This window comes from Diospyros lotus, chromosome 1 (assembly GCF_014633365.1).
Source record: "Diospyros lotus cultivar Yz01 chromosome 1, ASM1463336v1, whole genome shotgun sequence".
Lineage (NCBI taxonomy): Eukaryota > Viridiplantae > Streptophyta > Magnoliopsida > Ericales > Ebenaceae > Diospyros > Diospyros lotus.
The window spans coordinates 26752253-26880139 of record NC_068338.1 but is presented as its reverse complement, the minus strand read 5'-3'; the positions used below and the strand labels follow the sequence as shown (position 1 = coordinate 26880139).

General features: G+C 35.3%; 2 protein-coding genes and 3 long non-coding RNA genes across 20 annotated transcripts; 4 read left to right on the top strand and 1 right to left on the bottom strand.

Annotated features, from left to right (window-relative positions):
• Positions 1–2646: 2646 nt before the first annotated feature.
• LOC127805642 (GABA transporter 1) lies at positions 2647–6287 on the bottom strand. The gene is made up of 7 exons (XM_052342413.1): positions 6048–6287; positions 5302–5532; positions 4049–4146; positions 3714–3900; positions 3468–3598; positions 3142–3375; positions 2647–3044 (listed from the first exon to the last, which is right to left on the bottom strand). The coding sequence occupies exons 1-7, from the start codon at positions 6178–6180 to the stop codon at positions 2664–2666; spliced, it is 1395 nt and encodes a 464-aa protein (XP_052198373.1). The 5' UTR covers positions 6181–6287; the 3' UTR covers positions 2647–2663.
• Positions 6288–29346: 23059 nt separating this feature from the next.
• On the top strand, positions 29347–95067 carry LOC127799226 (uncharacterized). Of its 15 annotated transcripts, none has more exons than XR_008022565.1 (7): positions 29347–29929; positions 29999–30122; positions 30220–30281; positions 46331–46430; positions 79751–80263; positions 80371–80415; positions 94055–95067. XR_008022565.1 is itself a non-coding variant. In XM_052333054.1 (4 exons), exons 1-4 carry the CDS (start codon positions 29810–29812, stop codon positions 46433–46435), a joined length of 411 nt encoding a protein of 136 aa, XP_052189014.1. In that variant the 5' UTR covers positions 29348–29809; the 3' UTR covers positions 46436–46787. The 15 variants fall into 15 exon arrangements, 2 of the variants coding, with proteins under 2 accessions (XP_052189014.1, XP_052189008.1); XR_008022572.1 differs by lacking the exons at positions 79751–80263; positions 80371–80415; positions 94055–95067 and adding exons at positions 46843–46947; positions 47055–47715; positions 50572–51356 and having other exon boundaries at positions 29348–29929; positions 46331–46382; XR_008022571.1 differs by lacking the exons at positions 79751–80263; positions 80371–80415; positions 94055–95067 and adding exons at positions 46843–47551; positions 47753–47842; positions 50572–51356 and having other exon boundaries at positions 29348–29929; positions 46331–46382.
• On the top strand, positions 40255–43596 carry LOC127799269 (uncharacterized). The gene is made up of 3 exons (XR_008022582.1): positions 40255–40436; positions 40836–40902; positions 42909–43596. It is a non-coding gene; the product is annotated as an uncharacterized LOC127799269 (long non-coding RNA).
• On the top strand, positions 44256–46322 carry LOC127799265 (uncharacterized). Its single transcript, XR_008022581.1, has 3 exons — positions 44256–45398; positions 45551–45632; positions 45802–46322. It is a non-coding gene; the product is annotated as an uncharacterized LOC127799265 (long non-coding RNA).
• LOC127799256 (uncharacterized) lies at positions 54266–56507 on the top strand. 2 transcript variants are annotated; one of them, XR_008022580.1, is made up of 4 exons: positions 54266–55023; positions 55423–55524; positions 55601–55718; positions 55811–56507. It is a non-coding gene; the product is annotated as an uncharacterized LOC127799256 (long non-coding RNA). The 2 variants fall into 2 exon arrangements; XR_008022579.1 differs by having other exon boundaries at positions 55601–56507.
• Positions 95068–127887: the final 32820 nt, after the last annotated feature.

Genomic DNA, 127887 nt, shown 5'->3' with positions numbered 1-127887 from the left:
TGGTTACTGGTTACGTTGTTGAAATTGGCGATCTTAATTAAATTGAGATGCTACATTTTTTTTTTTTTTGGTAGGATATCGTCCAAGTGATTCAGTCACTCAAACAGAGTGGCCGAGCAGTGTGCGTGCTGTCGGCAACCGGCCCAGTTTCCCTCATCGATTTGCAACCGGATGAATCCTTGGGTGACTTTACGCTACGATATGAGGCATGATTTGATCCTAACTCCATCTTGTTTTAACATCTTCTGGGTTTTGCTTTCTATTCTGACATCATTTTTTGGGATGAGAGTTTGTCTCATTCATGCTTTGATGCACCCATTTGGAGAAAGCAACATGTGGTTTTCAAAAGTTGCATGAATATTGGGATTAAAATTCAAATATTCCTTTCTTAATCGTATGATGGGTTTACGTACTTTCGTCTACTTCAGGGACTGTGAGGCTTATAAATATAGATTTCATGTACAAGAGAAATTAGTCTTAGAAACAAATAACTATCGAGCAAAATCGAAAGATTTTTTCTCCTATCCTCTTCCTCTTGTTTATCATCCATATCTCTTTTCTCTCTAATATTTTATTTTTATATTCTCTCCTCCTTTCTTTGCATCTTCTCCCCCGCCCAGCCCCCAACTTCTCCTATCCCCTGTTCTCTTCTCAACAGCAGGATCTAAAGATGCAATAGCCCTCTCTTTTTTATCTTCTTTGTTATATACAATTTCGTTTAATTTTTCTTCTTTCTTCTTAGTTTATGCAATCACTCTCTTCTAACATTGAACTTCTGCACTGCACTTCTCTTTTTGTTAAGATTGTCTATTCTTTTTCCTCACTTCAGTTGCCTTTGCTTCTCCATGCAGGGTCACTTCGAGATATTAACGCTAACGGGTTCTTACTCTCTCATGGATACGGGAGTTGGTCGACGCAGGGTGTGCTTGTTAAACATTTCACTGGCCAATCCTGATGGAAGTGTTTTGGGTGGTGTGGTTGCAGGATGTGTAATTGCAGCTTCCCCAGTTCAAGTGAGCGTTGTTTTTTTCTGCATGCATGACTTCTGTCATATATCTGTTGTAAGCATAAGATTGCATACAAATTCAATCGACTCTCGCCCAACCATCCCATAGGGAAAGCCTTGTACGCTAGTGGCACCATTTTTTTATGAATGTTGCATGGCGAGCAAGAGCAAAAATATTTCATGTTCATAGCATTAAACTCTCACATGCCATGTGCATTGAAGGTAAAGCAAAGATCTTATACATGCTTAAAAATTAAAGAAACTTATAATATATAAATATCCAATTTTTTTCCTGTTGGGCACGCATGAGAAGTCTTCTAGCGAATTAATTCTCTTGATGTTGATTTTTTCTTGTGCTTTGCTCACATCGCCATGATTTTATTTGATTTATAACTTTTGTCTTGAACTATTATAGAACAGTTTTCGTCATATTTATAGTATAATAATTATCTTATTTCACTTTATATTTGATGCGCCTTCCACGATCCAATCTCTTTCGCCACGTACTTTGTCCTTGAAAATAACTTGTTTTTTATCCTACATATACTTGCATGCTTGAATTATTGGACTCAAGTATAAGATTTGCTTCCTTTTTCTTAAGCTTCAATAGAAAGTTGGACATGTTTGGCTATGTTCAATTGTTCATTCCACAACGAAGATACTGGACTATGCTCCTCCCAAGATGTTGCTTCCTTTTTCCTAATTTATTCTTGAAAAGTGCCTGAAAAAAAAATTCTACAACCGGCATCTCTGTTCCGGCCTAGTATCGCTGAATTTACTGAGACTTGAACTTGGTTATGGTCCAATTATTTGTAGTGTTTTATGTATGCTTGGACTTGCCTTGGGATTTAGCTTCTCTGATATACAAAGCAGTTGCTGAATGCAACTGATAGTTAACCCAGCAAATTTCTATTGAACATTCTTCTTGCATTATTATTGCCTTTTTCCTGGTGTCTTTTAACATCTATGTAAGGCTAATTTTAGGCTCTTTTTGATTTACCAGCTCATTCTAGGCAGTTTCAAGCAGAGTATTAAGAAAGAACTTCTCATCAGGAGGCAGCTTGCTCAGGCAGCTCAACCATCAACGGCTGCTGCTACTCATGGCAATTTAGACATAGAAGGGGTTCAGATTCTTCAGGCACCAGTTGCTGAGATGACTAATGTAGAAGAGAACCGCAATGTTATGCCAACTTCTCGGGTCCCTGAAGCACTCGACAGAACTGCAGATATCACTGTCCAAAACTTGAACCATGAGGAACCCAACAAAGTTGCAGACATCATCAATGTCCAAAATTTGAACCATGAAAAGCCCCGATGAAGCTGCAGACATCACCACAGAGCCTAATGTGATCCCTGACTCTCTTCAGAGTTTTAACTCACTGCCGACAACCGAGCACATGTCAGATGAAACTATGACTGGCATCGGTGGCCGAGTTCTTGATGTGTGAAGGCAGTTGAAATGAAAACCCGAGGCAGTTTTCTTCTCTCTGTCTTGTAAGGTAAAATGTTGCAGACTTATTGGCAGGAAATTTGGCGGTTTATTTGTATGTAAACTACAATTTTGGAACTTGAATATTTCCCGTTTTGGCTTGAAATGTTGTTGTTTATGCATTTAGAAGTTTAAGATCAAGAAGTTCAGCTAATGGTGAAACTTCTACTAGACATTAGCGAATAACCGATAAGTTTTGGCATCAAGACTTATCTGCCTAACTGCTGCAACTGATGCTATAACTCCCAATGCTGAGAAAACTACAGCAATGGTGATATTTACCCAGAATACAGGGCTTCGACGCGATGGCTTAAACGTCAAGTTGAAGAAAACTACAGGCAGAACAAAGTCAAGCGGGATGAAGCCAAAAGATCCAATCATTGCATTGATGTCGCCAAAGAATGGCAGCATCGCCGCGATGGTTGTTGCTATCACGACAGACAGCGAGCGAGACAGCAGCCTCGGTATGACATTCCGGGAAGAGAATTCGCCGCTCTTGGGGTCTGCAAAAGTCTTCTCAAACACTTCATTTGTGGGCTGCAGATAAACCTGCAAGAGACAATGCAAGCAATCAGATGAATGTGCTGCTGGTGGCTGTGAGTTTGGCAGCAATTAACCTGATAAATAGTTGGAGTTTGGCTATTACCACACCAACAGCTGATAGTTGGAAGATGGTGAAGGCATTGGTCATCAGAATGAACCATTTTGGGACCAAAGCTTTGCCATCTTCCAGGAAGTTGCTAAGGATGAGACCCTCAGCTTTGTTGCCAAATGCCCAGTAGCCAGAAATGGCTACACTGAAGAAAGTCACTGTCACCACTGCATAGCAAACACACAGTCCTTTGAACATCTTCCCCTTCACTGGAGGTGCCAGAGTAGCCTGAACACAAGAAATGTGAGATTATCCCCTAACAAATGATGGAGGACTGTGATTTTCTAGTAAACTACTGATACGGTTGTGACAATAGAAACCTGGATTTCAGGAATGATTCCATTCCCAAATGTTGTCGCGATGATGGCAATGGCATTGAAGATTCCAAAGACGCGGTCATCGGTGTTACCCTTCAGGGAATAGTCTTTTTCTGGCCCCTTGGATGAGTTCCCTATGGAAGAAGGACAAGAAAAAAAAATGAGAACAAGACCGTGTACGAAAAACAATCTTCTCCTAACCCTATAATAAAACCCGAAGTCTTGTTCATTCAGAAGAAGCACGTGCACCTATATATATGGAAGCAGCAGTGGCACAGGTGCTGTAGGCAAGGCTGAGACACAAGGAAACCATGTTGATGTGCCTGAGTGAATGGAAGGAGGGAATCTGAGCTAGAATCAGCATCAAACCTCCAAATATCACCACAAATTCATAGAGCTTCATCGATCCATTTGGCTTAGCTAGCAAGTAGATTGCCTGCAGAGAAGACAAGTACTGAAACCTTATATTTTATTTTAATTATTAAAAATTAAAAAAAAAAAAAACAAAAGGTGAAAAATAAATTGTGTGTGGCAAAAGGAAAAGGAATAGACTTATGGAAAAGAAACGAAGAGGGAAGAATGACCTTCATGCATTGTCCTCCAAGAAGAGTACAACCCACAACTGCACCATAGCAAACCAGGAACTGGATTGGACCCACGTACCATCGTCCCCATTTTGGCCCTATAAAAAATTATCATCAGAATTTTATAATAATTATAATTAATTATTAAAATACTATACCTAATTGCGGTTGTACTTTTTAAAAAGAAATTCAAAAAAATAATATTTAAAAAACCCAATATTAATCAGTGTTTCAAGTCCGACTTTGAATTTTGATCCTTGATTGGCTAATTAAGCACGGATTTACTCAATATATTATATTAAGTGAGATGCGACACCGCCTGCCCAATGTCACATCATTTGTTTGACAATTCTAATATTAATTGAAGTGAGATGTCTTTTGGATTTGATTTCAAAATCAAAATTGAACATAAAATCATAGACAAAGAATCCAAAGATGGCTACAGAGTTGAGGGCACGTGGGAATGCAACAAAATGTTTCCAAATCAAATACTTCAGCGGTGGGGCAGCTACCAGACAGCGCACCCATCTCTTTGAATAATCTTAAAACAAAGCCAATCCCACTACTTTCACGTAATTTTCGCTTCTTCTTCTTCTTTTTGGTAGCAATAGCAGTTGTTGTTGTAAACAAGACAACACTGATATTTTATCATTATTTTGTATTAACCATACATATTTCTTTCCATCATATTAACACCCCACGTTTTAAGATATTACTAAAATTTTGAAACATAAAATAATTAAAAAAAACAAAGTGATAGATACAGTAAGCCAAAATTATATATAAAATAAAATAACAATAATTTAAAACTATGGGTCTCATCAAGCGTGAAAAAATCTGTTATTCGTACTTGCTTTGTTAAAAGAACCTTTTCGTCCAAACTTCAAGCTTATACTGCAAATCTCTGATCTAAGTATATGGGTAGGTTCGGTGCCATAATTTTCCAGGGATTGATGCATTCTTTTTGGTTCCAACCAAAGTATGCGTTGGCCACCTCCGCCGACGCCGACGCCGACGCCGTTGCGGCCACTTACCTCATGAGCCTTGATTGTCAACATTCCCAGCTTGTGTCAATAATTAACTCACTGTTCTATTTTAACTTGTTCTCTAGGCCAGCCATAAGTCATAACCACGTGATGATTTTTAATAATATTGTAACCATGAAAATACTATTTTTAAAAAAAAATCATTTTCCAAAAAATAAAATGAAAATAAGAGAAAATTTTCAAAAGTCAAAGATTCTGGTATCTTACCCAAGATGTCGTGAGCCATATCGCGGAAACGGAGATGGCGGCGACCCAACTGGGCATGGTGTTCCAGAACAAGAGATATCATATTGTAGGAATAGAACGTCACCAGAGCTCCGACGACCAGGAACATGATCCCGGCCTCCCATCCAAGAGCCGCGAAAGCATACGGCAGACTCAACAGCGCCGGAGCAACGATCGACGTCGTCAGGTGGTAACCACAGTGTATCCATGATCCTGTACAATTAATGTATTTGAATCAAATTAAAGAGATTTTATAATCAGGGCAAAATATATATGTGTGTGTGTGTGTGTGTGTGTGTGATATTGATTGTAAATTTAGAATCTCTTATTGGGGTACTTTGTGCAGTCTGCCATGGCTGCAGCAGTTGGCAATAGATGTGATGGATTGATGATAAAGGGGGAGGCTTGTTTGGTTGCCGAGAAAGTCCAGGAAAATTTGAGGATATTGTTTTTTCTTTTCTGGGCAGTGGCTGAAGGATTTTCATATCTAATCACCGCCTTGTCTTTGGCTGGCCATTATTAATTAGTTTTGGTGGGAAATGACTGCATGTCAAGAAAGAGAGGACAGAGGATATGATGATGATGATGATGATGATGATGGGAAATAAATAAGTAATTAATTAAAGAGAAAGGTACAGAGATCGATGGAATTGATCAACTACAGACGAGCATGAAATGAAAGCAACCGTGAAAATGGAATTAATTGGATCGTGCACAATATCAATCACCTTTGGATTTAAGAACGAAAAGAGCACCAGCATCCAGTTTCTGATGGTTGGCTGCTCCTGCTGGTTGGGTACTAATCTTATGATCATCTCCCCCTTCATGCACAGCTATGGAGCCCGGTCGCAAAGTGCCCATCTCTCTCTCTCTCTCTCTCGATGATACACAAGGAAAGACGGGAGCTGCAAACAATTATATATATATATATATATAGAGAGAGAGAGAGAGAGAGAGAGAGAGATAAAATGATCAAATGGTTTGAATTATGGTTTGAACTAATTAATTCCACATATATATATGCCCATCATTTTTGACTCTTACTGATGATCATCAAGTATCACCTTATTTGTTTGACACACACATACACCTCATATTTAATCAATTAAAATTACACCCGGCCGGACAATGATTTTTACAAAATATCTCCAAAATGATAACCTAAAGGAGGACAATTTCGATAGATTTTAATTTGTCGACCTCAATGGTAGTCGGTATCAGTCACATCATTTCTGGAATTTTTATAAAAAATAATTAATTCATTCATATTTATACACTAAGAAAGAAAAACATTCCAACAATATTACACCTTTTATTCTTTCTTTCTTATTATAAGGCTTTAGAAAGATAAAAATATACTAGGAAGATAAAATTCTCCTCACGATTCATGAACTAATGTAGTGTCTAAATATTGTATCTCTTAATTAAATTATTTAAAAAAAATATTTTATTATATTTTACGGGTAAAAGAATTAGCAATATTGGTAAGATTACTATCTCAATGCTAATAACAAGATTTATTTTTGTAAATTTTAATTTTATTTATTGGAGATAATTAATCTCTTTACCAACCCAGGGCCTGCATTAATATGGGTTTGGTCCATGAATTTATGAACTGCAGAGATCCTCTTCTCTGTTTGCCAAACTGGTCCATGCGGATGACTTCCATGGGGATCTATTACTATATAGCTCATTAATTAATGATATGATTTAATTTGTGGCCTAACATCACTAATTATTCATTCACTCCATGCCATAAATACAATGGAGTATATATAATTAATTTAACCTTTGATGCATATGCAATTCTTTCTATTATAAAGCTAATTAATTTTTAAACCACTTCATGTTAGTAGGTTCATGGAAGACATATTCTATCATGCTCAAAAACTCTTATCACAATTTAATTAATTCTAAATCAATCTTAAAGCACTTTTATGTTCAAATAAGTCTTAATTTTTTTTAAAAAAAAAATTCCTGACAAGCACTCACTCAATAATGCCTCTATGTTAGCTTGAATACCACTTGATAGCACCATAAATCCAATCACCCAAAAGTGCTATGCATTTTTTTCCCAAGTGTAATATACTTAAATTAATATACCCAATAAGTACTATTGATGTAAAATTAAGTTGTTATATAACTCTTTAATTAAGAGTTGTAAGTTTGAAGTTTAAATTTTGTTAATAAAATTCATTGAGTAAACACGTGACATGCACGTCGAATTAAAAATTAGGAACATATAATTGTAATTTGTAAATATAAATTAAATTAAATATATTATAATCCCTTACATAAAAACAAAAAATAAAATGACACAGACTGACCATGATGGCCGCATCATTGCCGGCCGACCACGCCATCAATAATAATAAAATCAGGCGGTGTCCAAACTTAATAGGTATCTAAAATTAAAAGAATTGTTTTACCCAACATAAAATACACAGGTGATAATTGGAATGCTTTGATGGTGATGAGGTTGATGGGTTTTTTTTTTTTTAATCTTCTATATATAGTGTACGTACAAATTATAATAAAATCAGGCGTGTTGGACCATAGCATAAATGTGCATTTACACTGTCCCTTTGTCAGTTTGACCCGTTTGAAAGTGTGGTGGGGTGAAAAATTATATAAAAATGATGAAATTGATGAATGCCTAGCGTCATCGCAACCTTTTTATATATACATTTCAACTTACTCTTGTGAATTGTTAGTACGTGTGCCCCGTGGCCTAACATCATTCATCACACGTCATGATTAATGGCATATATAGGATATGTATTCTTTGGCAATGTTAAATTTTTCGTTATCAGAACATTCATTTTTGTTCTAAGTCCACCCCATAAGAAGTGGGTTGAATTAATGACTGTATCCTTTTCAAGTTCCAGAAGAATAATGATACAGATTGTGATGAGTTTGTTTAAATTGAGGTGTCCGGTTTGTAAATTGCCTCCCTGTTGGAGTCTAAGCCAACATGCCGAGCTGTGTTCAAGACCCAATATAGAGGGAGAAGGGCTGATTCGGTGCCCCCACGCCTCAAATTGATCAAGCTCATTACAATCTTTTATTATTGTTTGTACTAAAAAACCAAACAAACAAAGGACCATGAGTCACATACAAGACCTTAACGAGTGGTATTCTTTTGAGCAATCTCTGTCAAGCTGCAAACTCATAAATATACTGATTTCAGACCCAGGATGAGGGCGTTTTATGACCCATCGTTCGTACCAGGAAGGTGGCAAAAATTGACGGGGCTGTGAGGCGGGCAAGGCAACATTGAACCTAACCTTAATGTCACGTGATTCGAATCCACCCGCATGCTCCGCCCATGTGCTCTAGTAACTAGTCAGTCATCAAAGAAATTAAAGAGAATCTGAAAAACCAAACTTGGTTTAATTTCAAATCATGGAATATCTTACTTAATCAATTACTAATTTGATTTTTAAACGAAAAAAGTTGTAAATTTCTTTTAAATCAAAATAAGCTATTATTGTTGTCAAAAATACAATAATTAAGATTTATAATGCGAGAATGTTGTAGTCGCAGCGGAGCGAGATAAGCAATTGATAGGTGTTTGTTCATGGAAATATACATCGGGTGACTCCGATCTCTGGTTGTCTTGTTGAGTCTCGAATAAACTCTCAGGTGTATCTCCAGTAAAGAACTAGTCCATTCGAGAATATCATCTCGTGTGTTCGGGACATAACTGCGCTTACAAAAATAAATTAGAAGGTATGTGGGGATTCCTCACCCGAAATAGTTATCCAGGAGTGCTCGTGAAAGTTCCATTGAGTGTATAATAAATAAAGTGTGCAATTAATTAATATAAAAGATGTATTTTTCTTGACGAGAAATGAGTTATTCATAGTATTTCTATTAGACGTTTGAGATGAACATGCACATGACAAGTGCAAGGACTGTAGTCCTTGGTCTAGTTCGGATGAATTTAAGAAAAAATCCTCTTAGAGGATTAAGTGGCCTAGAGAGTTTTCCGAGAGAATGTAAACCTTACGACAAGCTTTCATAATAGATTATTGGCCTTTGAATAATTCGTTCGAATGAAATCTCGAGATGACAAAAGACACTTTCAAGTATAATTTATTATTTTGAATTTAATATAATATTTTTGGAGTGTCATATTCGTTGTAAACTTTGTTTGTGAAATTAATTATATACATATTTTATATTTAATTAATTATACTCATGATATATATATATATATATGTTAAGTACGAAATACAATTAGACATGATGCAATTGAACTTGACCAGATCAAGTCGTGAGGCCATTAGGCACTTTGCACGTGAGTATAACTTGTAGGTAATGGAAGTATATGAATATTATATGTATATATTATATACTTACGTTATATATAATATGCATATGTTTTGGATAAATCGCCATTAGGAATCATATGGGACAAGCAACAGCTGTGGGACCCGAGGAGCAATTAAGAATGGCTAACGATCAAATGAATACATATATAATATTTACACCATAATTTACTGGATTGGAGTTATAAATGGGTGGCACATGCGGCCACAATTAAGGTACATTTAATAGGGGGTGGAAGAATACCTATATAATATTTACATTATAATTTACTGGATTGGAGTTGGCACATGCAGCCATAATTAGGGTGCATTTAATAGAGGTAAAAAATCAGGTAAAATTTATTTTTTATTTAAATTTTAAATAATTTTTTTTCATAAAATTTGAATATCATCTTAATTTAAAATATAATTTTTTTCTTAAAATCAAATAATTGAAATTCTTAGATGGAGAAGTGAGAATTAAAATTCTATAAAATTAGAATTCTGTTCCACTTGTTACTCTCAATCAAACACGGGCTTAGAGAAGTGACTTGCGAGGAAGTCAAATATAATATACATAATTAATTAGACTCATGTAATATAATTAATTATATTTATTATCCTTGTGTGTGGCAGGAAGAATACAGCTACAATACAACCCCAATACAGGTAGAAAGCCTTGTAACTTGATTGGTACCTCCCCTCTTGCTTAGTTAATTACATACATACGCATTATATATTTAATTGATTATATGCATACATGCTCTATGGGGTACGTGCAATTAGAGATTACAAGCAGCACATGACAATTAGAGATTACATGACATAATATAATATATGCAATTAGAGATTGCATGTGCGACCCAATTGCAAGGGGGAGAACTAGTGGCAGACTAAGGGACCCACGGTGCACATTCGCATGGAAGAAACATGGCTGGAATGGCTTACACATGCGTGAGAAAATGGAAGAGGAATTGGCGGAGCATGTGAGCCAGCAGACTGTCGCAAGGAAGTGGGCCGACCCAGTTGCCGCAAGGAAATGGGCCAGCAGACTGCCACAAGGACGTGGGTCAAGAACGTGGCCGCAAGGAAATGTTGCTGAGAGAAACTTAGGCGCGAAGGGAAACATTGCGACAAAAAGAAATGAAGGAATGTTGGGGCAAGACTGCTGCAAGAAGGTGCTGCCGAGAGGATGTGTTGCCGCAAGGCACTATTGTGCTGCAAGGATGTTGTAGTAAGGAGGAGTGTTGCTATCGTAAGAAAGAAATGTAGAATAAGGATGTGTTGCTGCAAGAAGGCAAGAAAGAGTGTAACGACAAACTGCCGCAAGGAATATAAGAATGTTGGAATGTTGCGAGCAAGAAGACGAGAAGCTTTGGAAATCGTGTCAAAAAGTCTCCTATTATTCATTTTACTGTTTAATTTATAGGAGAATGTGTCACTTTTTCTCTTGGATAATTTTGCCCTCGAAACTATTATTATTATTAATTATTCCTTTGATATTTATTCATGAAAAAAATATACTCACTTGGGAGTACTCATTCAAAATACACTAACTTATATTTATTTATTAAAAACGTGGAAGTTTTGAAAAATTTGTGGCACAACAGTTATTAACTTAAAAATAACTCTAGTTCTTACGTCTACCTGCTACATTCCATGTTAATGTCTTATATTTTATATTATATCTGTTGTTACTTAGTTATAACAATGAATTTATAAATAGAATACCACCTTAGGATGACTCACGTGTGAATTATTCGAATGATGGGTGATTATCGAGAACGATGGATGAGTCTCTCGGGTGAATTGAGAGCGATGGATGACCTATCTAAAAAAAAGATCAGTTAGGGGTGCGGGTGAGGATCCTTGCGCAGGACCTCCGATGCCTAAATTAGCCTTTCGAAAGTATTGATTAGTCGAATGCAAAATAAAAATACGAGTGTGAGAGATAGTATATCGAATGGTAGAAGGGAGAACCCCTTTTATTTATAGTCATGGAAGAGGCTACTAGGTGTCGGGTGACCTGATTACTCGGAGGTAGTCTTGACCGAGGCTCATGGGGGTGATGGCGTGCAGATCACAGGCGTGGGCACAAGGGCACGTGCTATGGCGCCCTTGAATGAGGGTTACTCAAGGGTGTGGCGCACGAGGCACCCCTATGTGAGATCACTCGAGGGTGCGAGCATGGGGAACCCCTGGGTAAGGGTTACTTAGGGGTGTGGGCACGGGCAGAAGTATGTGTGTGGTTATCTAGGGCCATGCAAGGCTGTAGGGGCACCCTCGGGTGAGGTCACACAGGGATGCCCCATGCCTTAGGGTGAAGGTCATAGCCGTCGCGCGCGCGGGGCTGCGCAGCTGTATGGGCTTGGGCGCGTGCAAGGGTGTTGTAAAGGCTACGTGGCGAGTCACAGCTATGCACACGGGGCTCCCGCCTGGTGTAACATCTCGGTATTTTGGAAAATAATAGCAATTAATTTTTGTATTTGAGATGATTTATTGAAGATTTGTGGCTTTGATGAATTTAATAAAGGATATTAAAATGTATTGTATTTTTTATTGGGTGAAAGTTTGTGGAATTTCTTGAGTTTAAATGTAATTTTGAAAATTGAAAGTTGGATTAATATATAATTAATTGTAGCATGTAATTAAGAAGCTTGTAAGTGAGGCAGTTGTGCGGGTGTGTGATAAATGCTGGGTAGTTGGAGGTGAGGGTTCGATTCTTAGTGGGAGCAAGTGTTGGTCTTTTTTTGCTAAAGGCAGGCTTGGCGCTAGAACGACGGCATTTGGGGGTGCCACGCGTATGCATACGCCCTAGCTGCGTGGCCTCGCTGCCCATGCTGCCACCCATTTCTTTTTACAACAATCTTATTAAATTTAGAAAGCTTGAACACGTCCTCTAAATTCAGAAAAGTTGCAAGAAATTGGGTAGGAATTCAGGTGATGTGTTGGCATTGGGCTTGAACACGACCCAAAATTTTTCTCATTTTTTTTTTCAGGTGAGGTGAGGGTTCGATTCTTAGTGGGAGCAAGTGTTGGTCTTTTTTTGCTAAAGGCAGGCTTGGCGCTGGAACGACGACATTTGGGGGTGCCACGCATATGCATACGCGCTAGCTGCATGGCCTCATTGCCCTTGCTGCCACCCATTTCTTTTTACAACAATCTTATTAAATTTAGAAAGCTTGAACACGTCCTCTAAATTCAGAAAAGTTGCAAGAAATTGGCTAGGAATTTAGGTGATGTGTTGGCATTGGGCTTGAACACGACCCATAATTTTTCTCATTTTTTTTTTCATATATAAAGATAAATAAAACTCATCACATCTTTTCATTAAATAATAGAAGCCAACATAAATATTTATATCACCATTCATTACAACTCAATTTTAAAAGACAATAAAAACCTAAATATTACTTAAGCTTTTTTCTTTCTTGCTACCCTCAAAAACATCCACACAGATCTTTTGGTTCGGAGAGCTCTGTACACATATTAACCCACAAGAATTATCTCCATTGGACACGCCCACATCCATGACTTTTCCCTTACCTGGAATGATGTGAAACAAATATGAGCCATAAAACCCAATAAGTGTATATATATCCAATAAACGTCAGTAATAAGATTCATAAAACCGACAACATAAAAAATGATGAGACAATAACGAAGAACTCATTTAACATAAGAAAAGCAACAATAAGAGAAATAATAAGCTTTGCTCACTATTTTGACTCATCCATGGCATATTATACCCCATCGTAAACCCATATCGATTTATATCACATCATGCAATGACCCTCTCATTATGCTCCCATACCACATCTCATATCACGTGCAATCATACCCATGTTATACTTTACAACATGACACGCTCTTATGCATATGTTTTTTCAAATGACATATATATATTTTCACCGTATCATGCTTTTTTACAACATATTATATAGTAATACACATTTATATCTTTGAGGACCACAAACATTGAATCCATACATAATAATTCCATATTATCATACACATAAATCCGTACTATGCCTCACAATAATAGGCTCCCATGCTATGCCTCATGTCATCTTTGCAACGTATGCACGTGCTAAAATATATGCATACAGCCCTTAAGCCTTACTCATTACCAATATGCTCAAACCATATATATACAACTCTTAAAGCTCACAATTATCAATATAAAAAAATCATGAATACGGGCCCCTCTGCTTAGCAACACACACCTAGCCACCCAGACGTCATCGGCATGGTCAGCTAGCAGTGTCCCCGCCCAGCTTAGAGGTCAATGCCTGTGTAATACATGACTACCTTGACAAGCTATTACATGAAGCAGTCCGGTAACAATACCCCCACACATCGCCCACCAATCATATGGATATCATTTTTCCCCTCAACGCGATCATAGCCACAACACAAAATCATAAGTGTGCTAAATATTTATCATGTATACAACTCAATCTGTAAATATATATAATTTCATGCATGATCCACATGTTACTCACATCACTATGATTATAATTAAAGGCATGTATCCATAATTATATTCTTAAACATTTTCAACACATGCACTCATATGGCAATTTCCATGCATAATAATTTTCCCTCGTCATGTATCAATTCACATCAATACTATGCTCATGCTCCAATGCATATATGATATATCAATTTCCATGTATAAATGTATACTTTTGAATAATTATAAATATTTTATGAATTTTCTCCCATAACCATGTTTTTACCCTTCAAAATGTTCAACTATTATTAAGATTAACATATGGACTACACCCTAGCTATTCATGACAACTAGGGTCATACAAAAGCTGGAAAAAAATAATTAGTCGACAACCGAGGAGAAACTAAAAGTATATGCAAGATAGCACCAAGATCTTGCATAACACTAGACTTTAATCAAGAAATTCATCATTTATTAAGAAATATAGAGTGAATCGAAACCCTATTGAGTCTTTTGAATAAAATATATTAAGTATTTAAGAAAATCAATAAGGTTAAACATCATTCTCAATCATAGGAAGAATAGCCAACACAAAAAGGATTAATTAGGCAAAATTAAAGAAAATTTTCAGATTTCAAATGGTAACTTCAATGGCCTATTTTGGGCTCTTATCTCAGCCAAATGTTATAAATAATATACTCAAATCGAAGCCCCAGGTATCTAGTTTCTGAAAAAATAAAAAAATTCAGAATCAGAAATAATCACAAGAAGTTATTATCCAAAAATTGAAGCAAGGCAGATTACTTGGACAGTAAAATTTTTAGATTTTTTACAAAGATTAACAGGGTTGTTACGGGCTCAAAATATAACCAAATCATGAAACTAATATATCAAAACAAATATTAGGATGTCTAGTTTATGGAACAAAAAACGGATCTCAAATCGGATATAACCACAAAAAGTTATACCCCAAAAATCAAGGCATGGTCAAAATACACAGAAACAATAATTTTCAAATTTTAAACTGAGATTGACAGGACGATTACAAAATCAAAACTTAACCAAATAATTTGTGTATATATCAAAACGAAGTTCATGAATTCTAGTTTATAGAGAAATAAACGTATTTTAATTTGGATATGAACACAAAAAGTTATAGATAAAAACTAGAGCAATGACAGATTACACGAAAACAAAAAATTCAGATTCGAGTAGGTATTTCACAAGACACTTACAAGCTCAATAATTGGCTAAATAATATATCAAAACAAAGCTTAAGAAATTTATTTTACAACGTAATAAATAGATCTTGATTTGGATAGAAACACAACAAGTTATAACCCGAAACGTACAATATGCACAATTTGACCAAAAATTTAATAATTTCGAAATGAAGGGCATGAAAGGAATGGAACTTGCCTTGATTGATAATTAAATTTGAAGAAGAAACAACTTGCTAATTGATGGAATTTCACTCCTTGAAGCTCTAAACTAGAGAAGAAGAAGGAAAAAAAAAGAAGAAGAAGAAAGCAATCAATGAAGAAAGAGAGAGAATGGGATGAGGAGGCAATGAGGGAGGGAAATGAGGAGGAATTTGGGAATGTCTGCCACCTCACTTCCCCACTTGCTCATTCTCAAATTTGCCCCTCCCACTTGCACACATGCACATTTAAACTATGCCTCTTTATATTTTTTTACTTTTTTTTTATTTAATCCACTTTACACAAGTTATAATATATATATATATATTTATATTTAACAAAGCATGAAATACATTTATATGTATACATACACACACATAATAATCTTCTTTTATAACTTATTTAAATAAAATATAAAACATATATTTATACATACAAGGCAGCTTCTTCCAATCCAAACCCAATCTCGTTCAAATTTTAACTTTTCAATTTAAATTATTTTAGTCGTATTTATCAAAATATCAAACGCACAAAAATAATGGTCAAATAATCTAAATTCACTAACGAATCGTTACACTTATAGAGTACTGACTCCTGATAGGTAAGTAAGGATGAGAAGGTTTTTTTTTTTTGGGTGTGTGACTTGATCCAGGCATCATTGGGGTATTCTAGTAGATTGTTTTCCTTCATATGTCGCATTGGATAGGGGTTACCTAAAGATGCTAAAGTACTTTCAATTGTATACCTTTGAATTTGATGAAATGCGACTTCATTTGTTAATCACCATGGACGTGTTTGTAGAAGGGCCGTTTGTTAAAATGAGCAAGATAAAGTGGTATCAAGATAAAATTGGGATGATTTTCAGATCAAGATATGGAATGGTTAAGATAAGGCCGGGAAGCATTCCAAGATTTCTATCATACTGTTTGTTAAATTTTTTAGAATCTACTGATAACTGTACTTTTTATTTCTACGTATTTGTTAATACATATGATAAGCATCAAGATAAAGGTTTTTTTTTTTACCAAAATATCCATATTACCAAATTTATGATTAAAATAGTATTTTATGATTAATATGAATTGTCAAAAAAATTAAGATTAAAATTAAAAATTATATTTTATTTTCTAAATTCATCTTCAAAAATAAATTTAAAAAGAGTTGAAAAGTATAAATAATAATTGTTAGAATTACAATAATTCCACTAGATAATTAAAAATGGCCAAAACATATTTTCATAATAGATAATAAAATATAAAATTAAATAAAATAATTTAAAAATTGATGAAAAGAATTATATTAGTTAATAAAATATATATATAAAGAGAGAAATTTAAATTTTAAAAATCAATGAAATGAATAATGTCATTTAATTTATAAAAATTGTCAAAACATATAATAATTTAAAAATATATTAAATAATATTAACTATAAAAGTTAAATAAATAAGTTTTTTTAATAAATTTAAATCTTTAAAATGCATTAAATGGTATTAACTATCTTACAAGGGGCAGATAAGTAATTAAGCCTTATTTTGAAAGAGCTAGATAAATTTACCTGAAAGGGGAGGTCGGATAAATTTATCTTGAAAGGGAGAGATAAGAGGTCACGTGTGGCCTTTTCTAGAAAAGGTCAAATAAGCTTAACAAACACGTTGGAAATACCAAACATCCGAAATGCTTCCCATATCTGACTTTTTCTCTCTCTTATCTTGATTAACAAACACCCCCTGAGTAAGAATAAGTAATCATTTTTTAATTTGTTTTGAATCTGAACTTCATCTTGTGCTAAATTCGTACTTGACAAAGCATTATATTTTTATTAAGGGGGTACTAATTACCATTTGCTTGTATAATTATTTTTATAATTACTTCTATACAAAACTATTGCAAAGTTTGTTTGTATCAAATTTGCCTCCTTTAAAATTTTATTTGTATAATTAATAATTTTTATAAGTTTCTAATTGTGTACATTTCTAGTGGCCCAAATATATAGTTTTTATCCCTTGTATTTTTACGTTTTTTTGTGTGTGTGTGTATCACTTGAACTTTTCATTGCTCCAATTACACTCCTAAATTATATATTTTTTAAGTCAATTGCATGCATCAGTTAGAAAGTGTAACACGTATGTTGAAATGCTTAAACTACCCTTCATGCATGTGCAAATAACCACCATTTCCACTATAGTTTCTTCTTTTAGTGGCCGATGACATGTACAAATGATGGAGAAAAAGGTGTGGGAGAGATGGTGGCTGGCATCAAGGTTGGGTTGATGGCGTGGCAAGACAAGAAATAGCTAACAACGAGGCAAGAAAGGTAGGCAATGACAAGTGCAAAGGATAGAGAATAAGGTGCAAGTGAACAACTATGACAAAAAATGTAAAGGTCATCATTGGTAGGGGAAGGTGGAAAATGAAAAGACAAAAGTGTTAGCGGTGGTGGAAGGTGTAGAGACCATTATTGGTGGTGGCAGAAGGTGAAAAGGCCATCGTCAACAGTGGCGAAGGCAAAGAGGTGAAGGCGTCGACAGCTCATCTTCCTTGACCTACAGTCTCTTTGCCTTCCACCATTACCGATGACGACTTTCGCATCTATTGCTACTACCGATGCCTTCGCCAATTCATCTTCCGTCTTTCCTTACCAACGACAACCTTTACACCTTCCACCATAGCCATCAGCCTACACTTTATCCTCCATCATCAATACTTGTCATCAACCTCAACCACCTATCTTGCCTTGTCACCAACAACTTCTTGTCCTATCACACTGCCACCAAGCCTCGTTGTTAGTCACCATCTCTGCCACACCTTCTCCTCAATCCTCTATACTGTTGCTGGCCACTTCTCCTACTGTAACGACCTGCTCCTACTTACGGGCGCCATCGATGAATAATCGACCAGATTAGTAACGCACTAACCAACAACTGAAGGATTGGACTATGTTTCAACAGGAAACGCCCTAGGTGGGCACTAGGTTTTGTCATTTTCTTCGCTCCACTCGAGGAATTGATCCCAAATACAGACAAAAAAATACAGCGGAACGGAACCCGAAACTCGAGTGAGCTTCATCTTTCTTCAGCTCGCCTTACAGCAAGCCAAAGGTGACACAGGAACAAAACTAGGGCATCAAATATCCACTGAGTATTGGGGATTTATGGAACATACATTTTCGATCCTTAACTGATCCAAAACTCGGCTCCACCAACTAAAGCCATATACATCAAGCAATCTCATAATCACATATCACCAGAGCCGGTCCTGGGCCAGGGCTACAGCCCAGGGCCCATAACTAAAGGGGGGCACAAAATGATCAAAAAAAGTTTAATAAAGTATATATTATATTTATTTTTTATCCCCTATTCTCTCACCCTCCCCCCTCCACTCACCCTCACCATGCTAATTTAGAAAGTTGTCCCATGCTTTACATTTTTGTCTCTAACTATCTCCTTCACTTTCATAAAATTAATTTTTTTATTCCCCCACTATTCTCTCTCCTCCCCCTACCCGTCCATAAAATTAATTTTTTATTCCTCCACTATTCTCTCTCCCTCCTCCCCCACCCCCACTCATCTTCTTCAAGCAAAAATCTAAAACCCACCATTAGTAGTTATATTTACTTGAAGTGAGTCATTCTTTATTTGAGCTCTATTTTCTTTATCGGTGTTCTGGTTTGATATTGATCCATGAATGTACTCCTTGCCTGTATTCACATCTTCAACATGTTTAAGTTGATTGCAGTTAAATATTTGCAGATTCAACCCCATGAAAGAGAAATATGGAACCATCAATTGGTTGCACTGATTTGGAATTTTGGAGACTAGAATTTCATTTTCGTTGATGGACCATAACCCTAATGGATGGCAAGTATCTCATCTAAAATCCAGTTGTTCTTTTTGATTCAGTCTTCTAGTTCTCTTGACTCTTGAATGATAAAGTTTTAGATGAAATGATGAAGTTTTCATCTATGAAAATATAACTTTTTTTTAATTTTAATTTTTATTTATATTTTTGTATCAACTACATTTAATCCATTTATTCAAGTGTCTTTGCATTATTGAGAATTCTTAGAGCTATTATGTATTACCCAAGAACTTAGTCAAGTTAGTCTGATTTGTTAACTTGGATCAGTTCTCAAACTTAATGAGTTAATAAGATGTTATTATTCAAGTTTTTGATTTATAAATTCATGCTCTTTTCCTAGCCTCTTGTAGTTTTAGCTAACTCCTTAATCATATATTAATCAAATCCTCTTATATTGTTATGCCAAATTAGGAAATTTATCATCTTTTTTTTATTTTAGGAATTTTCTACCCTAAAAATTTGTAAATTGTAATACATATCTTTATTAACTTTTTCTTCTTTATTATTTGATTCAACAGAAAGCTTGATTGGAATTCTTGTTCTTTATAATTGGAAGTTTCAAGTGGAAGAAAATATGCTCAAAATCCAAGTTTTATTATTCTTTGTTAATTAGTTTTATTTTTTTATTGTGTTGTGTTTATTATAAAAATAAAAAAATGTTTCCTAAGAAACAATTTTCCGAAAATCTCAAGAGACAAAGAAAGAAAAAAGAAGAAGAAATTGCTCAAAGTTTAAGAGGATCTTTGAATAAATATTTTGTTAAACAAACCAATGCTTCACTTGAAAATTTAGATGAAGATTTATCAAATGAATGTGAACAACCAATTCAATTGGAAGAATTAGCAAAAAATGAGAATGAAGTGAATGAAGAAATTGGTGATCTAAATGAAAATGAAAATATTGATGAACCTTTCCTTGAGGAAAATGAAAATATTGATGAACCTTGCCATGAAAATGAATGTCCCGAAACAAGATTTGATTTGAACATTTATGATCCACGAGTTTTGGATAATCTTGATGCAAAAATGAGAGATTTACTTATAGAAAAAGGTCCCATAAGAGAAACTAATCTCAAATTCCCCATGAACAAACACAATAGACATTTTTCTTCAATTTATTATCTTCGTATGTTACCAAATGGGGAAACTAAGGATCGAAAATGGCTAATGTACTCAAAGGAGTTAGATAAAGTGTTTTGTTTCTATTGTAAGTTGTTTAAAACAATAAATTTTAAAAGTCAGTTAACTAGTAAAGGAACTAGAGATTGGAAACATCTTGGTGAGAGGCTTAAACAACATGAAAGTAATATTGAACACCTCACTAACTTGAGGTCTTGTATTGAATTGCAAATCAGATTGAAAATAAGTCAAACAATTGATACAGAATTAAAGAGTTAATCAAGAAAGATATACTACACTAGAAAAATGTTATTGTCAGAATCATCGCTGTTGTGAAATGTCTTGCTATACATAATTTGGCTTTTCGTGGAACAAATGAAAAAATTCATGAAGATGGTAATGGTAACTTTTTAGGCATACTTGAAATGATTGCAGAGTTTGATCCAGTAATGCAACACCATTTTCGACTCATTCAAGATAAGAAGATTCATTATCATTATCTTAGCCATAAAAGTCAAAATGAGTTGATAGCTATTTTAGCATCAAATGTTAAACATGCAATCATTGAAAAAATAAAAATAGCTAAATATTTTTTAGTCATTCTTGATTGTACTCTTGATGCAAGTCACAAAGAACAAATGACTTTAATATTGAGGTGTGTCGATGTTTCAAGTACTCCAATAAAATATAGAAGAGTACTTTCTAGAGTTTCTAAATGTGGAAGATACATCTGGATTAGGAATTTTTAATGAATTGCAAAATGTAATTGAATCCCTTACACTTAATATTGATGATGTGAGGGGACAAGGTTATGATAATAGCTCTAATATGAAAGGAAAAAATCTAGGTGTACAAGAAAGATTACTTGATATAAATCCTAGAACATTTTACATGCCATGTGGTTCTCATTGTCTCAACTTAATAGTTTGTAAAATGGCCAACTCATATGTTAAAGCAAAATCTTTTTTTGGAGCATGTCAATGCATATATACAGTATTATCTAATTCAACAAAGCGATGGAATGTGTTACTTGATTATATAGATGGTTTGACTTTGAAATCATTGTCAACTACACGTTGAGAAAGTCACATTGAAAGTGTCAAAGCAATAAAATCTCAAGTTTTCCAAATTAAAGAAGCTTTATTTAAATTAACAGAAATTAGTGAAGATGCCAAATTGGGTAGAGATGCTCAAAGTTTAGCATTAGGAGAGCTTTCAAGTTTTGAATTTATATTAAGTTTGGTTATTTGGCATGACATTTTGCATAAGATTAACTTAGTTAGTAAAAAGTTACAATTTGAAGACATGCGTCTTGATGTTGCTGTAAGACAATTAGAATGACTTGTTTTATTTTTTGAAAATTATAGAATAAATGGGTTTATTTCTGCCATAATTGATGCTAAAGAAATTTCCCTTGATATGGGAATTGAGCATGTATTTTCAAAAGAAACGTCAAGTTTGTAGAAAAAGGCATTTTGATGAGGTTTTCAATAGTGATAGGGAACAACAATTAGTTGAAGAATCATTTAGAATTGATTATTTTCTGGCTGTAGTGGATATTGCTCTTGGTGAATTGAAGAGTAGGTTTGAACAATTGCATTCTTTTGAATCTATTTTTGGGTGCTTATTTGATGCTGCAAAGTTGAATTCGTTTCATGATAATGAATTGAAAAGTTTTTGTGTGAATCTTGAAAATGCTTTAAAACATGATGATGTTTCTGATGTTGATGCAAGAGACTTACTTTCAGAATTACAGGTGTTGCAAGTGATGTTACCAAAAGAAGCATATGAAATAGATAAACCATAGACATCCATTAAAATTCTTGAGTTTGTAAAGAGTGTGAATATGTTTCCTAATGTAATGATTGCTTATAGGGTATTATTGACTATACCTGTGACTGTGGCATCTGCTGAAAGAAGTTTTTCTAAATTAAAATTATTGAAATCTTATTTGCGGACCACCATGACTCAAGATATACTAAATGGATTAGCGATATTATGCATTGAAAAGGATATGTTAGAAAATATTAAATATGATAGTATAATTGATGATTTTGTATATAAAAGTGCAATAAGAAGACATTTTAAATAATGTTTTGTGGTTGAGATTTCTTTGCTATTTTTATTTTGTAGGTACATGTGATGATTGTTTTTGCTTCGATTAATTGTGGAGGATGAAAGGAAGATTGATTAAATCAAGAAATGCTTACGGAGATTCGGGATAAATTATATAGACTCAAATATGTAGTTTTCGTTTAATAATGCAATGTTTACAATGCGGGGTACTATTTTTCCTTCGTTTGGGATTTTGTCCCATTGGGTTTTTCCCAAACAAGGTTTTAATGAGACCCCAAAGTATTCTTTCTTATCTTTTGTAAATTTTTATAATTTTAATAAAATTAATTAGTTAATAATTTTTATTTTTTTATTTAATTTATATAAAAGGGCACACTTGAGAAAATTTACCCCGGGCCTTAAAAAACCCAAGACCGGCTCTGCCTATCACACTATGATGATTACAACAAACTGAATATCATCCAATGCCTAACAACATATACATTCACACACAAGAACATATATACATGATAAATGCATAACATATAACTCGGGCAACACCACTAGTTGCCACATCAGCTTCCCGACACCATCCCTGCTTGCATCTGAACTTGCACATCTACAACATGAGGTAAAATCTCACGAGTCATAAAAACTCAGTAAGGGTACAAATGCATAAGTAAATGAAGCTAGCATGAAAGAGAGCATGTAATGCAAAAATGCAATGCAAAATGGGTAGTTTTCCATGCCCTCATAACCTCCATAGGTTAAGGCACCCTTCTCACAACACTAGTCCTCCATATGGCCATAGGTACACTAGAACTCATATCATGCAAGTGTTAACCACTACATGCAACTCATAAGAAAACGTTTACAAATGCATGCAAAACCACCACCCTTGGTGTCATTCCTTACCTGGCTCGAATACTCTCCTGCCAAAAGCGAGAACACCAACCTACTTCTAACTTTTCTAAGACCAGCGCCTACCCAGTTGAACCTAGATGCAACCACAACCCAATCACATCAAACATTAATTTAGGGCTTATATTTTTGTCACATACTGCAAAAATCAATCATCGACAATCCAACCAACAACCCCAACTAAGGGTTTCATCCAACCAACAATTATTCTACATTATTCGACAACATCTCACATAAAGCATTTAACTTGAAAATAAATTATTAATTTACCTTTACTCATCTGGAGGAGAAATTCAGAAAACGCCCACATTGGCGTCGCCTCCTGAGCTGCCATTTAGCGCCCCAAATCACAGATCCAAGCCTTTGGCACACTCCTAGAGCCTCGAAATGATTTTCAGAATTTTCTACCATTTTTTCTCCATTTTTCCAGATTTTCCAGATTTTTTAATTTTTTTATTTTCTTTTTCTTTTATTTTTCTTCTTCTCCTTCACTTCTTCTTCTTCCTCTATTCTTCTTCAACCTTTAGCGAGCACACACACGGCCGCCACTGCTGCAGCTGCGACTCACCGTTGCCGGCCTCTCTCGACCACCACGTGAACGTCGGCCATCAACCATCCGTCGTGGCTGGCTTCCTCGCGTGCACACCTGTGTGCTGCAACTCCACCTCGTCCGACTGCCATTGTTGCTCCAGCTTCGTCCAGCCATCATTGACGGCCAAACGACCTCCTGCTGTTGCCTGTCGCGACCCCGCCGACTGCCTCTGGCATCCCCGCACGCCATCGACGCTTGCTGAACCACTATTGCTGCTTAATCTCCGCACAGCCACCAACGACCGTGCAGTTGCTGCCGCTTCAAGTCTCCACCGGCTGTCGCTTCAGGCCGACCACCCCTCGGTCGATCTCTCATAATCTCTTCTTCTATCTTTTCTCTCACGATGCCTCTGCCAGGCTCTCTTTCTACTTGTCAAAATGTCATGGAAAAGAAATTTCCTCCCGATGCTCACACATATATATTACATATTAAACCCCATATTCTCATTAATTATACTTGAGGGATTTATTAATTACAATTAAAAATTTAGATAATTACACTTGGGCCCTTCATGCCTTAAATTTAATATTATCAAGTCACTCAAAATCTCGATTTATCCAAAATTAATAATCGACATCTACTCGAGAATTTCGATTTTGTCATTGCTCCTGCACGAGACCTCAATTCTACTCTAAAGTACTTTAGGGTTGTCTTACTCGCAAAATCGAACCACCCTTAGGGTCCTCTCAACTTCCCGGAGGTCCCTTACTACCATTCGACACTAACACCTATTCGAGATTATATAGAATTTATTCAAAAATTATTCCCGATTGAACTGCTTCCAGCGTCATTAATTTCAGCTCGAGATGCTCACTAATCTCATGCCCTCTTCCCTGGACATTCAAGTCTCGGGACATTTTCTGTCGTCGATTCGATAATTTTATTAATTAATTTTTCGAAATCGACTTTTAAATTTTTCAGACCACTCGAAATCCTTTTCAAATAATCAAAAACCATATTCTTTCTATTATCATGTAATATCAGGTATTACACATACCTCGTCGTTGGCCACCGAAAGAAAAGTTGTTGCATACATAATGGTCGTTTTTTCACTTTAATTAAAGTATGTAATTGATTTAAAAATATAATTAAAATAATAAAAAAATTGATAACCACAAAAAAATATATATAAAAAGACAATGGTAAAAATTCTGGTGGCATTCTTCGAACCCCTTGGTCATTGGATTTCTCGCCGCTGAAAACCCCTCGCTATCATCACCAATCTCTTGGAGAATCTTCTGGCTACCGCTTTACACTATTCATCAGAAATCAGTTCCTTGATTTGGGGTGAAATCAGAAGTCGTCGTCGTCGTCGTCTTACACTACTCAAGAACACAATCACTGTGGGTCTTCTCCATCGCCCATCACTAATGACCCTCTTTGTTGCAAACATTAGCCCCAAGCAATCTCTACCTCTGCCACTATTGATGGAAGCCTTTGCCAGCACCCAAAAATAAACGGCAAAGCACCGAACCATGCGATTTTTTTTAGGTTGAGATAGTTTGAAAAATTTATAAATCGTGCAATTTGTAGTTCGATAGAAATAATTTTGATTTTAACTAAATCGTCCAACTATTAAGATGCTTGACCATGAATTATGTTGTGAACTTTTGTATTATTTTCATGTTATAGACATGCTGTGTTGTAATTTATTTAAGGCATGGTAAACTTTGAATTTTTAAGTTTATATTTTGATTGGATTGTAACTTATTTTATTTTGAACTTCAAGACTTTAATTGATTATGTTTGATGTTTGGACTTTAGTAATTAATAGTAAGTTGATTATACTTAGTGTTTTGATTTTAATACTTATGGCATATTTTGGAAATATGTTTAAATGTGTATTTTAATTATTGATTAAGTTGTAGTTTGTTTAAACTATTTACTAGTATAGTTTTTTTTTTTCTTGTAAAAATGTTAATTTTAAAATTAAAAACTCAAAATATATTAAAATGATCAACTAAAAAAACTTTAGATCTAATTTATTAATCTACCAACCTAATAAAAAGTCCACTCGGACAAACTGAGAAAACGATCTGCTACAGTTTATGGAGATCAAATCAAATCACACGATTTTGAATAATAAAAAAATCGCACATGATTTGATGTATTCATCGAACGAACATAATATTGGTTTCTTCTTGTCGGCGAGACAAGTGTTTATTTTTTATTTTTAGGGTTAGTTTTAAATTACTTAATATATTTGTATAAAACGAAGAAAGAAGGCATGTTCGAAATACAAATCAAAATATGGACAATTTCTTGTAATGTGTACAAGACTCGTCTAAATGTATATAAAAAATATAAAATATCAGAATAATATATAATAAAGAAAACTGTAACAATCACGCTTACGATTTGGCATACATGCCAGAATCACTTCCATATTTTGAAAATATCAATTATCTATCTTTATTAAATAAAAAAATAAAATAACTATTTACCCTTCCTTATATCTTCTCTTTCATCTTTCTCAAAATGACATTTTACTCTTGATTATAACTCCACCACCTTTTACCCTTGATTATAACTCCTCTTCTCTTATCTCTTTTTTTCTCCATCTTATTGTTTTTATTAAAAAAAAAAAAAAAGATAACCAATGTTGTCTCGTTAGTCAATAACAACCACTATTGTAGTCAATGAGACCATTATTGAAGTTTATTTTGAACACAAATGATGGTGTTGAGTTCAAAATCGAAATCTAGAGTTTGATTTTAATTTGGATTTCTATTTTGGAATCAACTCAAATATCAATGCCATTGATGCTAAAGAAACAAGGGGAAACAAGGGGAAAAGAGAAGAAGAATAAGGAGGGAAATGAAGAGAAGAAGAAAAAGGAGAACAATTATTATGAATCATATTATGACCAACACAATGTGTAGGTGTGTGTGTTTGTGAGTGATATGGATGATAAGGCTCTCACAATCATATCGGCAATAGTGTTGCAAATACTTTATAATAAAAGGTTTTTATATTATAAAGGAGAAACAAACAATCATTTCTATTATTGCCATCATGAAAGCTATTTCTATTCCTATTGACAAATAAAGAAATAGAGAGAAAAAAACTGAGATAAAAGAGAAAAATAAGAGTTTAAGAGATCAAAATGATTCTTATATTATAAGAGCATTTTGGTTATATTTTAATATTTAACTAAGCTTAATTAATGGCATGTAGAAATTGTAACATAGCATGAAATCAAAAGAATACTTGTTGTATTTAATCAAAGACTTAATACATCTTAAAGTCCATCAACTATTATAAAATATGACATCGAGTTCTTCTCCTAAAAAACTTTAAGATTCAATTTTTAAACAATTAAAAAGATACACTTTTAGTCCTTGTCGTTTAAATCCATTTGTGCGTGACATCATGCACCGTTTAAGGTGCGTGACATAACAAATTTATGTATATAATATTGTTAATATTTTATGTGTTTCAAAATAATTTTATATTATTTTAATTACTGTTACTCTATTCTTTCATTTAATTATATTATGCTTGTTCTAAACCCTCCCATGGCTGCACACATCACCCCCTTCCGCCATTGTCGTGGCCCTCCCCCCCTCTCTCTTTCTCTCTCTCTATATATACTGTATAGACCCACCTCATCTCTCTCTCTCTCTATATATATATACTACAAAATATATCAAACCCACCTCCTCCCATGGCCGCCCCCCCTCTCTCTCTATATATATACTATACAGCTCATCACCCACCCCTAGCCAGCTCTCTCTCTCACAACAATGGCCGCGTTTATCGCGGCTGCCATGGTGGGTGGGTGACAGCTGCGTTCATAACAGCCATATGTGTGCGTGTGTTTGTGTATATTGGGGGGTGGGTAATGGCGACGACCATGGTTAGGTGGATGGGTGATGGCCGCGGCCATGGGTATCTGTAAGTGTGCGTGTGTGTATATATATATATATATATATCCATGTAAGTGGGTTTTCAGTGCGTCTAAAATGGCCAATTACAGCTTAATATATATATATATATATATCGATGTGTATGTAGGTGCATATGGAGATGGGCAGCGAGCTTGAGTTGGACGTGAGTTCGCTGTGTAGTGTGTGTGTGTTTACAGTGAGTTTTAAAGAATGTGTGTGCATATATATATATTTCCGCGTGAGTGCGATAACTGCCATGGCCGCAACCCTCTTTCTCTCTCTCTCTCTCTCTTTATATATATATATATATATATATACTTATCGACCCACCATTTCCCATGGCCGTGGCTAGCGCTCTCTCTCTCTCTATATATATATATATATTGTACAACTCATCACCCACCCCCAGCCAGCTCTCTCTCGCAACTATAGTCGTGTTCATCGCTACTGCCATGACGGGTGGGTGACGACTGCGATCATAGCAGCCATATGTGTGCTTGTGTTTGTGTATATTGGGAGATGGGTGATGGCTGCGACTATAGTTGGGGGATGGGTGATTGCCACGGCCATGGCAGCTGGCAATGACTGCCATGGCTGCAGCGTGTGTGTTTGTATATATGTATATGTATACAGAGCCAGGTGTATATATATGTATATGTATATAAGTTTGGGACAAACATAATAGAGCCGTTTATTCGCATTGACGGCAAGGACTAAAAATATATTTTTTTAATTGTTTAAAGATTAAATCTTGAGGTTTTTTAGATGAGGAACTCAATATCATATTTTGTAATAGTTAAGGAACTTTAAGATGTATTAAGCCTTAAAAGTTAGGGGTAGTTCTTATAATTAATCTAAATCTCAAGGATCAAGTGTAATTTTTTCCTACATAATATATAACAACACATAGTATAATAATAAATTAATATGTATGCGTTGCGCTCTTTAATTCAGTTTGATTTTTTAGTATCTTAAATCAAATCTGAATTGAAATTTTAGACTTTGTGAAATGATGAATCAAAATTACCAAAAACTCTGGCATGAATTAATTTTTCAGTTAACCGTTTTGGTTGCACGCTCCTAGATTTGTTCTCTTGCCCGCTATTCTGTACGAATAGCGGGACTCTTTCTCATTTTGCATGCCTGAGACAGAATAACGTAACATTCTTGAGCACGCTCCCACTCTCACTCCATCTAAACAAGAGTCAAGCGTTGTATGGAACATTGGCAATGGACAATCTATCGAACTGAAAAACTCTCATCCATTGTTTTTTGTTTGAACTCCCAGTGAGATTTCATTTCTTTCCGACTCCAACACTACATTGGACAGTTTTGGTGCATTAATTTGTTTTGTTTTGTTTTTGATCTGGAGATTCGGTAACTGAAGTCCAGACTCGAAATTGGGACTGATGATGATGGTAAGCAGAGAAGGGGCTTGTTCAGGCCACCGTCGTTGATTTCTGCGAAGCTTTACCTTTACGATGAATATTTGCTCCAACAATGGCCTTAATAAAAGGAATAGAACTCAGTAAAGGTTGGGCAACAAAAGCGAAAGTGAACCAGAAATGAGCAAATGAAGAGAGACGTCATGGACTCATGGCTGCGAGCTTGCAAAGGACGAAAGGAAACGGAGCAATGCATTGGGCAAGCCACCGCCAACGGATTCACGAGACAGAGAGGGAGGGCGGCCAAATTGACATTTTATGCTGTCGGCGAATTCGGTCGTTCTCTTTTATCGGTTTTAGTATCACTGTCCGTGTTAAAATTCAAAACAATGTTATTTATTGCAAAATTTAATTCAATAAAATAAAGCTGGCTTTGTGAAAAATTCGGATGTTTTCTCTCTACTGAGAGAGAGGGAGGCATGGATTACAGTCTAGCGGCGCTGAAGCTGCTATGCGTGCAGCTAAAGAGCGCCCGCCAAACGCCGTCGCAATCCGCCATGACTCTCGCCGGCGTCCTCTTCCAACGTGCCTGCTTACAAGTAGGTATCTACCTCTTTTCCTTCCTTCTCTCTGCTTTCCCCTCAGTCCTAATGCCCGCCCCAATGCAGGGAATTTTGGTCTCAACAGCCTCCCATGGACACGACGGCGACGGATGTTTTCTCCTCGACGACGGCACCGGTATCATCGAGCTCTCTCTGTCCGGCGAATTCCGGAACCACCGGTGGGACATAGGTCTGCCTTGTCTTGATCCCCTCCCCCTCCCTGGTTAATCCCTTTTAGCATCTCTCTAATCCCTCTCTTCTCGCTGCGCATATGTATATACATACAGGAATGTATGTAATGGTGGTCGGAGTGTTTGTCTTCCGCACTGGTAAAATCCCCTTGATTAAGGTAACTCTGGCAACACCTTCCTCCATTTCCTCTTTCCCCTTTCATGTGTTGTCATATAATGATATAATGCACAATTCGTGTGTATATTGACGGTGTAAATAGATTTCTTAATTATCAAACTTAGTGTTTTAGCTATTATATGGGCTAAAAACCTTAATCAAATGGTGCAAGAGATTCACCTTACCTCTTGATATGTTGCTATTTTTTTATTTACTAATGCTTTCTTTGATTTGAAGATTTATCAAAGGAAAAGGAAAGAAAAATGAAACTTTAGTAAGAGAGGCTCAATTCTTTGCTCTTTTTTTTGTTTTGGTTTTTTGACTGGGAGAAGAAAAGCATGGATGGTTTTCAAATTCTTTTTTGTGTTATAGCCCATTCAAATGTTTTGCTTCTTTCTCATTTTTCAATCCCTTGACAAAAATCTAGATATGGATATAGCTATAAAGATTGGCTAGTCAGAGGAACCAAGAGTGAGCTGGAACTTACATTGATGAGGCACATATTTTGTAAAATGTCAGACATCATGTTTGCGAGAAATTGTACCCCTACAAGTGTTTTCAAATTATTTATTCATGAAAGACATGAATTATGGTTAATGGATGCCTGTACCTTGTGGCTCATAGGGTATGAGATGTTTGAACAATAACCATAAGAATCAATCTAGTACGTCGTACTGTTATAGTGGTACTACATTGAGGAGTAGTGCTTCTAAAGAGCTCAAAGCTTCAACATCTTCAAACGAGCTTGGCGTTTAACAAAGTGTTCCCAAAAACGAGTTATATTCTAATTTAGCATTTATTTTAACATCCTTAAGGTATTAATATTGTAATGTTTTGGCAAGCATCTAGATAGTTCAAGATTTTCTTTCCTGGTATTACTATCTCCCTGTGCTTTTAGTAACATCCCTTAATTTGATTTTTTGAGGATGTTCAATGCCTAACTAACAGTTGGATTAAATGAGATGTAGACTGGAGGACCAACGTTATGATTGGTTGCTATACTGTAGTACAAGTGATTGAAATGCTTAGAATATGCACATGAAATTTTGTAACTGCCTTTCTTTGCTATGCTAATTATATTTTTCTGTCTTCAGCATACTTTCTACAGACAAATGATACTGTTTTCTAACTTCAGAATGTAGACGAATAGAATTATGTAGAAGGAAGCTTCCTAACGCGATGCTTCAAGCTTGAAAATAAAGCAATGAATCACAATCAGAAAAAGTTAGTAGGGATTCAATAATACAATTTATGTACAGAACACATATTAAATATGGTTTATGAAAACAATGTAAATGACTAACTTGCAAAAGATGATGCTGTTCTGTTTTCTTACTGGGGATGAGTGGAGTGCAAAACAGAGCTTATGAGTTTTATGCCGTCTTTTCTTTTGAATAAAATTGGCTTGGCTAACTTCTCTAGAATATTTGTGGCACCCTTTTTGTTTCTGTTGTTATAACTACAATGATGATAATCAACCGTTAACAATGATCATCATAAATTCATAATTATAAGAATGATAACAATTGTATGTACCATAGGTTACTGCAACTATGAAAACTCAAATTTAGAAGAAGAAATGTATATAACCTGGCTAACCTCCAGTAACCCCACATTGTTCAGAGCCATGCTATCTATAAAACTTTCAAATGTCTGCATAGGATGTTCTTCCTCTATTTTAGGAATTTCACAAGTAGGTGGAAAATTATCCTGCTTAATTGTATTTCGCTCTCCACATATTGCTAAACAGAGAGTAATTATATCTTTTCGAATAAATAATAGCTACTTACTGATCAACCAAGTGCTTCTGAAGGAAAGGAATACCACTGCCATGGAAAGGGAGATCTGGCTGAAAAGGGAAGAATCGACTCATGGAGATCGGCCATCAAAAGGAAAATATCGGGAGAGCAAAGAGAGAAAGAGAGAGAATTCGGCCGTCAAATAAGGGCAAAAGAAAGCAGAAAAAGGCCTTTTATATGACGGTGCTAGGGCACGGTTGGGGAGCCATTTGGCTTGGGCTTGGGCTTGAGCTTCCTTAAGCCTTGAGCAAATGGGCTCAGCCCATTTCTTCTTCAAAGACTTAATTAAGGGCTTATGGCCCGACTTCTTTAATGGGCTGCCAATGGGTAGTACGAAATATGGACGGTACTTCAATCTTAGGCCGAAGCCTATGAAAATAAACTCGAAAAAAATTCGTTATAGCCTTGGGCCTCATCGGTAAACAAAAAACAACAGATAGGATACTCCCTTTAACGTGGAATGTTCAGGCAGTGACCATACTCTTTCGTTCTCGCATGGTGTATTTGGTTCTAAGGAACCGTCGGGTATTAGCAAAAGGATTAACCAATCATGTAGCCGACTCTATAATGGGATAAATGTTTTAAAGATAATGTTTTCGTTGTACTCTTGTACAGACCTGAATCTGTTACCTTAAGCTCAAATCTACAATGAATTGGGAGCTGCACTTTGCCACACCCATCCTTGGATTTGATTTTACCCACGTTCTCGACTAGTGAGAAACCCTAGTGCAGGGTCTGATCCGCGTGATCTCCAACGCCTAATTGGGTATGCTAGGAAGCCGTCATTACATCAATGTCATTTGTTTAATTAGCATCAACTCTGATCCAACTAGTTGGCTTATTGCTTCATAAAATTCCTCTGCCCCCTTAAGAAGATATACAATGCACGGACTGATAAGTATTCTACCAAACTACTCTGCCTTATCTTTTGCAAACTATCATTGCCGCAAAAATATGCCAAACATGAGAGGAAACTTTTGCCAAAACACATTTAATTAAAAACTTCAAATAAAGCAATAATAGAAATGGAAATTATAAGCTACAAGACTGCATTAAAGTGCAGCACAGCATACCCTACTACCACACGATTGTTTACGCAAACATTTTAACAACTCTGTCTCATGTCGGGATGGTTCAATATGATCACATTTTCTGTAACATTTGGTTTTTTGCATTTTCGTACATCTTAAAGATGGATATATAGATGAATACCAAAATCCCTTAAACTTCTACCTTCTTACAAATCTTTTCCATACAACTGGTAAAATCGTGCTTATTATAGGCATTAGCTGTAGAAGCTCACTCAAGGATCAAGCAAGGGGGCAGCTTCTCGTGAATCACATGCCACATTGTTGGTTTAACTCGTGTAAGTCTGACTTGAGACTGAATCTGGAAAGATGTGAAGAGCTTTCAACAAGTCCTGGAAATAGGTACACCTTTCTAGAGGAACTAGCTAGCTGGGTCTTCACTAATGACTTCTTCAGCTGGAACCACCCTCTGTTCCATGAGCAAAACTGAAAACTACAGAAAGTAGTACGTGACCATGGAGATGCTAACACGACGACTAACTGACAGCAAAATCAAACAGGCACAAACCACTTCCAATATGAACTATTTTATCATGTCTAAACTACAGTAGACATTCAAAAGTAGTTTGAATATAACCAGATAAGGCACAATTAGGGACAAGATCTTATGGAGTCAGAAAGCGAGATTGTTTTGAGAGCCATGCAAATGACCATTAAGTAACCACCTGAGAGTTTAGTACATAGAAGGTTAAGATATTCTCCCCTGTTACGAGACATGCCACTGTTAAATTTGATATCTTGGGGAAGTTTTGTCAGATTTTAGAACAATTATCTTAGGTAACATTTAACAAGCTTGATGAAAAACAAATAATACATGGAGCTGCTACACAAGTTGTGGAGAGTATGCCTAGCACATTGTAATCACACCCTCACACACTTCATGAGCTCATCTACACGTAGAGTTGGCAAATGGGCCGGGCCCATGGACTCGCCTCCCACCCAGCCTAGCCTGGTCCGATACTGTAACAAACGGGTTGGGTGGCCTGGCCCCAAGAATGCAGGCCATGTTGTGCCAGTGTTTTGTGGCCCGGGGCCCAACTTGGCCCGGCCCACAAAAATGGCTCAACTCGCCCATTTTTCAACTCTAGATGGTCCACATACCTCAAATCGAAGAAATTAAAGGACAGTCCACAAATATCTAGTGGATTTAACAAATTTAAATTCTATTTAAATAAGAGATCTTTATTTTTTATGACCAAATTAATACATTTGATATTTTGTCATGATGACGTCAAAATCAACACACGTATCCGATGTTGTCGCCATGGCTCGAGATCTACTAACTCCTCGGTGTCCACAGTGCCATCGAAGTTATCTTTTTTTACAGGAAACAAAATTCTCAACCCAAAGAGATCAAGATTGTAACATATGACACTAGAAATGTGTATATGCTTTAAGGATTGGTTGGATGTTGAATTTGACGAACAAGAGATAGATTTGTACGATAAATCTAGCAAATCAAAGCATAATGATAATACAGGGTCATTCACAGCACAATGATCTTTCTTCTTAAAGGGAATATGCCTTGTAATTATTAGAAAATTTGAGTAGGAAAAATAAGGAGGATATTTGAATAGGAAGAAGGAATGGCTGCATCAAATCAAAGGAAAAATCAAGAGAGAAGATTTGGCATGCGAAGATGGCATGGCCCTGCTTGCAAGCCTATGGCCCCGCTTGGCTAGACTCGACTCGACAAGCCCACGGCTCGCCCCGCCAGCCTTGGCCTGTTTGTTAAGGGTCATAGGGCCATGTCGGGCCCTTATTTCCTATTGCCCAGCCTCCCTCACGGGCCAAATTTAACTCAGCCCGCCTATTTTCACTCTATCTACACGCATTACATAACATAACCATAGAAGTCAGTTTATAGAGCTTTGGTATTCTGGCTCAATATCAAGCAGTATAGCTCATTATCTGTTCAATTCTCACTTCTCATACATCATCATTTAATCTTGGGATTATCGTCCTTATGCAGTCCCTAACCACTCGTGCCTTTGATTTCGGCAGATGAGGTAAATCGCAGGTGGAACTTTTGCCTCACTATGTAGGGTAAGAAATCAAACTCATGATCTATTGGTGTGAATCCCCTTATTGTGGCTCAACCACTTGACCTGTGTTTTTGGAACTGTCATCTTTCAATCTTATTCGCACATATTATGGATTGGGAAGGAAAAATAAAGGTAGGAAAAAGAGAAATTAAGAAGAAGATTTAAGTATGAGGTAGAATGACTAAGCTATGCACTAAATTAATATTAAAGATGTTTTATTATTTTTTATATATAAAATGTGTCTTTATATTTTTGTTAAATTTTAAAAGTGTTTGATATAATTTATTCCTTTTACTATTATTCAACATGATAATAATTATTCTTAAATAAATAGATTATAATTTAGGATGTTTTGAAATAGAATAAATTTAAAAAATTTAAAAAATAAAGATGTTTAACTTTTTATATTACAACTGTTTTTACATTAAAAAGAAAATAAAAATAGATAATAGAATAAACCAACTACAATTAATTTAAAAAACATAACAAAAAGTTAAAAATAAAGGTGAGCAATAGTTAGGATATATTTTTCAAACTAAGCTGTGGTTGAAAATTTACTTTTTTTAAAAAAATATATATAACTAAATTAGCATATATTTGAAATCACCTAAATTATTATTTAACGTTTTAGATACTTAATTAATTAGAACAGAAAAGAAAAGAAAAAATATACCACTAACAAGAAAAATACTTGAGAGCCAGATAGTCTTACCGACAGGCTTACAGAAAGAGGACAAAAAGATGAAATTACCCATTCCTCTCCTTACTCTACTCTCTCTTCTCGCCTCCCATGACCATCGCCTCGTCGCTGCTTTGCCTTGCCGTCGTCCCTTGCTGCCATGCCGCCATCACCTCGCCTCGTTTCTATCGTTCCCTTGTCTCGTCTCACCTTGTCGACCGTCGCTGCATCTTCAACGAGGCGAGGCAACGATAGCATGACAGTGAGGCGCGACGACGACCATGGGAGGGGAGGCGAGAGAGTAAGGCAATGACCCACCTTGCAAATTTGCAAAGTGGGTGGAGGGCAATTTTATCATTTTACCCTCACTCGGTAATTGCGTATGTCGGTCTGTCTGACCTTGTAGAACGACTTCCACTAACAATGATATTTAGTGGAGTTGAGTAAGAATCAAACAACTCAGCAACGGGTTGTACGTCCAAATCAAAAAAATCAAATCGCTAGGGTCTATCTTGCTTTGCAAGCAAGTTTCATTACTCTTAACGGCTCTAAAACCCCAATATCTTCTTGATCGATCATCCCAATTTGTCCCATCTGGCATAAACAATGACCTTCGACTTCACTCGCTCTCTTCAAACCCCTTCCAGATAAAGTAATCAGAGCCCCAGGCATGGTTGCTTTTTCTCCTGTCCTTTCGCAGTTCACTTTTCTTCGATTCCGCTAGGTCCTCTCTATCTCTCTTTGAATTTGTATGCAGTTTGATTGCTTTTATTAATGGTTGTCCTATGCTGTGAGGGTGTATAATAAGGAAAATGCTATTGGTATATTTTTGTGTATATCTTGAACTATATAAAGGTGTACCGATGATAAAAAGTCCCTCATGAGGCACATAGAGATGTATGTGAGGTGCGAGATATTTTGGTCATAATACTCCCTTATGTAACCCAAGATATATAAAAAGATTGTATATCTAGCATGATTCGTATAATAAAGCATGAATTATTATTCAAGGCACCGTGTCACTCATATCATATACAGTAACCTTCCGGACAGTACAATCAGGAACACGAGCTACACAGTCTATCGCTAATTTTGACATTCAAAGCTGATAATTTAGCATTTCTTGAACTTTTATAATTTCCATTGTTCGTAATTTATTCCGGGTCCTTAGTGGCGTGTTACCAGTAATGAAATCTGCATGGCTGGATTGATGGATTCTATTGCTGGAAATAAACTAATAAGATGTATGTTTTAATCCGTGTATATATATATATATATTACTGTGTGTATATGTTTTTTTTTTTGTGTGTGTCTTAGAGATGGTAAATGGGCCGGCTTACCTCACGCGCTCGGCGCAATACTATAGCAGACGGACTAGGGCGGCTAGAAGAATGTGGGCCGTGCCAGTAGGGTCGACAATAGTTCGATTTGGTTTCGATTTTTGTCAAAAATCATAACCGAACCAAATTTAGATTATTAAAAGCAAAATCAAATCATTACTCATTGGTTTTAAAAATTAAAAACCATAACCAAATCATTCGATTTCGATTTGGTTTTGCTTTTAACCATAATTTTTTTAGTTTGATCCATACTAACAAACAAAGACAATTTTTGTAAATAATATTTATAAATTTTTTTAATAATTTTACAACAAACAAAGACAAACTCTAATAAAATTATCTTCTTCCTACATAAAGTTACAAATTAACTTCAAATTTCTTGAATATAATTATTTGATTGTTAAAAATAAAATAATTTTAGATTAAATTTTATTTTTATTTGATAATTACTTTATAAATATTAAATATTTTATATATTTGTAATGCATTAATTAAAATACTTGTAAAAAAATGTATTAGTCAATATATGTAATATGTGTATATATAATATATTAAATATATATATATATATTTGGTTTGGTTTGATTATACACACATTTGGCTCAGTTTCGATTTCGATTTTAGTTTGGATTTAGTAAAAATCATAAATAAACCATACCCATTGAAACAGTGTTCGATTTTTTCCCAAACCAAATCGTTTTCCTGTCAAACGATTTTTAATCACGTTGACCGATTAGATTTCGGTTCAGTTCCCCATGGTTTCGATTACAATTGCCATCCTTACGTGTCAGGCTAGTGATCTGTGGCTCATGGCCTGGCCTGGCCTGGCCCGACCCACCAAAATGGCCCATGTGTCGGCCCACCAATTGACTTTGCCCGACCCACCAAAAAATTATAAAAATATTTAAAAAATTATGTTTGTAATTAGTAATTATAAATATAGTAATTAAAAATTATGTTTACTTATAAACATATTTTAAAAAATACTTATTGCATTTGAGAAAAAAATATTTAACAATTATGTTTAAGAAATTGAAAATAAATAGCCCACGAGCTAGGGGTCGGCCGACTCAATAGGCCCACGGCTCGCCCAGATTCAACTTGTCTTGGCCCATTTATTAAGGGCCACAGGGCCATGGCAAGCCCCAATTTCTATTGCTCGACCCGACTCGACTCGCCTCTTTCACAGGCCAAATTCGACTTGATTTTTTATTTTTCATTTTTAGTGTATATATATATATATGTTACTATGTGTGTATATATATATTATAGTGTGTGTTAACCAATTTGTATTGACGAGACAAGACAAAAAAAGTCATAGCAAAAAAGCGAAAATAGAGTATTTTTTTAAAAAAATAAAAAATAAATTAAATGTCAAGTGACACATCACCTAGACAAAATCACACTTGGGTTAAAATTAATTTCAGCATTAACTAAGATTATAATTATTTTCAGAAATTGAACTATTCTGATCGAGTGCATTGGATAAAATTGTCAAAAGTTAAAAATTTGACTTTGATGCTAATAACCCTTTAAAAAAAGATTCGAGTTTGAGTTGTTGAGGGGGTAGTTGATACCCTAGTGTTTCTTAATCCCACCAGAAATATTGGCTGAGCATTCCTCCATCTCTGCACTGCGACGCCGCCCCCCCCGGCCGAAATATTGACTGAGCATTCCTCCATCTCTGCACTGCACCCCCCCCCCCCCTCCCCCGAAGTATTGGCTGAGCATTCCTTCATCTCTGCACCGCACCTTCTGCTTCTCCCTCTCTTCGCTGGAATCTCTCTCGTGTTTGCCGAATGCTTCTCCAATGCTCCCTCTTTGTTTTTTTGTAAATTCGAGCGATCTACTTTATAAAACACCGGCAAAACGGTGTCACCGTTTTGCCGGTGTTTTATAGAGTAGATCCCTCGGATATACTTCATAGAAAACAACCAAGAAGCGCACTTCTTTGGAGAAAACAACCACGTCAAACCTCGACTCTTCGATGGCTTTCAGGATCGCCGGAGAAATCGATTCACCTCTCTCGAGCTTCAGGTCATCCTTGAACGTGAAAATGACCTTCTGATGTAGAGCCGAATAGAGATGGTCAACAAAGCCGTTGCGGGTGTCTTCGCCTCTGAAGATCAAGAAGACGTATTTCAAGGGCTTGAGTGAGAAGCAACTCAGCTGGCTGTACGTCCAAATCAAATAAAATCAAATCGCCGGGATCTATCTTGCTTTGCAAGCAAGTTTCATTCCTCTAACGGCTCTAAAACCCCAATATCTTCTTGATCGATCATCCCAAATTGTCCCATCTGGCATAAACAACGACCTTCGACTTCACTCGCTCTCTTCAAACCCTTCCAGATAAGTAATCTGAGCCCCAGGCATGGTTGCTTTTCCTCCTGTCCTCCTTTCGCAGTTCGCTCTTCTCCGATTCCGCTAGGTCCTCTCTCTCTCTCTGAATTTGTATGCGGTTTGATTGCTTCTATTAACGGTTGTCCTATGACGTATATTCAAATTACTGACATCACTGAATAGAAAAGGAACGGAACAATCGAGAAAAATTAGGAAAATACAGAATTCTATTGTAAATTTATGAGTACTTCAAATGTAATTCGCTGTATTCGATGGCCTTTTGGTTTTTAAAGTTGAATTCTGGTAGTTAGCAAATGGGCCGGAATAGGAGAGCATTAAACTTCTTCGTCGTTGTTTAGTTTCATGTATACATAATGACCTTCTGGTTGGCTTTTTACTTATTAGCAGTTTCTTTTTGGTGCTTCTTTCCGTGTTGGTAATCTCTTTTTTGCCCCTAATCATACTGAGATTCTGAATGTGTATTGATGTGTTTTGGCATGTGGTTTCAGTGACATGGCCGTGGATAATCAGAAACTACAGGAACAGTTTGACGCTGAAGCATTGAGTTCTTCTAATCATTGTTCGAAAAGTGAGAAGCCCATTTTTAAAGGGGTTTGTATTTTTGTTGATGGATTTAATGTGGTGCCATCTAGTCAGGTTTTGATGAATGAACTTGGCGATCTTCATTAAATGCATAGAGGTGTTACCAAATACTTGAAAATTTTCTTTTCCCTGGAATCTTCACAGGTGGTGTGAGGGTGTATAATAAAGCATGGGGAGGACGCTTTGAGAATTATTATTCAAGGCATTGTGTCACTCATATCATATGCAGTAACCTTCCGGACAGTACAATCAGGAACACGAGGTACACAGTCCATCGCTAATATTGACATTCAAAGCTGAAAATTTAGCATTTCTTGAACTTTTATAATTTCCATTGTTCGTAGTTTATTCCAGGTCCCTAGTGGCGTGTTACCAGTAGTGAAATCTGCATGACTGATGGACTGATGGATTCTATTGCTGCAAATAAACTAATAAGATATATGTTTTAATCTTTGTTTGGCATTTTTTATTCCCTAAGCAGTTTTAATTTACATCCCCTTTTCTCGTTTCTTTTGTATGTAACTTTTTGCAATGATCATAGTATATATTACTAAATTTACTTGATGAGGATATACACCGTTATTGTGCTTTGATTTGACAGAGTCTAGGCTACATTTCATTGGCACTTGGAGAAACTGGTACTGTGTGGGTGCTTTTGTAGTTTTAGGTACATAAGTTCTAGTGTTAATGTTTCTACTTGAAGAACATCTATAATCCATGTGGACATGGTAAGGTCTGTGCTCAAGGTTTTTAAACACTAGGTTGTAGTCCATGTCTGTTTTGCTATCATGAATAGTTCGTTTGTTAAATTGTTTACTTGGAGTCTATCATCATTAGCATGGTTAAAGTCTTTACAAGTCTTCAATAATGCCTATCACAAGCAAAAACAAGTTTGATGTCTATTTGAAGAAAATGGATAACTCTAACTTGATATACCTTTGGTTTTTTGTCAACACCTTTTCATCTAATATCCAATCAAGTGATCATACTTTATTTTTCTTTTTCATATTTTTGGCCCATTTTCTTACTTTTTGAAAATATTCAAAAAATTCATATTTTGGTAATTTGAATGATCATATGATCTGGAGTATAGAGATTATGTTAATATTTAATTTTAATCCATTATTTATGATGCTTTCGTGCCTGAAATTTCTGTGGTTCAAATATATATTTTACGTTGGTTTTCTTGTTATGGTAAAATTTGTTACCTGGAAAAGTGAAATTAAGCATTTTAGAAAGTTGAGATATTTGGAAGTCTAAAGAATCCAAATACGTCAAGTGCGTTAAAATGCCTAATTTCATGTTTCCTGGTCATCATTCTCAAATTTGCTACAACAAATCAACCAATCACCATATATCTTCTATGAACAGAAATTTGGTTGATTATGAACCTTTATTGGGTTCATGTTATGTATCAACAAGATATCTCGATACTCCAATGAAGTGATCAGTCATCTTTGATATTTTTGGCTTGTTGTAATTTTGAAATTGTTAAAAAACTCATAATTCAATAATTTGAATGATCATATGATTGGGAATATTAGATATGTAGTAGTTAACTTGAATCCATTATGTTGAGGTTTTTGGGTTCCATTTGCTCTACCAACTGAGCTATAGCCCTTATCATCTTATTTAAGCATTTTAGCAAGTTGACATATTTGGAATTCTGAGGCGTCCAAATGTGTCAAATGCATTGGCATGCCTAATTTCATGTCTTTAGTCATCCTTTACAAATTTTCTACAACAAATCAGCCAATCTACTATATATCATCTAAAAACAGACATTTGGTTGGTTATCGAGCTCAATATATTGGGTTCAAGTTATGATATCTCAATGCTTTAATCATGTAATCACTCTTGTTTCATATTTTTGGCTAGTTTTTGTAATTTTTGAAAATATTAAAAAATTCATAATTTGGTAATTTGAATAATCATATGATTGGTAGTATTGGGGTTTGTTGGTACTTGACTTGAAACTATTATTTTGAGGTTTTAAGGTCTCAAATTTATGTTGTTAGTAGATATTTTCTAACAGAAATTTGGTTGGTATTGAACTCAACATATTATGTTCAAGTTAAGCATCAACATTTCTCATGGTAAGTTCCTGAGCCCTTGATCAGTTTATAGGTCTTGAAACAGAATAATCAGAAAAAGAAGTTGTAGAATGCTTCTGTGATATTCTCCCTTTCTGACCTATCTTTACTAGAAAATTTGAGCTCATCAAGAAAGAACTCGATGATCTCCTTGAGTAAGAAAGTACTCAACTTTTGTGAAAAATACTACATAACAAATGTCTATTCCCCTCTGAACCACATAAAAGTCTTGCAGGGAAGTAGAGAGATAACTGCCATCTTAGAACTAGGAACTGCTTCCTAGAGAATAGCAGATCTAGACAAATTCAAATACTAATATAACTGATATAACTGACAGAAAATAGAAAATAAACTGACAAAAGAAAACAGAACATAGCAGAATATTTTAAAACATAATATTAGGACACTTAGCTCTGCCCTAAGCCGCCTTCTTTCCACGAGCAAACCGATTGTAGACTTTCCCACTAAATGGGTCCACTTCACCGAATCTGACCGATACACTTGCTGCCCCATAACATCTCATTACTCCCAATCATGTGGTCACTCTTTTATGTTTTCCCATAGTTTTGACCCATTTTCGTAATCTTTTAAAATATTCAAAAACTCATTTAATGTCTCAAATTGATCCTTGAATATTTCAGATCATCATATAGTGGCGATGGAGAGATTGACTGGTTTCTTCTCTAGGTGTCCCTTTTGTCCCCACATTTTTGGCTTATAAGAATTGTTACTATGGTTTGAAGTGAGAACAAGGACCATGCTAGGTTTAATTTTCAGTATATTAATTTTATTGTACTATCATTTGATTCACTCCCCAACTTTGTGCAAAAAGGGTTAGATGCTTGAATAATTCATATCTCTGTTTGTCTACCTAGATGTTTGTTTCCTGTGTGTTTACTTCAAAGATGATAATGTAGAAATTTAGAGTTTTCTGCAAATAGTTTTGGTACAAGGACCAGCTAAATAGCGTTGTATATTATTATTTTTTTTTTTTGGTAAATGCAGTTACAATCAAAGGCTCCTCTTTGGCTATCTCAAGTATGCCTAAGTTTATGGGAATTCTTCTTGGTACTTTTTTTGCCATGTGTTGACTCTACGTACATAAATTTCTTGGAAATCACCAACCATTGTTTCTGGATCTTAACTTGGATTGTAGGATCAATATTATCCTACTTTTCATTTTCATGGAATCTGTTCAGATTGCACACTGTATCATGTTTTGGTAGGACCAATATAAGATCACATGATTGGATCTGAATCATTTCTACGTGATCCTACTTAACTCATATTTTGGGATAAAATGTGCCCTTTTTACTGCATTTCTTGTGGTGTTTTTTGGGGCCTGAGAGACCATTGCCCAAATTAAAAAAAAAAAAGATTTGGGGATTTGGTAATGGTTTTGGTATTAAACTTTGATAGGCATGTTGTGTATTCATCTATGCGGTCCTTTAAGATGCTTTGTCGTTCCTTTACCTCTTCCTCACCATCATCTTTATGCTCATTTGTTAATTTTATACTACCTTCATGTAAAAAATTATTTGCTAAAAAGGTCAAATACTAGAACCGTCTCTCTTTTTGTTTACTTTCTATACTTATGCTTTGTTTAATTTTTGATTGGTATCATTATGTTGGTTTCTTATTTTTCTTTAATTGTCTTTATTGTTGTTGAAATATATTGTTTAATTTCTGATAGTTAATTAGTATGTTGGTTTAGTGGGTGAGCCTTGGCAGCAATGATTTGGTTGCTCTTTTTGTGAAAGGAAGGTCATGGGTTCTAGTTGTGAAGATGACCTCTTTGCAAAGCAAGGTGAATGTTACGTACACAAATAACCCTCCTCACCCCAAACAAAGTGGGAAACCACATGTTGCGAGGATGCCCCTTTATTATTATGTAGATTTATTTTTTCCTTAACTGTACTTCAAGGTATTGAAATGTATTTTTTATTGTTATTACTATGTTGGTTTAGTGGGAAGCCTTTGTAGCAACGATAATCCTTTGTGAACGGAAAGTTGTGGATTGGAGTTGTGGAAATAACCTAATCACAACGCAATGTGAAGGTTGCATACACAACCTACTCTCTCCCAACCCTCACAAAGCAGGAAACCACTTGTTGCGAGGATGCCTTTTTATTCGTATGTTAATTTATTTTTTAATTTTTTATTGTTATTACTATGTTGGCTTAATGGGCAAGCCTTTGTAGTAACAATATGGTTGGTCCTTTGTGAACTGAAAATCATGGGGTTCGACTTGTGGAAATAACCTAATTGCAAAGCAATGTGAAGGTTGAGTGCACAACCTACTCGCCCCTAACCCCCCTCACAAAGCGGTAAATCACTTGTTGCTAAGATGCCTTTTTATTAGTATGTTGATTTATTTTTTTGCTTAATTGTATTTGTTCGTGTTGAAATGTATTTTTTAATTTTTTATTGTTATTACCATGTGGGTTTAGTGGGCAAGAATTCGTAACGACAATATGGTTAATCCTTTGAGAAGGGAAGGTTGCAGGTTTGAGTTGTGAAAATAGTCTAATTGCTAAGCAATGTGATGGTTGCCTACACAACCTACTCTCTCCCAACCCTCACAAAGTAGGACACCACTTGATGCGAGGATGCCTTTTTATTAGTATGTTGATTTATTTGTTCTTTAATTGTACTTATAGGTGTTGAAATATATTTTTAATTTTTTATTATTATTTCTATGTTGGTTTAATGGGCAAGCCTTTGTAGTAGCAATATGGTTTCTCCTTTGTGAACGGAAGATCACGGGTTCGAGTCTTGGAAATAACCTAATTGCAGGGCAATGTGAAGTTTTCGTACACAACCTACTCTCCCCTAACCCCCCTCACAAAGCAAGAAATCATTTGCTACTAAGATACCTTTTTATTAGTATGTTGATTTATCTTTTTTCCTTAATTGTACTTATTCGTGTTGAAATTTATTTTTTAATCTTTTAATGTTATTACTATGCTGGTTTAGTGGGCAAAAATTTGTTACAATGATATGGTTGATCCTTCGTGAACGGAAGGTTGCGGGTTCGAGTTGTGGAAATAACCTAATTGCAAAGCAATATGATGGTTGCGGACACAACCTACTCTCTCCCAACCCTCACAAACCAAGACACTTGTTGTGAGGTTGCATTTTTATTAGTATGTTGATTTATTTTTTCCCTTAATTGAACTTGTAGGTGTTTAAATTAATTTTTAAATTTTTATTGTTATTACTATTTTGGTTTAGTGGGCAAGCCTTCGTAGTAACAATATGGTTTCTCCTTTGTGAACGAAAGATCACGAGTACGAATTGCGGAAATTACCTAGTTGCAAAGCAATGTGAAGGTTGAGTACACAACCTGCAACCCTCACAAAGTGGTAAATCACTCTTTGCTAGGATGCCTTTTTATTAGTACGTTAATTTTTTTTACTTAATTGTACTTATTAGTGTTGAAATATTTTTTAATTTTTTTTATTGTTATTATTATTTTGGTTTAGTGGGCAAGTGTTCGTAACAATGATGTGGTTGATCTTTTGTGAATGGAAGGTTGTGGGTTTGAGTTGTGGAAATAACCTAATTGCAAAGCAATGTGAAGGTTGCATTCACAGCCTTCTCTCTTCCAACCATCACAAAGCAGGAGGACACCACTTACTGTTTGGATGTCTTTTGAGTAGTATGTTGATTTAACTTTTCTTTTAATTATACTTATTGGTGTTGGAATGTATTTTTAATTTTTTTTTTTTTGTTATTACTATGATGGTTTGGTGGACTAGCCTTCGTAGTAAAGATATGGTTGCTCCTTCGTGAAATGAAGATCACGGGTTCGAGTTTTGGAAATAACCTAATTTACAAAGCTATGTGAAGGTTGCATGCACAACCTACTCTCCCCTAACCCCCTCACAAAGCAGGACACCATTTGTTGTGAGGTTCCCTTTTTATTACTATGTTGATATATTTTTTCCTTTAATATAACTTATGGTGTTGAAATGTATGTTTTAATTTTTTATTGTTATTACTATGTTGGTTTAGTGGGCAAGCCTTCCTAGTAATGATATGGTTCCTACTTTGTGAACGGAAGATCATGGGTTCGAGTTGTGGAAATAAACTAATTGCAAAGCAGTGTGAAGGTTTAGTACACAACCTACTCTCTAACCCTCACAAAGTTGCAACTTGTTGTTAGGATGCCTTTTTATTTGTATGTCGATTTATTTTTTTCCTTAATTGTACTTGTTATTGTTGAAATGTATTTTTTAATTTTTTATTGTTATTACTATGTTGGTTTATTGGGCTAGCGTTCGTAATAGCGATATGGTTGATCCTTTGTGAACGGAAGGTTACGATTCCTGTTGTGGAAATAACCTAATTGTAAAGCAATGTAAAGATTTCATGCACAACCTACTCTCTTCCAACCCTCACAAAGTAGGACACCCCTTGTTGCTAGGATGCTTTTTTATTAGTATGTTGATTTATTTTTTTCTTTAATTGTACCTATAAGTGTTGAAATGTATTTTTTAATTGTTTTTACTATGTTGGTTTAGTGGGCAAGCATTCGTAGTGACGATATGGTTTTTCCTTTGTGAATGGAAGATCATGGGTTCGAGTTGTGGAAATAATTTAATTGCAAAGCAATGTGAAGGCAGTGTACACAATCTACTCTCACTTAACCCTTGCAAAGCGGGAAATCACTTGTTGGTAGGATGCCTTTTTTTTAGTATGTTGATTTATTTTTTTCCTTAATTATACTTATTATGTTGAAATGTATTTTTAAATTTTTTATTGTTATTACTATGTTGGTTTAGTGGGCAACATTTGCAGCGATATGGCTGATCCTTTGTGAACGGAAGGTTGCAGGTTTGAGTTGTGGAAATAACCTAATTGCAAAACAATGTGAAGGTTGCGTACACAACCTACTCTCTCCCAACCCTCATAAAGCAAGACACCAATTCTTGCAAGGATGTCTTTTTATTAGTACGTTGATTTATTGGTGTTGAGACACATGTTTTTTTTTTTATTCTTATTTGTATGTTGGTTTTGTGGGAGAGCCTTGGTAGGAATGTATTAGTCCATTGATTTTCCTCTTCCTTGCCTTTTGTTTTGGCTTCTCTTCTGTTCCCACATGTTGTTTGTAAGAATTTTATTACTATTAGGTTTTCATTATTATTTCAATGTTTTGGCATTCTTAATTTATAAATTTTGCATACACTAACCTTATTATTTGTATTTGAGAAACATTGGTTGACATTACCCTTTCCTTTTTCTTATCATCTCTGATAGAAGAAGTGGTTTGTCAATTGAGGTAATTTCCTTCTCTTCATTAGTAGCTTCCTCGGTTTTCATCGGATTAAGTTTGTTATTTGTTTTTCTTGCTAGCAACAATCTTTGTACTATCTTTCTTCATCTTGCCAGGTGTTGTGGAGGGTTGCTTTACCAATCAAGTTGTTCCACTTGGTTCTTTTATTGGTAATTCCCATTAACATGTATCTCTTGGCTTTTGTAGCATCAAAATTTATACAAATTCATCAGAATTTATACAAATTCAGAAACTTTGTGCCATAAACTTTGGATGCTTGGAACATTTTTACCTCAGGTTATTAATCTCCAACGCTAGATGCATGCTTTAAATTTGACTTTTTTTTCAAAATGTTGACTTCTTATTTTATGAATTTTACTTATGGGAGCTGGCTTGATGTGTTCTTTTGTTGAAGCATTATGCTTGACTATGAAGGTTGACTACCCTTACATTTGGAATTTCGAAGCTTTATGACATGGAATTTCGGGTCTTGTTTATTTATTTATTTTATTTTTTTATAGTTTTAACTTTTGATTTTGTTATTAGGTGTTTGGTTTGTCTTTTGTTAATATTTCATACATTTGTTTTTTTATTTTTAACCACTAAAATTCTTGTTTTCACTTTCCTTTATTTAAAGGATAATCGTGAAATCATTTGGACTTATTTTGCTAATTGTTTTAGTTCAATCCTCAACGGTTCCATTGTAGTATCGTTTCAAGAAGTTTTAAGATGCTCCATGTCCACTGTTTCCCCTTTGCATTCTCTCAATCTCCTTTTCCACTTCCACAATCATCTTCCTCCTCTTTGCCCTATTTCATCATTATACTTTGGCTTCTCCTCTTGCCCTACATCTTCTCTTGGCTTCTATTCTTTTTCCACATATGTGACTTGTAAGAATTGTAAACACAAGTTAAAGTGACAACAAAAACCACCATGTTGTTATAATGTTAGTTTTATCATGTTTTGTTATGCTCATTTTAGAACTTTGTTTAGAAATGATTAGATTCTCGGTGTTTGATTTTTGAGGTGTCCCTCGGAGTAAAGCATCGCGATTGATTCCAAGGATTAACTTTGTAATACCCCATATTTGTGTGAGGTTGTCATGTAATTTGGACGAGTTTAAAATATCGAAAAGTTGGTTTGATAATAAAATAAATTGTCGAATCAATAGTAGGGAAGGTCTCAAAACTTAGATACCTAAAGATGAGGGTACGACATCAACGAGCATCTCGAGGCATAATTTATGACATTTAAATAAATCAAATCCGAGACTATTTTCGGTACAATTGCGATTCAAGATGAAAAATCAAATCATCGTAAGAGACTTCCACAAAGACACCAGAATCTTGAAATCAGTTAAGTTTTTCATAAGGAACAATCCTGAAGAAGGTTTGGGGTGAAATGATCGAGTTTTCAATCAAGCATGATTTTTCATAAGTTGTGGACCTAAGTGTAATTTTTGAAAAGTGGTAAAACGGGTATCGGAGAACGTAATGTGAAAGAGGAAATTCTAAGGATCATAGTGAAATTTTCAGGAACTTGATAGGCTTCGTGGAAAGGCTTAAATGAGATTTTAAAAATTAAGGGGTTTAAAGTGTAAATAAAATAAAAAAGAAGAAGGAAGCATAGCCATAGCTATCGCTAGCCACTGCTATCGTCGGCCATCATTCGGCCAATGTCCTTAGGGTTGTCTAAGGGCACGAAAATGGGCCCCACGACATGGTGAGTTGATTGGGCAGAGTATGGGGTCATGAATGGCCTAACATAACTGTGATTTGATAGAAAATGGTGAGACATGGCTGCGATCACCGAAAATTCGGGAGAAGGATGTTCGTATCGAATCATCACGATTTGAGGCCATTAAATGCTTGTAAGGATGATAGAGGCGTCGATTTGACTAGGTATGGCTCGATTGGGCTCCGAAATCGTGTATAAACAGGGGCGTTCGAAATGGCTAAATTCATCAAAGTTTAAATTTTGAATTTCTCGTGTTTGAGAGCAAATCAGGAGTCAGGGATAAAGGGATTTTACTCCCCATGTGTTGAGTAATTCTGGAGAGTTTTGTGAGTTTTCATAAACGCTTGAAAGGGTATTCGAAGCTCACCAGAAAACGCAGAAACATCACTGGAGCCAGTCTGAAAATTGCACGTTTTGGCTACTTCCGACAGGTGTTTCGGCCATTGGAGAGTGCAATTGTGATCGGCTTGAGGAGATCTTCTAGGAGGTGTTGTCGGATTAGTCATCATAGATTGTCATCGATCGTCGGAGAATGTAAGAAAAAAAAAAAGAAAACAAATAAAAGAAAATTCCCAAAAAAATATGAAAAAGTTGGAAAATTATTTTGTGCATTTTGGTGGAGGAAAATTTCGGAAAATATTGGAGTAATTATTTATTTTGTAATTTTTGAGGAAAATAAGGTTTATGAAAAATAGAGAAAAATAGGAAAAAAATTTCATAAAATTCCAGAAAATAAGAAATATTATTTTATGAATTATTGTAGATAAAAATTTGAGAAAAACCTTGAGGAGGTATTTATTTTAAAATTTTTTAGGAGAAAATGGGAAGAAAATAAGGAGAAAATTATGAAAAATAGATGTTGATATTATTTTGAATGAATATGATGTCTAGGGATTATTGAGGCTCGAGATTGAGCATTAGTACGATTACTTGAGATTTGACACGAAAATCGAGGTCAACACGAAAATTGAGGTGGTCGAAAATACGTTCAAAATGAGTGTTCTAACTTAAAAACTTGGTTTACGGTGAATAGTTATATCGAAAATTTAGTTTTATTGTGAGAGTTTCTATTTCGACTAGGTTTATTTTGGGTGGTTCGACTCTATACTTGATTTGTTTATACAAACAATTTGACCTGTGACAAGTTGGTTTCATGTGGAAGATGCGTCCTAAATTATTTTATACATGTGCATTGAATTTCGTGTTTTATAAATTCATGCATTGAAATGTTGATTTTAAATGATGTATGTTATGTGTTACATTGACATGTTTATGTGTTGTCCATGTAGGATGTGGGTTGTTAACTTGCATGTGGCACTTAAGTGATAACACTCGAGATGCGTGCCAAGGATTAATGTTATGTGACTCATTGGGGATGGGACTGAGACGGACTCCACCTTATGGTACTCAAGTGGCGAGGCTGAGAATGGACACCATCCTGAATGTTGGCTCAAGTGGCGGGGCTAAGAGTAGACACCACCTCAATTTCCTTTGAGAAATAACATTATTGCCTAGGTGGACGTTGATTCCGAGGATAGTATTGGTCCTCTTGTGGCTAGGGTTGTGTTGAGATCCGTAATGCTTTTGAATTGGAGCGTAATGCCTAATATGATATAGGGGTGATACCCGGGTTTATGCGTTGAGGTTATCCCTCTTAAACAGGATTGTATTATGCCAATGTGTCGATGAGGTTGTGTTGTTTTAAGAGAGATTGCATTTTTCCCGGTTAAAGTTAAGTGTTGTGTGATATTCTCTTAGGTTAGCACATGTTGGGATGTGTCGATTTTGTTTCATGGTTTTGTATATATTCATGAATATGTTTTAAATTCTCGCTTAGATAATTCATCATCTAATTTGGACTTTGTCCCAAGAATATTCAAATGTTTCAGGTGAAAGTAGCAACGCTAAGAGAAAGAATGCTATCGAGATGTAGTTAATAGTTACATATTAGATCTTTTGTAGGTCTTTATTTATGTACAAGATATTCAGATATTATGTATTATTTTGATGATGTCATGTTGAACATTGATGGTACGAATTTTATATTATGAATAAAGGAATTTCGGTTATGTATCATTAAGGTTTCGATCTTACTTTCGCTGATGTGATGTTATTACTAATCTTAACTTATTTCTTTAAGTTGATACGTTGAGCGTATGTTAAATGATTATTAAAAAAAAAAATCTTTGAAAATTCAGGTTAACGTAGGCTTGAAAAAAAAAGGGATATTATAGACTTCCCATTCATTAGGACCTCAAAGGACTTGAGGTGCCATTGTTGATCAACATCTTTGTTCAGCATTTTGAATGAGAAGATGGGGATTCATTGGTCTTTAGTGAGATCAGGATAAGCTTTAATGGCTTTCATGTTAGTAAGAAAGATCCAACTTTTCATGTATGAGTTGGGGTATCAAGATTGAACTATTGAAAGGCCTTGTTTATATACACAGGAGAATGAATTGAATTTATGCTCGAAGACAATTGGGATGCGATGTGACTTGGATTTGGCTTATTAACTCATCAACTAGAATGCAAAGTGGTAGCTCAAAGGAGCGGCTTTAGCCAATTCCATCAAAGGTTTAAGTAGTGATTAGGGCTGTAAAAACTCCATGTTAACTCAATGTCTCTTGTAATATAATGCTCGTAACCACGAAATATATGATTATATTTTTATCAAAATTTATAGGAGAGGCATCAAAGCTATGTACTTAGATATAATCCAATTCTTTTGGTTCAATTCTATCTTTATTTTTGGTATTCTTTTTTTAAGATGAGTGAAATAATTAAAAATACAACAGAAGTAACACATTAGAATGAATTAATATCTATAAAATGTTCAACTACTAACAATTACGGAAGAACTATCAAATTAAAAATGCTAAATCAAAAGGGTCTCATTCACTCATTTGTTGAGGAATTGAGGTAAAACCTTGAAGCCTAAATAACAACCACCTGGTATTTAGGAGGCAAATGTAATCCATTTAGGGTGCGTCTGATTGTAAGGGTGGAATTTGAGTGGAAAGAAAATAAATTCCAGGAAATTGAATTGCAGGGAAAATGAATTCCTGAAAATTAAAAGTTTAAGCTGTTTGATTGATATAATTTTTTACTTGGAAAATGATATTATTTTTCATCTTTTGGTGTTTGATTGATAATATTTTTTATAAAATTTAGTCATTTTTCTGGCATTTCGTATTTGATAGGCATTAAAATATTAAATCTTATACAAAAAATAATAAAATAATTACATATTTTAAATTAATTAAATTATTTTCTCAAATAAGTAAAACTACAAAATTAAAATTGCTTTTCTTGAATCAAACAGTCAAGAGAAGCAAAAAAATTGTCAAGTTCCTATGTATTTTCAATTGCTAAGAAAATTCCTTCTCCTCCCTTCTAAGAAATTTGATTTCTATAATTTGAAGGAAAATCCCCTCACTTGACCCAGGGAAGTGAATTCTTTAAAAAAAATGCCTATCAAACAATGCAAAAGATGAAAATTAAGTAAAAAATTATCTTTTTCTTATAAAATATTGGCTATCAAACCCCGCCTTATAATTGAATTGCGCTTGGATATTACCAAATCCAATATGGTATTAAGCGAAATTCATTAAATAATATAACTATTTTGACAAGTTTTGAATTAAAATTTAACTATTTTAACAAGGAATTAAAAATGATTTACGACTCTATTTATTTTTACAGGCCTGATATGTTGCCCGTATCGGGCAACATACGCGGACGTGAAAAAGCCACGTCTGGGCAACATAAAAAAATCAGCCACCCACCTACACCAATTTGTCTAGTAGCCCTCTCCCCCACGTGCAGCCCACCACTCTCATCATACCTCACCCCCTCCCCAATTTACCAATTATGCCCCCAGCACCCACAAAGCCCCCCCTGACCCACCCCCACCCTTAATAATTGAATTATCTTTAATAAAATATTAAATAAATTAAATTTTAAATTCAACAATAATTAAATATGAAAATAATAATTTTTATTGATTTGAAATATTTGAAAATTATCCTACAGCAATTCAAAGGGGACAAATATCAGCTTTAAAGAATCTTTATTTGATTTCAAATCAAATACAGTAAATAAAAAATTTCTAAATTACATATGAAAATAATTTTCATATACAGTAATTAGAATAAGCTGATATTAGAAAATTACTAGACTTACATCAACTTATAAAATGGTAAATAAAAATTATTATTTTCATATGTAATTATTATTGAATTAAAATTAAAATTTATATAATTTATTTAATATTTTATTAAAAATAATTCAATTATTAATTTAATTTGGGAGGGGGTTGGTTCACTGCATGGTTTGGGGCCGCGGGGGGGGGGGGGGGGGGTGTTGTTCAGGGGGCTTTGTGGGTCCTGGGGGCATAATTGGTAAATTGGGGAGTGGTGAGGTATGATGAGAGTGGTGGGCTGCACGTGGGGGAGAGGGCTAGACAAGTTGCTAGGTGGGTGGTTGATTTTTTTATGTTGCCCAGACGTGGCTCTACCACGTCCGCCCGACGCGAGCAACATATCAGGCCTGTTTATTTATGGAGTCATGCTACATGTATATCATTTTTATATATCTTGAGCTATACAAGATGTATCAATAACAAAAATATCTTGCGCCTCTCTATGCGCCTCACGCACCTCTATGCACCTCAAAGGGATATTTTTGTCATTAATACACCTTTATATAGCTCAAAATGTACATAAAGGTATATCAATGATAAAAATATTTTGTACTTTTCCATACACCTCACGCGTCTCTATGCGTCTCAAAGGGATATTTTTGTCATTGATACACCTTTGTGTAGTCTAAGGTGTACACAAAGATGTATCAATAACATTTTCTTTATTTATATTACCGTAGAAGTATAATATATAAAATATTATATATATAAATATAGAGTTATTAATATTTAAAAAAAGGTTTGAGTCATGAGTTGTTGAGGGGTACTTGTTACCCATGTGTTTCTGAATCCACCCAGAAATGTTGGCTACTTCCTTGAGAGCATTCCTCCATCTGGACCATCTCTGCACCTTCTGGTTTCTCCTTCTCTTCGCTGAAATATCCCTTGTGTTTGGCGAATACTTCTCCAACGCTCCCTCTTTGTTTCTGTAAATCCGAGGGATCTACTTTATAAAACTCCGACAAAGAAGTGCTCACCGTTTTGTCGGTATTCTATAGAGTAGATCCCTCGGATTTACGAAAACAACCACGGAAAACCTCTTGGAAGAAGCAGACTTCTTTGGAGAAAACAACCACGTCAAACCTTGACTCTTCGATGGGAGAAATCGATTCACCTCTCTCGAGCTTCAGGTCATCCTTGAACGTGAAATACGAAGTGTTCTTGAGCTTCAGAGGCGAAGACCGGGTGTCTTCTCCAAATAGAGATGGTCAACGAAGCCTTCGCCTCTGAAGCTCAAGAAGACTTCGTATTTCAAGGACTTAGAGTGAGAAGCAAATCAGCAACAGGCTGTACGTCCAAATCAAATAAAATCAAATCGCCGGGGATCTATCTTGCTTTGCTTTGCAAGCAAGTTTCATTCCTCTAACGCCTCTAAAACCCCAATATCTTCTTGATCGATCATCCCAATTTGTCCCATCTGGCATAAACAACGACCTTCGACTTCACTCGCTCTCTTCAAACCCTTCCAGATAAATAATCAGAGCCCTAGGTCATTTCCTCTTGTCCTCCGTTCGCAGTTCGCTTTTCTCCGATTCCAGGTCCTCTCTCTCTCTCTCTCTCTCTGTATTTTTATGCAGTTTGATTGCTTCTATTGATGGTTGTCCTATGACGTACATTCAAATTACTGACATCACTGAGTAGAAAAGGAGCGGAAAATAATTCTATTGTAAGTTTATGAGTACTTCAAATGTAATTCGCTGTATTCGATGGCTTTTTGGTTTTTAAAGTTGAATTCTGGTAGTTAGCAAATGGACCGGAATAGGAGAGCATTAAACTTGTTCGTTGTTTAGTTTCTTGTATACATAATGACCTTCTGGTAGACTTTTTACTTATTAGTAGTTTCTTTTTGGTGCTTCTTTCCGTGTTGGTGTTCTCTTTTTGGCACCTAATCATACTGATTCTGAATGTGTATTGATGTGTTTTGCATCTGGTTTCAGTGACATGGGTTTGAATAATCAGAAATTACAGGAACAGTTTGACGCTGAAGCTTTGAGTTCTTCTACTCATTGTTCGAAAAGTGGGAAGCCTATTTTTAAAGGGTTTGTATTTTTGTTGATGGATTTAATGTGGTGCCATCTAGTCAGGTTTTGAGATTGGACTTGGCGATCTTCACAGGTGCTGTGAGGGTGTATGTTAAAGCATGGAGAGGGCACTTTGAGAATTATTTTTCAAGGCATCGTGGCACTCATATCATATGCGGTAACCTTCCGGACAGTACAATCAGGAACACGAGGTACACAGTCCATCGCTAATTTTGACATTCAAAGCTGATAATTTAGCATTTCTTGAACTTTTATAATTTCCTTTGTTCGAAATTTATTCCAGGTCCTTAGTGGTGTGTTACCAGTAGTGAAATCTGCATGACTGATGGACTGATGGATTCTATTGCTGCAAACAAACTATTAAGATGTATGTTTAAATGACTAACTTGCAAAAGATGATGCTGTTCTGTTTCTTATTGGGGATGAGTAGAGTGCAAAACAGAGGTTATGAGTTTTATGCCGTCTTTTCTTTTGAATAAAATTGGCTTGGCTAACTTCTCTAGAATATTTGTGGCATCCTTTTTGTTTATGTTGTTATAACAACAATAATGATAATCAACCATTAACAATGATGATCATAAATTCATAATTATAAGAATGATAATAATTGTACGTACCATAGGTTACTGCAACTATGAAAACTCAAATTTCGAAGAAGAAATGTATATAACCTGGCTAACCTCCAGTAACCCCACATTGTTCAGAGCCATGCTGTCTATAAAACTTTCAAATGTCTGCATAAGATGTTCTTCCTCTATTTTAGGAATTTCACAAGTAGGTGGAAAATTATCCAGCTTAATTGTATTTCGCTCTCCACATATTGCTAAACAGAGAGTAATTATCTCTTTTCGAACCTGCTCCCCAACAGTCAGAAGCTTTATTTCCATCTATGGATAATAATCAGTTTCTTTTTGAGATATGAAACTTCTTTTCTTTTGTTGTTTTCCACGCTCTACAGAAGTTGATGCTGTGTTGTTGAATCTCAGGTTCACAAAATGGTTGACCTGTCGCCATTTCCTGATAGAGAAGCAGTCTGGTATCTAGAAGTTATAGAGGCATTTAAACTTTTCTACCAGCTCCCATTTGAAGAATGATTGTATGTGAGAAGAGGGTCATCGTTTCTTAACAAAAGGCTTTGATAGGGTACTCCCTTTAACGTGGAATGTTCAGGCAGTGACCATACTCTTTCGTTCTCGCATGGTGTATTTGGTTCTAAGGAACCGTTGGGTATTAGCAAAAGGATTGACCAATCATGTAGCCGACTCCATAATGGGATAAATGTTTTAAAGATAATGTTTTCGTTGTACTCTCGTACAGACCTGAATCTGTTGCCTTAAGCTCAAATCTACAATGAATTGGGAGCTGCACTTTGCCACACCCATCCTTGGATTTGATTTTACCCACGTTCTCGACTAGTGAGAAACCCTAGTGCAGGGTCTGATCCGCGTGATCTCCAACGCCTAATTGGGTATGCTAGGAAGCCGTCATTACATCAATGTCATTTGTTTAATTAGCATCAACTCTGATCCAACTAGTTGGCTTATTGCTTCATAAAATTCCTCTGCCCCCTTAAGAAGATATACAATGCACGGACTGATAAGTATTCTACCAGACTACTCTGCCTTATCTTTTGCAAACTATCATTGCCGCAAAAATATGCCAAACATGAGAGGAAACTTTTGCTAAAACACATTTAATTAAAAACTTCAAATAAAGCAATAATAGAAATGGAAATTATAAGCTACAAGACTGCATTAAAGTGCAGCACAGCATACCCTACTACCACACGATTGTTTACGCAAACATTTTAACAACTCTGTCTCATGTCGGGATGGTTCAATATGATCACATTTTCTGTAACATTTGGTTTTTTGCATTTTCGTACATCTTAAAGATGGATATATAGATGAATCCCAAAATCCCTTAAACTTCTACCTTCTTACAAATCTTTTCCATACAACTGGTAAAATCGTGCTTATTATAGGCATTAGCTGTAGAAGCTCACTCAAGGATCGAGCAAGGGGGCAGCTTCTCGTGAATCACATGCCACATTGTTGGTTTAACTCGTGTAAGTCTGACTTGAGACTGAATCTGGAAAGATGTGAAGGGCTTTCAACAAGTCCTGGAAATAGGTACACCTTTCTAGAGGAACTAGCTAGCGGGGTCTTCACTAATGACTTCTTCAGCTGGAACCACCCTCTGTTCCATGAGCAAAACTGAAAACTCCAGAAAGTTGTACATGACCATGGAGATGCTAACACAACGACTAACTGACAGCAAAATCAAACGGGCACAAACCACTTCCAATATGAACTATTTTATCATGTCTAAACTACAGTAGACATTCAAAAGTAGTTTGAATATAACCAGATAAGGCACAATTAGGGACAAGATCTTATGGAGTCAGAAAGCGAGATTGTTTTGAGAGCCATGCAAATGACCATTAAGTAACCACCTGAGAGTTTAGTACATAGAAGGTTAAGATATTCTCCCCTGTTACCAGACATGCCACTGTTAAATTTGATATCTTGGGGAAGTTTTGTCAGATTTTAGAACAATTATCTTAGGTAACATTTAACAAGCTTGATGAAAAACAAATAATACATGGAGCTGCTACACAAGTTGTGGAAAGTATGCCCAGCACATTGTAATCACACCCTCACACACTTCATGAGCTCATCTACACATAGAGTCGGCAAATGGGCCGCGCCCATGGGCTCGCCTCCCAACCAAGCCTGGCCCGATACTGTAACAAACGGGTCCGGCTGGCCTGGCCCCAAGAATGCAGGCCATGTTGTGCCAGTGTTTTGTGGCCTGGGGCCCAACTTGGCCCGACCCACAAAAATGGCTCAACCTGCCCATTTTTCAACTCTAGATGGTCTACATACCTCAAATCGAAGAAATCAAAGGGCAGTCCACAAATATCTAGTAGATTTAACGAATTTAAATTCTATTTAAATAAGATATCTTTATTTTCTTATGATTAAATTAATACATTTGATATTTTGTCATGATAGCGTCAAAATCAACACACGTATCCGGTGTTGCCGCCATGGCTCGAGATCTACTAATCCCTCGGTGTCCACAGTGCCATCGAAGTTAGCTTTTTCTACAGTAAACATAGTGTTCAACCCAAATAGATCAAGATTGTAACATATGACACTAGAAATGTGTATATGCTTTAAGGATTGGTTGGATGCTGAATTTGACGAACAAGAGATAGATTTGTACGATAAATCTAGCAAATCAAAGCATAATGACAATACAGGGTCATCCACAGCACAATGATCTTTCTTCTTAAAGGGAATACGCCCTGCAATTATTAGAAAATTTGAGTAGGAAAAATAAGGAGGATATTTGAATAGGAAGAAAGAATGGCTGCATCAAATCAAAGGAAAAATCAAGAGAGAAGATTTAGCCTGTGAAGATGACATGGCCCTACTTGCAAGCCCATGGCCCCGCCTGGCTAGACTCGACAAGCCCACGGCTCGGGCCCGCCAGCCTTGGCCTGATTATTAGGGGTCATAGGGCCATGTTGGGCCCATATTTCCTATTGCCCAGCCTCCCTCACGGGCCAAATTTAGCTCAGCCCGCCTATTTTCCAACTCTATCTAAAAAAGCAATATAGCTCATTATCTGATCAATTCTCACTTCTCATACATCATCATTTAATTTTGGGATTACTGTATTTGTGTGGTCCCTAGCCGTTCGTGTCTTTGATTTTGGCAGAGAAGGTAAATCGCATGTGAAACTTTTACCTTATTACTCAAGGTAAGAAATTGAACTCATGACTTACTGGTGTGAATTCCAACTTATCGTCACTCAATTATTTGATCTGTATTTTTGGGACTATCATCATTCAATCTTATTCGCACATATTGTGGATTGGGAAGGAGAAATAAAGGTAGGAAAAAGAGAAATTAGGAAGAAGATTTAAGTATGAGGTAGAATGACTAAGCTATGCACTAAATTAATATTAAAGATGTTTTAATTATTTTTTATATATAAAATGTGTCTTTATATTTCTGTTAAATTTTAAAAGTGTTTGATATAATTTATTCCTTTTACTATTATTCGACATGATAATAATTATTCTTAAATAAATAGATTATAATTTAGGATGTTTTGAAATAGAATAAATTTAAAAAATAAAAAAGATAAAGATGTTTAACTTTTTATATTACAACTGTTTTTACATTAGAAAGAAAATAAAACAAGATAATAGAATAAACCAACTACAATTAATTTAAAAAACATAACAAAAAGTTAAAAATAAAGGTGAGCAATAGTTAGGATATATTTTTCAAACTAAGCTGTGGTTGAAAATTTACTTTTTTTAAAAAAAATTATAACTAAATTAGCATATATTTGAAATCACCTAAATTATTATTTAACGTTTTAGATATTAATTATAATAATTAATTAATCAGAATAGAAAAGAAAAAAATAAATATACCACTAACAAGGAAAATACTTGAGAGCCATACAATCTTACCAACAGGCTTACAAAAAGAGGGCAAAAAGATAAAATTGCCCCCTCCTCTCCTCTTCTTGCTCTACTATCTCCTTTCACCTCCCATGGCCATCGTATCATCGCTGCCTCGCCTCATCGTCGTCCCTTGCTGCCATCATTGCCTCGCCTTGTCGATCGTCGCTGCATCTTCAATGAGGCGAGGTGACGGAGACGAGGCGACAACATCATGATAGCGAGGCGTAGCGACCACCATGGGAGGGGAGGCGAGAGAGTAATGTAGTGGCCTACCTTACAAATTTACAAAATGGGAGGGGGGAATTTTGTCATTTTACCCCCACTCGATAATTGCGTATGTCGGCCTATTTGGCCCTATAGAACGACTCCCACTAACAATGATATTTAGCGGAGTTGAGTAAGAATCAAACAACTCAGCAATGGGCTATACGTCCAAATAAAAAAAATCAAATCGTCGGGATCTATCTTGCTTTGCAAGCAAGTTTCATTCCTCTTTAACGACTCTGAAACCCCAATATCTTCTTGATCGATCATCCCAATTTGTCCCATCTGGCATAAACAACGACCTTCGACTTCGCTCGTTCTCTTCAAACCCTTCCAGATAAAGTAATCAGAGCCCCAGGCATGGTTGCTTTTTCTCCTGTCCTCCTTTCACAGTTCACTCTTTCTCTCTCTTTCTTTGAATTTGGATGCAGTTTGATTGCTTATATTAATGGTTGTCCTATGCTGTGAGGGTGTATAATAAAGCATGAATTATTATTCAAGGCATCATGTCACTCATATCATATGCAGTAGCCTTCCGGACAGTACAATCAGGAACACGAGGTACACAGTCTATCGCTAATTTTGACATTCAAAGCTGATAATTTAGCATTTCTTAAACTTTTATAATTTCCATTGTTCGTAATTTATTTAGGGTCCTTAGTGGCGTGTTACCAATAATGAAATCTGCATGACTGGATTGATGGATTCTATTGCTGGAAATAAACTAATAAGATGTATGTTTTAATCTATATATATATATATATATTGCTGTGTGTACAGGGGCGGAGCCAGCATAGGCCCAGTGCGGGCTATGGCCTTCACTGGGGCTTGGCCCGCACTGAGACCTGCCCAAAATCTGCAAACCCTCCCAAGTCCCACCTTCATTTCCTTTTTCGCTCAAGCGCCCACCCCCAGTCGTTGCCCACCACCCCCTTACCCTTCGCTCTTGCCTTTGTTTGGCTTCGTTGCTTGTCAGCGCCGCCTCGGTCGTCTCGTTGCTCGCCCTTGCCGACCACCGGCTCTCCCTCGGACCTTGGTCTCTCGCAGTCTCGCTCTCCCTTGTTGCTGCCTCTCTAAGCTCTCTCGCAGCCTCGCTCCATCGTTCGTCGGCTCGCCCCTCCTCCGGGTTTCGGCCCTCCGTCTCTCGTTGCCACTTGCCTGACTGCCTTTCTGCCTTCGGCTTTCCATCTCGGCCCTGCTTCACGTAAATTAGTGAGCAGCACAGTAGTAAGCTTCTACTTCACTAATTTTTGCTGTAAAATCTATTTTTTTTTAATTTTAAAATTAACTAAGTGATTGAATTTTGTTAATTGATGTTAGATTTCTCAAAAATAAGTTTGTTAATACGATGTTAAGATTGATAAATAAGTTTATTAATTACATAGGCGCAATATTTTGATTATTGGAGCAATTACACAAGCACACATAATTTGATATTTGATTGTTGGATCAATTACACATAATTTGATATTTGATTGTTGGATTAATTACACATAATTTGATATTTTGATTGTTGAATTAATTGCACAAGCACACATAATTTAATATTTTGATTGTTGGATCAATCACATAATTTGTGAATTTATAAATTTGTGTATTCTCTAATTATCATTTGTTATATTAAATTTGAAATAGTCATGGAGAGATTTTTAAAACGAAAATCCATGTCGATTGTAAAAGATGTTAATAGGGAGAAATTAAATAAATTATATTAATTTTTAATATATTTATATTATTTATTATTTTTTTCTTTAATAAATTTCACCCTCACTGAAAATATTTTCTGGCTCCGCCCCTATTTGTGTATATATTTTTGTGTGTGTGTCTTAAAGATGGTAAATGGGTCAGCCTGCCTCACGTCCTAGTGCGATACTGTAGCAAACAGGCCGGGGCGATTAGAAGAATGTGGGCCATGCTGGTAGGGTTGACAATAGTTTGATTTGATTTTGATTTTTGTCAAAATCATAATCAAACCAAAATTAAATTATTATAAACAAAATCAAATCATTATCCCATTGGTTTTAAAAATTAAAAATCATAACCAAATCATTCGGTTTCGGTTTAGTTTTGCTTTTAATCATGATTTTTTTAGTTTGATCCATACCAACAAATAAAGACAAACTCTTGCAAATAGTATTTATAAAATTTTTTGATAACTCTAACAAATAAAGACAAACTCTAATAAAGTTATGCATAAAGTTACAAATTAACTTCAAACTTTTTGAATATAATTATTTGACTGATAAAAATAAAATAATTTAAGATTATGTTTTATTTTTATTTGTTAATTACTCTATAAATGTTAAATATTTTATATATTTGTAATGCATTAATTAAAAGACTTTTAAAAAAATGTATTAGTCAATATATATAATATGTGTATATATAATATATTAAATAAATATATATTATATATATATATATATATATTTGGTTTGGTTTGGTTCAGTTACCCACATATTTGGCTTAGTTTCGATTTTGATTTTGGTTTAGATTTAATGAAAATCATAACTAAATCATACCCGTTGAAATAGTGTTCGATTTTTTTTTCAAACCAAATCATTACCTAATCAAATGATTTTTACTTGCATTAATCAATTCGGTTTCGGTTCAATTCTCCATGGTTTCAATTGTAATTGCCATCCCTACGTGCGGGGCTAGTGATCTGTGGCCCACAGCTTGGTCCGTCCCAACCCAACCCACCAAAATTACCCGTGTGTCAGCCCACCAAATGGCTTGGCCCGACCCACCAAAAAATTATAAAAATATTTAAAAATTATATTTGTAATTAATGATTATAAACATAGTAATTAAAAATTATGTTTACTTATAAGCATATCTTAAAAAATATTTATTGCATTTGAGAAAAAATATTTAAAAATTATGTTTAAGAAATTGAAAATAAATGGCCCATAGGTCTACCGGCCCGTGGGCCAACCCAGACAGCTAAGCCCCCGGGTTGGGCCGACTCAATAAGCCCACAACTTGCCTAGATCCAACTTGCCTTCGCCCATTTATTAAGGGCCACAAGGTCGTGCCAGGCCCCAATTTTCATTGCCCAACCCGACTCACATCTTTCGAGGGCCAAATTCAACCCGATCGCCCATTTTTCATATTTAGTGTGTGTATATATATATGTTGTTGTGTGTGTATATTGTTATTACGTATCTGTATATATATATGTTGTAGAGTGTGTGTTAACCAATTCGTGTCGACGAGACAAGGTAAAAAACGGTCATAGTAAAAAGAAGAGGCAGCTATGGCAAAAATGAGAAAAGAGAGTATTTTTTTAAAAAAATAAAAAATAAATTAAATATCAAGTAACATGCCATCTAAGCAAAATCATATGCCGATTAAAATTGATTTCAACATTTACTAAGATTATAACTATTGTCAAAAATGAAGATTTTCTCGTCAAAATGGAGAGCATTAGATAAAAGTGTCAAAAGTTAAAAATTTGACTTTGGTGCTAATAACCCTTTGAGTTTGAGTTGTTGAGGGGGTAGTTGATACCCTTGTGTTTCTTAATCCCACCCAGAAATATTGGCTGAGCATTCCTCCATCTCTGCACTGCGCCGCCGCCCCCCGCCGAAATCTTGGCTGAGCATTCCTCCATCTCTGCACTCAACCCCCCCCCCCCCCCCCCCCCCCCCCGAAATATTGGCTGAGCATTCCTCCATCTCTGCACCGCACCTTCTGCTTCTCCTTCTCTTCGCTGGAATCTCTCTCGTGTTTGCCGAATGCTTCTCCAATGCTCCCTCTTTGTTTTTGTAAATTCGAGCGATCTAATTTATAAAACACCGGCAAAACGGTGTCACCGTTTTGCTGGTGTTTTATAAAGTAGATCCCTCGGATATACTTCATAGAAAACAACCAAGAAGCGCACTTCTTTGGAGAAAACAACCACGTCAAACCTCGACTCTTCGATGGCTTTCAGGATTGTCGGAGAAATCGATTCACCTCTCTCGAGCTTCAGGTCATCCTTGAACGTGAAAATGACCTTCTGATGTAGAGCCGAATAGAGATGGTCAACAAAGCCGTTGCGGGTGTCTTCGCATCTGAAGATCAAGAAGACGTATTTCAAGGGCTTGAGTGAGAAGCAACTCAGCTGGCTGTACGTCCAAATCAAATAAAATCAAATCGCCGGGATCTATCTTGCTTTGCAAGCAAGTTTCATTCCTCTAACGGCTCTAAAACCCCAATATCTTCTTGATCGATCATCCCAATTTGTCCCATCTGGCATAAACAACGACCTTCGACTTCACTCGCTCTCTTCAAACCCTTCCAGATAAGTAATCTGAGCCCCAGGCATGGTTGCTTTTCCTCCTGTCCTCCTTTCGCAGTTCGCTCTTCTCCGATTCCGCTAGGTCCTCTCTCTCTCTCTGAATTTGTATGCGGTTTGATTGCTTCTATTAACGGTTGTCCTATGACGTATATTCAAATTACTGACATCACTGAGAAGAAAAGGAACGGAACAATCGAGAAAAATTAGGAAAATACAGAATTCTATTGTAAATTTATGAGTACTTCAAATGTAATTCGCTGTATTCGATGGCCTTTTGGTTTTTAAAGTTGAATTCTGGTAGTTAGCAAATGGGCCGGAATAGGAGAGCATTAAACTTCTTCGTCGTTGTTTAGTTTCATGTATACATAATGACCTTCTGGTTGGCTTTTTACTTATTAGCAGTTTCTTTTTGGTGCTTCTTTCCGTGTTGGTGTTCTCTTTTTGGCCCCTAATCATACTGAGATTCTGAATGTGTATTGATGTGTTTTGGCATGTGGTTTCAGTGACATGGCCGTGGATAATCAGAAACTACAGGAACAGTTTGACGCTGAAGCATTGAGTTCTTCTAATCATTGTTCGAAAAGTGGGAAGCCCATTTTTAAAGGGGTTTGTATTTTTGTTGATGGATTTAATGTGGTGCCATCTAGTCAGGTTTTGATGAATGAACTTGGCGATCTTCATTAAATGCATAGAGGTGTTACCAAATACTTGAAAATTTTCTTTTCCCTGGAATCTTCACAGGTGGTGTGAGGGTGTATAATAAAGCATGGGGAGGACGCTTTGAGAATTATTATTCAAGGCATCGTGTCACTCATATCATATGCAGTAACCTTCCGGACAGTACAATCAGGAACACGAGGTACACAGTCCATCGCTAATTTTGACATTCAAAGCTGATAATTTAGCATTTCTTGAACTTTTATAATTTCCATTGTTCGTAGTTTATTCCAGGTCCCTAGTGGCGTGTTACCAGTAGTGAAATCTGCATGACTGATGGACTGATGGATTCTATTGCTGCAAATAAACTAATAAGATATATGTTTTAATCTTTGTTTGGCATTTTTTATTCCCTAAGCAGTTTTAATTTACATCCCCTTTTCTCGTTTCTTTTGTATGTAACTTTTTGCAATGATCATAGTATATATTACTAAATTTACTTGATGAGGATATACACCGTTATTGTGCTTTGATTTGACAGAGTCTAGGCTACATTTCATTGGCACTTGGAGAAACTGGTACTGTGTGGGTGCTTTTGCAGTTTTAGGTACATAAGTTCTAGTGTTAATGTTTCTACTTGAAGAACATCTATAATCCATGTGGACATGGTAAGTTCTGTGCTCAAGGTTTTTAAACGCTAGGATGTTGTCCATGTCTGTTTTGCTATCATGAATAGTTCGTTTGTTAAATTGTTTACTTGGAGTCTATCATCATTAGCATGGTTAAAGTCATGATACAAGTCTTCAATAATGCCTATCACAAGGAAAAACAAGTTTGACGTCTATTTGAAGAAAATGGATAACTCTAACTTGATATACCTTTGGTTTTTTGTCAACACCTTTTCATCTAATATCCAATCAAGTGATCATACTTTATTTTTCTTTTTCATATTTTTGGCCCATTTTCTTACTTTTTAAAAATATTCAAAAAATTCATATTTTGGTAATTTGAATGATCATATGATCTGGAGTATAGAGATTATGTTAATATTTAATTTTAATCCATTATTTATGATGCTTTCGTGCCTGAAATTTCCGTGGTTCAAATATATATTTTACGTTTGTTTTCTTGTTATGGTAAAATTTGTTACCTGGAAAAGTGAAATTAAGCAGTTTAGAAAGTTGAGATATTTGGAAGTCTAAAGAATCCAAACACGTCAAGTGTGTTAAAATGCCTAATTTCATGTTTCCTGGTCATCATTCTCAAATTTGCTACAACAAATCAACCAATCACCATATATCTTCTATGAACAGAAATTTGGTTGATTATGAACCTTTATTGGGTTCATGTTATGTATCAACAAGATATCTCGATACTCCAATGAAGTGATCAGTCATCTTTGATATTTTTGGCTTGTTGTAATTTTGAAATTGTTAAAAAACTCATAATTCAATAATTTGAATGATCATATGATTGGGAATATTAGATATGTAGTAGTTAACTTGAATCCATTATGTTGAGGTTTTTGGGTTCCTTTTTTGTGTGGTTCAAATACACCGCGCACACACGCACACACGTATATTTTTTGTAGCAAATGTGTACAGTGTTGCCAAAGAAAATGAAATTCAGTGTTTTAGCAAGTTGGCAGATTTTGGATTTTTGAGGTGTCCAAATATGTCAAGTGTGTTAATACTTAATTTTAATTCCTTATTATGAGGCTTTGGGGTTTCAAATTTTAATTGCTTGAATATGTATGGTAAATTTATTTATTTCTTATGGTAATTTTGTACAGTGTTACCCAAAAAAATGAAATTAAGTATTTTAGCAAGTTAACAGATTTGGAATTCAGAGGCATCCAAATACTCAAATGTGTTAAAATTCCTAATTTCATGTTTCTAGGTCATTCTCTCCAAATTTACTATAATAAATAAGCTAATTAGCATATATCTTTCTGACAACAGAAATTTGGTTGATCATTGACCTCAACATGTTGGGTTCAATTTTTGTATCTAACTATCTAATTCCCTAATCATGTGATATTTTTTTCGTAATTTTTGCCCATTTTCATAATTTTTGAAAATATTAAAAAATTGTTTTTTTCTGTAACTAAAAAAAAATAAAAAATTCATTGTTCGGTAATTTGAATGATCATAGGATTTGGAGCATAGGGATATGTTACTGCTTAACTTTAATCCATTGTTATCAGGCTTTTGGATCTCATATTTCTACGGTTTGAATATATATGGTAACTTTGTTTATTTGTTAAGGCAAATTTGTATAGTTTTACCTGAAAACATAAAGTTAAGCATTTTAGCAAGTTGACAGATTTGGAATTCTGAGGCATGAAAATATGTCAAATGTGTTAAAATGATTAATTTATGTTTTTGTGTCATTCTTTCCAAATTTGCTACAACAAATCAACCAATCCATCAGAATAGCTGCTAACAACAGAAATTTGGTCGATTATCGACCTCAATATATTGGGTTCAAGTTATGTATCAACATATCTCAATAGTTAAAAAATTTATGATCACTCTTTTCCCAAAGTTTTTGCCCGTTTACATGACTTTTGAAAATATTCAAAAATTCATAATTGGGTAATTTGAATGATCATATGATTTGGAGTATAGTTATATGTTAATACAGAACTTTAATCATTGTTATGGGGGCTTTCGGGTCCCAAATTTCAGTGGTTTGAATATATATATGGTAAATTTATTTATTTGGTAAAGCAATTTTTGTACAGCATTAGCTGCATTACCCAGAAAAATGAAATTAAGCATCTTAGCAAGTTGACGTATTTGGAATTCTGAGGCATCGAAATGTGTGAAATGTGTTAAAATGCCTAATTTCATGTTTCTGGGTCATCCTTCCCTAATTTGCTACAACAAATCAGCCAATCTACCATATATCATCTAACAACAGAAATTTGGTTGATTATTGAGCCCAACATGTTGGGTTCAAGTTAAAGCAATTTTGTATACCATCTGGATTTTGATCCAGGAGCACTACCAAAGTGTTTCAAAAAAGGGTTATCTTGACGTAGGTCTGCCTCTGGCCTAGATCAACCTAAGTTAAATAAAGCCTCTATCGCTCTGTCTCAAAATCAAATATGAAACTTTATACACCTTAAAGTTCATAAGACGAAAAGAGATTTTTTTGAGGTCCTTATACTCATTATGCCTAGCATTGAATAGGTTAGTGATGCGAACACTGATTAAGACCTGGCTCAAGCCAAGGCCGAGCTGACCACGCTGGAACAGTAGCACCAGAACAATATTTTAATACTTCATATGTTTTAGAATTTTACTTAATTTAGGATTTTACTTCATGTTTCTACTTGATTTATGATTTTACTTCATGTTTGATTAGTATTTTATTTTTATTAGGATTCTAGTTGAATTTTATTTTGGATTTATTTCTATTATGATTCTCGTTGAATTTTAATTACAAATATTAGATGGATTTAGATTAGCCAAATATTATAAATATAGCTAAAAGTTAGGGGTTGTAATCAAGTTTTCTCAATACAAATTTAAGCAATATATTTGGGTTTACTTAGCAAAATAGTCTGTTTTAGCGTCTTTTTAATAGTCAAGTTTGAACCATTGAAGTTTGTTCTTTCAAGGGTTTATTTTGGTGTGTTTTTTCACACGCGCTACACGTTGCGTTAACTGGATATTCACTTTATCAATATTTCAAATGAATGATGGGTTTGATTTGGCACCTAAATTGAACAGGCACTTAAATCGGACCTGACCATTTGTCAGGCTATTGTTCTCTTGTTCCCTCAAAGTTATGGAGTAAGACATCAATTTTTCAATAAGATCACTTCGTTTGATTGCATGATGGACTCCCTTGAAAAACATTGGCGCGCGTGTAAACGAGGTGCTCTACCAACTGAGCTATAGCCCTTATCATCATATTTAAGCATTTTAGCAAGTTAACATATTTGGAATTCTGAGGCATCCAAATGTGTCAAATGCGTTGGCATGCCTAATTTCATGTTTTTAGTCATCCTTTACAAATTTTCTACAACAAATCAGCCAATCTACTATATATCATCTAAAAACAGACATTTGGTTGGTTATCGAGCTCAACATATTGGGTTCAAGTTATGATATCTCAATGCTTCAATCATGTAATCACTCTTGTTTCATATTTTTGGCTAGTTTTTGTAAGTTTTTAAAATATTAAAAAATTCATAATTTAGTAATTTGAATAATCGTATGATTGGTAGTATTGGGGTTTGTTGGTACTTGACTTGAAACTATTATTTTGAGGTTTTCAGGTCTCAAATTTATGTTGTTAGTAGATATTTTCTAACAGAAATTTTGTTGGTATGGAACTCAACATATTAGGTTCAAGTTAAGCATCAACATTTCTCATGGTAAGTTCCTGAGCCCTGGATCGGTTTATAGGTCTTGAAACAGAATAATCAGAAAAAGAAGTTGTAGAATGCTTCTGTGATATTCTCCCTTTCTGACCTATCTTTACTAGAAAATTTGAGCTCATCAAGAAAGAACCCGATGATCTCCTTGAGTAAGAAAGTACTCAACTTTTGTGAAAAATACTGCATAACAAATGTCTATTCCCCTCTGAACCACATAAAAGTCTTGCAGGGAAGTAGAGAGATAACTGCCATCTTAGAACTAGGAACTGCTTCCTAGAGAATAGCAGATCTAGACAAATTCAAATACTAATATAACTGATATAACTGATATAACTGACAGAAAATAGAAAATAAACTGACAAAAGAAAACAGAACATAGCAGAATATTTTAAAACATAATATTAGGACACTTAGCTCTGCCCTAAGCCGCCTTCTTTCCACGAGCAAACCGATTGTAGAATTTCCCACTAAATGGGTCCACTTCACCAAATCTGACTGATACACTTGCTGCCCCATAACGTCTCATTACTCCCAATCATGTGGTCACTCTTTTTTATTTTTTCCCATAGTTTTGACCCATTTTCGTAATCTTTTAAAATATTCAAAAACTCATTTAATGTCTCAAAATGATCCTTGAATATTTCAGATCATCATATAGTGGCGATGGAGAGATTGACCGGCTTCTTCTCTAGGTGTCCCTTTTGTCCCCACATTTTTGGCTTATAAGAATTGTTACTATGGTTTGAAGTGAGAACAAGGGCCATGCTAGGTTTAATTTTCAGTATATTAATTTTATTGTACTATCATTTGATTCACTCCCCAACTTTGTGCAAAAAGGGTTAGATGCTTGAATAATTCATATCTCTGTTTGTCTACCTAGATGTTTGTTTCCTGTGTGCTTACTTCAAAGATGATAATGTAGAAATTTGGAGTTTTCTGCAAATGGTTTTGGTACAAGGACCAGGTAAATAGCGTTGTATATTATTATATTTTTTTTTGGTAAATGCAGTTACAATCAAAGGCTCCTCTTTGGCTATCTCAAGTATGCCTAAGTTTATGAGAATTCTTCTTGGTACTTTTTTTGCCATGTGTTGACTCTACGTACATAAATTTCTTGGAAATCACCAACCATTGTTTCTGGATCTTAACTTGGATTGTAGGATCAATATGATCCTACTTTTCATTTTCATGGAATATGTTCAGATTGCACACTGTATCATGTTTTGGTAGGACCAATATAAGATCACATGATTGGATCTGAATCATTTCTACGTGATCCTACTGAACTCATATTTTGGGATAAAATGTGCCCTTTTTACTGCATTTCTTGTGGTGTGTTTTGGGGCCTGAGAGACCATTGCCCAAATTAAAAAAAAAAAAGATTTGGGGATTTGGTAATGGTTTTAGTATTAAACTTTGATAGGCATGTTGTGTATTCATCTATGCGGTCCTTTAAGATGCTTTGTCGTTCCTTTACCTCTTTCCCTCTTCCTCACCATCATCTTTATGCTCATTTGTTAATTTTATACTACCTTCATGTAAAAAACTATTTGCTAAAAAGGTCAAACACTAGAACCGTCTCTCTTTTTGTTTACTTTCTATACTTATGCTTTGTTTAATTTTTGATTGGTATCATTATGTTGGTTTCTTATTTTTCTTTAATTGTCTTTATTGTTATTGAAATATATTGTTTAATTTCTGATTGTTAATTAGTATGTTGGTTTAGTGGGTGAGCCTTGGCAGCAATGATTTGGTTGCTCTTTTTATGAAAGGAAGGTCATGGGTTCTAGTTGTGAAGATGACCTCTTTGCAAAGCAAGGTGAATGTTACGTACACAAATAACCCTCCTCACCCCTAACAAAGTGGGAAACCACATGTTGCGAGGATGCCCCTTTATTATTATGTAGATTTATTTTTTCCTTAACTGTACTTCAAGGTATTGAAATGTATTTTTTATTGTTATTACTATGTTGGTTTAGTGGGAAGCCTTTGTAGCAACGATAATCCTTTGTGAAGGGAAAGTTGTGGATTGGAGTTGTGGAAATAACCTAATCACAAAGCAATGTGAAGGTTGCATACACAACCTACTCTCTCCCAACCCTCACAAAGCAGGAAACCACTTGTTGCGAGGATGCCTTTGCAGTTTTAGGTACATAAGTTCTAGTGTTAATGTTTCTACTTGAAGAACATCTATAATCCATGTGGACATGGTAAGTTCTGTGCTCAAGGTTTTTAAACACTAGGTTGTAGTCCATGTCTGTTTCGCTATCATGAATAGTTCGTTTGTTAAATTGTTTACTTGGAGTCTATCATCATTAGCATGGTTAAAGTCATGTTACAAGTCTTCAATAATGCCTATCACAAGCAAAAACAAGTTTGAAGTCTATTTGAAGAAAATGGATAACTCTAACTTGATATACCTTTGGTTTTTTGTCAACACCTTTTCATCTAATATCCAATCAAGTGATCATACTTTATTTTTCTTTTTCATATTTTTGGCCCATTTTCTTACTTTTTGAAAATATTCAAAAAATTCATATTTTGGTAATTTGAATGATCATATGATCTGGAGTATAGAGATTATGTTAATATTTAATTTTAATCCATTATTTATGATGCTTTCGTGCTCGAAATTTTCGTGGTTCAAATATATATTTTACGTTTGTTTTCTTGTTATGGTAAAATTTGTTACCTGGAAAAGTGAAATTAAGCATTTTAGAAAGTTGAGATATTTGGAAGTCTAAAGAATCCAAATACGTCAAGTGTGTTAAAATGCCTAATTTCATGTTTCTTGGTCATCATTCTCAAATTTGCTACAACAAATCAACCAATCACCATATATTCTATGAACAGAAATTTGGTTGATTATGAACCTTTATTGGGTTCATGTTATGTATCAACAAGATATCTCGATACTCCAATGAAGTGATCAGTCATCTTTGATATTTTTGGCTTGTTGTAATTTTGAAATTATTAAAAAACTCATAATTCAATAATTTGAATGATCATATGATTGGGAATATTAGATATGTAGTAGTTAACTTGAATCCATTATGTTGAGGTTTTTGGGTTCCTTTTTTGTGTGGTTCAAATACACCGCGCACACACGCGCACACGTATATTTTTTGTAGCAAATGTGTACAGTGTTGCCAAAGAAAATGAAATTCAGTGTTTTAGCAAGTTGACAGATTTTGGATTTTTGAGGTGTCCAAATATGTCAAGTGTGTTAATACTTAATTTTAATCCCTTATTATGAGGCTTTGGGGTGTCAAATTTTCATGGCTTGAATGTGTTTAGTAAATTTATTTATTTCTTACGGTAATTTTGTACAGTGTTACCCAAAAAAATGAAATTAAGTATTTTAGCAAGTTAACAGATTTGGAATTCAGAGGCATCCAAATACTCAAATATGTTAAAATTCCTAATTTCATGTTTCTAGGTCATTCTCTCCAAATTTATTACAATAAATAAGCTAATTAGCATATATCTTTCTGACAACAGAAATTTGGTTGATCATTGACCTCAACATGTTGGGTTCAATTTTTGTATCTAACTATCTAATTCCCTAATCATGTGATATTTTTTTCGTAATTTTTGCCCATTTTCATAATTTTTGAAAATATTAAAAAATTGTTTTTTTCTGTAACTAAAAAAAAATAAAAAATTCATTGTTCGGTAATTTGAATGATCATAGGATTTGGAGCATAGGGATATGTTACTGCTTAACTTTAATCCATCGTTATCAGGCTTTTGGATCTCATATTTCTATGGTTTGAATATATATGGTAAATTTGTTTATTTGTTAAGGCAAATTTGTTTAGTTTTACCTGAAAACATAAAGATAAGCATTTTAGCAAGTTGACAGATTTGGAATTCTGAGGCATGAAAATATGTCAAATGTGTTAAAATAATTAATTTATGTTTTTGTGTCATTCTTTCCAAATTTGCTACAACAAATCAACCAATCCATCATAATAGCTGCTAACAACAGAAATTTGGTCGATTATCGACCTCAATATATTGGGTTCAAGTTATGTATCAACATATCTCAATAGTTAAAAAATTTATGATCACTCTTTTCCCATAGTTTTTGCCCGTTTACATGACTTTTGAAAATATTCAAAAATTCATAATTGGGTAATTTGAATGATCATATGATTTGGAGTATAGTTATATGTTAATACAGAACTTTAATCATTGTTATGGGGGCTTTCGGGTCCCAAATTTCAGTGGTTTGAATATATATATGGTAAATTTATTTATTTGGTAAAATAATTTTGTACAGCATTAGCTGCATTACCCAGAAAAATGAAATTAAGCATCTTAGCAAGTTGACATATTTGGAATTCTGAGGCATCCAATTGTGTGAAATGTGTTAAAAATGCCTAATTTCATGTTTCTGGGTCATCCTTCCCTAATTTGCTACAACAAATCAGCCAATCTACCATATATCATCTAACAACAGAAATTTGGTTGATTATTGAGCCCAACATGTTGGGTTCAAGTTAAAGCAATTTTGTATACCATCTGGATTTTCATCTAGGAGCACTACCAAAGTGTTTCAAAAAAGGGTTATCTTGATGTAGGTCTGCCTTTGGCCTAGATCAACCTAAGTTAAATAAAGTCTCTATCGCTCTGTCTCAAAATCAAATATGAAACTTTATACACCTTAAAGTTCATAAGACGAAAAGAGATTTTTTTTAGGTCCTTGTACTCATTATGCCTGGCATTGAATAGACTAGTGATGCGAACACTGATTAAGACCTGGCCCAAGCCAAGGCCGAGCTGACCACGCTAGAATAGTAGCACCAGAACAATATTTTAATACTTCATATGTTTTAGGATTTTACTTCATGTTTCTACTTGATTTATGATTCTACTTCATGTTTGATTATGATTTTATTTTTATTAGGATTCTAGTTGAATTTTATTTAGGATTTATTTCTATTATGATTCTCGTTGAATTTTAATTACAAATATTAGATGGATTTGGATTAGCCAAATGCTATAAATATACCTAAAAGTTAGGGGTTGTAATCAAGTTTCTCAATACAAATTTAAGCAATTTATTTAGGTTTTCTTAGCAAAATAGTCTTGTTTTTGCGTCTTTTTAAAAGTCAAGTTTGAACCATTGAAATTTGTTCTTTCAAGGGTTTATTTTGGTATGTTTTTTCACACACGTGCTACACGTTTCGTCAACTAGATATTCACTTTATCAATATCTCAAATCAATGATGGGTTTGATTTGGCACCTAAATTGAACAAGCACTTGAATCGGACCTGACCATTTGTCAGGCTATTGTTCTCTTGTTCCCTCAAAGTTATGGAGTAAGACATCAATTTTTCAATATGATCAATTCGTTTGATTGCATGGACTCCCTTGAAAAACATTGGTGCGCGTGTAAACGAGGTTCTCTACCAATTGAGCTATAGCCCTTATCATCATATTTAAGCATTTTAGCAAGTTGACATATTTGGAATTCTGAGGCGTCCAAATGTGTCAAATGCGTTGGCATGCCTAATTTCATGTTTTTAGTCATCCTTTACAAATTTTCTACAACAAATCAGCCAATCTACTATATATCATCTAAACACAGACATCAAATCAGCCAATCTACTATATATCATCTAAAAACAGACATTTGGTTGGTTATCGAGCTCAACATATTGGGTTCAAGTTATGATATCTCAATGCTTCAATCATGTAATCACTCTTGTTTCATATTTTTGGCTAGTTTTTGTAAGTTTTTAAAATATTAAAAAATTCATAATTTGGTAATTTGAATAATCGTATGATTGGTAGTATTGGGGTTTGTTGGTACTTGACTTGAAACTATTATTTTGAGGTTTTCAGGTCTCAAATTTATGTTGTTAATAAATATTTTCTAACAGAAATTTTGTTGGTATGGAACTCAACATATTAGGTTCAAGTTAAGCATCAACATTTCTCATGGTAAGTTCCTGAGCCCTGGATCGGTTTATAGGTCTTGAAACAGAATAATCAGAAAAAGAAGTTGTAGAATGCTTCTGTGATATTCTCCCTTTCTGACCTATCTTTACTAGAAAATTTGAGCTCATCAAGAAAGAACCCGATGATCTCCTTGAGTAAGAAAGTACTCAACTTTTGTGAAAAATACTGCATAACAAATGTCTATTCCCCTCTGAACCACATAAAAGTCTTGCAGGGAAGTAGAGAGATAACTGCCATCTTAGAACTAGGAACTGCTTCCTAGAGAATAGCAGATCTAGACAAATTCAAATACTAATATAACTGATATAACTGATATAACTGACAGAAAATAGAAAATAAACTGACAAAAGAAAACAGAACATAGCAGAATATTTTAAAACATAATATTAGGACACTTAGCTCTGCCCTAAGCCGCCTTCTTTCCACGAGCAAACCGATTGTAGAATTTCCCACTAAATGGGTCCACTTCACCAAATCTGACTGATACACTTGCTGCCCCATAACGTCTCATTACTCCCAATCATGTGGTCACTCTTTTTTATTTTTTCCCATAGTTTTGACCCATTTTCGTAATCTTTTAAAATATTCAAAAACTCATTTAATGTCTCAAAATGATCCTTGAATATTTCAGATCATCATATAGTGGCGATGGAGAGATTGACCGGCTTCTTCTCTAGGTGTCCCTTTTGTCCCCACATTTTTGGCTTATAAGAATTGTTACTATGGTTTGAAGTGAGAACAAGGGCCATGCTAGGTTTAATTTTCAGTATATTAATTTTATTGTACTATCATTTGATTCACTCCCCAACTTTGTGCAAAAAGGGTTAGATGCTTGAATAATTCATTTCTCTGTTTGTCTACCTAGATGTTTGTTTCCTGTGTGTTTACTTCAAAGATGATAATGTAGAAATTTGGAGTTTTCTGCAAATGGTTTTGGTACAAGGACCAGGTAAATAGCGTTGTATATTATTATTTTTTTTTTTGGTAAATGCAGTTACAATCAAAGGCTCCTCTTTGGCTATCTCAAGTATGCCCAAGTTTATGAGAATTCTTCTTGGTACTTTTTTTGCCATGTGTTGACTCTAAGTACATAAATTTCTTGGAAATCACCAACCATTGTTTCTGGATCTTAACTTGGATTGTAGGATCAATATGATCCTACTTTTCATTTTCATGGAATATGTTCAGATTGCACACTGTATCATGTTTTGGTAGAACCAATATAAGATCACATGATTGGATCTGAATCATTTCTACTTGATCCTACTGAACTCATATTTTGGGATAAAATGTGCCCTTTTTACTGCATTTCTTGTGGTGTGTTTTGGGGCCTGAGAGACCATTGCCCAAATTAAAAAAAAAAAAAAGATTTGGGGATTTGGTAATGGTTTTGGTATTAAACTTTGATAGGCATGTTGTGTATTCATCTATGCGGTCCTTTAAGATGCTTTGTCATTCCTTTACCTCTTTCCCTCTTCCTCACCATCATCTTTATGCTCATTTGTTAATTTTATACTACCTTCATGTAAAAAACTATTTGCTAAAAAGGTCAAACACTAGAACCGTCTCTCTTTTTGTTTACTTTCTATACTTATGCTTTGTTTAATTTTTGATTGGTATCATTATGTTGGTTTCTTATTTTTCTTTAATTGTCTTTATTGTTATTGAAATATATTGTTTAATTTCTGATTGTTAATTAGTATGTTGGTTTAGTGGGTGAGCCTTGGCAGCAATGATTTGGTTGCTCTTTTTATGAAAGGAAGGTCATGGGTTCTAGTTGTGAAGAGATGACCTCTTTGCAAAGCAAGGTGAATGTTACGTACACAAATAACCCTCCTCACCCCTAACAAAGTGGGAAAACACATGTTGCGAGGATGCCCCTTTATTATTATGTAGATTTATTTTTTCCTTAACTGTACTTCAAGGTATTGAAATGTATTTTTTATTGTTATTACTATGTTGGTTTAGTGGGAAGCCTTTGTAGCAACGATAATCCTTTGTGAAGGGAAAGTTGTGGATTGGAGTTGTGGAAATAACCTAATCACAAAGCAATGTGAAGGTTGCATACACAACCTACTCTCTCCCAACCCTCACAAAGCACGAAACCACTTGCTGCGAGGATGCCTTTTTATTCGTTTGTTAATTTATTTTTTAATTTTTTATTGTTTTTCTATGTTGGCTTAATGGGAAAGCCTTTGTAGTAACAATATGATTGGTCCTTTGTGAACGGAAGATCATGGGTTCGAGTTGTGGAAATAACCTAATTTCAAAGCAATGTGAAGGTTGAGTGCACAACCTACTCACCCCTAACCCCCCTCACAAAGTGGTAAATCACTTGTTGCTATGATGCCTTTTTATTAGTATGTTGATTTATTTTTTTGCTTAATTGTATTTGTTCGTGTTGAAATGTATTTTTTAATTTTTTATTGTTATTACCATGTGGGTTTAGTGGGCAAGAATTCGTAATGACAATATGGTTAATCCTTTGAGAAGGGAAGGTTGCGGGTTTGAGTTGTGAAAATAATCTAATTGCTAAGCAATGTGATGGTTGCCTACACAACCTATTCTCTCCCAACCCTCACAAAGTAGGACACCACTTGATGCGAGGATGCCTTTTTATTAGTATGTTGATTTATTTGTTCTTTAATTGTACTTATAGGTGTTGAAATATATTTTTAATTTTTTATTATTATTTCTATGTTGGTTTAATGGGCAAGCCTATGTAGTAACAATATGGTTTCTCCTTTGTGAATGGAAGATCACGAGTTCAAGTTGTGGAAATAACCTAATTGCAAGGCAATGTGAAATTTTCGTACACAGCCTACTCTCCCCTAACCCCCCTCACATAGCAGGAAATCATTTTCTACTAAGATACCTTTTTATTAGTATGTTGATTTATCTTTTTTCCTTAATTGTACTTATTCGTGTTGAAATGTATTTTTAATCTTTTAATGTTATTACTATGCTGGTTTAGTGGGCAAGAATTTGTTACAATGATATGGTTGATCCTTCGTGAACAGAAGGTTGCGGGTTCGAGTTGTGGAAATAACCTAATTGCAAAGCAATATGATGGTTGCGGACAAAACCTACTCTCTCCCAACCCTCACAAACCAAGACACTTGTTGTGAGGTTGCATTTTTATTAGTATGTTGATTTATTTTTTCCCTTAATTGAACTTGTTGGTGTTGCAATTAATTTTTAAATTTTTATTGTTATTACTATTTTGGTTTAGTGGACAAGCCTTCGTAGTAATGATATGGTTTCTCCTTTGTGAACGAAAGATCACGAGTACGAATTGCGGAAATTATCGAGTTGCAAAGCAATTTGAAGGTTGAGTACACAACCTACAACCCTCACAAAGTGGTAAATCATTCTTTGCTAGGATGCCTTTTTATTAGTATGTTGATTTTTTTCCTTAATCGTACTTATATTAGTGTTGAAATATTTTTTAAAATTTTTTAGTGTTATTATTATTATTTTGGTTTAGTGGGCAAGTGTTCGTAACAATGATGTGGTTGATCTTTTGTGAATGGAAGGTTGTGGGTTCGAGTTGTGGAAATAACCTGATTGCAAAGCAATGTGAAGGCTGCATTCACAGCCTTCTCTCTTCCAACCATCACAAAGCAGGACACCACTTATTGCTTGGATGTCTTTTTAGTAGTATGTTGATTTAACTTTTCTTTTAATTATACTTATTGGTGTTGGAATGTATTTTAAATTTTTTTTTTTTGTTATTACTATGATGGTTTGATGGACTAGCCTTTGTAGTAAAGATATGGTTGCTCCTTCGTGAATAGAAGATCACGGGTTCGAGTTTTGGAAATAACCTAATTTACAAAGCTATGTGAAGGTTGCATGCACAACCTACTCTCCCCCAACCCCCTCACAAAGCAGGACACCACTTGCTGTGAGGTTCCCTTTTTATTACTATGTTGATATATTTTTTCCTTTAATATAACTTATGGTGTTGAAATGTATGTTTTAATTTTTTATTGTTATTACTATGTTGGTTTAGTGGGCAAGCCTTCCTAGTAATGATATGGTTCCTACTTTGTGAACGGAAGATCATGGGTTCGAGTTGTGGAAATAAACTAATTGCAAAGCAGTGTGAAGGTTTAGTACACAACCTACTCTCTAACCCTCACAAAGTTGCAACTTGTTGTTAGGATGCCTTTTTATTTGTATGTTGATTTATTTTTTTCCTTAATTGTACTTGTTATTGTTGAAACGTATTTTTTAATTTTTTATTGTTATTACTATGTTGGTTTATTGGGCAAGCGTTTGTAATAGCTATATGGTTGATCCGTTGTGAACGGAAGGTTACAGTTCCTGTTGTGGAAATAACCTAATTGTAAAGCAATGTAAAGATTTCATGCACAACCTACTCTCTTCTAACCCTCACAAAGTAGGACACCACTTGTTGCTAGGATGCTTTTTATTAGTATGTTGATTTATTTTTTTCTTTAATTGTACCTATAAGTGTTGAAATGTATTTTTTAATTGTTTTTACTATGTTGGTTTAGTGGGCAAGCATTCGTAGTGACGATATGGTTTTTCCTTTGTGAATGGAAGATCATGGGTTCGAGTTGTGGAAATAATTTAATTGCAAAGCAATGTGAAGGCAGTGTACACAATCTACTCTCCCTTAACCCTTGCAAAGCGGGAAATCACTTGTTTGTAGGATGCCTTTTTTTTAGTATGTTGATTTATTTTTTTCCTTAATTATACTTATTATGTTGAAATGTTTTTTTAAATTTTTTATTGTTATTACTATGTTGGTTTAGTGGGCAACATTTGCAGCGATATGGCTGATCCTTTGTGAACGGAAGGTTGCAGGTTTGAGTTGTGGAAATAACCTAATTGCAAAACAATGTGAAGGTTGCGTACACAACCTACTCTCTCCCAACCCTCATAAAGCAAGACACCAATTCTTGCAAGGATGTCTTTTTATTAGTACGTTGATTTATTGGTGTTGAGACACATGTTTTTTTTTTTTTTTTTATTCTTATTTGTATGTTGGTTTTGTGGGAGAGCCTTGGTAGGAATGTATTAGTCCATTGATTTTCCTCTTCCTTGCCTTTTGTTTTGGCTTCTCTTCTGTTCCCACATGTTGTTTGTAAGAATTTTATTACTATTAGGTTTTCATTATTATTTCAATGTTTTGGCACATTCTTAATTTATAAATTTTGCATACACTAACCTTATTATTTGTATTTGAGAAACATTGGTTGACATTACCCTTTCCTTTTTCTTATCATCTCTGATAGAAGAAGTGGTTTGTCAATTGAGGTAATTTCCTTCTCTTCATTAGTAGCTTCCTCGGTTTTCATCGGATTAAGTTTGTTATTTGTTTTTCTTGCTAGCAACAATCTTTGGACTTTCTTTCTTCATCTTGCCAGGTGTTGTGGAGGGTTGCTTTACCAATCAAGTTGTTCCACTTGGTTCTTTTATTGGTAATTCCCATTAACATGTATCTCTTGGCTTTTGTAGCATCAGAATTTATACAAATTCAGAAACTTTGTGCCATAAACTTTGGATGCTTGGAACATTTTTACCTCAGGTTATTAATCTCCAACGCTAGATGCATGCTTTAAATTTGACTTTTTTTTCAAAATGTTGACTTCTTATTTTATGAATTTTACTTATGGGAGCTGGCTTGATGTGTTCTTTTGTTGAAGCATTATGCTTGACTATGAAGGTTGACTACCTTACATTTGGAATTTCGAAGCTTTATGACATGGAATTTTGGGTCTTGTTTATTTATTTATTTATTTTTATTTCTGTATAGTTTTGACTTTTGATTTTGTTACTAGGTGTTTGGTTTGTCTTTTGTTAATATTTCATACATTTGTTGTCTTTTTATTTTTAACCACTAAAATTCTTGTTTTCACTTTCCTTTATTTAAAGAATAATCTTGAAGTCATTTGGACTTATTTTGCTAATTGTTTCAGTTCAATCCTCAACAGTTCCATTAGTATCATTTCAAGAAGTTTTAAAATGCTCCATGTCCATTGTTTCGCTTTTGCATTCTCTCAATCTCGTTTTCCAGTTCCACAATCATTTTCCTCCTCTTTGCCCTATTTGATCATTATACTTTGGCTTCTCCTCTTGCCCTGCATCTTCTCTTGGCTTTTGTTCTTTTTTTCTCTTGGCTTTTGTTCTTTTTTCCACATATGTGGCTTGTAAGAATTGTAAACACAAGTTAAAGTGACAACAAAAACCACCATGTTATAATGTTAGTTTTATTATGTTTTGTTATGCTCACTTTAGAACTTTGTTTAGAAAGGATCAGATTAGATTCTTGGTGTTTGATTTTTGAGGTGTCCCTCAGAGTAAAGTTGTTTGATTTTTTAGGTGTCTTTCGGAGTAAAGCGTCACGATTGATTCCAAGGATTGATTTTGTAATATCCCATATTTGCATGAGATCGCTATGTAATTTGGACAAGTTTAAAATACTAAAAAGTTGGTTGATAGTAAAATAAATTGTCGAATCAACAGCAAGGAAGGTCTCAGAACTTAGATACCTAAAGATAAGGGTACGACATCGACGATCGTCTTCAGGTGGAATTTATGACGTCAAAAGAAACCAAATCTGAGATTATTTTCGGCTGAAAAATCAAATTATTGTAAGGGACTTCTAAAAAGACAATGGAATCTCGAAAATGAGTTAAATTTTTCATAAGGAACAATCCTGAAGAAGGTTTGGGGTGAAATGATCGGGGCTTAAGTGTAATTTTTGAATCTTGGCAAAAAAAAAAAAGTGTTAAAACGGGTCTCGAAGAACATACTGTGAAAGAGGAAATTCTAAGAATCATAGTTAAATTTTCAAGAACTTGATAGGCTTCGTGGAAAGGTTTAAAAGAGATTTTAAAAATTAAGGGGGTTAAAGTGTAAAAAAAAAAAAAAAAAAAGAAAAAGGAAAGACAGCCATGGCTGTCGCTAGCCATTGCCATTGTCGGCCAGCCTTCGGCCAATGTCCTTGGGGTCATTCGAGGGCACAAAAATGGGCCCCACGACATGGTGAGTTAATTGGGCAATGTATGGGGTCACGAATGGCCTAACATAGTCATGATTTGACATAAAATGGCGAGACATAGCCACGGTCACCAAAAATTTGGGAGAAGGATGTTTGTATCGAATCATCACGATTTGAGGCCATTAAATGGTTGTAAGGATGATAGAGACGTCAATTTGACCAGGTATGGCTCGATTGGGCTTCGAAATCATGTCTAAATAGGGGCGTTCGAAGCGGTCGAATTCATCAAAGTTTAAACTTCGAATTTCTTGTGTTTGAGAGCAAATCAGGAGTCGTGGATAAATGGATTTTACTCCCCACGTGTTAAGGACCAATTTTGACGAGTTTGGTGAGTTTTCATGAAGGTTTGAAGGGGTATTTGAAACTTACCGAAAAATGCATAAACGTCGTCGAAGTTGGTCTGAAAATTGCTCGTTTCAGCTATTTTCAGTGGTGTTTCGGCCATTGGAGAGTGCCATTGCGATCAACTTGAGGAGATCTTCTAGGAAGTGTCGTCAGATCAGTCATCGGAGCTCGTCGTCGGTCGCTGTCGTTGGAGAAGGTAAGAAAAATAAAAAGAAAAGAAAAAAAAATAGAAGAAAAAAAATAGAAAAAAATTCTAAAAAAAAATCCATAAAAAGTTGAAAAATTATTTTGTGTATTTTGGTGGAGGAAAATTCTCAAAAATATTGGAGTAATTATTTATTTTGTAATTTTTGAGGAAAATAAAGTTTATGAAAAATAGAGAAAAAATAGGAAAAAATTTCATAAAATTTTAGGAATAATATTTTATGAATTATTGTAGATAAAAATTTGAGAAAAACCTTTAGGAGGTATTTATTTTGAAATTTTTGAGGAGAAAATGGAAAGAAAATAAGGGAAAGATTATTAGAAAATTATGAAAAATAGATGATGATATTATTTTGAATGAATATAATGTCTAGGGATTATTGAGGCTCAAGATTGAGTATTAGTACGATTATTTGAGGTTTGACACGAAAATTGAGGTGGTCTGAAATACATTCAAGGTGAGTTTTTGAATTAAAAACTTGGTTTATTGTGAATAGTTATACAAAAAAATTGGTTTTATTGTGAGAGTTTCTACTTCAACTATGTTTATTTTGGGTGGTTCGACCTTATACTTGATTTGTTTATACAAATGATTTGACATGCGACAAGTTGGTTTCATGTGGAAGATGTGTCCCAAATTATTTTATACTTGTGCATTGACTTTTGTGTTTTATAAATTCATGCATTGAAATGTTGATTTTAAATGATGCATGTTATGTGTTGCACTGGTATATTTATGTGTTGTCCATGTGGGATGTGGGTTGTCAACCTGCGTGTGACACTTAAGTGATAGCACTCAGGATGCATGTTAGGGATTAATGCTGTGTGACTCACTTGGGACGGGGCTGAGACGGACTTCACCCTATGGTACTCAAGTGGCGGGGCTGAAAGTGGACACTACTCCGAATGTTGGCTCAAGTGGCGAGGTTGAGAGTGGATACCACCCCATGTTCCTTTGAGAAATAGCATTATGTACCTAGGTGGACATTGATTTCGGGGATAGTGTTGATCTTTTTGTGGTCAGGGTTGTGTTGAGATTCAGAATGTTTTTGAGTAGGGATGTAATGCCTAACACGATATAGCGGTGATACTCGGGTTCATGAGTTGAGGTAGTCCCTCTTAAGCAGAATTGTGTTATGCCAATGTGTCGATAAGATTGTGTTGCCTTTAGAGAAATTGCATTTTCCCTAGTTAGGGTTAAGTGTTGTGTGTGATTCTCTTAGGCTAGGACATGTCGGGATGTGTCAGTTTTGTTTCGTGATCTTGTATATATTCATGAAAATGTTTTGAATTCTCGCTTAGATGATTCATCGTCTAATTTTGACTTTGTCCTTGGAATATTCAAACATTTCAGGTGAAAACAGCGGCGCTAAGAGAAAAAACGTTAACGAGATGTAGCTAATAGTTACATATTAGATCTTTTGGAGGTCTTTATTTATGTACAAGATATTCATATGTTATGTATTATTTTGATGATGTCATGTTGAACATCGATGGTACGAAATTTATATTATAAATAAAGAAATTTCGGTTATGTATTGTTGATGTTTTGATCTTACTTTCATTGATGTGATGTTATTACTAGTCTTAACTTATTCCTTTAAGTTGATACGCTGAGTGTATGTTGAATGATTATTGAAAAAAAAAATATTCTCGAAATCTTGGGTTAACGCACGCTTGGAAAAAAATAAGACGTTACATACTTCCCTTCCATTAGGACCCGAAAGGACTTGAGGTGTCATTGGTGATCAACATCTTTGTTCAGCATTTTGAATGAGAAGAAGGGGATTTTCTGGTCTTTAGTGAGACCAAGATAAGCTTTAATGGCTCTCATGTTAGCAAAAATGATCCAACTTTCATGTATTAGTTGGGGGTATCAAGATTGAATTGTAGAAATGCCTTGCTACACAGAAGAATGAATTGAATTTATGCTCGGAGACAATTGGGATGCGATGTGACTTGGATTCGACTTATTAACTCATCAACTAGAATGCAAAGTGGCAGCTCAAATGAGGGGCTTTAGCTAGTTTCAAAGGTTTAAATAATGATTAGGGACTGCAAGAACTCTAAGTTAACTCAATGTCTCCTATAATATAATGCCCGTAACCACAAAATATATGATTATATTTTCATCAAAATTTATAGGAGAGGCATCGTAGCTAGGTACTTAGATATAATCCATTTCTTTTGGTTCAATTCTATCTTTATTTTTGGTATTCTTTCTTCAAGGTAAGTGAGATAATTAAAAATACAGCAGAAATAACACATTATAATGAATTAATATTCATGAAATGTTCAACTACTAACAATTATGAAAGAACTATCAAATTAAAAATGTTAAATCAAGGGAGTCTCATTCACTCATTTGTTGGGGAATTGAGACGAAATCGTGAAACCTTAATAACAACCACGTGATATTTAGAGGGCCAAATGTAAAAGATTCATTTATAATTGAATTTCACTTGGATATTACCAAATCCAATATGGTATTAAGCTAAATTTATTAAATAATATAACTATTTTGACAATTTTTGAATTAAAATTTAACTATTTTAACAAAGAATTAAAAACGATTACGACTCTATTTATTTATATTATCATAGAAATATAATATATAAAATATTATATATACAAATACAGAGTTACTAATATTTAAGAAAAGGTTTAGGGTTGAGATTGAGTTGTTGAGGGGTACTTGTTACCCGTGTGTTTAGAAATGTGGCTGCTTCCTTCAGAGCATTCCTCCGTCTGGAGCATCTCTGCACCTTCTGTTTCTCCTTCTCTTCGCTGGAATCTCCCTTGTGTTTGGCGAATGCTTCTCCAACGCTCCCTCTTTGTTTCTGTAAATCCGAGGGATCTACTTTATTCACCGACAAAGAAGGGCTCACCGTTTTGTCGGTGTTCTATGAAGTAGATCCCGCGGATTTACGAAAACAACCACGGAAAACCTCTTGGAAGAAGTATACTTATTTGGAGAAAACAACCACGTCAAACCTCGACTCTTCGATGGCTTTCAGGAGCGCCGGAGAAATCGATTCACCTCTCTCGAGCTTCAGGTCATCCTTAAACGTGAAATATGAAGTCTTCTTGAGCTTCAGAGGCGAAGACACCGGCAACGGCTTCGTTGACCATCTCTATTTGGAGAAGACACCCGGTCTTCGCCTCTGAAGCTCAAGAAGACTTCGTATTTCAAGGACTTAGAGTGAGAAGCAAATCAGCAACAGGCTGTACGTCCAAATCCAATAAAATCAAATCGCCGGGATCTATCTTGCTTTGCAAGCAAGTTTCATTCCTGTAACGGCTCTAAAACCCCAATATCTTCTTGATCGATCATCCTAATTTGTCCCATCTGGCATAAACAACGACCTTCGACTTCACTCGCTCTCTTCAAACCCTTCCAGATAAATAATCAGAGCCCTAGGTCATTTCCTCTTGTCCTCCGTTCGCAGTTCGCTTTTCTCCGATTCCAGGTCCTCTCTCTCTCTCTCTCTCTGAATTTTTATGCAGTTTGATTGCTTCTATTGATGGTTGTCCTAGGACGTATATTCAAATTACTGACATCACTGAGTAGAAAAGGAGCGGAAAATAATTCTATTGTAAATTTATGAGTACTTCGAATGTAATTCGCTGTATTCGATGGCTTTTTGGTTTTTAAAGTTGAATTCTGGTAGTTAGCAAATGGACTGGAATAGGAGAGCATTAAACTTGTTCGTTGTTTAGTTTCTTGTATACATAATGACCTTCTGGTAGACTTTTTACTTATTAGTAGTTTCTTTTTGGTGCTTCTTTCCGTGTTGGTGTTCTCTTTTTGGCCCCTAATCATACTGAAATTCTGAATGTGTATTGATGTGTTTTGCATCTGGTTTCAGTGACATGGGTGTGAATAATCAGAAATTACAGGAACAGTTTGACGCAGAAGCTTTGAGTTCTTCTACTCATTGTTCGAAAAGTGGGAAGCCTATTTTTAAAGGGTTTGTATTTTTGTTGATGGATTTAATGTGGTGCCATCTAGTCAGGTTTTGAGAATGAACTTGGCGATCTTCATTAAATGCAGAGAGGTGTTACCAAAATACTTGAAAATTTTCTTTTCTCTGGAATCTTCACAGGTACTGTGAGGGTGTATGTTAAAGCACGGAGAGGGCACTTCGAGAATTATTTTTCAAGGCATCGTGTCACTCATATCATATGCAGTAACCTTCCGGACAGTACAATCAGGAACACGAGGTACACAGTCCATCGCTAATTTTGACATTCAAAGCTGATAATTTAGCATTTCTTGAACTTTTATAATTTCCTTTGTTCGAAATTTATTCCAGGTCCTTTGTGGTGTGTTACCAGTAGTGAAATCTGCATGACTGATGGACTGATGGATTCTATTGCTGCAAACAAACTATTAAGATGTATGTTTTAATCTTTGTTTGGAATTTTTTATTCCCTGAGCAGTTTTAATTTACATTCCCTTTTCTCATTTCTTTTTGCAATGATCATATTATATATTACTAAATTTACTTGATGAGGATATACACCTTATTGAGCTTTGATTTGACAGAGCTCTAGGCTACATTTCTTTGGCACTTGGAGAAACTTGTACTGTGTGGGTGCTTTTGCAGTTTTAGGTACACAAGTTCTAGTGTTAATGTTTCTACTCGAAGAACATCTTTAATCCATGTGGACATGGTAATTTCTGTGCTCAAGGTTTTTAAATGCTAGATTGTAGTCCATGTCTGTTTTGCTATCATGAATAGTTCGTTTGTTAAATCGTTTACTTGTAGTCTATCATCATTGCCATGGTTAAAGTGATGGTACAAGTAGTCATGGTACAAGTCTTCATTAATGCCTATCATCATTGGCATGGATAACTCTAACTTGATATACCTTTGGTTTTTTGTCAACACCTTTTCATCTAATATCCAATCAAGTGATCATTCTTTATTTTTATTTTCCATATTTTTGGCCCATTTTCTTACTTTTTGAAAATATTCAAAAAATTCATATTTTGGTAATTTGAATGATCATATGATCTGGAGTATAGAGATTATGTTAATATTTAATTTTAATCCATTATTATGAGGTTTTCGTGCCTCAAATTTCTGTGGTTCAAATATATATGGTATGTTTGTTTTTTTGTTATAGTAAAATTTGTTACTTGTAAGAGTGAAATTAAGCATTTTAGAAAGTTGAGATATTTGGAAGTCTAAGGCATCCAAATACGTCAAGTGTGTTAAAATGCCTAATTTCATGTTTCCTGGTCATCATTCTTAAATTTGCTACAGCAAATCAACCAATCATCATATATCTTCTAAGAACAGAAATTTGGTTGATTATGAACCTTTATTGGGTTCATGTTATGTATCAACAGCATATCTCGATACTCCAATGAAGTGATCAGTCATCTTTGATATTTTTGGCTTGTTGTAATTTTGAAATTATTAAAAAACTCATAATTCAATAATTTGAATGATCATATGATTGGGAATATTAGATATGTAGTAGTTAACTTGAATCCATTATGTTGACGTCTTTGGGTTCCATTTTTTTTGTGGTTCAAATACATATATATATATATATATGTTGTAGCAAATGGGTAAAAGTAAAACTCATTTAATGTCTCAAAATGCTCCTTGAATATTTCAGATCATCATATAGTGGTGAATGGTGATGGAGAGATTGATCGGCTTCTTCTCTAGGTGTCCCTTTTGTCCCCACATTTTTGGCTTGTAAGAATTGTTACTATGATTTGAAGTGAACAAGGACCATGCTAGGTTTAATTTTCAGTATATTAATTTTATCATACTATCATTTGATTCACTCCTCAACTTTGTACAAAAAGGGTTAAATGCTCGAACTATTCATATCTCTGTTTGTCTACCTAGATGCTTGTTTCCTGTGTGTTTACTTCAAAGATGATAATGTAGAAATTTGGAGTTTTCTGCAAGTGGTTTTGGTACAAGGACCAGCTAAATAACGTTGTATATTATTATTTTTTTGGTAAATACGGTTACAATCAAAGGCTCCTCTTTGGCTATCTCAAGTATGCCTAATTTTATGAGAATTCTTCTTGGTACTTTTTTTTTCCATGTGTTGACTCCACGTACATAAATTTCTTGGAAATCACCAACCATAGTTTCTGGATCTTAACTTGGATTGTAGGATCAATATGATTTTACTTTTTATTTTCATGGTATCTGTTCAGATTGCACACTGTATCATGGAATCTGAATCATTTCTACACAATCCTACTGAACTCATATTTTGGGATAAAATGTGCCCTTTTTACTGTGTTTCTTGTGGTGTGTTTTGCGGCCTGAGAGACCATTGCCCAAATTAAGAAAATACAAAAAGATTTGGGGATTTGGTAATGGTTTTGGTACTAAACTTTGATAGGCTTGTTGTGTATTCATCTATGCGGTCCTTTAAGATTCTTTGAATCTTTGTCATTCCTTTTCCTCTTTCCCTCTTCCTCACCATCATCTTTATGCTCATTTGTTAATTTTATACTGCCATCATGTCAAAAACTATTTTCTAAAAAGGTCAAATACTAGAACCATTAGATCTCTTTTTGTTTACTTTCTATACTTAATGCTTTGTTTAATTTTTGATCGGTACCATTATGTTGGTTTATTATTTTTCTTTAATTGTCTTTATTGTTTTTGGAATGTATTGTTTAATTTTTGATAGTTAATTGATATGTTGGTTTAGTGGGTGAGCCTTGGCAGCAATGATTTGGTCGCTCTTTTTGTGAAAGGAAGGTCATGGGTTCTAGTTGTGGAAATGACCTCTTTGCAAAGCAAGGTGAATGTTGCGTACACAAATGACCCTCCTCACCCCTAACAAAGTGGGAAACCACATGCTGTGAGGATGCCCCTTTATCATTATGTAGATTTATTTTTTCTTTAACTGTACTTAAAGGTATTGAAATGTATTTTTTAAATTTTTATTGTTATTATTATGTTGGGGAAAGCCTTCATAGCAATGATATGGTTGCTCTTTTGTGAACGGAAGGTCGCGAGTTGGAGTTGTGGAAATAGCCTCATCACAAAGCAATGTGAAGGTTGCATACACAACCTACTCTCTTCCAACCCTCACAAAGTAGGAAACCACTTGCTGCGATGATGCCTTTTTATTAGTATGTTAATTTATTTTTTCCATTAATTGTACTTATAGGTGTTGAAATGTATTTTGTAATTTTTTATTTTTATTACGTGTGCAAGCCTTCGTAGTAACAATATGGTTGATCCTTTGTGAACGGAAGATCGCGGGTTCGAGTTGTGGAAATAACCTAATTGCAAAGCAATGTGAAGGTTGAGTACACAACCTGCCCACCCCTATCCCCCCTCATAAAGCGGTAAATGACTTGTTGCTAGGATGCCTTTTTATTAGTATGTTGATTTATTTTTTTTCCTTAATTGTACTTATTCATGTTGAAATGTATTTTTTATTTTTTTATTGTTATTTGTTATTACTATGTTGGTTTAGTGGGCAAGCATTTGTAACAACGATATGGTTGATCCTTTGTGAACGGAAGGTTGCGGGTTCGAGTTATGGAAATAACCTAATTGCAAAGCAATGTGAAGGTTGAGTACACAACCTATTCACCCTTAACTCTCACAAAGCGATAAATCACTTGTTGCTAAGATGCCTTTTTATTAGTATGCTGATTTATTTTTTTGCTCAATTGTATTTATTTGTGTTGAAATGTATTTTTTTATTTTTTATTGTTATTACTATGTTAGTTTAGTGGGTAAGCATTCGTAACGACGATGTGGTTGATCCTTTGTGAACGGAAGGTTGCGGGTTCAAGTTGTGGAAATAACCTAATTGCAAAACAATGTGAAGATTGCGTACACAACCTACTCAATCCCAACTCTCACAAAGCAAAACACGAGTTGCTACAAGGATGCCTTTTTATTAGTATGTTGATTTTTTTTTCCTTTAATTATTCTTATAGGTGTTGAAATGTATTTTTTATTTTTTTATTATTATTACCATGTTGGTTTAGTGGGCAAACCTTCGTAGTAACGATATGGTTGCTCCTTTGTGAATGGAAGTTCACAGGTTTGAGTTGTAGAAATAACCTAATTGCAAAGCAATGTGGAGTTTCTGCACATAATTTACTCTCCCCTAGACCTCACAAAGTGGGAAATTACTTGCTGCTGCTAGGATGCCTTTTATTAGTATCTTGATTTATTTTTTTTCCTTAATTGTACTTATTTGTGTTGACAACATGTATTTTCTAAATTTTTAATGTTATTAATATGTTGGTTTAGTAAGCAAGAATTCGTAACAACAATATATTTGATCCTTTGTGAACGGAAGGTTGTGGGTTTGAGTTGTGGAAATAATCTAATTGCAAAGCAATGTGATGGTTGCATACACAACCTACTCTCTCTCAACCTTCACAATGCAAGACACCATTTGATGTGAGGATGCCTTTTTATTAGTATGTTGATTTATTTTTTCTTTAATTGTACTTATAGGTGTTGAAATGTATTTTTAATTTTTTTATTGTTATTACTATGTTGGTTTAATGGGCAAGCCTTTGTAATAACGATATGGTTTCTCCTTTCCGAACGGAAGATCATGGGTTTGAGTTGTGGAAATAACCTAATTGCAAAGCAATGTGAAGTTTTTGTACACAACCTACTCTCCCCTAACCCTCACAAAGCTGGAAATCATTTGCTACGAAGATACCTTTTTATTAGTATGTTGATTTATTTTTTTCCTTAATTCTAATATTCGGGTTGAAATGTATTTTTTAATCTTTTAATGTTATTACTATGTCGGTTTAGTGGGCAAAAATTCGTAACAACGATATGATTGATCCTTTGTGAACGAAAGGTTGCAGGTTTGAGTTGTGGAAATAGCCTAATTGCAAATCAATGTGAAGGTTGCGTACACAACCTATTCTTTCCCAACCCTCACAAAGCATGACACCACTGGCTGCAATGTTGCCTTTTTATTATTTTTTCCCTTAATTGAACTTGTAGGTGTTGAAATATATTTTTAATTTTTTATTGTTATTACTATTTTGGCTTAGTGGGCAAGACTTCATAGTAACGGTATGGTTTCTCCTTTGTGAATGGAAGATCCCGAGTTTGAATTGTGGAAATTACCTAATTGCAAAGCAATGTGAAGGTTGAATACACAACCTACAACCTACTCTCCCTAACCCTCACAAAGTGGTAAATCACTCTTTGCTAGGATGCCTTTTTATTAGTATGTTGATTTTTTCCCCTTAATTGTTCTTATTAGTGTTGAAATATTTTTTTTTAAATTTTTTATTGTTTTTACTATTTTGGTTTAGTGGCCAAGTGTTTGTAACAACGATGTGGTTGATCTTTTGTGAATGGAAGGTTGTGGGTTTGAGTTGTGGAAATAACCTAATTGCAAAGCAATGTGAAGGTTGCATTCACAACATTCTCTCTTCCAACCTTCACAAAGCACCACTTGCTGCTTGGATGTCTTTTTAGTAGTATGTTGATTTATTTTTTCCTTTATTTATACTTATAGGTTTTGGAATGTATTTTTAATTTTTTATCGTTATTATTATGTTGGTTTGGTGGGCAAGCTTTCGTAGTAACAATATGGTTGCTCCTTTGTGAACGGAAGGTCACGGGTTTGAGTTTTGGAAATAACCTAATTTGCAAAGCTATGTGAAGGTTGTGTACACAACCTACTCTCCCCTAACCCTCACAAAGCGGGAAATTACTTGTTTCTAGGATGCCTTTTTATTGTATGTTGATTTATTTTTTACCTTAATTGTACTTATTTGTGTTGAAATGTATTTTTTAATTTTTTATTGTTATGTTGGTTTAGTGGGCAAGCATTCGTAACAATGATATGGTTTATCCTTTGTGAATGGAAGGTTGCGGGTATGAGTAATTGCAAAGCAATGTGAAGGTTGCATACACAGCCTACTTTCTCCCAACCCTCACAAAGCAGGACACCACTTGCTGCGAGCCTTTTTATTGCTATGTTGATATATTTTTTCCTTTAATATAACTTATTGGTGTTGAAATATATGTTTTAATTTTTTATTGTTATTACTATGTTGGTTTAGTGGGTAAGCCTTCGTAGTAATGATATGGTTTCTCCTTTGTGAATTTATCATGGGCCTAAGTTGTGGAAATAACCTAATTGCAAAGTAATGTGAAGGTTGAGTACACAACCTACTCTTACCTCACAAAGTTGCAACTCTCTTCTTGTTAGGATGCCTTTTTATTTGTATGTCGATTTATTTTTTTCCTTAATTGTACTTATTAGTGTTGAAATGTATTTCTTAATTTTTTATTGTTATTACTATGTTGGTTTATTGGGCAAGCATTCGTAACAGCGATATGGTTGATCCTTTGTGAACGGAAGGTTACGGGTTCTAGTTGTGGAAATAACCTAATTGTAAAGCAATGTGAAGGTTTCGTACACACCCTACTCTCTTCCAACCCTCACAAAGTAGGACACCACTTGCTGCTAGGATGCCTTTTTATTAGTATGTTGATTTATTTTTTCCTTTAATTGTATCTATAAGTGTTGAAATATATTTTTAAATTTTTTATTGTTATTACTATGTTGGTTTAGTGGGTGTTTCGTAGTGATGATATGGTTTTTCCTTTGTGAACGGAAGATCACGGGTTCATTCGAGTTGTGGAAATAACCTAATTGCAAAGCAATGTGAAGGTGGTGTACACAATCTGCTCTCCCCTAACCCTCACAAAGCAGGAAATCATTTGTTGCTAGGATGCATTTTTATTAGTATGTTGATTTATTTTTTTCCTTAATTGTACTTATTAGTGCTGAAATGTATTTTTTAAATTTTTATTGTCATTACTATGTTAGTTTAGTAGGCAACATTCGGAACAATATGGTTGATCCTTTGTGAATGGAAGGTTGCGGGTTTGAGTTGTGGAAATAACCTAATTGCAAAACAATGTGAAGGTTGCATACTCAATCTACTCTCTCTCATCCCTCACAAAGCAAGACACCAGTTGCTGCGAGGATGCCTTTTTATTAGTATGTTGATTTATTGGTCAAAACACATGTTTTTTATTGTTATTTGTATGTTGGTTTTGTGGGAGAGCCTTGGTAGCAATGTATTAGTCCATTGATTTTCCTCTTCCTTGCCTTTTCTTTTGGCTTCTCTTTTGTTCCCACAAGTTGCTTGTAAGAATTGTATCCGTGATATGAAGTGACAACACAAACCAGGTTAAGTCTATGTTGTTAAGAGTGTTAGTTTTGTCATGCTATCACTTTAGAAGTTTGTTGAAAAAGGGAATGCTTGAACCTTGAACGATTCATACCTCTTTTTATTTATTTCAATACTTAGTGTTGACATGAGGTGTATCATCGTGATTGATTCCAAGGATTGATTTCCCTTTCATTAGGATCTAAAATTTTATTCCCTGGTTTTGTTGTGATATATTTATTCTTATGCCTTTTGATATTTGGAGTTTTTGGGGTGATGATTTTATAAATGTACTCCAATATAGGTTTGTTGTTTTTTCATCTCTTAGGTGCTTTGCAATGCTTTGCTCTTCCTCCTCCTTATTCTCTCCTCTTGTTGTTCCTATTCTTCGTCATGATCTCCCTTCCCTGCCTCCTCCTCCTTATCTTGCCCCTCTTCCTCTGCCTACTTTAAAAACCAAATTAGGTTTTCATTGTTATTTCAATGTTTTGGCATATTCTTAATTTATAAATTTTGCGTACACTAATCTTATTATTTGTATTTTAGAAAAAAAAAAAAAAAAAAACGTTGCCCTTTTCTTTTTCCTATCATCTGTGATAGAAGTGCTTTGTCAATTGAGGTAATTTCCTTCTCTTCATTAGTAGCTTCCTCGGTTTTCATCGAATTGAGTTTGTTATTTGTTTTTCTTGCAAGTAACAATCTTTGTACTTTCCTTTCTTCATCTTGCCAGGTGTTGTGGAGGGTTGCTTTACCACCAATCAAGGTGTTCCACTTGGTTCTTTTATCGGTAATTCCCATTAACATTCAATAGCGAGGTATCTCTTGGCTTTTGTAGCATCAGAATTTATACAAATTCATAAACTTTGTGCCAAAAACTTTGGATGCTTGGAACATTTTTACCTCACGTTATTAATCTCCAACGCCAGATTAGCTTTAAATTTGACTGTTTTCAAAATGTTCTTATTATTTTCTGAATTTTACTTATGGGAGCTGGCTTGATGTGTTCTTTTGTTGAAGCATTATGCTTGACTATGAAGGTTGACTACCCCTACATTTGGAATTTCGAAGCTTTATGACATGGAATTTCAGGTCTTGTTTAATTTTTTTTTTGGTATAGTTTTAACTTTTGATTTCGTTACCAAGTGTTTTGTTTGTCTTATGTTATTATTTCATGCATTCGTTGTCTTTTTAACCACTAGAATTCTTGTTTTCACTTTCCTTTATTTAAAGGATAATCTTGAAGTCATTTGGAGTTTTTTTGCTAATTGTTTTGGTTCAATCCTCAACAGTTCCACTGTAGTATCATTTCAAGGAGTTTTAAGATGTTCCATTATTTCACTTCTGCATTCTCTCAATCTCCTCTTCCACTTCCACAATCATCTTCCTCCTTCTTGCCCCATTTCATCATCACTCCTCCTCTTGCTCTACATCTTCTCTTGGCTACTGTTCTTTTCCCTTGGCTTGTAAGAATTGTGGACACAAGTTGAAGTGGCAACAAAAACCACCATGTTGTTGTTATAATGTTAGTTTTATTATGTTTTGTGATGCTCACTTTAGAACTTTGTTTAGAAAGGGTTAGATTCTTGGTGTTTTATTTTTGAGGTGTCCTCAGAGTGAAGCATCGTGATTGATTCCAAGGATTGAACTTTTCTTTCATTAGGACCTGAAAGGACTTGAGGTGTCCTTGGTGGTCAACATCTTTGTTCAACATTTTGAATAGGTCCTTTCATTAGGACTTGAAAGGACTTCACATACTTCGTTTTGTAAAAGAAACAAGGGGAATAATTGCTATTGACATAACTTTCAGGTTGTAGGAAGGTAGCTACTGATGAGAGGAGAGGGATTATTTGGTCTTTAGTGAGACCAGGATAAGCTCTAACGGGTCTCATGTTAGCAAGAAAGATCCAACTTTCATGTATGAGTTGGGGGTATCAAGATTGAATTATAGAAAGGCCTTGCTTAGAGCAATAGGAATATCTAGATCATACACTTGCTTCCTCCCCCTGTCATCTTCCCTGTTAACATCATCAACATCTTTTCCAGTAGTTCTTTCTGGACTTATCCTTGGTTCAGATAGAATGGCTGGCTGAGGGTCACGGGTTCTTCTTGAGTAAACCATCAATGGTGGTTTGCTTTGAATCTGATTATCCTTTTGATTTTGTTTTTCCTTATTCTCTCCCCCTTGATGGGTTTGAGCTAGAGAAATAGGAGCTTGACAAGGTTCAGATATAGGTTGGGATGGCTCACTATCAAGACTAGGTATAGGTTAGGAAGTAGAGCAGTCTGGAATAGGAATCCATGGATCCTAACGGGTTGCTGTTTCAATGAGGTTTTCTTGCTGAGAATGGTCATGAAAAAATGGCTGATTCTCAATGAATGAGACATCACAGGAAACAATAAACTTTCGGGTATTTGGATTGTAACATTTATACCCTTATCGGTTAGGAGAGTACCCCACGAATATGCACCTGAGAGATTTGGGATCTGGCTTAGACAGTGTTGGTTGATTGTTATGAATAAAAACAATGCATCCAAACACTCGAGGAGTAAGAGAGTTTAGGACTCGAGTATGATGAGGGAAGGCTTTAAGAAGAACATCTAGATTGTAGTCCTAAACTTTAGGATTTTTGAGAGAAGCCTGTTAATGAGATATGCAGCTGTCAAAACAACTTCTCCCTAATAAGAATTTGGAACTGAATGAGTGAACATTAGGGCTCTTGCTGTCTCAAGAAGGTGGTGATTCTTTCTTTCAGCTATCACATTTTGTTGTGGGCTATAAGAACTTGAGCTTTGGTGAATGATGCCATGCTCAATTTGGTATTTGTTGAATTCATTAGAGAAGTATTCCCGGCCATTATTGGTTCTCAACACATGAATTGAGGTTTGAAAGACATTTTTAACCATTTGATAGAACTTTTTGAATACAAAGCAAGCCTCAGATTTGTCTTTCATTGGGAATACCCAACATATCCTTGTATGGTTATTGATAAAAGTGATAAACCATTGGGTGTTCGTGAGGTTTGGGGTTCTAGATGGCCCCCAAATATCACTATGAACTAGATGGATATGTTTTGACGAAGTATAGACATGGTTAGGATGAGGTCTCCTAGTCTGTTTTGCAAGAATGCAATGCTCACAAATGAAATCTCGAATTTTATTGCTAGAAAAAGAAGGATACAAAAGTCTAAGATAATCAAAACTTGGATGTCCTAAGTGTTGATGCCATAACAATAAATTTGAATCTGAAACAGTAGATAATGACGATTGAATAAGTGACCTAAACGCAGAAGAATAATCATGTCTTGGTGTCTGATAGAGTCTTCCTTTCATCTTAGCACTGCCAATCTTCTTCCCTGAGGATAAGTCCTGAAAAACACAATAGGATTGGGAAAATGTCACCATGCAGTCTTTGTCATTAGTTAGCTTACTAACTGAAAGCAAATTGCATTTTAAATCTGGTACATAGAGAACAGATTTAAGAGATAAACCCCCCAACACTTGTTGTTCCTTTTCCTTTTGCTAAGGATATGGTTTCATCAGCCATAACAACATTAGTATTTTGATCACAAGGTTTATAATCAAATAACATGTTTAGAGAACTTGTCGTATGATTTGAGGCCCCCGTATCTATGATCCAGCAACTTGTAGGAAACTTTTGAGAGATTAGAGAGTATGTATTTACCTTTCCTTGCCACGGACAATGTTGGATTAGGGTTTTCTGAATTTTCAGATTTAGTCACCTTTGTTTGACTTAACAAGTGTTGTAAGGCCTCTAGCTGATTTGCTGTTAAGCTGAAATTTGTGGAACCCCCTCTTTCTGCTTCAATCATGTAAGTTGATTGTCCTCCCCTTCTTTGATTCCTTGGTTTCCAATTGGCTGGTCTTTCATGAATTTTCCAGCATGTTTCTCTAGTATGATAAGGCCGATTGCAGTGGTCACACCACTGTTTTTCTTTTGGAGTCTCTCCTTTAGCTGAAATAGATGGTTTTCCTCGGAAGCTATTCAGGGCTGAGGCTGGGGAATATGCCTCATTGCTGGAGTGCCCCAAACCTGAGAACATCACTTTCTTTCGGCTTTCTTCTCTCCTGACTTCTGCAAACACCTCTCTTATGGATGGAAAGGGTTTTGTCCCTAACAACCTGCCTCTTATCTCATCTAGGTCTGAGTTTAGGCCACGTAGGAAGTCAAAAACTCTCTCCATTTCCACCATCTTATTATATTTTTTACATGTGATCTCATAAAATAAGTCCATCTCTTTCCACAATTCAATTAAGGTATTAAAGTATTCAGTGACTGAATTTGTACTTTGTCTAGTGGTTCGAATAAGAGATCTAATTTGAAAACATTGAGCCGTATTTTCTATATCAGAATAAATTTCTTGGACTGCCTTACAAATCTCACAAGCTGTCTTGTAGAAGAGGTAGGTTCTTCCAATATTTGGCTCCATTGAATTCACCAACCAAGCCTAACAGTGGCATTCTCAGCCTTCCATATGCTATAACTTGTTGACTCTACAGGCTTAGAAACGATATCGGTTAAGTAGCCTTCCTTCCCTTTCCCTCTTAACAACTAACGAGATTGACTGGGACCATTATCTGAAATTGGTACCATTCAGCTTGTGTTGTGTAATCTGGAGGGAATGGCTGTCCATGGCTGTTGGAACATAGGAATCCTTCTTGGCTGGAGAATTCGCAGTAGAAGTCTCACTGGCTGAGACTTTTTTTGCCATTCCTTCGACTCAAGACTGCTTCAGGTAGTTGGAGATTAAAAATCGGTGTCACAGGAACGTGGCTCTGATACCATGAAAGAATAATGTAGGGGAATATCAGTCTTTCACCCTTGAAAATTCTATTAGCTCGGGATAGATATATATACAAAATATTCCTGAAAAATCTCCTACTTTAGAGCAATGGATAAACTTATCTAGTTTACAACTCTATATCAACATAATCTTGGATTTCCTTAGTTTAATATGAGAATATCTTGGGCTTCTTCCTTTTCCATCTAGAAGTCTACCTCGCTGATTATCCTAACACATACATAGCTTCTTCTTTATCTTCCAACAGATTCTAAATGTAAATTCTGTAAATTTTATGGTCGTAGGGAATTGTTTTGTCCAAAGAAAATGAACATTCCCTTTAGAGTCAAAAAGGTATGGGTGCCTAAGGATGAGCTTAAACCAGCTCCAAAAATGGTTTGGGTAATCAAGAACAAGTCCTTGGAAGAGGAATAGGTTAGTAAATTCAAGGACCCAAATGATTGGGTATTATCTCTTAGATAGATTGTATATGCAGTACATGAGACTTAAAACCTATCAGCTTTGGGAGAAAATAATATATCTCCCCAGGTAATGTATTTTTATCTCATATCTCTTTAAATTCAAAATTCTGTAAGTTGATAAATTTTCTGTTTTGTTTGCATACTTGTTGATCAACTGAAATGCATGCTTGATTCTTAAAGGATCTATGTCTGTTTAATTTATGTTTGTTAAGATAATGTGTATGTTTGAAAATTTTCAAATTCAAGTAACTTTTGTTTATTATGAGGAATTGTTCTATATGATGTAATGATAAAAATGATTGTGTGATTAACTAAGGTATTTCTATACCTAAACAAAAGTTATTGACTAAGGAATTTGATTGAATGTTCATGTTTTGCATTTTGATAATTGAGTGGAAAATCTTGATGTTTTGATGATGTGGTTGTCAAATGATTGGTTTGCACCTATGATTTGTATTGGGTTAAAAGTGACGTTATTCATTGCTTTAAAAGTCTCTGTGAGTGAATATGTTTGTTGTGCTCATGAGTGGCACAATTCTCTATTTATTCAATTTATGTGCTTGAAATTATAAATGCATTAAGTGATAGGTTGATTGAGCTCTCTTGAGTAATGATAGGATCAATCAAGCGATTAAATCTGTTTTAGGATTTCTTGAAAATGTTTGGGAAATTTGAAACCTGATTAAATATGTTCCTTGATTGATTTGGGAAAATATGAAGTGTACAAACATTATATGAGATATGTCTTTGGTTTATATGCATTTCTTGAATTTTAAAATTACATTATAGGATTCTGTATTTTGATTTTACTGCTTAGGATTCATATGCTCATGAGTGGCATAGTTTTAATGTCTTGAAGCTCAATGGTAATTTGTTTTTTGATCACTCGAATAGTAAATGGAAATTAATCGAGTGTTCAATCCTTATTAGGATCTTTTCTTAGGATTATTTACTTGCATCAATTCTGTCTCTTTAAATAAAATGGGTGTATTTGGGAGTTATTGAATATGCATTTTGATAGTATGATTGAAAGCTTGAATTTGCTTGTGATGAGAATATATGTCCTTATGAATGAATTCATTATTTGTGTATTTAAGGATGAAGTAGTTATTAAACAACAACATATCCAGCCTTTATTCTACTATGTGGGGTCGGCTACATGAATTCTAGACTTCCATGTATTTCTGTCTTTTGTCATATCCTCGTTTAGATCCATATATTTCATATCAAATTTTAATGTCTCTCTCAAAGTCTTCTTGGGTCTACCTCTATCTCTTTTTGTGACTAATTGTTCCATTTCATCAACTCTCCTCACAGGAGCGTCTCTTAGTCTCCTTCTCACATAACCAAACCATCTTAGTCTAGTCTCTCTCATCTTCTTCTTGATTGGCACTACTACTACCTTATTACGAATAACTTCATTTCTAATTTTATCCTTTCTTGTATGTCCGCACATCCATCTTAACATCCTCATCTCTGCTACACTCGTCTTTTGCTCATGCTAGTATTTGACTGCCCAACATTCTGAGCCATACAGCAAGACTGGTCTTATAGCTGTCCTATAAAATTTTCCTTTCAATTTTAATGGGATTTTACCATCACATAACACCCCTGATGCATTTCTCCATTTTAGCCAACCTGCCTTAATTCTATGTGCGACATCCTCGTGGATTTCTCCATCTTTTTGAATCACTGATCCCAAATATCGAAAATGGTCTTTTCTTTGTAAGATTTGGTCTTCTAATTTTATTATAACATCATCCACTCTTGCATTTTTACTAAATTTGCATTCCATATATTCTGTTTTCTTTCTACTTAATTTAAATCCCTTAGATTCTAAATTGTTTCTCCACAACTCAAGTTTAGTGTTCACTCCTTCTTTTGTTTCATCCACCAACACTATGTCGTCTGCAAGTAGCATACACCATGGCACATCTGTCTGAATATCTTTAGTGAGTTCATCCATTACTAGGGCAAATAAGTATGGATTTAGTGCAGAACCTTGATGCAGTCCTATTGTAGTTGTAAATGGTTCAGTATCCCCTCCGCATGTTCTGACCCTTGTCTCTACACCATGATACATGTCCTTAAGGGCTTGTATATAGGCTATTTTGACTCATTTCTTCTCTAAAACCCTCCATAATACTTCTCCAGGGACCCTATCATAGGCCTTTTCTAGATCTATAAACACCATATGTAGGTCCTTCTGATGATCTCGGTACCTTTCCATTAGACGCCTCAGTAAATATATAGCTTCCATTGTTGACCTACCAGGCATGAAACCAAACTGATTTTCTAACACATTTGTTTCCTTTCTGAGCCTCTGCTCTATTACTCTCTCCCAGAGTTTCATGGTATGACTCATTAACTTAATTCCTCTATAATTTTTACAGTTTTGAACATCTCCTTTGTTCTTATATATAGGAACCAAAGTACTTTTCCTCCACTCATCTGGTATCTTTTTTGATTTAAGGATGGCGTTAAATAGTTGCGTTAGCCAGGAGATGCCCTCTTCTCCCATACATTTCCATGCTTCTATTGGTATATTATCTGGTCCCACTGCCTTATGATTTTTCGTCTTTTTTAATGCTTGCCTTATTTCATTTGAACTTATGCGTCGATAGAATGTGTAGCTCACATTCCCTTCGGAGTTACTAAGATGTCCCAACCTAACTTTTGTGTCACCACCATCATTGAATAATTTTGTGAAATACTCCTTCCATCTCTCCTTAATCGCTCCCTCATTTACTAAAACATTTTGATTGTCATCTTTTATGCATTTCACTTGATTTAAATCCTGTGTTTTTCTTTCTCTTGCTTTAGCTAATTTATATATATCCCTTTCTCTATTTTTTGTATCAAGTCGTTTATATAGATTCTCATATGCTTTTGACCTTGCTTCACTAACAGCTCTTTTTGCTGCCTTTTTTGCTTCTTTATAATTTTTTTGATTTTCTTCATTGTTGCATTGATATATCGCCTTATAGCAAGTTTTCTTATTTTTAATTTTCAATTGTACCTCTTCATTCCACCACCAAGATTCTTTAAGGTTAGGGGCTCTACCATTTGTCTCTCCAAGGACTACCTTTGCCGTGCTTCTCAGAGCATTAGCCATTTCTTTTCACATTTGGTTTGTCTGTCTTTCTCCATTCCATTCTATTCCCTTCTACCCTTTAATTTTTCTTTGAAGATTAGTTGTTTCCCCCCTTTTAAATTCCACCATCTGATTCTTGGATTTTGTTTTATGTGATTTTTTCTCTTCCAATTTCTTAATTGGACGTCAGGTACTAGAAGTCTATATTGAGTAGTCAAACACTCTCCCGGTATCACCTTACAATCCCTACAACATAACCGATCCTCTTGTCTCATGAAGAAGTAATCTATTTGGGTGCTTGAGGTGATATTTTTATATGTGATTAAGTGTTCGTCTCGTTTTTTGAACTTAGTATTGGTTATAATGAGCCCATATGCCATAGCAAAATCTAGGATAGATTTACCCTCATTATTAATTTCCCCGAATCCATACCTTCCATGTACCTCTCTATATCCGTTTCCGTCTCTACCCACGTGCCCATTTAAGTCACCTCCTATAATCACTTTCTCTCCTCTAGGTATCATTTGTATGAGTCCCTCTAGGTCCTCCTAGAATTTTGCTTTTATCTCATCACCTAACCCCGCTTGTGGTGCATATGTACTAAAGATATTCATAGTCATTCTTCCTAGACTAATCTTCACCATAATAATCCTATCCCCTATTCTCTTTACATCCACTACCTCATCTATTAAGCTTTTATCCATAATAATCCCCACTCCATTTTTCGCTCGATCAGTTCCTGTGTACCATATTTTATATCCAGTTTCTGATAAAGTTTTTGCTTTTTTCCCTACCCATCTCGTCTCTTGAAGGCACATAATATTAATTTTTCTCCTAATTATCACATCCACCACTTCCATAGCTTTGCCTGTTAATGTTCCTATGTTCCATGACCCAATCCTTAATCTATGATTTTGTTTTTGGCCTTGACTTTGGATTTGATTTTGTTTTTGGCCTTGACTTTGAATTTGATTTTGTTTTTGATTTTGATTTTGGTTTTGGTTTTGATTTTGATTTTGGTTTTGATTTTGATTTTGGACTAGCTTCTTTACCAACATCCGTCCAAGCAAATGCGGGAACCCTTGCTCATTTATCACTACATTCGGGCGCCGATGCAGCGGCCCTAGCTCACTTGTCACTGCATGGGAGCAGTGTAGTTATTACTTGTGCAATAATATTTCATGATAAGTTCTTGAATGAAGTTGATTTTAGGCTTAAATTGAAATCCTTGGAATAAAGGAAATCTTCTAGAATTAAATGAATTGATCATGGATTGAAGTCTTGAAATGTGATTTTAAAGTTCATCCATATAGTGCTGCGAATTTTTCTACAAGAATCTCAATACTCGAGTAACTTGTGAAGTTAACCGAGCAAGTATGCTAGAAATAGAAGTCTTTAGAAAATTAGTCGAGTAATGAGGTACATTACTCAAATAGTTAAGATAAGATAGAGATTTTTTAAGGAAGCTTGAGCATATCACTCGAATGTCATAGGACCAGAATCCTAGTGCCTAGAAGCACTTTGGCATTTAGTATGTTCATAAGTTTGATTTATGATTTTGAATTATTTGATTTACTTTTAATGATCAATGTTTGCCTAAATTGTTTCTTGAATGTTTTGTGCTCATATGCGAGATTGCTTAGCAATTATGTTTCATTCTGATGTGGGTGCTAAATTTTATTTCATATGTTTTGTCTATTAACGTCTTACATGTTAAAAGAAATCATGTCTTGAGAAGAGAGTTAAATCCTCTATTTTGATCATCTTGCTATTATATATTATTATTGCAATTCTTATGAAAACTTAGTCCTAGGATGAATATTTCATCCTTATGATTGTCAAAATTTTTGATGTCCAAGTTGTTGAATAATATTTTTTTTCACATAATAGTTTCAAATCACTACTAATCAATAAAATATCATCAACATATAAAATAAAATAAAATAAAACTACTCCCACTAAGCTTAAAGTGTATATATAAGAATGAACTATATGACATATTACTAAGATATAAATTATAAAATGCCTAGAAAAGTTTTGGGTCGGGGCTTTTCAACAATCCAATCTGGCTTTCCCCATAACAAATGGAAAACCCTCGTGTTTCTTTGCTGCAATCAATCTCTTCACCCCTCTCTCTCTCTCTCGCTTAATACGATGGGGGCATTTGGGGCAGTAATTTGATTGCTTATAAGTTGCCTCTTCAGCTTAAACGATGTATAGTCTATTTAGTTACACGTTTGTTAAAAATTAAAGAAGTTAAAACGCTGTTTTAACAGTGTTTTAGAAATTTTGTTTTAACAGTGTTTTAGAAATTTTGTTACTAGTTTATTTCGTTGACCAAGTGATTTATGAATTTGCCCTCAAACAACAATCATATTTTCAACCTTATCCCTCTCCTTCATCCCTCTACTTTCTCTCTATCACTGCCTCTGTCTATGCCCTTTGTCGCCGTTGCCACCTCTATCTCCATGGTGGCCGCGGGCTCCAGCCCCATATCCCCATTGTCGTTGTCGTGCCTTCTATTCGTTGCCTCCATCGCCTCCTCCTCTATCTCTGTCTGTCGCCGTCGCCTCTTTCTCCGTCCATTGTCGTCACCTCCATCTCTGTCTATCATCGTTGCCTCCATCTCCTCCTTCCGCCACCTCCATCGCTGCTCCTCCAACTCTGTATATATGTTTTAATGTCTCAACATATATATTTAACATTTTTATGAATTAAATCTAAATTTTAACATAAAATATTGTATTAATATATTTTTTAATAATTGTATATAATTTATCAACATTTAATGATAAATTTTTTATCAATTGGACATTAATTTATATTTTATTTTTATTAAAAATTAGTATTTTTATTAATTTTATTTATATTATTCAGCAACATGTTTATTTTAGTCTTTTTGTTAAGTTCTGATGGTTTATTGATTTTTTTAAAGCAAGTACATAAATATATAAATGACAGCTTAAAACAAATTTATCAAAATATGTTATCAATTTAAATGCTAACCAGCTTTAAAAGCTTTACACAGCTTTTAAGTAGAAAGGCTTAAAAGCCATCTTAAAAAACGATAAGCCAAACAGCCTCAATGCAACTTCCTTTACGGTCTCTACTTTCCTAGTTCTCCAAACTTGCGGCTTCAAGTGAACATATCGAACAGTTCTTCTCTCTTAACATTCACTTATATGACCTTCTGATTGGCTTTAAATTGTTAATTTTAACGTGTATAGCATTTGTTTGTTCCTATACTCTGATCATCTAGTTGTCATGTACCTAGACTACTAGACTGTAATAAGGAGGATATTGTAAGGGCAAGATAGTAATTGGGCAAGATAGGCAAAACAAGTTGTAATGCCTGTAACTGTTTGTGGCACCCATTTTTAGCTATGGAACTCTTTAAAAGAAGAGTCCTGGCTCATTTGAGAGGCATCGAATAACATTTGAATTGCCTTTTCTCTCAATTTCCCTCTTAATTTCTCTCTCTTTCCCTCTCCCTCTTCGTTCTTCATCCTTAATTCTTCAATTCCCTTCCCTCCATCTATAATTCCTGCCTAATTCTCCTTTAAATAGACGAGAATTCCCTTGGTCAGATCAGTGATCTGACACTAGTGTGAACTATTCTCTTGTTTGATGAAATGCCTGAGAGAGTGACAAGAAATTCATTTGATGCTCACTTGGTGGCTTACTGTTTCATTGCATTCAATAGGATTTTGATTAGCTATCTTGATATCAGCTTTCCTCAGCCCTTCCTATAGACCAGTGTAGTTTATAGGAAACTTTTTGACAAAAGGCCAACTGTTTTAAACCAAAATACTAAATTCCAGGGAATGCTTTATTGATGAAAGGCCAACCATTATGCTCTCATCTAAGTAGCCAGAAAAGAGGAATTGTGTTTGAAATTTTCTAGACATTGAAGTGAATATGGCAGTGAGTTATGCGAAGTCAACATAGGCAACCGTGGAGTTGGAGAACCAGAAAATCATGACCTTGTCCCAATCAGTGGAAAAATTTTACTAAAATTTGTAGGAGAGCCGAAAAGGAGAAATCTTTGTTGCCTGTTGGCTTGTTCTACATCCACCCAATTTGGTTTGATTGCATGTTAATGTTAATAGCATCATCACGATAGGAACTTACACTTGCTTTAGTTAGGAAGCCCTTTCAATGTTATTTCCTCCGAAAGAATCAGATACTTTCCATGTTTAACAGTGGAGCAAACAAAGTAGGATGCATGTAATTTGAGAAAGGCCATGGTTATGTTTTTGTTTCCCTGATTCACTTGAAGCACTAGGATACCACTTTGCAACAAATGCAATCTAATATATTATATCAACTTTTGTGAACAAAGTGTTCAATGATTTGTGTTATCCTTTAAAATAATGTATTCAAAGGTACTGAGCTATTGCTAACAGCTCTTAGTGTACTCAAGTTTGTTTGGAGTTTATTTCTTCTTTGTGAAAGTTAACAGTGATGGTTACTCTCTTAACCAGTGTTTCATTCAATGGGGATGTGCTTGTGACAGTACAAAATATACAATAGGTACTTTGCATAACACATTTAATGGTTATTGTATGTACTCCCACTTATGCTTTCTATTCTAAGTGCATGAAATGATGGAATTATGTTTAATTTTGAGGTAGATGCTTGTGTTAATGATTGTATTGATATAGTGTGCCAACTTCGCATGTAGATTCCTATTTATAGGAAGTCCCAATCCAAGATAAAAGGAGAGTTGCATTAGATAGCCGACTGCCAGGTAAAATCATCAGATCAAACATAATGAATTCTAGACAAATAACCATGTAGTGAAATTGTTGGTGATAACTAAGAAAACAGAAGTAAAACACAGTGGAGGGAATTCACAAAATGGAGGCAAATCACAGATATGTTTTTATTAAGTCTATAGGATTGTTTAAATACATCAAACCCTTAACTGAATTGCTACATAATTCATCCATAATCTCCTGAAGTAACTAATTAATAGGTACTAATTAACTGAAAAACTTCAACTACAGCTAAACAAAAAAACCATAACAGAAGCCTTAAACTTAGGACTGTAACCAACTATTTTATCAATTAAGTTAGCTACTTCTGCTCCTATTTTTCCTCTCCCAAAGCCAGCTGTAAGAGAGATTTCCAGGTTATCTTCAATTCTGCTTCAACGTCATAACAGTGCTGAGGCATTTTCAACACTCCTCCTTGCATCAGCAGCTGAACACACTCCTAAATTCGATCTCAGTTGTTCAAACTTGGTTTTAGGTAAAGCCTTTGTAAATATGTCAGCCAACTGGTCTTCTGTTTTGCAATACAGAAGCTTAACATCACCATTTTGTTGCACTTCCCTGAGAAAATACAACTTGATGTTGAAATCTTAGTTTTGCCATGGAAAACTGGATTGTTGGAGACAGCTATAGCTGCTTGGTTGTCCACATAAATTGGTGTACTTTTTTGTTGCACCAAACATAGATCAAATAGAATTTTCCTCAGCCAAAGAGCTTGATTCACAGCTGCAGTTGCTGCTATAAATTCTGCTTCTGCAGTTGATTGGCTTACAACTTCTTGCTTCTTTGAACTCCAAGAGAACACTCCAGAACCCAAAGTAAAACAGTATCCTGAGGTGCTTTTCATATCATCTAAAGATCCTCCCCAATCTGAATCAGAATAACCTTCCAACTTGAACACTTGATTAGGTTTAAACTGAACACCATAATCAAGAGTTTCCTTAATATATGTGAGGACTCTTTTTGCAGCCTTGTAATGCTTCACACTAGCACAGTGTAAGAACCTTGAAAGGACACTTACAGCATGAAGGATGTCAGGTCTTGTTGCAGTCAAACAGCCAATAAGACTTCTGTAGATTCCTTCTTCAGCCTTCTCAGCACCATCATCCTTACTTAGCTTCTCCTTTTGATTCATCGGAGTGGTGATTGCTTTGCATTCTTCCATATAAAACCTTCTTAGTATTTCCTTTGCATACCTCTTCTAACATATGAAGATTCCTTGTTGATCTTGCTTTATCTCCATTCCCAGAAAGTAAGCCAAGTTCCAAGGTCTGTCATTTCAAAAACTTTCAGCATTTCTTGCTTAAATTGATCAACCTACTTAACATTACTCCCTGTCACCAAGAGGTCATCTACATACAAAAGACACAATCAATATATCAGCATGTGAGTGCTTGATGTACAAGGTTGATTCACTTAAGCTCCTCGTGAAGTTAAGACTTTGCAAATGCTCATCTATCCTTCTGTACCAAGCCCTAGGAGCCTGTTTTAACCCATACAAAGCTTTTTTCAACAAATAAACCTTGTCTTCTTGCCCTTGAACAACAAACCCTTCTGGTTGTTCCACAAAAATCTCCTCTTCCAAGTAGCCATCGAGAAAGGCTGACTTGACATCAAGTTGAAATATAGTCCACCCTTTTTGAGCTGCTATTTCAAGAATTAACCTAATGGTGTCTAGGTGTGCAACAGGTGCAAAAGTGTCTGAGAAATCTACTCCATACACCTGTGCATAGCCCTTAACCACCAACCTTGCCTTGTGTTTGTTGATAGAACCATCAGCATTCAGTTTTGTTTTGAACACCCACTTCACTCCCACTTCACTCCTATGACTTTCTTGTGTTGTGGTCTATTAACCAAGTCCAGGTCTGATTCTTCTCAATCATCTTCAACTCCTCCTGTATTGCTTCTATCCATTTGGGATATGTTGCTGCTTCATTGAAATATCCAGGTTCCACCATAGAAAGATTGCATCTCTGATATACATCAGATAACAATCTTGTACCTCATATAGGCGAATCATAACGGTCTCATCCTCAACTAATGGTAGAGCTGCAAATGATGGTGAGACAGCTACTGATGTGCCTTTTTTATCCTCCCAATGCCACTTTTCCTCTTCTACAAAATGGACATCTCGGCTTATCACAATTTTTCCAGGCTGAAACACACTATAGACTTTGGAGAAATTGCTATAGCCTATAAAGATGCCTGGATCAGCTCTCTTATCTAGCTTGTCTCTCTTTACCTGTGGCACAAGAGTATAACAAATACAACCGAACACCTTTAAGTTCTTTACAAGAGGCTTGTAACCATACCATGCTTCAAAAGGTGTTTTCCCTTGCACTGCTTTTGTGGCAATCTATTTTGTAAAAACACAGCCATGTTAGCTGCTTCAGCCCAAAACTTCTTGGGAAGATCTTTCTCATGAAGCATGCAGCAAGACATCTCCATAATAGTCATGTTCTTCCTTTCACTCACTCCATTTTGTTGTGGAGTGTAACATAGTTGTTAAATCGAGATTCGAATCGAGAATCGAAATCCTTATTTTATGAATCGTGAATCGAGAATCGAATCGAATCGTAAGATTCGGTACACATTCTCAATTTCAACTATAAATAATATATATCCATAGAAAATAAATAATGTGCTCACCATGATCAATTCTTTTAAATATAAATAGATAAATAAACTTCTAAATATATTTGTTAAGTTTAAAATTATACCAAAAGGCAAAAGTATATTCATGTTGCCTTTAAATTCAAATTGCACCAAACCAAACCACTTTCAAAATAACAAGCTAGAAAGAAAAAAAAAAAAAAAAAATACAACTATAAGGTTACTAATAAACTCTATTGTCCATAATCTTCGCTAGTTATCAATCATCTTCATCTTCAAGTTCAAGAGCATCACCATCTTCATCATTTTCATCTTCTTTGTTTTCAAAGATAGCCAAATCGAATGAATATTTGATTAAAATACACATGCAGACGAAGTCACACAATTGGATGAATCGGACGAATCGTGCTATTCATGTGATTCACGATCGATTCGTCCGATTCATAGTTGATTCTAAGGGATTTTTAATTCATTCTGTAAATTCAACTCGATTTCTATATGAATCGAGTCGAATCGTACGAGTCGAATCGTGAATCGTATGATTATAAGGGATTTTAGATTCACCCTATAGATTCGAATCGATTTCTATATGAATTGAATCGAATCGTACGATTCGAATCGTGAATCGTAAGATTCTAACAACAGTGGAGTGTAGGGAGTTGAAAGCTAGTGATCAATTCCAGCCTCTTCACAGAATTTGGTAAACTGCTCTGAGGTGTACTCCATCCTGTTATCTGATCTAATAACCTGAATCTTGCAGCCACTTTGATTCTTAATCCATGCCTTGAATCTCCAAAATACTCCCGCAACTTCAGTTTTGAATCTCAAGAAATAGATCCAACACATTCTAGTTAGATCATCTATAAATGCAATATAATAGTGACTTCCCTTCAAAGATGACTCTGGCTTTGGTCCACTAAGGTCAGTATGAACCAACTGCAGCTTTTGAGTCGCTCTCCAAACTGTTTGAGTAAAGGGCAGCCTAGTTTGCTTCCCAAATTGGCAAGCTTTACAAACTGATTTAAGTTCCAATAGAGGTAATCCTTGCACCATATTCCTTTTCCTGAGATCCTGCAAAACAACTTGATTGCAGTGGCCTAATCTTTTGTGCCATAGTTCAGTTGCACTATCAATTACAGCATGAGCTATTTGTTCATTTTTCTTCAGGTCTAAAGGAAAGCATTTACTTTTCATGCTAACCCTAAACACCTGCTGACCAGTAGCATCCTTAATCACACACATGCTATCCTCAAACAACAGTTTAAAGCCTTTTTCAAGCAACTGGCCAACACTAAGCAAATTCTGATCAACTTCAGGCACAAAAAGAACATTTGAAATCATCTTAGTACCCGAAGAGGTTTCCAATGCAATGATTCCTCTGCCTTTGACCTCCATGTAATCTCCATTGCCTATCTTCACCTTCATGCCCCCGACATCTTCAAGCTCCTTAAATAACTCTAGATTGCTGGTCATATGATTGGAGCGGGCACTGTCTACCAGCCACATTTCCTTTGAACAACTGGCTGAAAGACAATTTACAGCAAACAATTGCTCCTCCTGGTGATCAGCAACCTGAGCTTCTGTAGCTTGATGAGATTTATTTTTGCATATCTTAGCAGTATGTCCCAATTGCTTGCATTTGTTGCACCTAACATCTGGTCTCTTCCAACATCTGTAAGGTGGATGGCCCTTCTTTTTGCAGTGTCCACAAGGAGGAAAGTTTGGCTTGTCACTACCTCCTGCCTTGCTGTCAGAACCATCCACTTCCTCCTTCTTCCCTTTCTTCTTTTCTTTACCACCTTGACTGACCTGCAACTTAGCCTGTAATGCTCCCTCAATTGACCCTTACTGCCTTATAAGCCTTCTTTGTTCCTATGCTTGCAAGGGATTCAAAAGTTCTGCCAAAGTGATGATTGACAGGTCTTTTGAATTCTCCAAGGCTGAGATTGTTGTCTCAAACCTTTCAGGAACTATCACAAGCAGCTTCTGCACAATCCTTGAATCAGCAAATTCACCTCCCAGCAATCTCACCTTGTTTGCAATTCCCAGAAGTTTATCTGAGTATTCTTGAACTGTCTCAGATTCCTTCATCTTCTGCAACTCGAATTCCCTTATTAGATTTAGCATTTGCATCCCCTTGATCCTCTCATCTCCTTCATACCCTTTCTTGAGAAAATCCCAAATCTCTTTAGCTGTCTTCAGGGTCATAATTCTGGTGAATATTGCTGGAGAAACAGCAGAGAACAAATAAGACTTGGCTTTTGCCTTTCTCTGCTTCTTTTCTTTGTGATTCCTTAGTTGAGCTACAGTTGGATTCTCAGGCAAAGGAGGGATGTCATAATCCTCCTCAACAGCTTCCCAGAGGTCATTGGCATCTAGAAAAACTTCCATTCTTACTGCCCAAACTTGGTAGTTTAGACCATCAAACACTGGAGGAGCTATAGCAGTAAAAGGAGTTTCAGCTTGCATGGTGTTTTGTGGTCAAAGATGGGTGTTCTAATGTCTGCAACAATACTCTGTTTTTCTCTAAAAAAAAAATTGCTCACAGGTCCCACAAGACAAGGGCTCTGATACCAATTTGTTGGTGATAACTAAGAAAACAGAAGTAAAACACAGCAGAGGGAATTCACAAAATGGAGGCAAATCACAGATACGTTTTTATTGAGTCTCTAGGATTGTTTAAATACATCAAACCCTTAACTAAATTGCTACATAATTCATCCATAATCTCCTAAAGTATAGGTGCTAATTAACTGAAAAACTTCAACTACAGCTAAACAAAAAAACCATACAGAAGCCTTAAACTTAGAACTGTAACCAAGTATTTTATCAATTAAGTTAGCTACTTCTGCTCCTATTTTTCCTCTCCCAAAGCCAGCTGTGAGAGATTTCCAGATTATCTTCAATTCTGCTTCAACTTCATAATAGTTGCTGGGGCATTTTCAACAGAAATGATGGCTTGATATATTCTTCTTGTTGTGTTGATACATTGTGTCAAGCTCCGAGGATCAGCATTTATTATCACAACTTGCTGAAATTTATTAGCAAAACGTTTACAGAAGCCAAGAGTGGCCAAAGCTGCCATCCTTTGGTATGATTGATTTAATCCTCCCCAAGCTTGTTAACCTGGACTTCTACTGCTCATGATTAGGAAATGTAACACTTGGAATGGATTCTGTTAGGTGACAAGATATCCTGGTAGTTGATGCATTGAAATTATTTTATTTTTGAATGATATTCCTGATCTACAATTTATACACAACTCCATTAGTGTGGAACTCACCTTTGTGTTTCTATTTTTTTTTCCCCTTTCTTTCATGTAGATTATTCATGTTGGAAAACATTCTCATAAAACTTTGGATGTTGACATTGTTACTTCTCTTTTATGTGATGCTGAATAGTACTCAAGCAGCAATTATGCCATCAGAATCTGATTAGTTAGTGGGGCCATAAGTGTGTTAGTAGTGTGTTTGGAGTTTTTGCCAAGGGAAGTGGTAGAAAAGGTGGAAATGCACCCAAGCAATCTGTGATATAGTGGATCACACTCACAGATTAGAGCATATCTTCTTGGATTCATAGGTCTAGGGGTGAAAATCTGCCTAGCAATAGACAGGTCACTGAGGGAAGCATTTCACATTTTAGGGGAGGGGTGAGTTGCTAAGAAAAACAAAAGAAATTCTCGAAATTGGAAGCATGGTAAGTGCATTGAAACTCCAGAAAAAATCACCTCTGCTGTGAAATCTGACAGAGGGTGTTGGATGACATGGTAGCTAGATAATTCTATCTTGGAGGATTGAATCCCAATATTGTAAGTTCTCCTTTCTTGGCATGTTAAAGGCATTTCTACTTTTGGCCTTGGCTATGAACCCCCAGCAATAGATAAGCTGTGAGATTCTATTTTACGTAAAGAGAAAGATAGGATGGAGACTGGAGAAATCCATGTCTTTGATCAGGGAGCCCTTGCCTCACACTCCTTACACAATTTGTGCCAGTCATTTGGAGGGAGCATACAGTTGTTTCTGTATTAATACTTCGAGCCCAAGGGAGCTCCTGGTTGGGAAGACAGTAGATATAAATGAATATGATGGAGCAGACTTTTATTTGCAAATGGCCTTTGCATTGCAATAATGGAAGTAGGTCCGACAATTGTGCTTCAGGCCATCTGACATCTAGGTGGTACAAGTGAATCTTCTGAATCTCTAATTCTGCCACAGTTTCCTCACATAATTTGGTCCCCTTGTGGTTCACATTATATTCAGATGTTGATGGAGAACATTGGTGAAATAGACTGGATAAAATTTGTAGTCTTGTGTGCCTTGGGGACTGAGCAATGTGTAATATACATTTTCTTCTCCATGTATCATCATTCACAATTTGAAAGAGTGCTTTGACCCGCTTTATGATGTACTTGAACCTTCATTGCATACTATGGAGGATTTTTGAGTTAGAACAAGCACGGCCAAGAGGTAGTTGTTAGTGAAGAATGGAAGCAGAGGAAGGACAGTATTGCAGAGACTATAATCAACATTGATGCTACCATTTTAGGGGGTGGTTTACCGGAGATGTCTTATTTGTTGCTGCAGTTGTTTAGTCTTTTTGTAAGGTTGCTTGCTGCTCTTAATGCTAACAAATCTATCATGGATGATGTCTGCTTTTGGCGATTTCAGGGACTAAGCTGTCAAGTGTTGGGGAATGGGTAACATCAAATTGAATCAACTAGTTTTTTTTTTATCGAAATGTAAATATGTATATTGATAAAAAAAATGTACAGAAAGCCACCGGGTATACCCGGGACAAGCAAAAGATAACAAGGCTACTGACCCATAGGTAGAGAATTATACTGGACTAAAACATAGGGATGCAAAGTAAACATAGCTCTTTATACCAAAGTTTTAATCCTATGAAAAATGGACTCAACACAGGGCCTCATATTTTCAAATACAACTCGATTTCGTGCAGCCCAAATATGATAAACAGTTGCAGCAAAGGCCATCCTTTTTACTCTACTCTGCCACGAGGACCCTCGAGCTTCTCTTTTAAGCCTCTTCAGCGCACCGCTGAAGGTTGACATGGCCCGGGATATACCCAGCCAGCCCCGAATTCTGCTCCATATGGAGGAACTAACCGGGCATTGGAAGAACAGATGAGTCAATGACTCCTCAGCTGAGCAGCAAAGGGAACAGGCTCGATCAATGACCAAATACAGCAACTTATCCTTCTATAGGAGCTTTCCTTCGGCACAAAGCCAAAGCATGAACGCCTGCTTAGGGACAAGATTTGATTTCCAAACAACAGAGGCCCAATCAACACTCTGCCGCTTGGGCCTAAATTAATCATACGCAGCTTTAGCATTTCAGGACCCATTTTTAGTCCACCCTTTTAGGATATAAGAGGCCTCGGCAGAGGACCCACCAGCACACGAGTCCCTGACGCTCAGCAACTTCTTGAATATAGGAGAATCATCCTTCCTATACTCCACTCCCAGATGGACCTTGAATTTAGATATTCATGGTTAATCCATTTGATCCATAACGAATCCTTCTTATTGTGCACGTTCCATAAGACCTTGGAAAGAAGACCCAAGTTCCAACTTCTTAAATCTTTGAGGCCCGGACCACCTTCAAGCTTCGGCAGACAAACATGCTTCTAAGGGACCAAGGATACCTTAGAATTCCAGAGAAAAAGCCTGCACATACGATAAATGCTATCAATGACCGCACAAGGAACGTTAAGAATCGATAACCAAAAGCATTCTGTCCCTTGCGAAACCGCTTGAATAAGCTCTGTCACCCAGCAAACGACAGGGAAGAAGCTGTCCAAGAACTATTTTTTTTCGAAATTTTATCAAGCAGTGGAGCATAATAGCTAACAGCTTTTGGGCAGCAAGCGGAATACCCAGATATCTGAAAGGCATACTGCCTCTTTGAAAACCAGTAATGTCAAGAATTTCCTGCAAGTGAAGACCTTGAATCCCAGCAGTAAATATGTTAGATTTCAGCACATTAGCTCTCAAACCCGACATAGAGCCAAAATCTTTAAGACACTTCATCAGAATCTCAATAGAGATTGGGTCACCACGAGCCATGAGCATTAAATCGTCCGCAAACACAAGATGGGAAATCCTTAACCTGCTATACTTAGGGTGAAAATTAAAATCTGAGTTGGCCGTAGCACAATTCAAGGCCCTTGAAAGATACTTCAAGCACACCACAAAAAGAAATGGAGAAATAGGATCTCCTTGACGGAGGCCTTTAGCTCCTTGAAAGAACCCACAAAGATTACCATTAACACTAATCAAATATGATGCACTGGATACACACTCCATGATCCAATTAACAAACATAAGAGGGAAACAGAGACCCTCAAGAACCTGATAGATGAAGCCCCAATTCATAGTCATAAGCCTTGCTCAAATCAACTTTAATCAAGCACCTTAGCGAAATCCTCTTACAACTATACTTCCTCAATAACTCTTGAGCAAGATGCACGTTATCAAATAAGCTCCTACCCCCTATGAAAGCGGACTGAGCATGGTCCACAATGGACCCAAGAATATGAGCTAACATGGCTGCCAAACTTTTTGAGATAACCTTGTAGGATACTTTGCAGCAAGATATAGGCCTATAGTCCTCAACAGATGAAGCATGAGGAGACTTAGGCACTAAAGCAATCACTGAATGGTTAAGCTGCTTCAAAAGGCAACCCAAAGAGAAGAATTCTCTGATAGCATGACAAAAATGAGCCCCCACAATATGCCATGCCTTCTTGAAAAAACAAGATGTGTAACCATCCGGCCTAGGCGCTGTCCTCCCCGATAACAAACAAAGCCTCTTTGATTTCATGATCACTAACAACCCCAATAAGGCTAGCAACCTGCTGCTCAGACACTAAACGACCAAACTTCAAAATACCCAAATCAATCGGCTCACAAGAGGAAGAGGACCCTAGGAGGGACTTATAAAACCAAATAAATTTCTCAGCAACCTGCTCACTGGAAGACGTAGGCTCTGTAGAATTATTATTCAAATTTCAAAAATATTCATGTCAAATCATTAAGAATAAAATAAATAATAAACGGAAGCGTAGTTGTATCCATTATGATGATTGATCAAAACGGGTCTTTTGATCTTTCAATTGATTTCTAGTTTCTTAGAATTTCTCTGTTAATGGGGGATGCAGAGATATCTAAAACTCCTTAATCAATTGGGGACCATAACCCCTTTATATAGCAGTTAATAACAACTTCTAATATTTTCAAATTGGCCCCTCATCAATTTAGAAATATAACTTATGTCTCTACACATTAATTCCATGATAGTTTAATACCCAATAGCCCAAAAATAAACTTTATAGATCATTTTTAAATGGCTAAACTTTAAGATAGCATTACACATTTAAAAAATACATTTGTGGCCCTATATATTGAATCATTTATTTTCAACAATCTCTCACTGGACTACATATGTAACCTTACAAATGTGCATAACCTTATAAGCTCCAAAATTTTTACTATCACTATTAAGGGTATTTCCGAACAATCTCGTCCATTAATTATACTGATATAGGATCAAAGTGATCTTCGTCACATTTAGCGTGACTAAATTCATCAATGGTCACGTATACCAATACAACCAAATGACATAGATCAATCATGGATGTGTAGCATGGAAATTACATGTGATGTGATCCAAACATGTCTATTTCCAACTGGTCCTACCTGATTCCTTAGTGAGATCAATACTGAATATAATATATCAGAGTAAAATGAATCGAATACTTTATTTCTGTACAGAAAATATTCAAATACAAGAATGTCTTTATAAACAAACATAAAACAACGAGAATACAAACTCCCACTAAAACATGATATTCTCACACAATACAACACCCATATGAATAGTGTGCTCATGAAAGACCTTAGGTGGTAATCCCTTGGTAAGCGGATCCGCAATCATGGAGTTTGTCCTAATGTGTTCTATGCAAATATGTTCACTTTGCACTCTTTCCTTCACAACTAGGAACTTTATGTCAATATGCTTAGACTTAGATGAGCTCCTATTGTTATTGGAATACAGAACTGCTGATTTATTGTCACAATATAACTTAAGTGGTCTTTCTATACCATCCAAAATGCGCAGCCTAGTGACAAAATTTCGCAGCCATATTCCGTGGTTGGATGCCTCGTAACACGCCACGAATTCTGCTTCCATGGTGGAAGATGCTATGAGTGTCTGCTTGGCACTCTTCCAAGAAATGGATCCTCCAGGTAGCAGATAAATGTAGCCTGAAGTGGATCTTCTACTGTCTTGGCATCCAGCAAAATCGGAGTCGGAATACCCTATGATCTCCAATTGATCCGATCTCCTATATGTGAGCATGTAATCTTTTGTTCTCTGCAAGTATCACATAACCCGTTTTGCTGCTTTCTAATGATCCATGCCAGGGTTGTTTAAATATCTGCCTAACATGCCAACAATGAATGCTATATCCGAACGTGTACAAACTTGAGCATACATTAGACTCCCGACAGCTGACGCATAGGGAATCATCTGCATCTCCTTAACTTCAAGTTGATTCTTAGGGCACTGACTGAGACTAAATTTGTTTCCCTTAGCGACAGGGGTGTCACCTGGCTTACAATTCTGCATGCCAAATCTTTTAAGCACCTTATTGATATAGCTTTTTTGTGATAATCCAAAAATATACCGAGAACGATCTCGGTGTATCTGAATCCCTAACACAAAAGAGGCATCACCAAGATCTTTCATCTCAAAATTCTTTGATAGATATCTCTTGGTTTCATGCAACAAGCCTATATCATTAGTGGCAAGCAATATGTCATCAACATATAAAACTAGGAAAATATGTTTACTCCCACTAAATTTTTGATACACACAATCATCCATAGCATTAACCTCAAAACTAAACGAGATAATGACTTGATGAAATTTGCGGTACCATTGACGGGAAGCTTGTTTGAGCCCATAGATGGATTTCTTTAATTTGCAAACCATATTCTTTGGGTCTCCTGACACAAAGTTTTCTGGTTGCACCATATAGATCGTTTCATCAATGTCGCCATTGAGAAACGTCGTCTTGACATCCATCTGATGTAACTCAAGATCAAAATGTGCAACAAGCGCCATAATAGTTCTAAAAGAGTCTTTCGTAGAAACCGGAGAAAAAGTCTCTTTGTAGTCGATGCTCTCCTTTTGGGTAAAGCCTTTAGCTACAAGACGAGTCTTATATCTTTCCACATTACCTTTCGAATCCCTCTTGGTTTTAAATATCCATTTACAACCAATGGGTTTCGCACCTACTAGTAATGGGACAAGATCCCAAACTTTATTGTCTTGCATAGACTTGTACTCCTCATTCATGGCATCAATCCAATTTTGAGAGTTAGAATCCTGCATGGCTTGATGGACATTAATTGGATCATCATCCACCATTCCAATATCTTCCTCACGTTCTTAAAGAAATACTATATAATCGTCTGGGATAGCACTTCTTCTTTCTCTAGTGGATCTCCTTAGTTCTTGAGGTTGTTGAGTTTGTTCTTAAAAATAATAGTAGGAATCGAAACCGATTCCTCCTCAAAGACAATGTCTCTAACCTTATTTCTCCCCCCAAACTCAATATCCTCAAAAAATGTTGCAGTTCCCGTTTCAAAAATTGAGCTAAGTATGGGATCATAAAATTTGTAACCCCTAGATCGCTCAGAATAACCAATAAAGTAGCTGCTCACTGTTTTGGAATCCAATTTCTTTTCATGTGGCCTATAAGGCCTTGCCTCAACTGGACATCCCCAAATGCGAAAATGCTTTAAACTAGACTTTTTGTTTGTCCAAAGCTCATAAGGTGTTTTGGCAACTACTTTAGTTGGAACTCTATTTAGAATATAAGCTGCAGTCTTTAGTGCTTCTCCCCATAGTGATTTTGGTAAGGTAGAATGACTAATCATACTCCTCACCATATCCTTAAGAGTTCTGTTTCATCTTTCAACTACACCATTCATGCTAGGAGATCCTGGCATAGTGTATTGTGAGACGATTCCACATTCCTCTAGGAATTTAGCAAATGGTCCTGGACGTTGTTCGCTTGAACCGTTATATCTGCCATAGTACTCACCACCACAGTCAGACCTGACGATTTTAATCCTTTTGTTGAGTTGATTCTCAACTTCAGCTTTAAAAGCTTTGAACACGTCCAAAGACTGAGATTTCTCATGAATGAGATATAGGTATTCATAACGTAAGTAATTGTCTATGAATGAGATAAAATATTGTTGACCATTCCAAGAACCCGTAGGGAATGGTCCACAAATATCTGTATGAATCAATTCTAAGACGTCTGAAGTTCTGTTGGCACCTAATCTCTTAGTGTTGGTCTGTTTTCCCTTGATGCAATCAATGAAGACATCAAAGTTTGTGAAGTCAAGGGAATCCAAAATGCCATCAGACACAAGTCTCTCAATTCTAGCTTTTGAGATATGACCTAATCACTTGTGCCATAATGACGCTGAATTTTCTTTATTTAATTTGCGTTTAGTACCCCGAGATTCCACATGCAAGGTTTCATGATATGACGCAACAGTATCAAGCAAATATAGGTTATCATATGCACATAATAAACCAATACCAATAATATTTGAATTTAATGAAAGACTAAACTGATTGTTTCCAAAAGAACAATAATATCAATATTTGTCCAATAAAGAAACAGAAACCAAATTCTGTCTAAAAGACGGTACAACAAAAGTGTCTTTCAAATCCACATAATAACCAGTTGCTAATAATAACCTAAAAGTGCCTATTACATCAACTTCCACCTATTTGCCATCACCAACAAAGATGTATCTTTCACCATCAATTGGCTTTCGGTAGCTCGGACAACCCTGCATAGAAACACTTATGTGAGTAGTAGCACCAGAATCTAACCACCAAGTGTTTCTAGGTACCGAAGCTAAATTAATCTCAGAACAGACCAAAGTAAGAATTATACATTTCTTTGCACGCCAAGCGTGATATTTGACACGATGTCCAGGCTTATTGCAAAAGAAACAACCCTTATTGTCTTGTTGTTGTTTCTTCTGTGCTGGACCCATAGGAGCAGCTTCATATTCTTTCTTTCTTTTCTTGCCCTTATCTTTAGAAGTGCTAGCCAAGTGAGCACTTTTAGTTCTATCATGTTTCAATCTTTCTTCCTCTTGCACACAATAGGAAATGAGCTCATTTAGAGACCATTTCTCCTTCTGGCGGTTGTAATTGACCTTAAATTGATTGAAATGTGCTGGAAGTGAGATTAATACTAAATGCACAAGCAAGTCATCAGACAGCTCAAGCTTTAATCCCTTAAGTTTTGAAGCAATGTGAGACATTTTCATGATGTACTCCCTTATGTTACCTTTGCCTTTATATTTCATTGAAATCAAGCGTTGCAAAAGCGTGCTTATTTCAGCCTTATCGTTTTTCGCAAAACGTTTCTCAATTTCGACAAGAAACTCCTTAGCATTAGTTATCCCTTCGGACGCTGCACCTCTAAAGGCTTCTGGAATGCCGCGCTTAATGATCATAAGACTCATGCAATTTGAGCGGTCCCACTTCTCAAAGTTCCTCCTATCATGAAGTGAACTTTCATTCGTAAGAGGAGCGGGTTGCTCAATCCTGAGCGCAAGGTCTAAATCCATGCAGCCTAGAACAATCGAAATGTTCTTTTTCCAATCCTTGAAGTTTGTCCCATTTAGCATGGGAATTGAATTTATATTGGCAGATATTGTAGTAGCAGACACATTAACTGTATAGAGAACAAAATAACCAAATAAAAACATGCTCAATTAATATCCATAATAAATCAATCACTAAATTCAAATAATGGTGAGCCCCATCTCAAGATACCTAACACAACATTAATATCAAGTCTTTGGACAGTAATATTAACCGTAAGTGGTACTCTTGGTGTAGTAATCAAACACTGATAATAATTACATATCAAACAATAAATCTTCCTTTGGGCCGATTTATTGGTCACATGTATAAATCGAACAATTATCACGCATTTATTACCACAAGTGCATATGAAACTATGTTAAATATTTACCTTCCTTTGGGCCTATAAATATTCACACAAGTTACATCCACACAACCGTTTACATTTCAAAACAAATTAATTTCCACAAGAGATGTCACTTTGGCGACATATTGTTTCAATTAATTTATTTCAGTATATATATATATATATATAAACAAACCAATATTGGAATTTAAAATTGCACCAAAATAATTACTGAGTGAGGACTGGATCGGGTCGGGTCAACCCATCCCGGATCCTACACCAGCCCGCCCAATCCCTTGTGTCCTTTAAAAAAAAAAGTTTTTTTTTTAAATCAAACTGTTATTTGGTGGAACATTAATGAAATAAAAAAAAACTGTTTTAAATGAATTTATTAAACATAATGTCAGGAAACCCTAGGGGATGAACCCCTAGGGATACAAACAGATCACTTTTAAATAACTAAACTTTAAGATAGTATTACACATTTAAAAAATACATTTGTGACCCTATATATTGAATTATTTATTTTCAACAGGCTCTCTATCAGCTTTAATCACCATAGGAATATGATTCTGGCGAGCATTACGCTTGACAATATGCATTGAACGCTAGCTTATTTTGGAAGGGTAGGTAGGAAAATTCCTCTGAAAGGTATGAGCCAGAAAGTGTCGGAAGATTGGTTTTAAAAGAGCAGCTTAGCTCTTCCTTTCTACTTGAAGGATCCTTGGGGGAGGGAGATGCTGTGGGCTGCAGAGAGAAAACTAATGGATCCAGTTGCATGGTGGGTAAATTTTCATTTTGAACCACCTCAATTGCAAACTCTAGCGGTAAAGGTTCTAAGTCAATGTTCCTAGCGCTGTCAGGTGTTGAGAGTGCTGGAATGATAGATGAGTTTTCATGTCAAGAGAAAGCCAACAGGTTGGGAATAGAGTTTGTTATGAATTTAGATCGAATACAAATAACGATCAAACCATCAATCACATACACGAATACAAAATTTTACGTGGAAAATCAAATTGAAAAAATCACGGGCAGAAAAAATAAAATATCACTTTGATAAAATTGGTACAATAATAATGATATAACTACATTAAAATATCACTAAGATGATATTGTTGTAACTAATTTCAGAGTATTGAACAGTTATTTGTAGATTTAAAATCATTTATAGATGTATATTGAAAATTATATGCTGATCAGAAGATAATTCATAAGATATTTTTTTAAATAAGATAAATCTCAATTAAAATTAAATTTGACAATATCCTAATTACAGTCAAATTTAAAGTCATAATCATAGTCAAATAACGATCAAACCATCAATCACATACACGAATACAAAATTTTACGTGGAAAATCAAATTGAAAAAATCACGGGCAAAAAAAATAAAATATCACTTTGATAAAATTGATACAATAATAATGATATAACTACATTAAAATATCACTAAGATGATATTGTTGTAACTAATTTCAGAGTATTGAACAGTTATTTGTAGATTTAAAATCATTTATAGATGTATATTGAAAATTATATGCTGATTAGAAGATAATTCATAAGATATTTTTTCAAATAAGATAAATCTCAATTAAAATTAAATTTGACAATATCCTAATTACAGTCAAATTTGAAGTCATAATCATAGTCAAATTAAGAGTCTTAATCTTAGTCAAATTTGAATTATGGGTCACAATTATAACAAGATCTACATTCACACGAAATTCAAATATAGAATTATTCATAATTCTTTCTTCTAACAAAATCACGAAGAATTAATTTTTTGATAAATACTAAGCAAAACTTCACCATGGGGAATATCACCCAAATCTGGACAAAGTTTATTATAGTAGATATCTTCAATCGCACTTAAAGTATAGGCAACAAGATCAACCTCAACATATCTTTACTGATCTTAATGACTTCACATTCACCAATATAAATCCCCCTTGATAACTTTACATTCATTTAAATCCATCTGTCTAAAATTGCACATATCTTAACATGCCATAGCAAAAATCTAATATTTTGATCCAACAATGGAATATCAGACTTCAACGTAGCCATTAAATAATCTCGAATAATATCAAATAATTGATAAATAAAAAACTCAATTAAAAATTAACCAAAATATTGAATCTAGGCCAAATCTGGGCAAAAAACCAAACTAGCTATGTCTGGCAGATCTGGCTGGTCAGATCTTGCCTAATACCAAATCTAAAGTGGTTTTTAATGGGTAAATTGGGTTGGGTCGGATCTGCCTCTAGACCAAATCTGGGCGAGACTTGGGTTTTAGTTGGAAAGCTTGGTTGCTTCAATAATGGTTGACTAAGGGTAGGAGCAATGGCGGAGAAAGGCAGGGATGGACGGTGATGAGGAAGCTGAAACAACGGTCGGCCAAGCATGAAGAAGGCCAACAGTCAGTTGGCTAGTGGCGAACTCAATGGTTGTCGACGGAGAAGATCGATGAAGGCTAACGCTAATGGTTGACCCAAATAAGAAGTAGAGGCGGCCGACAGCAACGTCGGCTGTCAGCGATGAGAAGTACAACAACGACCGGTGAGATGCTGAAGTTGTAGATCCAACGATTGAGATCTTTCAAATATTGATGGTTTGATTTAATGGCTCTGATACCAGTTTGTTACGAAATTAGATTGGATACAAATCATGATCAAACCATCAACCACACAGGAATATAAAATTTTACGTGAAAAAGTCAAATCGAAAAAAATTACGAACAGAAATAACAAAATATCACTATGATGAAATTGAATAATAATGATATAGCTGCATCAAAATATCACTGAAATGATATTACTGCAACTAATTCCAAAGTATTAGATACCTAATTATAAACCTAAAATCATTTATAGATATACACAGAAAATTATATTCTAATCAAAAGATAATTCATGAAAATATTCCTCCAAATGAGATAAATCTCAATCAAAACCGAATTTGACAATATCCTAATTACAGTCAAATTCGAAGTCATAATTACAGTCAAATTAGGAATGTCAATTTCAATTGAATTTGAATTCCAAACACTATTATAACAGAGTACAACATTTCTTCTTGGTCTGTGATAGTATTGAAACTCCAAAGATCTGTGAGAATTTGAATCTTCCATCACGCCAAAGAGTGGGGAACTTTTCTACACATTATGGGAGCTAAGACGTGGGATGCTGCTCACCTTGATCTAATCAAAGGCATAGACCGGATAACTGATTTCGAATTTGGCATTAGACTTCTGGATTGGAGCCATGCAATGTACAAGCTTTTACTGGAGGATTCATGAATTTGAAGTCGTGTCATGATGGCTTGATTCTGTTGGCAAGTTTCCATAATATTTGGGACTTTAACAAAAGTGCAGATGAGAATTAAACTACGCTTGCTTGACTTACTTGTTTCACGGAGGATACAGGTCCAGCCAGGTTAACACTATACATTTATACCTTAAAATGATTGAAAATTACGAAGTAACCATGTAAAATGGGTAATCAATCACTAGAAATATATGCCTGAAAAATGGGGTATAAAGATAACTAACTTTGTCATTGTTTGGTACCCAGAATTTTGGGTACTATTACCACGTGCATCTCTTTTTCTGCATGCAAGTTTATCTGGCCTTTGCTTTTCCCGATTTCAACTAAATTGATGGCCGACACGTTTCTTTTTTTTATTTTTTGGCAGCCTTTTTTTTTGTCTTCTTTCTCTACTCTTGTGTCCTTTATTTGTGTTTGTTTTTCATGCATAGAGGTAATATAATATCATATATGTGACCTATTGTCATTGCAAAATCTGTTACCAAAGGAATATGGGAAAAAAAATAAATAAAACTGTGGATTCGCCCGAAACTGAAAGGAAAGTAAAAAAGTGAATGTAAATTCAATGAAATCTCTTTTATCAGCTACTTCTTGTTATTTGGCTGGTTTTTTAATTTGCTGTCTGAGGTTAATAGACAGAACATAACATTATTACATATTCCAAATATTTGCTGGTCTGTACATGGTGTGCCACATTGCACAAAGGAATGGCCGTACTTTGGGGAGTGGGAAGCAGACAGCCATCTGTTGGAAAACTTTTAATGAGCCAGGCCCAGTTAGCTGGTTGTACAGTAGGGCACTCTGGATTCAATTATTGTCCCCTATTGCTCCAATCAAATTGGAGAACGTTTCTACCTTGCCGGCACATCGTCTTCTTGTAGATGTGGCATCTTTAACCAGTACAGCCAGTGGGAGTAGCAGTGGACCGTCTTTAAGTTAAAGCCCCCACTTCATGCATCTCAAGCTTTTTTTGATACTACTGATTTGCAGGTAAATTTTACCATTCGATTTTATATTGAATAGCCTATGAATTTTTTTTTTATCATAAGGGCTAAGATAAGATGATATGTGTAGAATAACGATGGAAATGGATACCTACAAAGCTCTACTCCTTTGGGTCTGGTTTGACAGAGGAAAAGAGGATGTCAGGATTCGGGATGGGGGGATGGGGATTGAGACGGGCAAAAGAGTTTCTTGGTCCAAACCCGACCCATTACCATTTGTAGTGTTTAGGTGACTTCTATCCGAGGTTAGGCATTTTCACCAAGACGTGGTTCTGTAGTAATTTTGAGTTATGCTTTAGGAAAAGATGCTGGCTAACTTGGTTGACAAGGACAGATGTTTCGCCCTTTTTGCTTGGAATTTCTCTAAGAATATGGAAGGAAAATAAAAAAGGTAGGTGAGGTGGGTTCACACTTATCGAGTTAAATATAGGTGTTTTTGGCTTTTACCCTCCGTGCCTCTGATATTGGAGGAAGCTTTTATTACTTCGCAACAATGCAGTGAAATACAACTTCGACAAGGAAGATAGGTGATGGTAGGAGAGTTTTCTTGTGACACAATTAGTCCTTGGGGTGCTCAAAGACCCATTTTCTTGCCAATTGCCGCCACAGTTGGGTATATATCTATAAATGCGGAGGTCTCAAGCATGATTACCAATGGGTCTTGGGCATGGCCAGAGATGACTTGGGTCCTGGGCATAGCCAAAGATGACTCGTCACTATCTTTGAAAATTATCCGGTCTTGGGCATGGCCAAAGATGACTTGGTCACTATCTTTGGAAATTATCCAAGACCAAATGTCAAGTCCTCCCGGAGTTGGGTGTTAGAGAGGAATTGAGGTTGGTTGCTTGCCTTGAATGGGTTTTTTTCTGTTAATTCTGCCTTGCAAGGTCTTCTAGTGCAGCGTTCATTAGTTTCCTGACATCATTTGGTATGGCATAATTTCGGTATTCCTTCACACATGTTTATATTTTGGTTGGTGGTTAGAAAGTGATTATCTATTTTTGATCGTATTAATCTTTATTTGCCTTTTTTGAATAGATATTTTTTTTTTGCAGGTGGCATTAGAGTGACAAAGCCATCTTTTCTTTGATTGTCCTTATTCTAGTGAAGTATTGTCCTTATTTCATCACTTAAAGGAATTTGAATAGTTTTGGCATCGATGGAAGACGAGTGTATTGTGGGTAATGTCAAAGATGGAATGATAAGGGCCCAGGGGCGGATGCATGTATGAGCTACTCTGAACTCAGGACAACTCACAATTAATATTTTTTAATATTAAAAAAATATTTTTTTAATTTAAAAATTAATAAATTTTACTAATAATTCAGTCAAAAAAAATTTCAATCCACCCCAAAATTTGTGATGTATAATTTTATACCTCAAAAAAAAAAA

Excerpts from the sequence above, each read along its gene's own strand:
- LOC127805642 (XM_052342413.1), bottom strand. The coding sequence starts at position 6,180 with ATGGGCACTTTGCGACCGGGCTCCATAGCTGTGCATGAAGGGGGAGAT. Across the intron at positions 3,901-4,048 it reads TTGGAGGACAATGCATGAAG|GCAATCTACTTGCTAGCTAA; the intron begins GTCATTCTTCCC and ends TCTTCTCTGCAG. Across the intron at positions 3,376-3,467 it reads GAATCATTCCTGAAATCCAG|GCTACTCTGGCACCTCCAGT; the intron begins GTTTCTATTGTC and ends TCTTGTGTTCAG.
- LOC127799226 (XM_052333048.1), top strand. The coding sequence starts at position 29,810 with ATGGATTACAGTCTAGCGGCGCTGAAGCTGCTATGCGTGCAGCTAAAG. Across the intron at positions 29,930-29,998 it reads TCCAACGTGCCTGCTTACAA|GGAATTTTGGTCTCAACAGC; the intron begins GTAGGTATCTAC and ends GCCCCAATGCAG. Across the intron at positions 30,123-30,219 it reads GAACCACCGGTGGGACATAG|GAATGTATGTAATGGTGGTC; the intron begins GTCTGCCTTGTC and ends ATATACATACAG.